The following is a 144,179-nucleotide window of genomic DNA, read 5'->3' as shown; positions in this document are numbered from 1 at the left end:
AGCATACCTTAAATTCGTGTGTGTCCATGTGAGTGAATAGTGCATCTAATCGTGACAGTCTATCCTATGCCACCATAGCATCGAAGAGAATGCAGGAATTTTTTTCACATTTAACTTCTATATTTTAATTTTTTAACTGATCATCGGTTTTATAGTAAAATACTTATTTTACAGTAACATAGTAAAACTAAAATATAATTTAAAAAATTATTAGAAGATATTAATCCCTTAACAATTAAATCTTGTGTCATCATATAGCATATAAGGCCAAAATTAAAGGATGGAACTCTGGAAATTAATTATAAGAACTTGTATGGTGGTTCAAAGATATGGATGCCTTGGTGAGAGTGAGTATATATTTGCAGTGAATGCATTTGAAGCTTCTTTGGTACAAATCTATGCAATCAATACGGTTTTAATGTAATTCCAGTAGTAGGAATGCATCTTAGTTCTTGACAGACTTACTGGCTGAATGGATAGATAACTGAGGGCACTGGCTTGTCTTTTCAGGTTCTTGGTCTGATTGGGGGAAATGGCTGGGCCTTTCTAGGTACTGTATGGCAAGGAAAATCGAGCTGTGGAAAAAAGGAATAATAAAATTTGCAGAGGCCAGGTGCAGTTACTCGTGCCTGTAATCCCAGCACTTTGGATGGCTGAGGCAGGCGGATCATCTGAGGTCAGGAGTTTGAGCCCAACCTGGCCAACATGGTGAAACTCCATCATTATTTAAAAAAAAAAAAGCTAGTCAGGTGAGGTGATGGGCGCCTGTAATTCGAGCTACTCGGGAGTCTGAGCAGAAGAATCATTTGAACCCAGGAGGTGGAGGTTGCAGTGAGCTGAGATCATGCCACTGCACTCTAGCCTGGACTCTGTCTCCAAGAAAAAAAAAAAAAAAAAAAAAACAAAAAAGAAGGTAAGGGCAAATTCTGAAGATATAGAGTGGAAATACATAATTTTTGAGGTAAAATTTAATAACGATTCCCAGAGGAAAAGATGTGTGTAGGGAGAGAGCAGCATGATGCCAGTGAAAACAAACTGTGGGAAGAGGCAGTTAAGCAGAATTGAATACCATTTCTTTCTTAGGCATTTCTGTGGCATTTAAAGCTTACTTGGTTAAAGGTTTTACTCAGCAAAGGATATATCTTTGTGAGGTTTCCACAATTTTCTCTATTTGGATTAAAATTCCTGTTGTTCCTGGACTGCACCTTCACATGCTAAGTATGTAAAGTCCATGATACCTGAAGTTGTGTTAGACATCAGAAATCCTGAGTCTTCAATGTTTAGTTTGCTCTTAGATCAGGATAGCCCACAAACTCTCAGTAGTTTAGTGAGTTAAGTCAGGAGTCAAAAAATTACCCCCTGTGGGCCAAATCCAGCCCACTTCCTTAAAGGTTTATTAGAATATAGCAATGCCTATGTTTTAATGTATTATCTGTGCTTTCTTGCTGCAGTGTCAGAATGTAGTAGTTGTGACAAAAACTATGGACCACAAAATCTAAAATATGTACTTTCTGGCCCTTTACAGAAAAAAATGTACCAAGCCTTATGTTAAACCAAATGATTTGTCTCCCATAACTTAAAAAAGACCCCAGGTAGAGCAGGATTTAGACCTACTTCGGTCAGGATTCCAAAATGGTTCTTTTTGATTCTCATATCTGCCCTTCTGGTTAACCCTGGTCTTTAGGTTCAAGATGGGGCTAGCAACCAGGGAGCACCTATCTTTTCAGTCAGTGGAAGGGAGGTGCTCTTTCATTTGTAGTGTTGGGTAGTTTACTACTCACAGTGTTTGTGGCTCCCCTGGCCTTGATTCTCATCTACACTCAAGATTAGACAGCTAGTTGTGTATCCAGTTCTTTTGGCCTTTGTGAACTATTAAGTTTCAACTCAGTCAGGTGCAGTGGCTCACACCTGTAATCCCAGACCTTTGGGTGGCTGAGGTGGGAGGATCTCTTGAGCTCAGGGGTTCAAGATTAGCCTGGGCAATATAGTGAGACCCTGTCTCTCTAAAAAAAGTTTTAAAAGTTAGCTAGCCATGGAGGCACACATGTGTGGTTCCACGTACTCAGGAAGCTGAGATGGAAGGATCACTTGAGCCCAGGAGGTCAAGGCTGCAGTGAGCCATGGTCCCACCACTGCACTGCAGCCTGGTGACAGAGTGAGACCCTGTCTCAAGAAAAAAATAAGTTTCATCTCTCCCTTGCCACCATGGACTCAACTTCCCTATTTTGAGCCTCCGGGAGAATTTCATATCTTAGCTTTTAGCTTGGCTGTATATTAACATCTGGGAGAATTTGTTATGTATTATCAGGATTCCTTTGTTTTTGAGAAAGGGATGCGAAGCCAAAATCAGTGGCTGAATGACAACACATTTAATTCACAACTTCTAGGGTGTCTTATGTCACAAGGCATCAATGGGAAGGAATGGAATCCTGAAAAATTTGGGAACAAATGAGCAGATTCCAACAAAGTTGAGGATTTTGCTCAATCTAGCTGAGCCTCTCTTGCCGTTAGAAGGAGTCCTTCTTCCTCTCTTTGAGGTCAGTCTCCCTTGCCTGAAAAGCCTGTGATGACCTTCCCTGAGATGGTTTCCTTGCAAAAGACTTTAGATCCTCAAGACTTGCTTCCACTACCTCTCATTTTTCTAGACCAATAATGAAACTCGGGTCCTCACAGACAATGGAAGGAGTCACCAAGTAGAAAATATGACCATGAGGAGATACATCGCCAAAATAAGAATTTTTGTAATTTATATCAATAGAAACATGAGAAATAGATATGGTTGTAGATCTTACCGGTATTGAATCAGGTGGAAATAATGATGGGTTAGGCTGGATTTGCTGATATGGGTGCAGTGAACAGTGATTCCAGGCCCACTGTTAGCTTGGGCACCTGGGAATAGTTTCAACAGTTTTCTCAGTTGTATGAAACCTGGATGCAAAAACGTTAGCCTACCCTAAAGTAAAAAAAAAGCCAGAACTTTGTAAGTATGTTATAGAATTTCTCAACGTTGGCACAACGGACATTTTGGACTGGATAGCTCTGGTCTTAGGGGATGCTCTATGCATTATAGGATGTTTAGCAGCATCCTTGGCCTCTAGCCACTAGATGCCAGTAGCGCGCGCGCACACACACACACACACACACACACACACACCCCTCCGTTATAACAAGCAAAAATGTCTCCAGACACTGCCAGACATCAGTGCAGGGGTTTGGAAATTGTCCCCAACTGAGAACCAGTGTTATAGAACATATACAGAGACATGGGAACGCCAGAATGCTGGAATGGATTTATGTAAAGCCTTCCTCAACCCTTGTACTCTGGGAAGATTCAGAAGACACTCTTTGCCAAGAACTTGAGAAATTCATTGGCGAGAGGAGCATTGGCAATTTGGGAGAGCTCTGTAGTAACTTTTCTCGGCAGACCAGGAATGAGAGAGGAAAATTATGACATTGAAATGGGGTTTAAAAAAGAATTCAGTGACGATGATGGGATCCTGGAGCATTAGGGGTCAAGTGGAGGCACTTTATTGGTAGAGACAAAATGAGCATGTTTATCACAATGATCAGCAAAGTCAAAGGGATTATCAGAGATCTTTGCATTTTCTCATTGATTGTGGTGTCCCTCTGGCTGAAATAGACCAGAAGCCTACTGAACCCCTGCTTGATTTGAATAAGTGGAAAGACTCTGGGTCTGGTAAATCAACATGAGAGAGAATTGTGGCCCCTCAGGCAATTACATAATGTGAATGAGTTCTCATTCCCAGAACACCTTGAATGAAGTGTAGGTCAAGTCTCCTTGAGAAAGTACACTGATATGCTGCCAAAACTGACTTATACTACCATATATAAGTCAGTTTCGGCACTTCTGCAGATTGACTTGCAACCATATATAATGGAGCTGTGATTAGGTAATTGGAAACAGCCTGAATATGGAGGGATTGATTACTGGTCACTAGAGCTGAATTGACATTAACTCTGAGAACCCTAAAATATCACTGTGGCCCACCAGGTAGCAGAAGGGCTTATAGAAGACTAACAATTAATGAATGTTTTTGCTCAGGCCCATTTGTGGTGGTCTGAATGGATCCCGGAACTCATCCTCTGATTATTTCCCAAGTTTCAGAATGCAGAATTGTAACAGCTGCATTCAATAGCTGGCAGAATCCTCATACTGAATGTTCCCTGATCCATGGAAAGAGGGCTATTTTGCCAAAGACAAACACTACAAATGCTTTGTATATGCCAAAAAATGATAACCTGAAAGCAAAAACACATTCATGGAGGAATTGCAGAGGTTAGTGCCACTAGCAGTATCTTGAAAGTTGCAAGGGTTATGGTTCTACCACATCCTGATTCAACCCTGGTGATCAATAGGGTGACAGATGTTGCAGCCAGATCACCTTCATGTTCATATGCTGATTCATTCACTCAATTGACCTGTGCAGAGATACTTATATCCTAGAGAGATACATGAAAATTATTTGAGACTTAATTAGAAGTTGACTTCATTTGCAGTTCCAGATGTGGTTTTATTTCTACAGCAAATCCACATGTCTGCTGGCACCTGATATAGAAAGCCACCAAGCCAATATATGCCTTTTTCTCTATACCTGCCTATAAATATCATCCACAGAAGTTTACTTTGGTAGGGCCATCAATACACTTTTAAGGTCCCAGCTCAGTTCTGTATCTACTTTCCAGTATTTTTCACAATTTACCCAGGGATTGGTAAACTATGTTTCATGGACTAAATCTCCTGCAACTTGTTTTTGTAAATTGTCTCATTGAAGCATAACCATAACCAGTCTTTACATATTACCCAGGAGTGCTTTTGTGCTAAAATGACAGTGTTGAGTAGTTTGGCCACAGAGATCATGTGATCTGCAATGCCTAAAATATTTACTGCCCGGCTCTTTACAGAAATAACTTTCTGACCCCTGCTCTAGTTTGTAGATAAAATGCTGATTGTACTTTCTAAGCAGAAAGAAGCAATTATAATAGACATTTTGGTTAGAAGATGGATAATGCAAAAATTCAGGAGCTGGCCACGTTCATTAGATTTCTAGAGGACTGGCCGGGCGCGGTGGCTCGTGCCTGTAATCCCAGCACTTTGGGAGGCCGAGGCAGGTGGATCATGAGGTCAGGAGTTCAAGACCAGCCTGGCCAGGATGGTGAAACCCTGTCTCTACTAAAAATACAAAAATTAGCCGGGCGTGGTTGTGGGCGCCTATAATCCCAGCTGCTTGGGAGGCTGAGGCAGAGAACTGCTTGAATCTGGAAGGCGGTGGAGGTTGCAGTGAGCCGAGATCGCGCCACTGCACTCCAGCTTGGGTGACAGAGTGAGACCCCATTTCAAAAAAAAAAAAAAAGATTTCTAAAGGACCAGTGGTATCAGATATACCAAGATACCTATTCCAAAGTGAAGAACAAATAGCTGCATATGACCCTTCTAAAACCACCAAGGAAGAGATACAATGACTAGTAGGATTCTTAGTGAGTTTTGTATGTGTATGCTTGACTTTAAAAATTTATTATGGTACAAAAACATATAACACTAAATTTACCATCTTAACCATTTTTTATCTTAACATTTTTAAGTGTACAATTCATTAGTGTAAATTGTATTCACATTATGCAACAGATCTATAGAACTTCTCATCTTACAACAGTGAAAATCTCTACAAATTCGATACTGTTTCCTCCCCCTTCCTCCCAGCCCCTGGTAACTACCTTTCTAAATTTTGTTCCTATGATTTTGACTACTTTTGATACTTCATGTGAATAGAATCTTACAGTATTTGCCCTTTTGTGATTTGCTTATTTCACTTAGCATAATGTTCTCGAGGTTGATTAATGTCGTGCCATGTGACAGGATTTCCTTCTTTTTAAAGGCTGCATAATATTGCATTGTATGTGTATAGCACATTTTCTTTATCCATTCTTCTGTCAATGGACAGTTGGATTGCTTCTGCATCTTGGCTATAATGCTGTGATGAATATCTATTCCTTTGAGATGCTACTTTGAGTTCTTTTGGATATATACGGAGGAGTGGGATTGCTGGATTATCCAGTAATTCTATTTTTAATGTTTTGAGGAGCCTCCATATTATTTTGCATAATGGCTGCACCATTTTACATTTCCACCAACAGTGCACAGGTCTTCCAACGTTACATCCTTGACAACACTTGTTATTTTTCTCTTCTTTTACCAGTGACCACAATAGTGGGTGTGAGGTGATATCTCATTACAGTTTTGATTTGCATTTTCTAAAAGATTAGTGATATTGAACATCTTTTCATGTACTTATTGACAATTTATATATCTTCTCTGGACATGTTTATTTAAGAAATTTGCCCATTTTGTTCATTGGATTATTTGGGGTTCTTTTGTTATAGAGTTGTAGAAGTTTCTTACATAATCTGGATATTAATCCTTTATCAGATATATAACTTGCAATTTTCCTCCATTCTGTAGGCTACCTTTTCACTCTGTTGGTTGTTTCTTTTGATGCACAGAAGTTTTTGAGTTTGATATAATCCCATTTGTCTTTTTCATTCCATTATCTGTGCTTTTGTTGTGATAGCCAAGAAATCATTGCCAAATCTAATGTTCTGAAGGTTTTCCTTTATATTTTCCTCTAGGATTTTAACAGTTTTAGGTCTTACATTTAGGCCTTTAATCCATTTTGATTTAATTTTTGTATACGATGTGAGGTAAGGGTCTAACTTTATTCTTTTGCATGTGGATATCCAGTTTTCCCAGTACCATTTTTTGAAGAGACTGTCCTTTCCTCATTGTGTAATCTTGGCACTCTTGTCAAAATCATTTGGTTATATATGCAGGAGTTTATTTCTGGGTTCTGTATTATATTGGTTATATGTCTATATGCCAGTACCACATCTTGTTAATTACTGCTGCTTTGAAATATGTTTTGAAATTAGGGAGTGTGAGGCCTCTGAGATTGCATACAAATTTTAGGATTTTTTTTCCTATTTCTGAATAAAGTCATTGGGATTTTGATAGTGATTGCATTGACCTGTAAATCACTTTGGATAGCATGGAAAATTTTAACATTATTAAGTCTTCAAACCCCTGAGTACAGGATGAGTTCCCATTTATTTGTATCTTCTTAGATTTCTTCTTTTATTAATAGCAATGTTTTGTAGTTTTCAGTGTAAAAATATTTCAGTTATTTGATTAAGTTCTTTCCTGAGTATTTTACCCTTTTTGATGCTATAGTAAATGAAATTTTCTTTTCACATTGGTGATTGCTAGTATATAGAGATGCAACTGGTTTTTTAGTGCTAACTTTGTATCTTGCAACTTTGCTGAGTTATTAGTTGTAGCTTTTGTGTGTATGTGGGATCTTTCTACATATAAGACCAAGTCATCTGCAAAAAGAGAAAATTTTAATTCTTCTTTTCCAATTTGGATGCCTTTTTTAAAACTTTCTGATAGACCTGGCTAGAATATCCAGTACTATGTTAAATAGTAGTGGTAAGTTGGGGATCCTTGCCTTGTTCCTGATCTTAGAGTAAAAGCTTTCAGTATTTCTCCATTGAGTATTATATTAACTGTGGGCTTTTCATATATGGCTTTCATTATATTTAGTAACTTTCCTTTTGATTTCTAGTTAAGTGGTGTTTTTTTAATCATGAAAGGCCCTTTATTTTGTAATGTGGTGTATTACATTGATTGATTTTTATATGTTGAATTATACCAGGTATAAACCTTGCCTGATCATGACATGTGATTCTTTTAGTGTGCTGTTAAATTAAGTTTGATATTGTTTTGTTTAGGATTTTTGCATCAATATTTATCAGAGATATTGGTCTACAGTTTATTTTCTTGTGTGTCTTTGCTTTTGGTATCAGGTTAATGCTGACCTCGTGAAGTGTTCCTTCCTCTTCACTTCTTTGGAAGAGTTTAAGAAGAATTTGTATGTTAATTCTTCTTTAAATATTTGGTAGAATTCTGCAGTGAATCCATCAGGTCCTAGAGTTTTCTTTCCTGGGAGGCTTTTGATGACTACGTCCAACGCCTCACTAGTTATACACCTGTTCAGTTGTTTTCTTAAAATTTCTTCATGATTAAGTCTTGATAGGTTGCATATTCCTAGTTTATCCATTTCTTCTAGGTTATCCAAACTGTTGGTGTATTCTTCATAGTAATCTCTCATAATTTTTTATTTCTGTGACATCAGTCATAATGTCTCCTCTTTCATTTCTAATTTTAAATATTTGAGTCTGCTCTTTTTCTTAATCTAGCTAAGAAATTAATTTTAATTATTTTTAGTAATTAATTTGTCAATTGTGTTAATCTTTTCAAAACAGACCCTTAGTTTCCTTTTTAAAGGTTATTTTCTTTTCTCTATTTTCTGCTCTAATCTTTGCTATTTTATTCCTTCTGCTGATTTTTTTCCTATTTCCTTAAAGTATTAGGTTAGGTTGTCAATTTGAGGTATTTCTTGTTTTTAAAGGTAAGTGTTTACCACTACAAACTTCCCTATTTGGATTGCTTTCACTGCATCTCATAAGTTTTGAAATGTTTTATCTCTGTTTTATTTGTCTCCTGATGTTTTCTAAATTCCTTTATGATTTATTCTTTGGCCCATTGGTTGTTTAAGCATGCATTGTTTAATTTCCACATATCTGTGGAATTTCTTGTTTTCCTTCTACTATTAATTTGTAGTTTTATTCCAGTATGGTCAGAGAAGATACTTTGTATAATTTCAGTCTTCCTAAATTTATTAAGACTTGTAGCCTAATGTGGTCTATCTTGGAGAATGTTTCATGTGCACTTGAGAAGAATGTGCATTTTGCTGTGTTAGGTGAAGTGTTCTGTATATATCTGTTAGATCCAATTGGTCTGTAGTGTTGTTCAAGTCCTCCGTTTCCTCATTGATCTTCTGTCTGTTTCTATCCATAATTGAAAGTGGGATATTAAAGTATCCTACTATTACTGTGTTGCTGTTTATGCCCCATTCAGTTCTGTCAATGTTTTATATATTTGGGCACTCTAATGTTAGGTGCATATATATTTACATAGCCCTCTGTATCCACAGGTTCTGCATCCACAGATTCAACTAATCTTGGATCAAAAATATTTGAAAAAAAATGGACCGTTGCATTTGTACTTAATATGTACCAACTTTTTTGGGTGATCATTCCCTAAACAATACAATATAATGACTATTTGCATGGTATTGACATTTTATTAGGAATTATAAATAGCCCAGAAATGATTTAAAGTATATGAGAGGATGTGCATAGGTTATACGCAAATATTGTGCCATTTTATGTAAAGGACTTGAGTATCCATGGATTTTGGTATCCACAGAGTGTCCTGGAACTAATCCCCTGTGAATACTGAGGAACAACTGTCATTGTTGTATCTTCCTAGTGAGTTGAACTTTTAATCATTATATGATATCCTTCTTTGTCTCTTGTGACAGTTTTTGTCTTAAGTCTATTTTGTCTGATATAAATGTCAATCTAAGCAAAGGAGAAAGAAGCTCTCTAAAATAAAATTACATTTATTCAGGAATGAGCATTTCAATGGGAATACAGTGGATATATTCAGGGAGGTACATGAAGACAGGAGTTTTATAAGTAAAAATGAAAAAGACCATGTAAGTTGTTTTGAAACAATTTTTCTTGACCACAGGGATCAATAAAAACAGTGGTATCAGTCCAAGGTTGGACAGCCAGTTGCTGGGCAGATGTCTTCATGGAAGTAGTTTTGTTTGTGTAAGGTCATGACATTTGAGCAACAGTGGAGGTTTGGAGGGAGTGGCTCGTAGGCTAGGTCTATCTGGAGTCCATTGTTAAGTTCAATTTTGTTTGTTCTGTAGGTATGGGCTATTATTTCAAAGCTGTAGGCCAGCATTATTGTGTTAGGAGTTGTACTTCCACAGAAATTTGACAGGCAACAGGTACAAAGTTTAAAAATAAAGACAAAAAGTAAAATTTATACTAATATGATCATCCCAGTTTCCATAATGGTTTCGAGCCATGAACCTGGGCTTAAAGGCAAGCAACTGAATCAATCAAATGATCATTGGAAATTAGGTGAGACCTAATGTAACTATGTGCCTGTTTTCTTATTTTGTGTATTTGGGTCTCAACTTCCCCAGAGGAATTTATCCAGGTACAGCATGTAGTCCTAGCAATAGCATAGACACTACCTTATTTATTTATTTATTTATTTTTTATTATTTTACTTTAGGTTTTAGGGTACATGTGCACAATGTGCAGGTTTGTTACATATGTATCCATGTGCCATGTTGTTTTGCTGCACCCATTAACTCATCATTTAGCATTAGGTATATCTCCTAATGCTGTCCCTCCCCCCTCCGCCCACCCCACAACAGTCCCCGGAGTGTGATGTTCCCCTTCCTGTGTCCATGAGTTCTCATTGTTCAATTCCCACCTATAAGTGAGAACATGCACTACCTTATTTAACCAATAGATAATATAGAAAAATTTTGTCTTCTGATATCTCATGACTGGGTTGAATTAAAAGCATAGAGTGAGTGACAGTTGTATTAGGAATATTTTAAAAGTTGGACTAAAGGATTCTTTGGTCATGTAAAGATCTAAGTTTGGCATAACAGATCTAACATTTTGTCAAGTTGTCCACATAAGCTACTAATTGTAAAATTTTAACTACACCATTATCCTGCTCAGTGAAAAAGTTAGGCGTAGGCAAGGACAAACTAAGAGGGGCGGCCGGGGTGGCTCACGCCTGTAATCCCAGCACTTTGGGAGGCCGAGGCAGGTGGATCATGCGGTCAGGAGATCGAGACCATCCTGGCTAACACGGTGAAACCCCATGTCTACTAAAAATACAAAACATTAGCTGGGCGTGGTGATGGGCGCCTGTAGTCCCAGCTACTCGGGAGACTGAGGCAGGAGACTGGCATGAACCTGGGAAGCGGAGCTTGCAGTGAGCCGAGATCACGCCACTGCACTCCAGCCTGGGCAACATAGAGAGACTTCGTCTCAAAAAAAGAAAAAAAAACACTAAGAGGGGCAACAGTCTCATTATGATAAAGATTGTTCTGACATCTTGAGAAAGCTGTCCACAGCATAAAGACATCAACTTCTCATCCTGGTTTGTAGTTTGAATGACTCTGGTTATAGCATTGAGTGGTTTGGTGAACTTTCTGCATGACCCACAAATCAGGCATGAGGCTTGTCTCTTAAAATTTACATCAAGTTTTCTAGCTTCAGCTTACAGGACTTTAGGAAAGAGTAGTTCCCATTCTTAGTAGTAACATTGGAGAAAATTGGATTAGGGAACCTAGAATAACTTAGGATCCAGTCTGGTCTACAGTAGATAATAAAAACTCAAAGACAATGCACAAAACTACAATCTAATAACAGATGTATTATAGTCCTTTTCTAGAAACAAAATTTTGTCTCTATATAGTTATCCTAATTTCTACCAAAGATAATTACAGTAAGACTGATTTGTTTGTAAATAAGTTTAGTTTTATTATTATTTTAGTTTCTAGTATAATTTTATTAGTTTTATTATTTCAGTTTAAGTTTATTACTTAACCTAATATTTTACATAAGAGCAGCAAGAGTGGTAAATTGACCACATAAGAATCTCAGATTTTATTATATTTTATTTATTTATTTTTTTGAGACGGACTCTCGCCCTGTCACCCAGGCTGGAGTGCAGTGGCGTGATCTCGGCTCACTGCAAGCTCTGCCTCCCCGGTTCCCGCCATTCTCCTGCCTCAGCCTCCCGAGTAGCTGGGACTACAGGCACCCGCCACCACGCCCGGCTAATTTTCTTTGTATTTTTAGTAGAGACGGGGTTTCACCGTGTTGGCCACGATGGTCTTGATTTCCTGACCTCTTGATCCGCCCGCCTCGGCCTCCCCAAGTGCTGGGATTACCGTGCCCGGCCAAGAATCTCTGATTTTAAAACCCCTTGAGTCTAGAAAGCCAAACAAAGGCAGACTTCAGACTTTGTTTGTAGTACCAATAAAAATTTAGATATGGCATTCCAGTTAAAACCTTGGTAATACAACCAATGTTTTTAATTGTATCATGTCACAAGGAGGTACAGATTCATACTAAATGTATGCAAATAATTATGTTGTCATTTAAGAAACACTCGCAAATCGTTTCCAAATTTTGAAGGGACCAATAGAGAGAAAAAAATAATATTTCCACCTTTGTTCACAAAAGTATATTTTACCAAATTGTTGTAAACTATAGATAGCTTAAGAGAAAATGTTTCCTTAAACTTGGAAGACAAAACATTTCAGTAAAAAACCAACAATGTTTAAATTAAAAGTTATAAAAACATTACCAGTTATTCAATTTCATGTAATTAGTTTTTGTTATGCTTGATCTTGATTCGCAGTTTCCCAAATTCATCAATTTCTTCATTGCAGTTGTGAAAAGTTTTTAGTTCATTAATCTTGAAGTTATTAGAAACTTGTATTTAAGAGTGCTTATTAGAGTCTTTTCCATGAATCTGATTGCAGATACCTTTAGAGAAAAATCATAACTGTGGATGTCAAAGACTTAGAATTACCATCATTAAAAATCTGATGGGAGTTCAGCAATTGAGAAGGAAATTCAATTATTTCTATTGTATTTAGCATTTTAAGGTAACAGCCAGAATCGTGGTTGACAGCATTACATCAGGACCATCAGAACTTTTTAAATTTCACATAATATTTAATATACATCAATAACATATCCATGTAACTTAAAGAAAATATAGCATCACTTTATTATTTGACATTGATTCCCATACAATTAATCAAATAAGCCAAATTAGTTTAACATCTCTACAAGATGATACCTCCTTTAAGGTTCTCCAGGGGCCCAACTGGAAAATCTCTCAGTTAATTATAGGTCAAAAAGACTTAATTTAGAACTTTGATCCTGGAGAGACCTGCCAAAAATGTCAAAATGGTTAAAACATTTAATTAAAACAGAATCACAGATTATTGTGGAATAATAGTCATTCACTTAATCAGAGTGAAAAGAGATTCCAAAAGCAAATACAAAACATTACATGGATTTTAAAAAAAACCTTAATTCTTTCAAAGCTCCTAAGTAATAAAAAACCTAATAAAGACAACATGAAGCATGAGAAATTATTTTGATAAAACAAAAAATCTTTGTTTCCTAGGCCAGTTATCAAAAGATAACAACCTTCTACATATTTAAAAACCCTTTGTGATTGCTTCTCCCTATGGGAAACCCATTTCAATAACCTGGAAGTTGAGCCTGATGAAAAGGTACATGAATTCAACTAAACACTGGAAGAGTGTGTATCCAAGGTTATGAGTGTACCATATTATAGAAAAGATAAACAAGAAAACAAGTACCTTGAGCAGTGGGATATGTGGCTCTTAGAAAAAGTAAAAGAATGTGGAATTTATTGGTAAGACAGAGCAATTCAGACACATCAAGAAAAGACAAAATTACAGAATCAAATTATACTGGAAGAAAATATTATTCCCCTAGATTCTCCTAGGCCTTAAAGACAAACATTTTTAGTGTTAGGCCACAATAGCAGAGTCAGAACTGGAGAGAGAGCCAGAGAGAGAGAGAGAGAGAGAGCGAGAGGAGAGAGAGGACAGAGAGGAGAGAGAGGAGAGAGAGAGAGAGTTACAGGAGCTGACACCAAAGTTGAGGGAGAGGGTTATCATCCCTAAGGAGACAAGGAAGAGCTGAAGGCAATGATGCATGATTTTAGTGGTTCACTTAATCAGAGTGAAAAAAGCTTCCAAAAACAAATGCAGAACTTTACATAGATGTAAAAAACACAAACCTTAATTCTTTCAAAGCACCTAAGTAATCAAAAACCTAATAAAGACAACATGAAGCATGTTTCTCATCAAATCATGTGCAATGAGATACAGCAAAGTCGAACTGAGATATGAATTTGAAAAACTTCAAAAGGAAAGTTCTTTTGAGAAACTGAATTACTATTTTTAAATGAAGGAGATAGTATTTTAAAGCTGGAATAAGGGAAATTAAGTGGAAAGTGTAAAACAGGAAAAAGCTGCAGTTCAGAAGATGGTTGAAAATTTAAACGGATTTCAGATTATCAAAACCTCTTGCAGATATTTTTTTTAACTAAAATCAGATAAATACTTCAAGAAAACCTTGTTGCTTTAAACATAGGTGAATGGATTCTGGTTTTGTATCACTGTATTAATACTCAATTTTTGATAAAACCTGTGAATAATTCCCTTTTAACTATAGGCAACTTGATTAAACACAAATTTTTTTCCATAAGATTCATCTTACATAGAAAGAAAATTGTCTGACAAATATATCCAGGCAAAATGTATGCTAGCAATTCTGAAGACCTCACTATTTTACCAACAATTTTAAAATCAGTTTATTTACCAAAGATTTACCTAAGTCACACAAATTTTAAAAAGTTGGGTTTATTACTATTTTTAGTAAATAGTTATTTACTATTTTTTCTGATAAATTGTTTAATTTTTTTCTTTACATCAATTTCATAGAGCTCTTTTATATATTTTTGTAGAAAAATATTATGTATGTGTAACAGACCCAGAAACATACAGAAACACAAAAAGATCTTATAGCTTATCACTCCAAAATTGTAGTCAAGAAACAGTAAAATATACTAATATAAACTTACTAGTGTATAAAAAAAAGACAGTTGGATCCAAATTATATTTCTGAAAAAATGGGACAAGTTAAGATCAGTTGTTCATATTGCTAATCTTTTTTTTTTTTTTTTTGCCTTTGATAGGAAATCTTATGAGGGAAGTGGACCAAATTTTGGGTAAAGCTGTTTTTATAGTGTTTTAGTTTTTGAAAAATCTTTTACCCTTTTTCCCTCTTCAATTTTAAATGAGTTGTTTTAGTTAACTTCTGGATATTTACATTTCAGTTAGGATTGGCTAGAAAAATAAACTTCCAAGAATCCTTGAATTTATTAACAAATTTAATACAAGCAAACAAGTCAGCAGATTCAGAGCAAGCAGAGAAAAAAGAGAGCTAGCTTAGAAGCCCCTACATGTTAATCCTACAGTCTCAGTATCCTAATTCAGCTCTAAGGAAACAAGCTTAGAGAGTTTAAATAATTCCCATAATGGCCGTACATTATCCTTAGTGTAATTTGCCAATTATTTTTTAAATGTGCATGAGAAAGGATCATAAATTTCAAAAGTATAGCTGCCTCAAGTGCCAGAGGGCTTGGCATTCTTTAGAAGTTGAAGATCCCATTGCATTTCTTATCAGTCTCTCAAGAGCAAAGAAAAGCCCATAAATTTTGTCAAAAGCATTGACCAAGCTGTTTTGTTTTAACAAGTGTACCTGACACAGAATTCATCTTTTTATACTTGGCAGATGGCCTTTGTCCTAGTGGTCTAACCTATGACCAAGTTTTCCCTGGTTGCATAGAAATTTTCTTGAGACTGGTAGGTGCCTCAGTGGTAATCTTCCTTGTCTGTGACCATTTTATCCCTACATGGGAGATGTTTTCTTTGGAGACTGGAGTCCCTCATAGATGGCAGTGACCTTCCTAGTGGCATTTATTATTATTCTTATTTTGTTGTTATTGTTGTTGTTTAGATACAAGGTCTCACTCTGTTGCCCAGGCTGGAGTGCAGTGGTACAATCATAGCTCACTACAGCCTTGAACTCCTGGGCAAAGTGATCCTGTTGTCGCAGCCTCCTGAGTAGCTGGGGAGACACGCGTGCATCACCACACCTGGCTAATTTCTAAAGAAATATTTTTAGAGACAGGGTCTTGTTATGTTGCCCAGGCTGGTATGGAAGTCCTGGTTTCATGTATTTCTCTCATCTCAGCCTCCCAGCTGGCTGGGATTACAGGCACAAGCCACCATGCCTGGTCCTAGTGGCTTTAATTGTCCACTAAAATCAGTTTATTTACCAAAGATTTACCCAAGTCATGTGAACTTAAAAAAATGTGAGTTAACTACTCTTTTTCTGATAAATTACTTAAGTGCTTAATTTTTTTCTTTAAGTCAATTAAATAGAGCTCTTTCATATATTTTGGTAGAAAATATTACATACATATAACACATAGACACGAGAACATACAGACAACACAAAAAGATATTTTCCCTTTTCTCTTTAAAATTTTCGTCATGATACATTAAAACAGTAATATACTGTGCCATTTAGAATGTTTATTTTTGCTCTTGGAAGATGTTCAGAAACAAGCAGGGAAAACAAATTAAAGAGCCAAATTATTTACAGTTGCATGTAACCAAACTGACATGAAACCAAATGAAGCGTGCTCACAAAAATTTTAAGTCAGGCTTGCAGAGCAAACAAAATATAAAACCATGTTTGCAGAAAAACCAAAGCAAATTCACTAGAAAATACATGCCTCACAGAACATAAGTTCTGTAGGAACCAGAATACTCTCCAAAAGAACACTAGGCCTTATACCAGAAGAGGCTTTCCAGAAAAGACAAAAAGTCTTTTGTAGTCCCACCAGGGTTGCCAGGTCCTTAATTTAAGGTGGCCTTATAGCCAAATCCAGATCCTGAATAAAGTCAAAAGAACTTAACAAACGAAGGACATCTGAGAATCTCAGCGAAGATTCACCAGAGCAGAAAAGGAAGGCCATAGAAGCAGAGGGCACAAAAGGGGTCAATGTTGGTACCTCACTAGATTCCAGGGGATGCTGGCCCATTTGAGGTCAGCTGACTTCAGTCTCACTTCTTGACACAAACTTTATGTCAACCTAAATAGCAGACACAGAGAGAAGATGTCTAAAAGAAATTGTATTTGTTCAGGAATGAGTATTGCAATGGGAATATAGTGGGTGTATTCAGGGAGGTAAAGAAAGACAAGGGCTTTTAAAGGAGAAATGAGGAGGGTTACATGAGTTGTTCGAAACAATTACCTTTGTCTACAAGGATCAATAACAAAGGTGGTAGTAGTTCAAGGTTGGATAGCCAGTTGCTGGGCAGCTGTCCTAACCAAAGTATTTTTGTGTGTGTAAGGTTGTGGTGGCCTTTGTGCAAGGTTGTGATTTTTGCAGTCTTTTGTGATAGTTCCTCTTATCAGGTATATGTGCATGAGGACCTTCTTTTCATGACCTTCTCTGGCTCCATTTGTCCTGCTACGGTGACACCAGTCTTTTAGTCCATACATTTGACTTCATGAGGAGTTTGCTATAATCAGTTCAATGAAGAATAAACATGTGGACCTGGTTTATAGGTAATTCTGCATAATGTTCTAGCATCACCTAAAACTGGACAGCTGGCACACTACAGCCTCATGCTGTGGTGGCCCCAAAGGAGAGTGGTAAAAGAAAATATTCCCATTTGTTAGAATTTTGAGTAGTGTACTTCATAGTTTTTTTTCCCCAGAAGGAATGATGCCAGGGGGATGAATAGTTTTGCTGGATGGTCATGGACTTCAAAGAAGCATGATTGGTAATTGGTTGACAAGGCAAATTGACAATGAGGTATGTGAGTGGACTACTTTTAATGAGCAGAATATAAAATTACTTGCGACCTATTTAATTGTCAATAATGAGCAACCTCACCAGAAGATGAGCTTAATAATCAGGTGATCAAGATGGTGCATTCTGTGAATGTTCTTCAAGATTTTTCTCTAGCCAACCATGTCCATTCCCAGTGGGTGCATGAACAGTGTAGTCATGGTGGAAGAAATGGAGCTTATTAGTTCAGTACTATGAAATTCCATTCACTAAATCCAATCTGGCTACAACCACATTTATATGGCCAAGCTATCAAAAATATGGACTAACATTGGACCTCAGATAGGCACTGTTCTTCAAAGGGGACTACCAATCTCCTGCTGGAATTTGATTACACTGGACCACTTTCATCATGGAGGAGACAGCACTTTGTTTTCAATGGAAAAGACAATTACTCTAGATATGAATTTGCCTTTCCTGTTCCAATGCTTCTGATAAAAGCATCACATGTAGACTTTACAAAATGTTTTATTCTCTGCCATGGAATTCCACCCAGCATTTCTTGTGACCAGGGCAGTCATTTTTCAAAAAATGAATTGTGTTCACTGGGCTAGTGTTCATAGAATTCACTAAACTTAACATGATTCCTGTTAACAGTTCCATTTCAGTAGTGGGACATGCCTCAATTCTCGGAAGTCCTACCATCTCTGATTTGTCTTCCTATGTTTGTTTACCTAATTCCTACTTTAAAATGTCTTTGTCCCTAAAATCCTAGTGATTCTGCTTTCCTGATTGAACCCTGACTGATATTGAACCATTTCTGCTCCTTTTCAGACACTACCCCTCTCTCTCAACTATAATCACTTTCCTAACTTCTATCACCATTGACCACTTCTTTTGTATATCTTTATATATATGAAATCATATTGTATATATCCTTTTGTGTCTCTGTTTTGCTCAACACTATGTTTGTGAGATTGAACTATGCTGCTGTTTTATAGCAATTGTTTACTTATTTTGTTACTGTAGAGCAAATGTATGCACTCTACATCCCATGGGTGAAATCTTATATATATTTCGGGGTGTGCATGTGTGTGTGTTTCTGCTTGCTAGAAGTGGAATTTCTGTGTCATGGAGAATACATAAATTTAACTTTAGCAGATACTGTGAATCATTTTCCAAAGTGATTGTACCAATTTACACTCTTACAAGGACCGTGGTAGAGTTCCATCTGCCCCATGTGCTTGCCAGTGCTTGGTGTTGTCAGACTTAAATTATTTTTAAATTATTTTTTAAATTCATCATTCTAATTTTTTAAAAGAAGTAGAGTATAATGCTGGTTACCAGGGGTTGGAGTGGAGGGATTGGGACATATTGGTCAAAAGATATAACACGTCAGTTAGACACGAGTAATTTTTTAAAAATCAGTCATTCTGGTATGGCGATAGAGTTGTCTCATTGAGGGTTTAATTTATACTGCTGTAATGACTAGTGAAGTTGAGCAAACAGAGCATGTATCTGAAGCCTTGTACATTTGTATATTCTTCTTCATATAGTGCTTACTCAAGTGATTTGTTGATTTGTCTATTTGGTTGTCAGTCTTATTCTGGTATTTATAGGATTTCTTTATATTCTGCCTATAAGCCTTTTGACATACGTGTGTATTGTGATTATCTTTTCAACTGTGGCCAGCATTTTCACTTTCCTTATGGTACATTCGATAAACAACCATTCTCATTTTGAGTTTTTTAATTTTACTTTTCAGTTGGTACTTAAAAAAATCGTTGCCAACATTAGAGAAGGTCATAAAGATATTTTAATAGCTATTTAAAAAAATCTTTTAATTTTAAGATCTATATTCCATATCATATTGATATTTACATATGGGATGTGATAAAGGTCAAGACTAATTATTATTCCAGGCCGGGCGCCGTGGCTCACGCCTGTAATCCCAGCACTTTGAGAGGCCGAGGCGGGCGGATCACGAGGTCAGGAGATCGAGACCACGGTGAAACCCTGTCTCTACTAAAAATACAAAAAAATTAGCAGGGCACGGTGGCGGGTGCCTGTAGTCCCAGCTACTTGTGAGGCTGAGGCAGGAGAATGGCGTGAACCCGGGAGGCGGAGCTTGCAGTGAGCTCAGATCGTGCCACTGCACTCCAGCCTGAGTGACAGAGTGAGACTCCGTCTCAAAAAAATAAAAAATAAAATTATTTTTCCCTGTGAAGAATATACAATATCCTCACTTTTTAAGAGATTTCTCCATTTTAGTTATTATCTTTGTCAAATATCAAATGACTAGAGATATGTAAATCTGTTTCTGAACTTTCTATTATCTTCCATTAGTCTATTCATATTTGCATATATAGCATACTGTTTTAATTACTGCAAATACATAAAAAGTCTTGATGTCTTATTGCATAAACCCACCTCTTTCTATTTTCTTTTGATGTTTTGGTTATTCTTGACTGTTGCTTTTCTTTACAAATTTTAGACTCAGCTTGTTAGTTTTCACCAAAAAAACTGCTGAGAATTTTATTAAACATATAGATTATTCAAAGGAGCACTGATAGCTTTACAACATTGAATTGTCCAGTATATGAATAGCACCACATATTTTAAATTTTCATCGAAGTATAAATATATGTAGAAAAATGAATATGTCATATGTGTCATGATTGTTTAATTTTCAACACACTCAAAATACCAGCATCTGTATCAAGAAACTGCACATAACCAGCATGTGGTAGCCATGAAAATGTACTTCACAAATATTTTAATGCAAGTAACCAAAGACCCCTATTGTTGTGTTTTAAGGTCAATCCTGTGTTTGTATCAAGGCCAGATTTTCTGAGGGCTGCTGCTCCCAGTCAATATTTGAGAGCAGTAAGGATTCTAAGGTAGACCTGTTCAGGGAGACATGGATCTTCTCTGTTGGGTAGATAAGATTGTGAATACCTGACTTTAATTGCTTTTTCTTTAATATAACTTTTCTTTCTTTCTTTTTTTTGAGATTTAGTCTCACTCTGTCACACAGGCTGGAGTGCAGTAGTGCGATCTCAGCTCACTGCAACCTCCACCTCCAGGGTTCAAAGGATTCTCCTGCCTCAGCCTCTCAAATAGCTGGGGTTACAGACATGCTACCACACCCAGCTAATCTTTGTATTTTTAGTAGAGACGGGGTTTCACCATGTTGGCCAGGTGGGTCTTGAACTCCTGAACTCAGGTGATCCGCCTTCCTTGGCCTCCCAAAGTGCTGGGGTTACAGGTGTAAGCCACTGCATCTGGCCTAGTGTAACTTTTCTTAAGCTGTGTGGAAGTCCAGAATGATTTTATCCAATCTTCCTTTGTTGTTGTTGTTGTTGAGACAGGGTCTTACTCTGTCACCCAGGCTGAAGTGCAGTGACACAATCTTGGCTCACTGCAACCTCTGCCTCCCCGGCTCAAGTGATCCTCCAGCCTCTGCCTCCCAAGTAGCAGGGACTACAGGCATGTGCCACCACACCCAGTTAGTTTTTGTATTTTTTTGTAGAGACAGAGTCTCACTTTGTTCCCTAGGCTGCCTTTTGTTCTTCACTCAGTGTTAGATTTACATCGTGGTGCAGCTTCTCTCCTGTTTTCTCTCACAATAATTTCCCCTAATAAAATTCTTACACAACTAATTCTGCCTTTGCATTTTTTTCTTCCTTTCTTTTCTTCTTATTTTTCTTATTTATTTATTTATTTATTTATTTTGAGACAGAGTTTCACTCTTGTTGCCCAGGCTAGAGGGCAATGGCGAGATCTCGGCTCACCGCAAACTCCGCCTCCCGTGTTCAAGCGATTCTCCTGCCTCTGCCTCCTGAGTATCTGGGATTACACGCATGCGCCACCACGCACAGCTAATTTTGTATTTTTTGTAGAGGTGGGTTTCTCCACGTTGGTCAGGCTGGTTTTGAACTCCCGACCTCAGGTGATCCTGCCCACCTTGGCCTCCCAAAGTGCTCGGATTACAGGCATGAGCCACTTCGCCTGGCTGCATTTTTATTTCTAAGAGGATCTGCATTAGCACATCGCCCTAAAAACGTTCATGCCCAATTCAAATCCCTACTTTTCTCTCAAGGTAGGCACTATTCTGATTTATAATAGCATAGATTTGCTTTGCTATTTTTTATACTTCATATAAATAGAATAATAAAATACATATAATTTTGTGTTTTCTTTATTTGTCCACATTATGTCCACGACATTTATCCATGCTGTTGGAAGTAAATATAACTGGTTTACTCTCATTAATATGTATTATTTTAATGTATAAATATCTCATAACTTATTCATTTAATCGTTGATAGATTTTGTGTAGTTTCTTTTCCTTGGTTATTAAAATCAGTGCTTGTAGGCTGGGCGTGGTGGCCCACGCCTGTAATTCCAGAGCTTTGGGAGACTGAGGTGGGCGGATCACAAGTTCAGGAGTTCTGGATCATCCTGGCCAACATGGTGAAACCCCGTCTCTACTAAAAATACAAAAATTAGCTTGACTTGGTGGCATGTGCCTATAATCCCAGCTACTCAGGAGGCTGAGGCAGGAGAATCGCTTGAACCTGGGAGACAGAAGTTGCAGTGAGCTGAGATCGCAGCACTGCCCTCTAGCCTGGGCGACAGGGCAAGATTTCATCTCAAAAAAAAAAAATACATAAATAAAAAATGAATAAAATAAAATAAAATTAGTGTTTGTATAAACATAAAAAGACATGTCTTTTGCTGAACATATGAATCTCCTTCTATTGATAATACATATATAAACATGGATATAAGGGTTATATGACAGTTTTAGTAATAGCTGAAAGTTTTAGTGGTAGCACTAAAACTACTCAGCTTCAGTAATTACTGCAAAACTTTATTGCAAAGTGGTTGTATAAAACTACACTCCTACACGATGCAAGTATTTGCATTTTTGTCAACGTTTCTTTGACTAATTCTTAATTTTAACCTTTCTGGTTGGAATGTAGTGGAGTTCTCATAATATTTTGAGTTTCTTTGGTGACTCAAGAACTTGAGTATCTTTTTATTTGATTATTGAGTATTTATGTCATCTTTTCTGAACTGTCTGTTCAGTTATTTTTACATTTTTCTTATTTGTTTGCCTGACTTTTTTCTTACAGATTTTAGGATTTACATATTCTTATATGCTCAGGATATGAATCTTTTGTCACATATATGGTTTACAAATTTTCTCAATTTGAGAATGACCTTTTCATTTTCTTATTGGTGCCTTAATTAAGAGAAGTTCTTCATTTGTAAAATAATCTAAGTCACTTAATTTTTTAAAAATTGTGAATTATTTTGGTCTCATATAATATTTTTTTCCACTTCAAGGCAACAGACAGGTTCTTTTATTTCCCTAAGTGTCATTGCTTTACTTTCCAAAATTAGATCTACAGTTTTTCTGAAAGTTATATTTGTGAATTCCGTGAAGTACAGACGAATATATATTTTTCCATGTGGATATCTAATTGATGAAGAAGCACATATTAAAAAGAACTTTTATAATCTGTACAGCAGCATATCCTTTTCACAAATGAAAGACAGTATTTACTTTGAGATGAAATCATAGATATAAATCTTCATGACCTTGAAATAGGCAATGGTTTCTTAGATATGACATCAAAAGCACAAGAAACAACAAAAAATAAATGAATGAATTGGAACTCATCAAAATGAAAAACTTTTATGCATCAATGGATACCATCGAGAAAGTGAAGACACCAACATAATGGGTGAACATATTTGTAAATCATATATCTGATAAGAGACTTGTAGCTAGAATACATAAAGAACTCTTACAATTCAACACTTTAGAAAGACAAATATCCCAATTAAAAAATGGGCCAAAGTATCTGAATAGACATTTTTCAAAAGAAGACATATAAATGCCCAATAGGCACATGAAAAGATGGTTAATTTCATAAGTCATTAGGGAAATGGAAATCAAAACCACAATGAGATATTGCTTAGCCATCAGATTGGCTACAGTAAAAAAGACAGATAATAAAAGGGTTGCCAAGAGAGTGGAGAAATTGGAACCCTCATACATTGTTGATGGGAATGTAAAATGGTGCAATTTATTTGGCAAACAGTCTGGCAGTTTCCCAAGGGTTTTTTTTGTTGTTCTTGTTATTTTTACAATACTTTATTTTTCCTGAAGACATAAATGTGCATGTTTAGATATTTACTTCTTTGCCTCAAGCAATACTGTCATCAACCTCCTGGTAGCAGCATTTTTTTAAAATTTTATTATTATTATTCTACTTTAAGTTTTAGGGTACATGTGCACAAAGTGCAGGTTTGTTACATATGTATCCATGTGCCATGTTGGTGTGCTGCACCCATTAACTCGTCATTTAGCATTAGGTATATCTCCTAATGCTATCCCTCCCCTCTCCCCCCACCCCACAACAGTCCCCGGAGTGTGATGTTCCCCTTCCTGTGTCCATGTGTTCTCATTGTTCAATTCCCACCTATGAGTGAGAACATGCGGTGTTTGGTTTTTTATCCTTGCGACAGTTTACTGAGAATGATGATTTCCAGTTTCATCCATGTCCCTACAAAGGACATGAACTCATCATTTTTATGGCTGCATAGCATTCCATGGTGTATATGTGCCTCATTTTCTTAATCCAGTCTATTGTTGTTGGACTTTTGGGTTGGTTCCAAGTCTTCGCTATTGTGAATAGTGCCGCAATAAACATACGTGTGCATGTGTCTTTATAGCAGCATGATTTATAGTCCTTTGGGTATATACCCAGTAATGGGATGGCTGGGTCAAATGGTATTTCTACTTCTAGATCCCTGAGGAATCGCCACACTGACTTCCACAATGGTTGAACTAGTTTACAGTCCCACCAACAGTGTAAAAGTGTTCCTATTTCTCCACATCCTCTCCAGCACCTGTTGTTTCCTGACTTTTTAATGATGGCCATTCTAACTGGTGTGAGATGGTATCTCATTGTGGTTTTGATTTGCATTTCTCTGATGGCCAGTGATGATGAGCATTTTTTCATGTGTTTTTTGGCTGCATAAATGTCTTCTTTTGAGAAGTGTCTGTTCATGTCCTTCACCCACTTTATGATGAGGTTGTTTTTTTCTTGTAAATTTGTTTGAGTTCATTGTAGATTCTGGATATTAGCCCTTTGTCAGATGAGTAGGTTGCGAAAATTTTCTCCCATTTTGTAGGTCGTGTGTTCACTCTGATGGTAGTTTCTTTTGCTGTGCAGAAGCTCTTTAGTTTAATTAGATCCCATTTGTCAATTTTGGCTTTTGTTGCCATTGCTTTTGGTGTTTTAGACATGAAGTCCTTGCCCATGCCTATGTCCTGAATGGTAATGCCTAGGTTTTCTTCTAGGGTTTTTATGGTTTTAGGTCTAACATCTAAGTCTTTAATCCATCTTGAATTAATTTTTGTATAAAGTGTAAGGAAGGGATTCAGTTTCAGCTTTCTACATATGACTAGCCAGTTTTCCCAGCACCATTTATTAAATAGGGAATCCTTTCCCCATTGCTTGTTTTTGTCACGGTTGTCAAAGATCAGATAGTTTTAGATATGTGGCGTTATTTCTGAGGGCTCTGTTCTGTTCCATTGATTGATATCTCTGTTTTGGTACCAAGGGTTTAAACACAGAGTTATTATATGACTCAGCATTCCACTTCTAGATATACAACCAAGAGAAATTAAAACTTATGCCTACACATAAGCTTGTATATAAATGTTCAAAGCAACATTACTCATAATAGCCAAAAGTGGAAACAATCCAAAATAGCCATTAGTGAATAAATAAGATGTGGTATATTCATCCAATGGCACATTATATTGCCATGAAAAGAAATGAATAACTGGTTCATGCATCAACATAGATGATCCTTCAACATGTTATGCTAAGTAAAGAAAGTTTGTTTCAAAAGACCACATATTGTGTGAGTACACTGACAGAAAATGTTCAAAATATGTACATCTACAGAAAGTAGATTAGTGATTGCCTAGGGCTGAGGAGTTTGGGGAAAAGTTGGAAGTGACTGTTAATGGGTATCAGGTATCTTTTTGAGATTATGTAAATGTCCTAAAAATAGATTGCAGTGATAGTTGCACAACTCTGTGGATATAATAAAATTCATTTAATTGTGCTCTTTAAATGGGTAAACTGTATAGTATTTCAATTATATCTCAATAAAGTTTCTATAAGAAATATCAAAAAATACCAAGTAGTAGGTATTGCTATGTCTCAAATGCATACGGTATTAATATTCATGGTATATAATCCAAGTAAACAGGGAAAATATAGCACCTGTAACAGAAGAAAAGGGCATAAATATACAGCTTACAGAATAGGCTGTAAAGTATTTTGAAGAAATGCTCAAACTTATTAAAAATGAGAGAAATTTAATTAAAACAGTGAAACACCAGTATGTGTTTAATGGAGTGGCAAGACATAGGATGACTGACCATGGCAAATGATGGTATGGAAATGGGTGGTTATACAACAAACTGTATTCAGTGCTCATGAGAATGTGGAATGGCTTAACGATTCAGAAGAGCAATATAGCTATTAATATCATTTGTAAATGTGTAAGTATATGACTCTGCTATGAACCAACAGCTACACTTATGGATATATGTCCTAAATAAATTGTCACACATTTCTGTGAAGATGTATAGTGATGTTCCTAGCATTGTTACTGCCAATGGCAATCCAGGTTTCTGTCATGGAATAGTAAATAGATAAAATATTTTGGGTGTAGACAATTAGTTCTATAAAATAGGTTAATGTACGCTAGAAACATGGATGAATCTTTAAAACATACTGCTGAGTTTCAAAAGTCTTAACATTTATTTTTATGACATAATACCACTTATATAAACTAAAAATGTGCACACACAACCACATCACATGCACTTTGCACAAAACACACACAAAGAGAAACACAACAAACAAAATATGGGGCTGGGGAAGGAAATGAGAGTGTTCCATAGGGAAAAGAAAGGAATAAATAAATAATAAAATTATTTTGACCAAGTTGCTAGATATAAGGTTCAGTACAATTTGATTAGAATTGGTGATATTCAGCATTCTCTTCCCATTCTCATTCTCAGAGATAAATTTTCAACATTTTGTTAATTGTTGTGTATATTTTAGTTTTAAGTGGGAATTTATATTTCTTAAATATATCATCATAATGTTCCTCATAATATTCTCTTAATATATTTAGTGATGTTCCCTTTTACTTCTGAAATTGGTAATATATCATTTCTGTCTTTTTTGTTTACTGTCACTGGACTTTGTCAATCTTATTGTTCTATTTATAGAGTGATCATTTTGCTTTTTAAGATCCACTCCATTTCGTTTTCTATTTCATGTATTTCCTATTATCTTGATCATTTCTTTCCATCTACCCTCTGTGGTTTTGCTATTTGTTTATTGAATTCCTGAGATAAGTGTTTTTATTTTTTGTTCAGCTTTTCTCCTGTTTTAGGACAGATGCTTCTCAACTTACAATGGGCTCACATTCTGAACTTACCTACTGTAAGTTGAAAGTATCCTAAGTCAAAAATGCATTTAATACACCCAATCTACCAAACATCATAGCTTAGGCTAGCCTACCTTAAAGGTGCTCATGACGTTTATATTAGCCCCCAGTTGGGCAAGGTGTTTTGTTTTGTTTTGTTTTGTTTTGTTTTGTTTTGAGAGGGAGTCTCACTCTCTCGCCCAGGCTGGAGTGCGATGGCTCGATCTTGGCTCACTGCAACCGCCGCCTTGCAGGTTCAGGCGATTCTCCTGCCTCAGCCTCCGGAGTAGCTGGGACTACAGGTGCACGCCACCACGCCCGACTAATTTTCACAGTTTTAGTAGAGACAGGGTTTTGCCATATTGTCCAGGGTGGTCTCAAACTCCTGACCTCAGGTGATCCAAGGGCAACGTTATCTAACAAATAGAAGCTTATTTCATAATAAAGTGTTGAATATCATATAATTTATTGAATAGGTATTGAAAGGGAAAAACAGAAGGGTTGTATAGGTACTGTACTGAATGTGTATTGCTTTCACACCATCATGAAGTCAAAAAATCTTAAGTGAACCATTGCTAACTCCAAGACCTGTATACGATTTCAATGCTTTCTGTGTTTCCTTCTAATTATGTATTAAAAGCTCTCCTGTTTATCAGTGTTTTTCTCTTTATAAAGAGTCTGTCAATCAATTTTTCTTTATAAAGTTTGCTTTATATTATGTAAGGCTGTTATAGTTGATAGAAAATTTTCATTACTATGAAATGTTTCTTTGTATATCTTAAAATGTTCTTTTCTTCAAGGACTATTGTACTTTGTCCAATATTAACATTATTTTAAAATTAGAGAAAGAATATGAGGCCTAGGACGACAGTCTCTTTCTCTATTAGAATATTTTTGTTTGTTTATGTCAGGTACCTGCAAACACTAACAGAAAAGGTTTACTTTAATCTATTTTCAGGTACTAATGTGATTTCAAGTTTTGCTTCAGTCCCCTAGTGAAGACGATCTATTTGCCCTTTATCTTTACTCCTGTAGTGCAGCTCTTTGGGTTTTACTAGGTACCCTTCTCCCGATCCCCAACTTCTTCCCCGAGGCCCTTGAACAACAGAATCGGTAGATAGCACCAAGACAGACACTTCCATTCTAAAATTGCAAATCTTGGCTAAGATTCGCCTTGGCTTTCTAGGATACCCGGAAGCTCAGGTTACTCAGAAATATTTCCGCTCCAAGGGGCGGAACTATGGCCGTTTTCCCCCTGGGGCATTCTGGGAAGTGTAGTCAGGGGTCCGCGTAGCCTGGGGAACTTCCGCTTTTGGATGGCCGAGCTAGGGAATTGTGGGAAGTGCTCCAGCGTTTCTCTTTAGTTGCTGGAAGGCTCTTTCGCTCTGGGAGGGCTCAAGGAGACAAGTGTTTGGATCCGCTGGGACCCTCCAAGTTTTCTCAGCCTCGTCAGGGAGCAAGCGGGGCCCTGGCCCTCGTCTGGAAGAGGGCTAGAGAAGCTGTGGCCAGCTGGGAGGCTGGAGTTGGGAGCAGTTTGTGTTTTTTCTCTCGGCTGAGCCTCACGTTTGGAGCAGTTCGTGAGTCCCCGGGTTGGGAGCGTCCTGGATCGGTTGTCCCTTGGTTAGAGGGTCTTCTGGCTTTCCCCAGCCAGCCTCTCCCACCTGCATGCCAGCTTTGCCACTTACTAGTGTTATAACGTTTTGTGAGTTAATCTTAATATTTCTCTATCCGATTCTCCTCATTTCTGAAGTAGAGTCATTAGTAGGAGGTCCTTATACTTTTATACGAATTATTCATTAAATGTCCAAAATAGCGTTGTGTGGTAGGTACCACTATGTTCTAACAGAGACACGAAGATAATAGACTTCTCTACACAATGTAGAAAAGAAAGCTGTCTTATTACTAAGGACAACCACTGTATAGTATGTAGGCAATCTAAAGAAAAATATTATTTAAAAATTCCGCCCTATGTGTACAGTCAAGCAGTTTTAAACTTTTTATACAATTCTACTTTAGACCACTATGTACATCAGTTCTCAAGATTAATGATTTTTCAATAAGAGGACTTGGTCTCATCATTTACTGCTAATTCTTTTATAAATTTATTCTAAATTTACTTGAGAATCCAGTCTTAGTTAACTAACTTTATCCAAAGTAATAAAACTTCTCTTACCTCATTTGCTAGCCGATTTACAGTTTAAAGAGAGGCACCTTGGTTAAACTCTTACAGTGATAGGGACAGTGAGTTGTTATTTTCTCAGATGTTTATATTCAAAAGGGACAAATCTCAGAACTTTCACAAATACTTCTAGGTTGTAAACCTGGCTAGAGGCTTACATAGCGTCTAACGAAATTTACATGCATATCAAAAGGTTAGAGAAAGGATTCAGAAGCACTAGGTTTCTTATGGAAATGCTCTAAGAAGAGGGAAGATGAACCCTAAAATGTACAGTTAGTAAGAGGCAGAACGTCCATATGAACCCAAGAAGTTGGAGCCTCAAGTCTGTGTTCATATTCTCCACGCTGTACATTTTTCTTAGAACCATATGAAATAATCGTGTATATGGTTTGTGGAAGTCTTTTTCTATCAGGTTTGGAAGGTGATCTGGGGCTTTAGAGTCTGTATTCTCCTTACAGAAATAATGCATGACCATTATAGAGAGATTAGAAAATACAGAAATGTATAAAAGGAAATGAAAGTTACCCGTATTCACTGCTGTATATTTAAATAATTAGCTGGGTGTGGTGGCGCATACCGATAGTCCCAGCTACTTGGGAGGCTGAGGTGGGAGGATCCCTTGAGCTCAGGAGTTTGAAGCTGCAGTGAGCTATGACCACGGCACTGCACTCCAGCTTGGATGACAGTGAGACCCCGTCCCTTTAACCCATAATCTCAGGATTTAGAGATAACCACTAACATTTTAAATACATTTATGCATTGGTGCCATACCACCCACATGGTATTTCTCTAATTTTTCTTATAGAAATTCCCAAACATGCACATACAGAAAATAGTGTTAATGACCCCCACCCCGCCATCATTTGTCTTTAATTCTTGTAAACATTTTGTCTATCTGATTGCATCTATTACTCTTCTCCCACATATGTTTTTGATGGGAAGAGGAGGAATTTGACTATTTAAAATCAAAACCAAATCCTAGTCAGTCGGTATAAATGAAAAGTAATTAACATAAAGTAATTATGAATGAAGAGCAAAGGAAAGCAAATAACTTCAGGGTTTTCTTTCCTGGCAACTAGGAGGAAGGTAGTTATGTGAAAAACCTAAGAGAGAGGGAATCATTGAGATTTGGAAAGGAATAGTTATGAATTTGGCTTCTTTATTTGGAATGTTTTACTCAGGGTCTTTATTTATTTATTTTTGAGGCGGAGTCTCGCTCTGTCGCCCAGGCTGGAGTGCAGTGGCGCGATCTCGGCTCACTGCAAGCTCCACCTCCCGGGTTCACGCCATTCTCCTGCCTCAGCCTCCTGAGTAGCTGGGACTACAGGCATCCGCCACCATGCCTGGCTAATTTTTTGTATTTTTAGTAGAGACGGGGTTTCACCGTGTTAGCCAGGATGGTCTCGATCTCCTGATCTCGTGATCCGTCCGCCTCAGCCTCCCAAAGTGCTGGGATTACAGCACTTTGTAATCCCAGCCACCGTGCCTGGCCTACTCAGGGTCTTTTAGATCTGATCTGTTTCTCCCTTAGGCTGCATGTTACTTTGTTGCAGGGACTATGTCCCATTCTTTACCATGTGCTTAGCACCCAGCACAAGACTGGCAAGGAGGGGTTTAGTGTTTGTGGTTTGTGGAGCTGCCCAGTGTCTTGAAACAGAAACCTGCAGATCATTTAGATTGTATTCAGAATTCCCAAAATGGATTTAGGAAAAAATAAAAGGAAATAATGTCAATATTAGTGACCCTTTATCTCACTTTTGGTGGGATGCATTTGCATATTCTTGTAGTTTTTTTCCCAGTAATCAAAAGTTGATGTGTGGTTATTGATAATATTTTAATGATCAAAGCAACTTTTTGTAGAAACCTTCCATCCATAATTTATGTGTCCTTTGTTTATCACCTGAGGTTAACATTTGCTAACTTTTTATAGGGTAGTCATGCATCAGGCAGAATTTCCAGTGTTTTATGTGTACTTATTCATTTGTACTTGATATCAATCCTATTATAGTCTCCATTTTACAAATGAAGAAAAAGGGGACAGAAGAAATGGAAGCACTAGTATTTTAATCTAGGCAGCTTTATACTAAGTCTGTAATATTGGCTACTTCCACTACTTTTATTAGTCTACAAGGCAAGAACCCATAGTAAGTCTTACTAGAGCAGGGAATATTTAAGCTATGGATGAAGACTGTCACCCAGGAGGGAAAAGAGTAGCAGGTTATGACAGAAGGGACAGCAAATACAAAGAATTAGAGGCTTTTTGTAGGAGTACAAGTAATCCACTATGGCTGGACATGTAGAGTGGAAAGCAGATTCGAAGAGAGAAACAGCATCTGGAAAATTCCTGTTTGTGTGACTTGTTAAAGCATTTGAACCTTAAGGGCACTGGATAGACACGCAGGTGAAAATAATCAAATTTCCATCTTAGGAGATACACTTAACCTCTCTCTGCCTCTGGATGCCAAAGAGTAAACTAGAGGACATTACATTATTTGTCTTAAAAAAGTTGTGAAAATGGGCTAAGTGCGGTGGCTCATGCCTGTAATGCTAGCATTTTGGGAGGCCAGGGCGGGTGGATCACCTGAGGTCAGGAATTCGAGACTAGCCTGGCCAAGATGGCAAAACCCCGTCTCTACTAAAAATACAAAAATTAGCTGGGCGTGGTGGGGAGGGGGGTGCCTATAACTCCAGCGACTTGGGAGGCTGAGGCAGGAGACTCGCTTGAACCCTGAGTGAGGGCGGAGGTTGCAGCGAACCAAGATGACGCCACTTCACTCCAGCCTGGGCAAAAGAGCCAAACTCCATCTAACAACAACAACAACAACAAAACAAAACAAAAAGAAAAAAGAAAAAAGTTGTGAAAGTGTAGTGAGGGTCCCAGAGTCGGAATAGTTTGGACTAGTTCCTGGCATATACTTGGTTCTTTGTAAGAGATAGTTGTATATAACAGAATAAAGAATATATATTTAGTAAATGAGAACTACAAACATGTACTGTAGTGGATATGTGGATATTTTTAGGTATTGCTGTCTTCTTTCAACCCTCAATTCTTGGAAACATCAATTCTGTTATACATTTAAGCAAATAAAGATCATGGTTTAAACACTGAAGTAATAAACTTGTCCCTCTTTCAAATTCAGAAACTCCTTGAGGAACGATTACAGTGGCCCCAGTTGCTTTGAGTTGATCTACCATATGCCAAAGCTTGTGTTTTCTATGTCTAGCCATCCTCAGCAAGCAAATTGTTCTGAATTATATGACTGTGCTATTAACAAAAGTGGAAATCCACAATATATTCTGCCTTCATTGCATTTTTTGATTGCTCTTTCATTCTTTTTGTATCTAAAGAGTAGTTTTCCTATTAGTTGATCCTGTTAAATGTAAAAACTTAAAGGGTTTCCTCTGGCTTTTTTTTTTTTTTTGGAAGTGGTGGGTATAATTCTGTTAGTACAGGATCACATGATGTTTCTTATAATCTTTTTTTTTTTTTTTTTTTTTGAGACAGTCTCACTCTGTCGCCCAGGCTGGAGTGCAGTGGCACGATCTTGGCTCACTGAAACCTCCGCCTCCCGGGTTCAAGCGATTCTTCTGCCTCAGCCTCCCAAGTAGCTGGGACTCCAGGCGCGCGCCACCACGCCCGGCTAATTTTTATATTTTTAGTAGAGACGGGGTTTCATCATATTGGCCAGGCTGGTCTCGAACTCCTGACCTTGTGATCCGCCCGCCTCGGCCTCCCAAAGTGCCTGGATTACAGGCGTGAGTCACCGCGCCCGACCTATAATCTTTTTTTATTTTAGGGCTCCAATTCTTCACATATTTGCTGTTACTTTTTGTTAATAAGAAAAACCTAAATTCCACTGACATCAGAGAACTGCTTCAGCCTGGCTAAACAGCAAGAAGCCAAGAAGAGGATTCCCGAGTCCGGGAGCTCCGAGAATTTGGAGATTCTTTTGTCACACTCTCGGTAACCCTCTCTCACTCGCTCGCTCTTTTCTTTTCTTTTTTTTTTTCTTTTTTCTTTTTTTTTTTTTAGCGCGAAGAGGGCGGCAGCTGGGAGTTCTGGGAAACGTATTCCAGAACTCTGTCCGGAAACAATTGGGCCGCAGGAGCGCGGGCCTTCTGGGAAGGGTAGTTCAGGAGCTCTGGGCAGGCAGAGCCACTTCCGCCCCGGAGAGCGAGGCCGCCACCATCTTTTGGGTCCGGGAGGTGAGTGAACCCTGCACCCCTACGACCCCTCTTGCACCTTTTCAGCCTGTGCTTGGGAATTGGCGCTCCCCAGCCATCAGTCTTAGGATGGAGAAGTCGCGGCCGCGGCGGAGGCCGAGAGGCCGAGGGTGGAAGTTTGCTTTCCTCCCGCACTTGGCAAGCAGCGCCGCCACTTCTGTGGGTATAATAAACAGCGAGTTACCTATGATCCGCGCTCCTGTTTCCTCATCTTTAAAATAGCAAGAAAGGTAGTAGTTACTGGGTACGGTTGTAATTAGAATTAAACAAGATAATACGGGTCAAACCTTAGAACAGTGGTGTCACCTGATACCGGGTTGGCTTCTGCTATTGATACAGTGATTGCCTCACAAGCGCCGTTTTTACTGGAAGCTCCAGTGAAGAGAGAAGAAAGGTCAGGGCTTTATGCCGTGGCCTTTCTGTAGTATCCTTCAGGAGACTGAGTTCTTCCCGAACTTTTACTGATCTATTTTTTTTAGGAAGGATTGAGTCATGGGGCTCCAGTGCGTGGGGATGTTTACTGCCGTTTATCCGGGATAGAGACTCCATCGTGCTGACAGCATCCTTTTATTCATCGCCTCCGAATTCGCAAAGAGGAGGAAGGAGGGACTTCTTGGCTTCTACCAGCATAGCCCCAGGTACCTGCTCTTGAGCGCACTTTGTTGTTCCATTTTCTGTCCTTTCAGTTAGTCAAGTTTCCTTCACTCAGTAAGTTACTACTGAAAAATGATGAAATATTTGTTGAATAAATGTGAGAGTGAGTAGGAAAGCTACTTGGAAGTGAGTATATTACCAATAACATCTTACCACTTTGATTTTAAGGCATTCGTCTGTGGACCATAGCTATTGATGAAGTAGGTCTTGTTATTATGTTATGACGAAATTAGGCAGAGCTTATGTTATTAAATACTTTCCCGAAGTTATTCAACTGATAGTAAGAGGTGGATTTGGGATTGAACCCAAGCATTCCTTTTCAGACTGTGTGATCTTTTTTGTTTGTTTTTGTTTCTTTGGTTTTTGTTGTTGTTTATTTTCTATTCCTTTTTCAGAGTTTGTAATCTTAATCTAAATGATATAGTCATCTTCAGTTATCTTAAATAGTAATCCATATGGCTACAGGTGACCCATTGGATATCAGCCTTGGGAATGTAGGTATGGATTTTACTGTGGAAGACCTCAAAAACTGCACTGATGAATTTTGAATTTTTAAGAAAAATCTTACAACATCTCACTTACTTAATTTGATTCCATGTCAAAATATGTCATATTCTGGTTATAGAAGTAATGAATGCTCATTATAGAGATGCACTATCCAATCCAGTAGCTATAAGCCATATGTGCCCTAGGAACACTTGAAATGTGTCTAGTCCAAATTGAGATGTGCTGTAAGTGTTAAATACACACTGGATTTCAAAAACTTTGTACAAAAAATGTAAGATGGCTCATTGATAATTTTTTGTATTATATGTGAAAATGGTAATATTTTGGATACACTGGCTTAAATAATGTTGTTAAAATTGACTTCACTTATTTTTGTTTTTTTTGCCTTTTTTATATGTCACTGCCTAGCAAATTTAAAATTACGTATGTGTCTCAGTATATTTCTATTGGACAGTGATGTTATATTCCAAAAACTTAAAAATAAAAAATTACTTATAATAAAACTGCTAACACTTTAATGTGTTTCCCTTTAGTATTTGCTATGGATGTTTCTCAAAATAGGTTTGGTATTCTGTGTAGTAGTTTTTTTCTTTATATATTATGAAAATTTTCTTTTCCTTTTTTTTTGTTTTTTTTTTTTTTTTTTGTGAGACAGAGATTCACTCTTGTTGCCCAGGCTGGAATACAATGGCGTGATCTCAGCTCACTGCAACCTCCACCTCCCAGGTTCAAGTGATTCTCCTGCATCAACCTCCCGAGTAACTGGGATTACAGGTGTGCGCCATCACTCCCAGCTAATTTTTCTTTTTTTTTTTTTTTTTTTTTTTGAGACGGAGTCTTGCTCTGTCACCCAGGCTGGAGTGCAGTGGCGCAATCTCGGCTCACTGCAAGCTCCGCCTCCCGGGTTCACGCCATTCTCCTGCCTCAGCCTCTCTGAGTAGCTGGGACTACAGGCGCCCGCCACCACGCCCGGCTAATTTTTTTGTATTTTTAGTAGAGACGGGGTTTCACTGTGGTCTCGATCTCCTGACCTCGTGATCCACCCGCCTCAGCCTCCCAAAGTGCTGGGATTACAGGCGTGAGCCACCGCGCCCGGCTCTAATTTTTCTATTTTTAGTAGAGACGGGGTTTCACCGTGTTACCCAGGCTAATCTTGAACTCTTGACCTCAGGTGATCCGCCCACCTCGGCCTCCCAAGGTGCTGGAATTACCGGCGTGAGGCACTGCACCTGGCCGAAAAATTTCAAGCACATTCAACTGTCAAAAGAGTGGTGCAGTGAATTCCACGTAACCAACACTTAAATTCAACATTTGCTGCAGACCATCTCCTCCTCCTTCCACCCCACTTTTTTTTTTTTTAAATTAGAGTGTCTTAAAGCAGGAGTCCCCAACTCCTGGGCAGCGGACCTGGTACTAGTCTGTGGCCTGTTAGGAACCTGACGGCACAGAAGGAGGTGATTGGAGTGGTACTTCCTGAGCTCTGCCTCCTGCCAGATCAGCAGGGGCATTAGATTCTCATAGGAGGGACTACACATGCGACGGATCTAGGTTGTGCATTCCTTATGAGAATGTAACTAATGCCTCATGATTTGAGGTGGAACCTATCATCCCCAAACCATCTCCCCCGCCCCCATCTGTGGAAAAATTATCTTCCACGACACTGGTCCCTGGTGCCAAAAAGGCTGCAGATGGTTATCTTAAAGCATATGCCAGACATCAGGTCAGCTTTTTTTGTTGTTTTTGTTTTGTTTTTTTTCTTTTTTTTTTTTTTTAAAACGGAGTCTTGCCCTGTCGCCCAGACTGGAGTGCAGTGGCGCTATCTCGGTTCACTGCAGCCTCTGCCTCCTGGGTTCAAGCGAGTCTCTTGCCTCAGCCTCCTGAGTAGCTAAGGTCAGTTTTTTTTTTTAATTTTATTATTATTATACTTTAAGTTTTAGGGTACATGTGCACAATGCGCAGGTTTGTTACATATGTATACATGTGCCATGTTGGTGTGCTGCACCCATTAACTCGTCACTTAGCATTAGGTATATCTCCTGATGCTATCCCTCCCCCCCTCCCCCCACCCCACAACAGTCCCCAGAGTGTGATGTTCCCCTTCCTGTGTCCATGTGTTCTCCTTGTTCAATTCCCACCTATGAGTGAGAACATGCGGTGTTTGGTTTTTTGTCCTTCCGATAGTTTGCTGAGAATGATGGTTTAGAGTTTTATCCATGTCCCTACAAAGGACATGAGCTCATCATTTTTTATGGCTGCATAGTATTCCATGGTGTATATGTGCCTCATTTTCTTAATCTAGTCTATCGTTGTTGGGCATTTGGGTTGGTTCCAAGTCTTTGCTATTGTGAATAGTGCCACAATAAACATACGTGTGCATGTGTCTTTATAGCAGCATGATTTATAATCCTTTGGGTGTATACCCAGTAATGGGATGGCTGGGTCAAATGGTATTTCTAGTTCTAGATCCCTGAGGAATCGCCACACTGACTTCCACAATGGTTGAACTAGTTTACAGTCCCACCAACAGTGTAAAAGTGTTCCTATTTCTCCACATCCTCTCCAGCACCTGTTGTTTCCTGACTTTTTAATGATGGCCATTCTGACTGGTGTGAGATGGTATCTCATTGTGGTTTTGATTTGCATTTCTCTGATGGCCAGTGATGATGAGCATTTTTTCATGTGTTTTTTGGCTGCATAAATGTCTTCTTTTGAGAAGTGTTTGTTCATGTCCTTTGCCCGCTTTTTGATGGGGTTGTTTTTTTCTTGTAAATTTGTTTGAGTTCATTGTAGATTCTGGATATTAGCCATTTGTCAGATGAGTAGATTGTGAAAATTTTCTCCCATTTTGTAGGTTGCCTGTTCACTCTGATGGTAGTTTCTTTTGCTGTGCAGAAGCTCTTTAATTAGATCCCATTTGTGAATTTTGGCTTTTGTTGCCATTGCTTTTGGTGTTTTAGACATGAAGTCCTTGCCCATGCCTATGTCCTGAATGGTATTGTCTAGCTTTTCTTCTAGGGTTTTTATGGTTTCAGGTCTAACATGTAAGTCTTTAATCCATCTTGAATTAATTTTTGTATAAGGTGTAAGGAAGGGATCTAGTTTCAGCTTTCTACATATGGCTAGCCAGTTTTCCCAGCACCATTTATTAAATAGGGAATCCTTTCCCCATTGCTTGTTTTTGTCAGGTTTGTCAAAGATCAGATGGTTGTAGATACGCGGCATTATTTCTGAGGGCTCTGTTCTGTTCCATTGATCTATATCTCTGTTTTGGAACCAGTACCATGCTGTTTTGGTTACTATAGCCTTGTAGTATAGTTTGAAGTCAGGTAGCGTGATGCCTCCAGCTTTGTTCTTTTGACTTAGGATTGACTTGGCAATGTGGGCTCTTTTTTTGGTTCCATATGAACTTTAAAGTAGTTTTTTGCAATTCTGTGAAGAAAGTCATTGGTAGCTTGATGGGGATGGCATTGAATCTATAAATTACCTTGGGCAGTATGGCCATTTTCATGATATTGATTCTTCCTACCCATGAGCATGGAATGTTCTTCCATTTGTTTGTATCCTCTTTTATTTCATTGAGCAGTGGTTTGTAGTTCTCCTTGAAGAGGTCCTTCACATCCCTTGTAAGTTGGATTCCTATGTATTTTATTCTCTTTGAAGCAATTGTGAATGGGATTTCACTCATGATTTGGCTGTTTGTCTGTTATTGGTGTATAAGAATGCTTGTGATTTTTGTACATTGATTTTGTATCCTGAGACTTTGCTGAAGTTGCTTATCAGCTTAAGGAGATTTTGGGCTGAGACAATGGGGTTTTCTAGATATACAATCATGTCATCTGCAAACAGGGACAATTTGACTTCCTCTCTTCCTAATTGAATACCCTTTATTTCCTTCTCCTGCCTGATTGCCCTGGCCAGAACTTCCAACACTATGTTGAATAGGAGTGGTGGGAGAGGGCATCCCTGTCTGTGCCAGTTTTCAAAGGGAATGCTTCCAGTTTTTGCCCATTCAGTGTGATATTGGCTGTGGGTTTGTCATAGATAGCTCTTATTATTTTGAGATATGTCCCATCAATACCTAATTTACTGAGAGTTTTTAGCATGAAGGGTTGTTGAATTTTGTCAAAGGCCTTTTCTGCATCTATTGAGATAATCATGTGGTTTTTGTCTTTGGTTCTGTTTATATGCTGGATTACATTTATTGATTTGTGTATGTTGAACCAGCCTTGCATCCCAGGGATGAAGCCCACTTGATCATGGTGGATAAGCTTTTTGATGTGCTGCTGGATTTGGTTTGCCAGTATTTTATTGAGGATTTTTGCATCAATGTTCATCAAGGATATTGGTTTGAAATTCTCTTTTTTGGTTGTGTCTCTGCCAGGCTTTGGTATCAGGATGATGCTGGCCTCATAAAATGAGTTAGGGAGGATTCCCTTTTTTTCTATTGATTGGAATAGTTTCAGAAGGAATGGTACCAGCTCTTCCTTGTACCTCTGGTAGAATTCGGCTGCGAATCCATCTGGTCCTGGACTTTTTTTGGTTGGTAAGCTATTGAATATTGCCACAATTTCAGAGCCTGTTATTGGTCTATTCAGAGATTCAGCTTCTTCCTGGTTTAGTCTTGAGAGGGTGTATGTGTTGAGGAATTTATCCATTTCTTCTAGATTTTCTAGTTTATTTGCGTAGAGGTGTTTGTAGTATTCTCTGATGGTGGTTTGTATTTCTGTGGGATTGGTGGTGATATCCCCTTTATCATTTTTTATTGCATCTATTTGATTCTTCTCTCTTTTCTTCTTTATTAGTCTTGCTAGTGGTCTATGGATTTTGTTGATCTTTTCAAAAAACCAGCTCCTGGATTCATTATTTTTTGAAGGGTTTTTTGTGTCTCTATTTCCTTCAGTTCTGCTCTGATCTTAGTTATTTCTTGCCTTCTGCTAGCTTTTGAATGTGTTTGCTCTTGCTTTTCTAGTTCTTTTAATTGTGATGTTAGGGTGTCAATTTTGGATCTTTCCTGCTTTCTCTTGTGGGCATTTAGTGCTATGAATTTCCCTCTACACACTGCTTTGAATGTGTCCCAGAGATTCTGGTATGTTGTATCTTTGTTCTCGTTGGTTTCAAAGAACATCTTTTATTTCTGCCTTCATTTCGTTATGTACCCAGTAGTCATTCAGGAGCAGGTTGTTCAGTTTCCATGTAGTTGAGCGGTTTTGGGTTTTGAGTGAGTTTCTTAATCCTGAGTTCTAGTTTGATTGCATTGTGGTCTGAGATAGTTTGTTATAATTTCTGTTCTTTTACATTTGCTGAGGTGTGCTTTACTTCCAACTATGTGGTCAATTTTGGAATAGGTGTGGTGTGGTGCTGAAAAAAATGTATATTCTGTTGATTTGGGGTGGAGAGTTCTGTAGATATCTATTAGGTCCGCTTGGTGCAGAACTGAGTTCAATTCCTGGGTATCCTTGTTAACTTTCTGTCTCGTTGATCTGTCTAATGTTGACAGTGGGGTGTTAAAGTCTCCCATTATTATTGTGTGGGAGTCTAATTCTCTTTGTAGGTCACTAAGGACTTGCTTTATGAATCTGGGTGCTCCTGTGTTGGGTGCATATATATTTAGGATAGTTAGCTCTTCTTGTTGAATTGATCCCTTTACCATTATGTAATGGCCTTCTTTGTCTCTTTTGATCTTTGTTGGTTTAAAGTCTGTTTTATCAGAGACTAGGATTGCATGCAACCCCTGTCTTTTTTTGTTTTCCATTTGGTTGGTAGATCTTCCTCCATCCCTTTATTTTGAGCCTGTGTGTGTCTCTGCACATGAGGTGGGTTTCCTGAATACAGCACACTGATGGGTCTTGACTCTTTATCCAACTTGCCAGTCTGTGTCTTTTAATTGGAGCACTTAGCCCATTTACATTTAAAGTTAATATTGTTATGTGTGAATTTGGTCCTGTCATTATGATGTTAGCTGGTTATTTTGCTCATTAGTTGATGCAGTTTCTTCCTAGCCTTGATGGTCTTTACATTTTGGCATGTTTTTGCAGTGGCTGGTACCGGTTGTTCCTTTTCATGTTTAGTGCTTCCTTCAGGAGCTCTTTTAGGGCAGGCCTGGTGGTGACAAAATCTCTCAGCATTTGCTTGTCTGTATTTTATTTCTCCTTCGCTTATGAAGCTTAGTTTGGCTGGATATGAAATTCTGGGTTGAAAATTCTTTAAGAATGTTGAATATTGGCCCCCACTCCCTTCTGGCTTGTAGAGTTTCTGCCGAGAGATCCCCTGTTAGTCTGATGGGCTTCCCTTTGTGGGTAACCCGACCTTTCTCTCTGGCTGCCCTTAACATTTTTTCCTTCATTTCAACTTTGGTGAATCTGACAATTATGTGTCTTGGCATTGCTCTTCTCAAGGAGTATCTTTGTGGCGTTCTCTGTATTTCCTGAATCTGAATGTTGGCCTGCCTTGCTAGATTGGGGAAGTTCTCCTGGATAATATCCTGCAGAATGTCTTCCAACTTGGTTCCATTCTCCCTGTCACTTTCAGGTACACCAATCAGACATAGATTTGGTGTTTTCACATAGTCCCATATTTCTTGGAGGCTTTGTTCTTTTTATTCTTTTTTCTCTAAACTTCCCTTGTTGCTTCATTTCATTCATTTCATCTTCCGTCACTGATACCCTTTCTTCCAGTTGATCGCATCAGCTCCTGAGGCTTCTGCATTCTTCATGTAGTTCTCGAGCCTTGACTTTCAGCTCCATCAGCTCCTTTAAGGACTTCTCTGCATTGGTTATTCTAGTTATCCATTCGTCTAATTTTTTTTCACAGTTTTTAACTTCTTTGCCATTGGTTTGAATTTCTTCCTGTAGCTTGGAGTAGTTTGATCGTCTGAAGCCTTCTTCCCTCAACTTGTCAAAGTCATTCTCCATCTAGCTTTGTTCCGTTGCTGGTGAGGAACTGCGTTCCTTTGGAGGAGGAGAGGCGCTCTGCTTTTAGAGTTTCCAGTTTTTCTGCTCTGTTTTTTCCCCATCTTTGTGGTTTTATCTACTTTTGGTCTTTGATGATGGTGACGTACAGAAGGGTTTTTGGTGTGGATGTCCTTTCTGTTTGTTAGTTTTCCGTCTAACAGACAGGACTGTCAGCTGCAGGTCTGTTGGAGTTTGCTAGGGGTCCACTCCAGACGCTGTTTGCCTGGGTATCAGCAGTGGTGGCTGCAGAACAGTGGTGGCTGTAGAACAGCGGATCTTGGTGACCCGCAAATGCTGCTGCCTGATCATTGCTCTGGAAGTTTTGTCCCAGAGGAGTACCTGGCCGTGTGAGGTGCCAGTCTGCCCCTACTGGGGGGTGCCTCCCAGTTAGGCTGCCCGGGGGTCAGGGACCCACTTGAGGAGGCAGTCTGCCCGTTCCCAGATCTCCAGCTGCATGCTGGGAGAACCACTACTCTCTTCAAAGCTGTCAGACAGGGACATTTAAGTCTGCAGAGGTTCCTGCTGTCTTTTTGTTTGTCTGTGCCCTGCCCCCAGAGGTGGAGCCTACAGAGGCAGGCAGGCCTCCTTGAGCTGTGGTGGGCTCCACCCAGTTCAAGCTTCCTGTCTGCTTTGTTTACCTAGTCAAGCCTGGGCAATGGTAGGCACCCCTCCCCCAGCCTCACTGCCGCCTTGCAGTTTGATCTCAGACTGCTGTGCCAGCAATCAGCGAGACTCTGTGGGCGTAGGACCCTCTGAGCCAGGTGTGGGATATAATCTTCTGGTGTGCCATTTTTTAAGTCCATTGGAAAAGCGCAGTATTAGGGTGGTAGTGACCTGATTTTCCCAGTGCCGTCTGTCACCCTATCTTTGACTAGGAAAGGGAACTCCCTGACCCCTTGCACTTCCCGAGTGTGGCAATGCCTCACCCTGCTTCGGCTCGCGCACCGTGCGCTGCACCCACTGTCCTGCACCCACTGTCTGGCACTTCCTAGTGAGATGAACCCGGTACCTCAAATGGAAATGCAGAAATCACCTGTCTTCTGCATAGCTCACGCTGGGAGCTGTAGACTGGAGCTGTTCCTATTCGGCCGTCTTGGCTCCACCCTCCAGTTTTTTTTTTTATATTCTACCATGACCCCTGAAACTGAAGCTATAATTTGCCATTTGCTCAGTACAGTATATTGTTTTTTGTTCTTTTTCTTTCACACTGTTTTGTCATTATGTTTTCGTAGTGTCTTTTAGAATATATATATATATAATTTTTTTTTTTTTTTTAGTGCAGTCTGGGATAATTTGCTTTTACTATCTGTGTGCATATTTTGTTGTCCTTTCTTTTTTTGTTCAGTTTATTCCCTTTTATTTGTGCTCAACTGGTCTGGACTTTATATGGTTTTGTGTCTTCTAACTTTAAAAATGTTCTCCTTGTTAGCAAATACTAAACTTAATCAGCATGTGTTCTTATTCTGAAGAATATTGAGACTAAAAAAATTCTAAAAGAAGATGGGGCCAGGTGCGGTGGCTCATGCCTGTAATCCCAGCACTTTGGGAGGCCGAGGCGTGTGGATCACCTGAAGTCAGGAGTTTGAGACCAGCCTGGCCAGCATGATGAAACTCCGTCTCTACTAAAAACACAAAAATTGGCCGGGTGTGGTGGTGCATACCTGTAATCCCAGCTACCTTTTTTTTTTTTTCCTAGCTAACAAGGTGAAACCCCATCTCTTAAAAATACAAAAAATTAGCCGGGCGTGGTGCTGGGCGCCTGTAGTCCCAGCTACTCGGGAGGCTGAGGCAGGAGAATGGCGTGAACCTGGGAGGCGGAGCTTGCAGTGAGCCGAGACCACGCCACTGCACTCCAGCCTGGGCGACAGAGTGAGACTCCGTCTCAAAAGAAAAAAAAGGCTATGTTTTTATAGATCTACTTTTTATTGCAACCACCCTCAAAATTGGTCATTATAGTTCTTTGGCTTTTTTTAAACAAATATTATTATATTACCAATATAGTCACAAATGTTTTCTTATCATTGCTTTTTGCAGTCCATCTTTTAGGGTTCACATGGTTATAAATTCTCTTCATTTTTTTTTTCAGCTAAAATATTGTTTCTTTCTCATGTAAATAATCATTTAGTTGAACATAGAATTCAGGTTGACAGTTTCTTTATTTTGGAGGTAATATTCATTTGTTTTAAATCTCCATTCTGTTACCCTATTTCTGTCAATCTAATTGTTATTCCTTTTAGGTCAACTATATTTTCTTTCTAGGAGCTTTAAGGTTATTGTTGTTTCCAGTTCTTTATGTTTGTTTAGTCTTTTGCATTTCTGAGTTTTACTGTGATTTGTTTAGGAGTGTGTTTATTTTTATTTATACTGTTCAGAATTTTTATATGCGAACTTGTATCTTTTATCAGTTGTGTGAAATTCTCAGCAATTGTATCTTGAAATTAAAACCTCTCAGTCATTCCCTCCATCCTGCATTCTCTTCTCCCATTCATGTTAGACAAATACGGAAGCCTCTCAATTTATCTTTCATGTTTCTTGATTTTTCGTTTGTGTCTTTATCTTTCTCTTTGCTGTGTGTTTTTCTCTGTGCACATAAAATAAAAGAGATGTACCAATGATCGTTTCCAGGCTTCATGAAGTATATTGACCCAGAATGATACGTTTTAGAAAACTGATAACAGTGTCAGTAAAATATTACTAGCTGGGCAACAAATTACTAAGAAGAAACCTTAAGTCAGATTTCGGCTTTTCAGAAATTAAAGGTGACTTTCATAGGAGAGCAATATTTGCAAGGCAAGTGTATGAGGCACAGTATCATCTGCTTTTTTTTTTTTTTTTTTTTTTTTTTGAGACAGAGTCTTACTGTGTCATCCAGGTTAGAGTTCATTGGCATGATCTTGGCTCACTATAACCTCCACCTTCCAGGTTCTAGCAATTCTCATGCCTCAGCCTCCCAAGTAGCTGGGATTACAGACCCACACCACCACGCCTGGCTAATTTTTTTATTTTTGGTAGAGATGAGGTTTTGCCGTGTTGACCAGGCTGGTCCCAAACTTCTGACCTCATGTGATCCTCCCTCCATGGCCTCCTAAAGTGCTGGGATTACAAGCATGAGCCACTGTGCCAGGCCTAGCTAAACAGCAAGAAGCCATGAAGAAGCTTTTTTGTAACTATAATAGAAAGGGACTCCTGGTTCTTAGAACTTTCCATCTACTTATTTAATCCTTGGAAAAACCCTATGAGGGAGGTATGATTTATGATTCTTACCATGTCCTCATTGTACACATAACAGAAGTGAGGCACAGAGAGGGTTTTTAATATCCCCAAGGTTACACAGCTGGTAAATATCATTTCTAGGAATTAAACCCAGATACTTGACTTGAGAGCCCTCATATGTTGTTACATTGCCTCGTTTCCTACTGTCTCTGCCATCAGAAATCGTTGTAGCAGGAATGCTGCACTTGTGCAGACTGTTCACTGCCCAGTGGCACTGAACTATCATGCCATTTAGTAGCTGGAATACAGTCCATGTTCTGCTTACCAAGCTGTAAGTGGCTATACCTGTCTGAATGTAGGGCTATTTCTGTAATTTCCTCATATGTCCACGTGGGCTAACAGCAGGCTTGTGTCTCATGGCGTCTTTGGTCTTCCCCAGTTATGCCATCTCGGGACTGTGACCTTCCCCAGAAAGAGCAGGAGAAAATGACCAAGTTTCAGGTAGGTAAAGGATTCCTTGCTGTCTTTTAAAATGTGATTTATTTCTCAAAAATTAGAGATTTATTTTTTCTCTTTCTTGGAAAGGTTAGTGGAAAACAGATCTTCAGGGCATGTTGTATGCTAACGTGTTTTTTTGTTTTAGTTTATCACCTTTACTAGTTTACAAAACAGTGTTTGAAAAAATAATAGAAGCTTTAATCAAAAATAATCTACGCTACTATCCTTACGAACTAGCTTTTTTCATTTTCCCATGTTCCTTTTTCATACACATTTTGCAATACTTGAGTAGATAAGATTTTCAATTGTGAATTCTCCACTTAATTGCATCACCTGCATTGTAAGTGATTACATCATACATCACTGCCATTGAATTGCAGTGCCCTTAAAAAACGACAAAAACTATTCCTTATTTAGCCTTTCAGAAAATCAGAAATTTTAAGAATTTTACTACTTCAAAATAAATCCAGTGACTTTTTTTCCTACATATAAAAACAATTCCTTCAAAAGAAATTCTGGGGGAATTCAATATTATTTGTCCTTAAAGTTTTAGGAACTCTGCATTGAAGAGGTTCATGTCTCAGTTTCATGTTAGTTGCCTCAGGTGTTTTGTAAACAGAACATCTAAAGAATGACATGGTGTAATTTTATTAGATGCTTTCAGAGAAGAAGAGCTATATATTTTTTCCTGTTTATGTTTTTATCACTTATTTCTTGTATGAATTTATTTCATCAAAGTAACTGCATGTACATAAGTTTAAGGTCTAGTAGTACTTAGATGTCTTGCCAGCCCTTTCCATCTGTCATTGCATTTTTCAGATATGAGGATGGAGATGATTTATCTGCATTTTAAATATGAAGAAACAGGTTATGGGAACATTTCATAGCTGCCCCAAATTTCCCAGGTAGCTGACTCATTGGACACGGAAGCTTCCAACTATTAGGAATATCTGGCATTCTATTTTCATGTATAGGCAGGCAGAACAAAAGAGTTTTCCGTTCACAGAGATGAGCACATATGATAGAAGTACCTGATGTTACCTTTTTATTCTTTTGAGACAGAGTTTCATTCTTGTCACCCAGGCTGGAGTGCAACAGCATGTTCTTAGCTCACTGCAACCTCTGCCTCCCAGGTTCAAGCAATTCTTCTGCCTCAGCCTCCCAAGTAGCTGGGATTACAGGCATATACCACCACGCCTGGCTAATTTTGTATTTTTATTAGGGACGGGGTTTCACCACGTTGGCCAGGCTGGTCTTGAACTCCTGACCTCAGATGATCCACCCACTTCAGCCTCCCAAAGTGCTGGGATTATAGGCGTGACCAGTGCACCTGGCCCTGATGTTACCTTTTGTAGGATAGACCCCAACAATGCCCCTCATCCAGTTTCCATCTCAATTCCTATCTCTTCTCTAGTTTTGTCTCTTAGTCATTCTATGAACGTAGATGCTCAAGCAGTTTTTATGTAAATGTTTTACATTTCCCTACAGCAAAAACTATCAGGCATGATGGTAAGAGACAGCAGCAAACCGGTGGCATATACTTAAACATTAGGTAAAGGTCTAATAGCTTAAATTCCTATTAAGATTAGTAATATAGAGAAAATTCCAACTGGAATATGAGCAAAAGAAATGAATAGGAGTGTCATAAAGAAAAGAAACAAATTTATGAAAAAAATCTTCACTAATAATTTAAATGTGTGAAAATGTTACTAAAATAGCTTTCTATTTATATATTGGTTTTACTTACATTGTCAATGACTTTTTTAGAAAAAGGACTGAGTCCTGTTTAGCCAGGGTCTAGAGATTCAGGAATGCTTGTACTGTTGCAGGAAAAGTGAACTGGGAAAACCTTTGGAGAGGAAACTCTGCCATTACGCTTTCAGAATTTTTAAAGTAAATATTCTATGACTTTGCAGTTGCTACTTCTTGGCCATGAGCTCTGTAAAAGGATCTTTGCAGTATTGGTTATAAGTAAAAATCTGTAATTAATTGTACATTATTTGGATTGGTTAAAGATAAATCATCAGTTCCAAGGACTACTGTTGTATGTAGTCACAAAATGGGACAAAAGAGACCATAAAGATATTCATTGTTCGAGTTTATTGAGCACATATGGTGTGCCAGGCACTTCTAAGTGCTTGACATGTATTCATTCATCTGATCCTTTCAAACACTTTATGATCTATTTATTTTAATTTTAAAAATTTATTTATTTTAAGACAGTGTCTCACCCGTCACCCAGGCTAGAGTGCAGTGGTGCCATCTTGGCTCACTGCAATCTCCGCCTCCCAGGTTCAAGTGATTCTCCTGCCTCAGCCTCCTGAGTAGCTGGGATTACAGACGCACATCACCACGCCTGGCTAATTTTTTTGTATTTTTAGTAGAGACGGGGTTTCAGCATCTTGGCCAGGCTGGTCTCAAACTCCTGGCCTGAAGTGATTTGCCCGCCTCGGCCTCCCAAAGTGCTGGCATTACAGGTGTGAGCCACTGTGCCTAGCCTGAAAATTTATTTATTTTTAAAAATTTGTAGAGACTCCATCTCTACAAAAAAAAAAAAAAAAAATTTTTATATATATATATATATTAGCCAGGCATGTTAGCATACACCTGTAGTCCCAGCTACTTGGGAGGCTGAGGCAGGAGCATCAAGTGAGCCCAGGAATTTGAGACCAACCTGGACAACATAGTAAGACCTTGTCTCACACACACACAACCTTCTTCTAGTGGAGGTTGGTTGTAAGATTGAGGTTACATGTGTTTGATGTTGTAGGAGGCTGTGACATTCAAGGATGTGGCTGTGGTCTTCTCCAGGGAGGAACTGCGACTGCTGGATCTTACCCAGAGGAAGCTGTACCGAGATGTCATGGTGGAGAACTTCAAGAACCTGGTTGCAGTGGGTGAGGACAGGCACTCTCTGACCCTGAACTTCAATTCCCTTGAGAATCTCTTTGCTCTCAGGTGTTTAAGGGTTTGGACCTTTTAAAATGGTTCCTTGCTCTTGAAGACGAAGGGTTTTCTAATTCCTGGGAAAACAGGATAGGTTTTTCTGGTCTTTCTGCTCAGGCAAAATTCTGTCCTTTTAAATTGCTGGTTCTCAACCATGGGTGATTTCGCCCCCAGAAGATATTTGGCAATGTCTGGAAATGGTTGTCACACCTGACAGAGGGGTGCTATTGGCATTTTGTGGGTAGTATCCAGGAATTCTGCTAAATCTCCTACAGTGCACATGACAGTGCCCCCAACAGAGAATTGGCCAGTCCAAAATAGTGCTGCAGTTGCAAAACCCTGTTTTAAATGAATCGTAAATGGACACATTAGCTTCTATGCTTTATTTTTCAAATACCTTGTCTTTCAAATGAAACCCATCAATGCATTAACTTAGTGCACTATATTGGCTTTTTTTTCAATGAAATAAAACAGATAAAGATAGAAAATATCAGAGCTTCTTATCAGGAACTGCTCACATTGCAACAAAAACTGACAATTTTCAGTGAATGGTGTGAGATACAGCATTGCAAATATGATGAAAACAGACATTAGCTAAGTATAACTTGAGAGAGAGAGATATATATATATATATGAACTAGGCCACAACCTAAATTTCTTATTACAGTTCATGATCTAAAAACATCTTAAAATAAATCACTCTAGAGGCCGGGCATGGTGGCTTACGCCTTTTATCGCAGCAATATGGGAGGCCAGGGTGGGTGGATCACTTGAGGTCAGGAGTTCAAGACCATCCTGGCCAACATGGTGAAACCCCATCACTACTAAAAATGCAAAAATTAGCTGGGTGTGGTGGCAGGCACCTGTAATCCCAACTACTTGGGAGGCTGAGGCAGGAGAATTGCTTGAACCCTGGAGGCAGAGGTTACAGTGAGCCGAGATTGTGCCATTGCACTTCAGCCTGGGTGACAGAGCGAGACTCTGTCTCAAAATAAATAAAATAATAAAGTATCACTCTAGAGGTTGTGAGGCTTATAGGTTCAGACAAAAATGTGTTTTAGTTGTGTGTTCATCTTAAATACATATAAATCTACATTTTCATAGGGCATCTTCCCTTCCAACCAGATATGGTATCCCAGTTGGAAGCAGAAGAAAAGCTTTGGATGATGGAAACAGAAACCCAAAGAAGTAGGTATTCTGGTGAGAACCCTGTGTCTATTCTTTCAGGTACTGGTTAGTCTGCATCTTACCATGTCCATGACCTCCCTGGTCCGAGTGCGGTCATCTTTCACCTGGATTATAACAACAGCTTCCATGCTGGTCTCCCCACCTCCTCCCTTGTGCTCCTATAATCTGCTTTCTAAATGGTAGCCAGAGTGGTTCTTTTTTTAATCTTTATTTTTTTGAGACAGGGTCTCACCCTGTCACCCAAGCTGGAGTGCAGCAGCGTGATTGTAGCTCACTGCAGCCTCAACCTCCTGATTTCAAGTGGTCCTCCCACCTCAGCCTCCTAAGTAGCTAGGACTACAGGTGTATATCATGATACCTGGCTAATTTTTTTATTTTTTATAGGGATGAGGTCTTGCTGTGTTGCCCAGGCTGGTCTCAAACTCCTGGACTCAAGCAGTCTTCCCACCTCGGCCTCCTAAAGTGCCGGGATTACAAATGTGAGCTGCTGCACCCGGCCCAGAATGGTTTCTTAAAGAACACATTAGATTATGTCATTCCTCTGCTCAGAAGCCTTCACAACCTTCCCATTTCACTCAAAGTCCTTGTACTGAACTGTAAGACCCTACCTGGTCTCATCTAACCAAGTTTCTCTTTGATCTCCCATTCCTTTCCCTCTGCCTAGATCATCTCAGCCATGCTGGCTGCCCTTGGAGTATTTGTTAAACATACCAAGTTCCCTTCTGTTTCATGGCTTCTAATTAGCTCTCCTCATTGCCTTGGTGGAGAGTCTCCCCAGCACCTTACTTACTGCACTCAAATCATTGCTCAAATGTTATATCATTAGAGAGCCCTTCTGTGTTTAAATTTACCATTTTAATTTAAAATACCATCTTCCTTCCATTTTCCATCCCCTTACCTTTCCTTTCTCTCCTTCTTTGCTTTCTCTTTAATTTGCATATTCCTCAGGTCTGCTGACTTAAAAATTAAAAGTAAGCTGGGTATGGTGGTACACACCTGTAATCCTGGCTACATGGGAGGCTGAAGTGGGAGGATCACTTGAGCTGAAGAGTTCCAGACCAACCTGGGCAACATAGTGAGACTCCATCTCTACAAAAAAAAAAAAAAAAAAATTATATATATATATATATATATTAGCCAGGCATGTTAGCATACACCTGTAGTCCCAGCTACTTGGGAGGTTGAGGCAGGAGCATCAAGTGAGCCCAGGAATTTGAGACCAACCTGGACAACATAGTAAGACCTTGTCTCACACACACACAAAATTAAAAGTAAAAATTAGATATTCCTAGATGATGTGAATTTTTTTTTTTTTTTTGAGACCGAGTCTTGCTCTGTTACCCAGGCTGGAGTGCAGTGGTGCTATCTTGGCTCACTGCAACCTCCACCTCCCGGGTTCAAGCAATTCTCCTGCCTCAGCCTCCCAATTGCTGGGATTACAGGTAACACACACCATGCCCAACTAATTTTTGTATTTTTAGTAGAGACAGGGCTTCACCATGTTGGCCAGGCTGGTCTCAAACTTCTGATCTTACCCACTTTGGTCTCCCAAAGTGCTGGGATTACTGGCGTGAGACACCACGAATGATGTAAATTTATATGCTCTCCCCACCCCAAAAACAAAACAAGGAAGCTTATCTATTAATGTGATAGACTAGGCTCTGAATTCTGTGAATAGTTGATGGATATAATTCATCTTCTTTGGTTCATCTCCCTTTTTCGGTCTACATGCTGCTTCATGTTTGATGTGTTTAGGAATGTTTGATATTTGCTTCACTTTACTGGGTCTCATTTTCATATGCAAACTTAACCTCGGGAATTATCCTAGTTATTGTTACTTTTCATTTTTGCATAGTAAACAAAGTCTTTCTTTTAACAAATCTTGTAGCATTTTCTGCCACCCTATCTCAAAGATTTTTCTTTGATGCCTTCAGCATGTTTCAGGATTTTGCACCATGCTCTATGTACAAGTAATACTCTAAAACATTCTTCATAAGTCAGAGGAACACATATTAAGGGGCTTCCCCTGCCCCCTCCCCCATCTCCCCGAGATGTAGTCTTGATATGTTACCCAGGCTGGAGTGCAGTGGCATGATCTTGGCTCACTGCAACCTTCACCTCCTGGGTTCAAGCAATCTGCTTCAGCCTCCCGAGTAGCTGGGATTACAGGCATCCGCCACCATGCCTGGCTAATTTTTGTATTTTTAGTAGAGATGGTGTTTCACCATGTTGGCCAGGCTGGTCTAGAACTCCTGAGCTCGTGGTCTGCCCGTCTCAGCCTCCCAAAGTGCTGGGATTACAGGCATGAACCACCACGCCCAGCCAAAGAGTTTGTTTTTATAAGAATTCTTAACAAAAAACTTACAGAGAATGGAGACAAGTAGACATCACATCCCTTTTACTCTGAGAGTTAGCTCATAGATTGAGAGTACACCAGTGTGATTAATTATTTGGGAACACTGTCTTCTGGTGAATGTCTAACATAACTCGTAATTTCTAAGACATTTTTGGATATGTAAATATTCAAACCTACTAATCTTAGAAGATAAAAGCTATTCACAGTTGTTGGAATGTAGAACTACACTATCAAAAATTATCAATGGCAATATGGCAGGTATTACAGTTCATTAGTTTCCTTGTATCAATTTGAAGTTGGCTTTACTCATTGGTGAAAACTGCCTTATCCATACAGCTGACTTCCCACTTGCCCATTTTCCCTTCCCTCTAATACCAAAACAGTTATATAACCTACATACAGTAGTTCTTTAGCAGTTTTGAATTGGACATTTCCTGAAGTCCAAAGGCGCTGACATACCTGTGGAGTTGAGGTGAGTCCTGACTAGGCAAAGAAAATTCCAGAATTTCTAAATTGGGTTTCCAGTGTAATTTGCATCCACATATATTAATCTTAGCTTCTAGCATAAGCAATGTGAGAAGCACTTTACATGTTGCAGTGACTTCTGACACCAAACACTTGAAGTTAGGCCGGACTTTCAGAGTAAGGGCATAGTTTTCCACAAGACTGCTCTCTATATCAGCTCTAAGTTTAGGGATTCCCAGATAGTTTTGCTCACCTCTGACCAAGCAGCTACAGATTTGGGTGTTCCCGTGATAATTTGTTAGAATGACTGACAGAACTCGGGAAGGTGCTGGACTTACAGTTTTATTATAGCAAAAAAGATACACGTTGGAACCAGCAAAAATAGGGTGAAATCTGGGAGGCTTCCCTCTTTCTTCCCTTTTGTAAGGATTTGTGATTACTTTGGGCTCATTGGATAATCTAGGATAATCTCCTTATCTTAAAAGCTTTCATTTAATCATATCTATAAATTGCTTTTTTTTTTTTTTGTAGACGGAGTCTTGTTCTGTCATCCAGGCTGGAGTGCAGTGGTGCAATCTTGGCTCACTGCAACTTCCACCTCCTGGGATCAAGCGATTCCCATATCTCAGCTTCCCTAGTAGCTTGCAGGTGCCCGCCACCACACCAGGCTAATTGTTTTTGTATTTTTTTTTTTGTTAGCAGAGACGGCGTTTCACCATGTTGTTGGCCAGGCTGGTCTCGAACTCCTGACCTCAAGTGATCCACCTGCCTCGGCCTCCCAGAGTGCTGGGATTACAGGTGTGAGCCACTGTGCCCAGCCTGTAAATTCCTTTTTGCCATGTACATTAACTGTTCACAGGTTTGAGGGTTCAGGTTGTGGACATCTCTTGGGGGTGGGGTGTCATTACTCAGCCTGCCATATCCAGAAATGTGTAGATACCTATTGATATTTTTTTTTCAGTTTGTATTATTAGAATGTAACATTTCATTTAAGCAAATTATTTGATTAGGACTTGGTAAACTACCCCCTAAACATTTTAAGCCAAGGTCTTTCATACGTTTCTAACCATGACCCTCAACATAAGTATAATTTTACATCTTGACTAAGCATAAATATGTTTATGTGTATGTTTACAAACTAAAACAAGTATTTCCTATAGTGGTACTCTTTTGCTTTTAATACACTAAGCATGTCTTATTCTGGTTTTTTTTTTTTTTTTTTTTGGTCACAAGTTACATACTCAGTTTCATGGTGCACTAATGCATTGCAACAATTTGAAAACCGTTGTTACAGTGGGGATAAAGCAATGAAGAAAACAAAATGCGTGTTTTTTTTTCATGACCGTTACATTCTAGTGAGTCTAAAGAGACAAAGGAAAAAAAAAAGTATATAGTAAATCAACTAATAAATACTGTGGGGAAAAGTCAAGCAGGGTAATCGAACTGGGAAGAGTCGAAGGTGTATGGCAGGCCAGGCGTGGTGGTTCAGCCTGTAATCCCAGCACTTGGGGAGGCCGAGGTGGGCAGATCACTTGAGGTCAGGAGTTGAAGACCAGCCTGGCCAACATGGCAAAACCCCATCTCTACTAAAAATACAAAAAATGGCTGAGTGTAGTGGCATGCGCCAGTAATCCCCGCTACCCGGGAGGCTGAGGAGGAAAATCTCTTGAACCCAGGAGGTGGAGGTTGCAGTGAGCTGAGATCATGCCACTGCACTCCAGCCTGGGCAACAGAGCGAGACGCTGTTTAAAAAAAAAAAAAGTGTATGGTGGTACCATTGATTTATTTTTACATCGTGTGTTATGGAAGGCATCACGGATAGAGTAACATGTAACGTGAGCAGAGACCTGAAGGGAGTGAGAGAACAAGCAAGGCTCCCTGCTTTCTGGGAGGAAGTTTCCAAGCTGAACATACCTCTCCCTCTCTGTCTTGTGTGTTGGCTTTGAGAGTTTGCATTATGCTCTATTTCTTTCCTCTCCGAAGTTCTCTCCTAGTTATACAAGATTAGCTTTCCCTTTTCTACCTCTTGTCCTGAGACCTGGATTTCTACCAGGTTTTAGAACAATCATCTTATTATTCCAACTGCTTTCCCAAATCTCCTGTTGGAGAATAATTTCTATCAGGATCTAAAATACTATTTTATGCCTACAGTCTAAACTTTTCTAACCTAACTAGTTATTAGAATCCCGCTTGTCATAAGCCTACTGAGGAAGAGGTGAGTAGGCTGTTAATTGATGTTATTGTAGGTTGGAATATGGATTGTCTTTTTGTTGCCCTGCAGCTATCTGATTTTAGCTTTTAGCTCTCATATTAAACTGTTAGACTTACGGTTCTACATGGATCATGTTTATACTTAGTGAATGGGAGCCTGTTGATCCCACTCTTTGTTTACACCTGTATGAAAAACATGTCAAAAGAATACACGATGCTGTAAGGACAAGGTCACCTTTCCCCTGGTTTATCAAGGCTTTCTCCCATGGCCTAAGTGTGAAATTCTGATATTTCTGAAGAAAGCATTTACTGCCCTCATCTCTAAATATTGCCTTTTTTTTTTTTTAATAGGCAGCAAGCATCAAAATAAGATGGAGACACTCCAAAAATTTGCATTAAAATACCTTTCAAATCAAGAGCTGTCCTGCTGGCAAATCTGGAAACAGGTTGCAAGTGAATTAACCAGGTGTCTTCAGGGGAAGAATTCCCAGTTACTACAAGGTGACTCTCTTCAGGTTTCTGAAAATGAGAACAGTATAATGAACTCTAAAGGAGATAGCTCTATTTATATTGAAAATCAAGAGTTTCTATTTTGGAGAACCCAACATTCTTGCAGGAATACATATCTGAGTGAGTCACAGATTCAGAGTAGAGGTAAGCAAATTGATGTGAAAAATAACCTGCATATACATGAAGACTTCATGAAGAAATCACCATTTCATGAGCATATTAAAACTGACACAGAACCAAAACCCTGCAAAGGTAATGAATATGGCAAAATCATTAGTGATGGCTCCAATCAGAAATTACCCTTAGGAGAGAAACCCCATCCATGTGGTGAGTGTGGAAGGGGCTTCAGTTATAGCCCAAGGCTTCACCTTCATCAGAATGTTCACACAGGAGAAAAATCCCTCGGTCAAAGCTCACATCTGCAAACTCATCAGAGAATTCACCCAGGAGAGAAACTCAATAGATGTCATGAATCTGGTGATTACTTCAATAAGAGCTCTTTTCATTCTTATCAACCTAATCATACAGGAGAGAAGTCCTATAGATGCGACAGTTGCGGCAAGGGATTCAGTAGCAGCACGGGTCTTATCATTCATTACAGAACTCATACTGGAGAGAAACCGTATAAATGCGAGGAATGTGGTAAATGCTTTAGTCAAAGTTCAAATTTTCAGTGCCATCAGAGAGTCCACACTGAAGAAAAACCATACAAATGCGAAGAGTGTGGTAAGGGCTTTGGTTGGAGTGTTAATCTCCGTGTTCACCAGAGGGTCCACAGGGGTGAGAAACCCTATAAATGTGAGGAATGTGGTAAGGGCTTCACTCAGGCTGCACATTTTCATATCCATCAGAGAGTCCACACTGGAGAGAAACCCTACAAATGTGATGTGTGTGGTAAGGGCTTCAGCCACAATTCACCATTAATATGCCATCGGAGAGTCCACACTGGAGAGAAGCCATACAAGTGTGAGGCATGTGGGAAAGGCTTTACCCGTAATACAGATCTGCATATTCATTTCAGAGTTCACACGGGAGAGAAACCCTATAAATGTAAGGAGTGTGGTAAGGGCTTCAGTCAGGCCTCAAATCTTCAAGTACATCAAAATGTCCACACTGGGGAGAAAAGATTCAAATGTGAAACGTGTGGGAAGGGCTTCAGTCAGTCCTCAAAGCTTCAAACCCATCAGCGAGTCCACACTGGAGAGAAACCATATAGATGTGATGTGTGTGGTAAGGACTTCAGTTATAGTTCAAATCTTAAACTACACCAAGTAATTCACACTGGAGAAAAACCATATAAATGTGAGGAATGCGGGAAGGGCTTCAGTTGGAGATCAAATCTTCATGCACATCAACGAGTTCACTCAGGAGAAAAACCCTATAAATGTGAGCAGTGTGATAAGAGCTTCAGTCAGGCCATAGATTTTCGGGTACATCAGAGAGTCCATACTGGAGAGAAGCCATACAAATGTGGTGTCTGTGGCAAGGGCTTCAGTCAGTCCTCTGGTCTTCAATCCCATCAGAGAGTCCACACGGGTGAAAAGCCATACAAATGTGATGTGTGTGGAAAGGGCTTTAGATACAGTTCACAGTTTATATACCATCAGAGAGGCCACACTGGAGAAAAACCTTACAAATGTGAAGAGTGTGGGAAAGGCTTTGGTAGGAGCTTGAATCTTCGTCACCATCAGAGGGTCCACACAGGAGAGAAACCCCATATATGTGAGGAGTGTGGTAAGGCCTTCAGTCTCCCCTCAAACCTTCGAGTCCACCTGGGTGTTCACACCAGGGAAAAACTCTTTAAATGTGAAGAGTGTGGTAAAGGTTTCAGTCAGAGTGCACGTCTTGAAGCCCATCAGAGAGTCCATACTGGAGAAAAACCATACAAATGTGACATATGTGATAAGGACTTCCGTCACCGTTCACGTCTTACGTATCATCAGAAAGTCCATACTGGTAAAAAGCTTTAGAAATGAGAAATGTTTTACCAACTGTTGTCTGCACATCTTCAAGTTTTTGGAGAGTCTATGCTGATGGTAAACCCTATAGAATTACTGAGAGTGGAAGGGGGTTTGTTCACACTTGGAATCTTTCTAACAAATCCATCAAGATGATAACAGAACCATGAACAGGAATAGAACTCGTATTTAGGGGAGAAACAGGGCTTGTGGCTCTCTTGGTAAGATCTAGTTAATATAAATGATCACCTTTCAATGTGAATATATGTCTGAAGATAATATGTGGAAGGATATTTGCCATATGCTAACTGGTTTTTTGGCCAGGGAGAGTTTCGGGTTATTATCCCTTTTCTTTAATTTTCATTTTATACTTACAGTGATCATTATTTTCATAAAAGCTGTAAAGCTATGAAAAATGAATAAAATTACTGACTAAAAATGTTCTGTAGCTAAGGACTCATGATTCTTTTATGTGGTATATAGGTTTAAAATTAAGGAATATATCCCCAGGGATGAATCTTTGATCTTCAGAAGTAAATGTATGTCTGCCATAGAGGTGTATTAAAGGATGGTAGTATGGCAGGGCACGGTGGCTCATGCCTGTAATCCCAGCACTTTGGGAGGCCAAGGCAGGCAGATCACAAGGTCAGAAGATTGAGACCATCCTGGCTAATATGGTGAAACCCCATCTCTACTAAAAATACAAAAGATTAGCCGGGCGTGGTGGCGTGTGCCTATAGTCCTAGCTACTCGGGAGCCTAAGGTAGGAGAATCGCTTGAACCCAGGAGGTGGAGGTTGCAGTGAACCGAGATCGCACCACTGCGCTCCAGCCTAGTGACAGAGCGAGACTCCATCTCAATAATGAAAGAGAAAGAGAAAAGAGGATAGTCAGTGCAGCATTGTTTTACTAGCAAACAGAAATAGTTGGATTGCCAAAGTATTTTGTGCTTTACCAATCCAGTGGCACACTGTGTGAACATCAGATGGGAAAAAGTAAACTTTTAGCTGTGGATGTTGGAAGATGTTCAGAATATATTAATTTGAAAAACAGAATGTGAGATTTTTATGTGATCCTATTTTGTAAAAACGCATAGATGAATGGGTATTTACTTATAGTTCTCTCTAAATAATGGGATTTTACTTTATGTATATTTTTATATTTCTTTAAACTTATTTTGAAATAATTTAAAACTTTCAGAAAAATTATAGAAATTATATAAAAGCTCTCATATACTCTTCACCCAGATTCACCGGTTGTTAACATGTTTGAATTATTCTCTCAATAAGTATGAGCGTGTATATACCCATACTTACACATATTAAATACGTTTAGGGAGTGGAGCCAAGATGGCCAAATAGGAACAGCTCCGGTCTACAGCTCCCAGCCTGAGCAATGCAGAAGACAGGTGATTTCTGCATTTCCATCTGAGGTACTGGGTTCATCTCACTAGGGAGTGCCAAACAGTGGGTGCAGGACAGTCGGTGCAGTGCACCGTGCGCGAGCTGAAGCAGGCGAGGCATTGCCTCACTCGGGAAGCGCGAGGGGTCAGGGAGTTCCCTTTCTTAGTCAAAGAAAGGGGTAACTGACGGCACCTGGAAAATCGGGTCACTCCCACCCTAATACTGTGCTTTTCTAACGGGCTTGGAAAATGGCACACCAGGAGATTGTGTCCCGCACCTGGCTCGGAGGGTCCTGTGCCCACGGAGTCTCGCTGATTGCTAGCACAGCAGTCTGAGATCAAACTGCAAGGCGGCAGCGAGGCTGGGGCAGGGGTGCCCACCATTGCCCAGGCTTGCTTAGGTAAACAAAGCAGCCAGGAAGCTTGAACTGGGTGGAGCCTACCACAGCTCAAGGAGGCCTGCCTGCCTCTGTAGGCTCCACCTCTGGGGGCAGAGCACTGACAAAAAGCAGGAACCTCTGCAGTCTTAAATGTCCTTGTCTGACAGGTTTGAAGAGAGTAGTGGTTCTCCCAGCATGCAGCTGGAGATCTGAGAACAGGCAGACTGCCTCCTCAAGTGGGTCCCTGACCCCCGAGCAGCCTAACTGGGAGGCACCCCCCAGTAGGGACAGACTGACACCTCACACGGCCAGGTGCTCCTCTGAGACAAAACTTCCAGAGGAACAATCAGACAGCTGAATTTGCAGTCCACGAAAATCCGCTGTTCTGCAGCCACCACTGCTGACACCCAGCAAAACAGGGTCTGGAGTGGACCTCTAGCAAACTCCAACAGACCTGCAGCTGAGGGTCCTGTCTGGTAGAAGGAAAACTAACAGAAAGGACACCCACACCAAAAACCCATCTGTACATCACCATCATCAAAGACAAAAAGTAGATAAAACTACAAAGATGGGGAAAAAACAGAGCAGAAAAACTGGAAATTCTAAAAAGCAGAGCACCTCTCCTCCTCCAAAGGAACGCAGTTCCTCACTAGCAACGGAACAAAGCTGGACGGAGAATGACTTTGATGAGTTGAGAGAAGAAGGCTTCAGACGATCAAGCTACTCCGACCTATGGGGGGAAATTCAAACCAATGGCAAAGAAGTTAAAAACTTTGAAAAAAAAAATAGATGAATGTATAACTAAGATAACCAATTCAGAGAAGGGCTTAAAGGAGCTGATGGAGCTGAAAGCCAAGTTTCGAGAACTACGTGAAGATGGCAGAAGCCTCGGTAGCTGATGCTATCAACTGGAAGAAAGGGTATCAGCGATGGAAGATGAAATGAATGAAGTGAAGCGAGAAGAGAAGTTTAGAGAAAATAAAAAGAAATGAACAAAGCCTCCAAGAAATATGGGACTATGTGAAAAGACGAAACCTACGTCTGATTGGTGTACCTGAAAGTGACAGGGAGAATGGAACCAAGTTGGAAAACACTGTAAGATATTATCCAGGAGAACTTCCCCAATCTAGCAAGGCAGGCCAACATTCAGATTCAGGAAATACAGAGAACGCCACAAAGATACTCCTCGAGAAGAGCAACTCCAAGACACATAATTGTCAGATCACCAAAGTTGAAATGAAGGAAAAAATATTAAGGGCAGCCAGAGAGAAAGGTCGGGTTACCCACAAAGGGAAGCCCATCAAACTAACAGCTGATCTCTCGGCAGAAACTCTACAAGCCAGAAGAGAGTGGGGGCTGATATTCAACATTCTTAAAGGAAAGAATTTTCAACCCAGAATCTCATATCCAGCCAAACTAAGCTTCATAAGTGAAGAAGAAATAAAATACTTTACAGACAAGCAAATGCTGAGAGATTTTGTCACCACCAGGCCTGCCCTAAAAGAGCTCCTGAAGGAAGCACTAAACATGAAAAGGAACAACCGGTACCAGCCACTGCAAAAACATGCCAAATTGTAAAGACCATCGAGGCTAGGAAGAAACTGCATCAACTAACGAGCAAAATAACCAACTAACATCATAATGACAGGATCAAATTCACACATAACAATATTAACTTTAAATGTAAATGGGCTAAATGCTCCAATTAAAAGACATAGACTGGCAAATTGGATAAGGAGTCAAGACCCATCAGTGTGCTGTATTCAGGAAACCCATCTCATGTGCAGAGACACACATAGACTCAAAATAAAGGGATGGAGGAAGATCTGCCAAGCAAATGGAAAACAAAGGCAGGGGTTGCAATCTAGTCTCTGATAAAATAGACTTTAAACCAACAAAGATCAAAAGAGACAGAAGGTCATTACATAATGGTAAAGGGATCAATTCAACAAGAAGAGCTAACTTTCCTAAATATATATGCATCCAACACAGGAGCACCCAGATTCATAAAGCAAGTCCTTAGTGACCTACAAAGAGACTTAAACTCCCACACAATAATAATGGGAGATTTTAACAGCCCACTGCCAAACATCAGACAGATCAACGAGACAGAAAGTTAACAAGGATACCCAGGAATTGAACTCAGCTCTGCACCAAGCAGACCTAATAGACATCTACAGAACTCTCCACCCCAAATCAACAGAATATACATTTTTTTTCAGCACCACACCACACCTATTCCAAAATTGACCACATAGTTGGAAGTAAAGCTCTCCTCAGCAAATGTAAAAGAACAGAAATTATAACAAATTGTCTCTCAGACCACAGTGCAATCAAACTAGAACTCAGGATCAAGAAACTCACTCAAAACCGCTCAACTACATGGAAACTGAACAACCTGCTCCTGAATGACTACTGGGTACATAATGAAATGAAGGCAGAAATAAAGATGTTCTTTGAAACCAAAGAGAACAAAGATACAACATACCATAATCTCTGGGACACATTCAAAGCAGTGTGTAGAGGGAATTTTATAGCATTAAATGCCCACAAGAGAAAGCAGGAAAGATCCAAAATTGACACCCTAACATCACAATTAAAAGAACTAGAGAAGCAAGAGCAAACACATTCAAAAGTTAGCAGAAGGCAAGAAATAACTAAAATCAGAGCAGAACTGAAGGAAATAGAGACACAAAATTCCATTCAAAAGATTAATGAATCCAGGAGCTGGTTTTTTAAAAAGATCAACAAAGTTGGCCGGGCACGGTGGCTCAAGCCTGTAATCCCAGCACTTTGGGAGGCCAAGGCGGGCGGATCACGAGGTCAGGAGATCGAGACCATCCTGGGTAACACGGTGAAACCCCGTCTCTACTAAAAATAAAAATAAAAAAATATTAGCCGGGCGTGTTGGCGGGCGCTTGTAGTCCCAGCTACTCGGGAGGCTGAGGCAGGAGAATGGCGTGAACCCGGGAGGCGGAGCTTGCAGTGAGCCGAGATCGCGCCACTGCACTCCAGCCTGGGGGACAAAGACTCCGTCTCACAAAAAAAGAAAAAAAAGAAAAAAAAAATTGATAGACCACTAGCAAGATTAATAAAGAAGAGAGAAGAATCAAATAGATGCAATAAAAAATGAAAAAGGGGATATCACCACTGATCCCATAGAAATACAATCTACCATCAGAGAATACTACAAACACCTCTATGCAAATAAACTAGAAAATCTAGAAGAAATGGATACATTCCTCGACATATACACCCTCCCAAGACTAAACCAGGAGGAAGTTGAATCTCTGAATAGACCAATAACAGGCTCTGAAATTGTGGCAATAATAGCTTACCAACCAAAAAGAGTCCAGGACCTGATGGATTCACAGCTGAATTCTACCAGAGGTACAAGGAGGAACTGGTACCATTCCTTCTGAAACTATTCCAATCAATAGAAAAAGAGGGAATCCTCCCTAACTCATTTTATGAGGCCAGCATCATCCTGATACCAAAGCCTGGCAGAGACACAACCAAAAAAGAGAATTTCAGACCAATATCCTTGATGAACATTGCAAAAATCCTCAATAAAATACTGGCAAACCGAATCCAGCAGCACATCAAAAAGCTTATACACCATGATCAAGTGGGCTTCATCCCTGGGATGCAAAGCTAGTTCAACATACACAAATCAATAAATGCAATCCAGCATATAAACAGAACCAAAGACAAAAACCACGTGATTATCTCAATAGATGCAGAAAAGGCCTTTGACAAAATTCAACAACCCTTCATGCTAAAAACTCTCAATAAATTAGGTATTGATGGGACATATCTCAAAATAATAAGAGCTATCTATGACAAACCCACAGCCAATATACTGAATGGGCAAAAACTGGAAGTATTCCCTTTGAAAACTGGCACAAGACAGGGATGCCCTCTCTCACCACTCCTATTCAACATAGTGCTGGAAGTTCTGGCCAGGGCAATCAGGCAGGAGAAGGAAATAAAGGGTATTCAATTAGGAAAAGAGGAAGTCAAATTGTCCCTGTTTGCAGATGATATGACTGCATATCTAGAAAACCCCATTGTCTCAGCCCAAAATCTCCTTAAGCTGATAAGCAACTTCAGCAAAGTCTCAGGATACAAAATCAATGTACAAAAATCACAAGCATTCTTGTACACCAATCACAGACAGCCAAATTATGAGCGAAGTCCCATTCACAATTGCTTCAAAGAGAATAAAATACCTAGGAATCCAACTTACAAGGGATGTGAAGGACTTCTTCAAGTTGAGCTACAAACCACTGCTCAATGAAATAAGAGAATACAAACAAATGGAACATTCCATGCTCATGGGATGGAAGAACATTCCATGCTCATGGGATGGAAGAACATTCCATGCTCATGGGATGGAAGAACATTCCATGCTCATGGGTTGGAAGAATCAATATCGTGAAAATGGTCATACTGCCCAAGGTAATTTATAGATTCAATGCCATCCCCATCAAGCTACCAATGACTTGCTTCACAGAATTGGAAAAAACTACTTTAAAGTTCATATGGAACCAAAAAAGAGCCTGCATCACCAAGTCAATCCTAAGCCAAAAGAACAAAGCTGGAGGCATCACGCTACATGACTTCAAACTATACTACAAGGCTACGGTTACCAAAACAGCATGGTACTGGTACCACAACAGAGACATAGATCAATGGAACAGAACAGAGCCCTCAGAAATAATGCCACATATCTACAACTATCTGATCTTTGACAACCCTGACAAAAACAAGAAATGGGGAAAGGATTCCCTATTTAATAAATGGTGCTGGGAAAACTGGCTAGTCATATGTAGAAAGCTGAAACTGGATGCCTTCCTTACACCTTATACAAAAATTAATTCAAGATGGATTAAAGACTTACATGTTAGGCCTAAAACCATAAAAACCCTAGAAGAAAAGCTAGGCAATACCATTCAGGACATAGGCATGGGCAAGGACTTCATGTCTAAAACACCAAAAGCAATGGCAACAAAAGCCAAAATTGACAAATGGGATCTAATTCAACTAAAGAGCTTCTGCACAGCAAAAGAAACTACCATCAGAGTGAACAGGCAACCTACAAAATGGGAGAAAATTTTCGCAACCTACTCATCTGACAAAGGGCTAATATCCAGAATCTACAATGAACTCAAATTTACAAGAAAAAAACAACCCCATCCAAAAATGGGCGAAGGACATGAACAGACACTTCTCAAAAGAAGACATTTATGCAGCCAAAAAACACATGAAAAAATGCTCATTGTCACTGGCCGTCAGAGAAATGCAAATCAAAACCACAGTTAGATACCATCTCACAGCAGTTAGAATGGCAATCATTAAAAAGTCAGGAAACAGGCTGGGCGCGGTGGCTCACACTTGTAATCCCAGCACTTTGGGAGGCCGAGGCGGGCGGATCACGAGGTCAGGAGATCAAGACCACGGTAAAACCCTGTCTCTACTAAAAAATACAAAAAAAAATTAGCCGGGCGTGGTGGCGGGCACCTGTAGTCCCAGCTACTCAGAGAGGCTGAGGCAGAATGGCGTAAACCCGGGAGGCGGAGCTTGCAGTGAGCCAAGATCACGCCACTGCACTCCAGCCTGGGCGACAGAGCAAGACTCCATCTCAAAAAAAAAAAAAAAAAAAAAGTCAGGAAACAGGTGCTGGAGAGGATGTGGAGAAATAGGAACACTTTTACACTGTTGGTGGGACTGTAAACTAGTTCAACCATTGTGGAAGTCAGTGTGGCGATTCCTCAGGGATCTAGAACTAGAAATACCATTTGACCCAGCCATCCCATTACTGGGTATATACCCAAAGGACTATAAATCATGCTGCTATAAAGACACATGCACACGTATGTTTATTGCGGCACTATTCACAATAGCAAAGACTTGGAACCAACCCAAATGTCCAGCAACGATAGACTGGATTAAGAAAATGTGGCACATATACACCATAGAATACTATGCAGCCATTAAAAATGATGACTTCATGTCCTTTGTAGGGACATGGATGAAACTGGAAACCATCATTCTCAGTAAACTATCGCAAGGAGAAAAAACCAAACACCTCATGTTCTCACTTATAGGTGGGAATTGAACAATGAGAACACATGGACACAGGAAGGGGAACATCACACTGTGGGGACTGTTGTGGGGTGGGGGGAGTGGGGAGGGACAGCATTAGGAGATATACCTAATGCTAAATGACGAGTTAATGGGTGCAGCACACCAACATGGCACATGTATACATATGTAACAAACCTGCACATTGTGCCCATGTACCCTAAAACTTAAAGTATAATAATAAAATAAAATAAAAAATCATAAAACACATGTAGAATATGCCTATGGAGAAGATACTATCGGCAACAAGGGTAATTTTTTGAAAGCGAATGTTTTATGGTCTCCATAAAGTTTCAAAAATGTAATTGTGATGTAATATAAAGCTGAAATGATAAAAAAAAGTTTAGAAATTTAAAAAACATTACAAAAATGTTAAAAATTACTACACCAGCCCCCTTAAAGTAACAAGATCATATGTGTACATACATATATGCACACATCACATACACATATATACACACTCATACAAAATCCTGTCTCTGCCCACTTTCCTAAACATATTCTCAGAAACTACCAACATCAATAATTATAAATTTACCTCCTCTCATTTCACTCTGTATTCCACTGAATGGATAAGTCATCAAATATTTTGTCAATCCAACTGATAAATGCGAAGTTTGCTGTTATCAACAATGCAACTGTGAACATCCATTTACATACATCTGTAACTGAGTGTCTCAGTCTTCAAGTGCATCTTAAAAGTTTTTTCCCTTTCCTTCCTGATACAGTTTGGCTGTGTCCCCACCCAGATCTCATCTTGAATTCCCACATGTTGTGGGAGGGACCTGGTGGGAGGTAATTGAATCAAGGGGGCAGGTCTTTCCTGTGCTGTTCTCATGATAGTGAATACATCTCAGGAGATCTGATGGTTTTAAAAAGGGGAGTTTGGCCAGGTGTGGTGGCTCACACCTGTAATCCCAGCACTTTGGGAGGCTGTGGCAGGCAGATCACGAGGTCAGGAGTTCAAGACAAGCCTAACATGGTGAAACCCGGTCTCTATTAAAAATACAAAAATTAGCCAGGAGTGGTGGCGCATGCCTGTAGTCCCGGCTATTCAGGAGGCTGAGGCAGGAGAATTGCTTGAACTTGGGAGGGGGAGGTTGCAGTGAGCCGAGATCGCACCACTGCATTCCAGCCTGGGTGAGAGAACGAGACTCTGTCTCCAAAAAAAAAAAAAAAAAAAGAAAAAGAAAAGAAAAGGAGGGGGGAGTTTTTCTGCACAAGCTCTCTCTTTGCCTGCTGCAATCTAGGGACTCCGTCTCAAAAAAAAAAAAAAAAAGGGGGGGGGTGGGACTTTTCCTGCACAAGCTGTCTCTTTGCCTGTCATCCATGTAAGACGTGACTTGCTCCTCCTTGCCTTCCACCATGATTGTGAGACCTCCCAGCCATGTCAAACTGTAAGCCCATTAAACCCTTTATCCTGTATAAATTACCCAATATGGGGTATGTCTTTATCAGCAGCATGAAAAGAAAGAGACACAAAGTACAGAGAAAGAAAAGTGGGCCCAGGGGACCGGCACTCAGCATATGGAGGACCCGCGCCAGCCCTGGTCTCTTGAGTTCCCTCAGTATTTATTGTTCATTATCTCTACTATCTCAGAGAGGGGGATATGGCAGGACAATAGGGTAATTGTAGGGAGAGGGTCAGCAGGAAAACATGTAAACAAAGGTCTCTGTGTCATAAACAAGGTTAAGACAAGGTGCTGTGCTTTGATGTGCAGGTAAACAAACATCTTGGTGCATTAAAGAGCAGTATTGCCGCTAGCATGTCTCACCTCCAGCCTTAAGGCGGTTTTCTCCTATCTCAGTAAATAGAACATACAATCCGGTTTTACACCAAGACATTCTATTGCCCAGGGATGAGCAGGAGACAGATGCCTTCCTCTTATCACAACTGCAAAGAGGCCTTCCTTTTTTACTAATCCTCCTCAGCACAGACCCTTTATGGGTGTCGGGTGTCAGGCTGGGGGACGGTCAGGTCTTTCCCTTCCTACAAGGCCATATTCTCGGGCTATCACATGGGGAGAAACCTTGGACAATACCTGGTTTTCCTAGGCAGAGGTCCCTGTGGCCTTCTGTAGTGTACTGTGTCCCTGGGTACTTGAGATTAGAGAATGGTGATGACTTTTAACAAGCATACTGCCTTCAAGCACTTTTTTAACAAAGCACATTCTGCATAGCCCTAAATCCATTAAACCTTGAGTCAACGCAGCACATGTCTCTGCGAGCACAGGGTTGGGGCAAGGCTTACAGATTAACAGCATCTCAAGGCAGAAGAATTTTCCTTAGTACAGAACAAAATGGAGTCTCTTATGTCTACTTCTTTCTACACAGACACAGTAACAGTCTGATCTTTCCTTTCCCCACAATAAAAGCTATTGTATCTTTGTTTGTATATGTGTGTACATATTTAGATATGTTTATGTGATTATATTGTTACAGGTATGTTACAGTTATGTGTTGGTCTAGCATGATACCAAATGGCCTTGTAAGTAGATAATTATAAATTAAGTACAAATGCTTTTCAAGTTCACACAGATCTTCAGTAAATAAAACTGGTTTTAAAATCATTAGTAAGAAAAATGTCTTCAGAATTGTCAGCATACATTTTTCTCTGGGCAAATGAGTTTTATAGTTTTATAGTTGCCTTGGCTAAATGTTTTAAGGTGTCAGTTTGGCACAAAGGTTCTGACACTATAAACCCAACCGAAAACAGAGTAATCTTTGTGTATTTTTTTGAAAAATAAAACTAATCAAAAATTTTTAGTTAAATGAAAACAGCTAAATCTTCTGAGTTATTGGCAAAATGCCCAGTGTTTAAGGTTCTTACTTAGATATATACCTGATATTCAGACTTTAAAAATGGTTAACAGGGAAATAACTTTAAATAATCACCAGCTTTATGTAGTATCTCAGTTTTCAGTAGTAATCTAAATAAGCTGTTAAAAATGAGAAAATATTGAGTACATATAAATGAGCTAAATGCCAGCAAATGTAAAAGAACAGAAATTATAACAAACTGTCTCTCAGACCACAGTGCAATCAAACTAGAACTTAGGATTAAGAAACTCACTCAAAACTGCTCAGCTACATGGAAACTGAACAACCTGCTCCTGAATGACTACTGGGTACATAATGAAATGAAGGCAGAAATAAAGATGTTCTTTGAAACCAACGAGAACAAAGACACGACATACCAGAATCTCTGGGACACATTCAAAGCAGTGTGTTGAGGGAAATTTATAGCACTAAATGCCCACAAGAGAAAGCAGGAAAGATCCAAAATTGACACCCTAACATCACAATTAAAAGAACTAGAAAAGCAAGAGCAAACACATTCAAAAGCTAGCAGAAGGCAAGAAATAACTAAAATCAGAGCAGAACTGAAGGAAATAGAGACATAAAAAACCCTTCAAAAAATTAATGAATCCAGGAGCTGAAAAGATCAACAAAATTGATAGACCGCTAGCAAGACTAATAAAGAAGAGAGAAGAATCAAATAGATGCAATAAAAAATGAAAAAGGGGATATCACCACTGATCCCACAGAAATACAATCTACCATCAGAGAATACTACAAACACCTCTACGCAAATAAACTAGAAAATCTAGAAGAAACGGATAAATTCCTCGACAAATACACACTCCCAAGACTAAACCAGGAAGAAGTTGAATCTCTGAATAGACCAATAACAGGTTCTGAAATTGTGGCAATAATCAATAGCTTACCAACCAAAAAGAGTCCAGGACCAGATGGATTCACAGATGAATTCTACCAGAGGTACAAGGAGGAACTGGTACCATTCCTTCTGAAACTATTCCAATCGACAGAAAACGAGGGAATCCTCCCTAACACATTTTATGAGGCCAGCATCATCCTGATACCAAAGCCTGGCAGAGACACAACCAAAAAAGAGAATTTCAGACCAATATCCTTGATGAACATTGATGCAAAAATCCTCAATAAAATACTGGCAAAACTGAATCCAGCAGCACATCAAAAAGCTTATCCACCATGATCAAGTGGGCTTCATCCCTGGGATGCAAGGCTGGTTCAACATATGCAAATCAATAAATGTAATCCAGCAAAGAAACAAAACCAAAGACAAAAACCACGATTATCTCAATAGATGCAGAAAAGGCCTTTGACAAAATTCAACAACCCTTCATGCTAAAAACTCAATAAATTAGGTATTGATGGGACGTATCTCAAAATAGTAAGAGCTATCTATGACAAACCCACAGCCAGTATCATACTGAATAGGCAAAAACTGGAAGCATTCCCTTTGAAATCTGGCACAAGACAGGGATGCCCTCTCTCACCACTCCTATTCAACATAGTGCTGGAAGTTCTGGCCAGGGCAATCAGGCAGGAGAAGGAAATAAAGGGTATTCAATTAGGAAACGACGAAGTCAAATTGTCCGTTTGCAGATGACATGATTGTATATCTAGAAAACCCCATTGTCTCAGCCCAAAATCTCCTTAAACTGATAAGCAACTTCAGCAAATTCTCAGGATACAAAATCAATGTACAAAAATCACAAGCATTCTTGTACACCAATCACAGACAGAGAGCCAAATCATGAGTGAACTCCCATTCACAACTGCTTCAAAGAGAATAAAATACCTAGGAATCCAACTTACAAGGGATGTGAAGGACCTCTTCAAGAAGAACTACAAACCACTGCTCAATGAAATAAAAGAGGATACAAACAAATGGAAGAACATTCCATGCTCATGGGTTGGAAGAATCAATATCATGAAAATGACCATACTGCCCAAGGTAATTTATAGATTCAATGCCATCCCCATCAAGCTACCAATGACTTGCTTCACAGAATTGGAAAAAACTACTTTAAAGTTCATATGGAATCAAAAAAGAGCCCGCATCGCCAAGTCAATCCTAAGCCAAAAGAACAAAGCTGGAGGCATCACGCTACCTGACTTCAAACTATACTACAAGGCTACAGTAACCAAAACAGCATGGTACTGGTACGACAACAGAGACATAGACCAATGGAACAGAACAGAGCCCTCAGAAATAATGCTGCATATCTACAACTATCTGATCTTTGACAAACCTAACAAAAACAAGAAATGGGGAAAGGATTCCCTATTTAATAAATGGTGCTGGGAAAACTGGATCCCTTCCTTACACCTTATACAAAAATTAATTCAAGATGGATTAAAGACTTATATATTAGACCTAAAACCATAAGAACCCTAGAAGAAAACCTAGGCAATACCATTCAGGACATAGGCATGGGCAAGGACTTCATGTCTAAAACACCAAAAGCAATGGCAACAAAAGCCAAAATTGACAAATGGGATCTAATTCAACTAAAGAGCTTCTGCACAGCAAAAGAAACTACCATCAGAGTGAACAGGCAACCTACAAAATGGGAGAAAATTTTCGCAACCTACTCATCTGACAAAGGGCTAATATCCAGAATCTACAATGAACTCAAACAAATTTACAAGAAAAAACAAACAACCCCATCAAAAAGTGGGTGAAGGACATGAACAGACACTTCTCAAAAGAAGACATTTATGCAGCCAAAAAACACATGAAAAAATGCTTATCATCACTGGTCATCAGAGAAATGCAAATCAAAACCACAATGAGATACCACCTCCCACCAGTTAGAATGGTCATTAAAAAGTCAGGAAACAACAGGTGCTGTAGAGGATGTGGAGAAACAGGAACACTTTTACACTGCTGGTGGGACTGTAAACTAGTTCAACCATTGTGGAAGTCAGTGTGGCGATTCCTCAGGGATCTAGAACTAGAAATACCATTTGACCCAGCCATCCCATTACTGGGTATATACCCAAAGGACTATAAATCATGCTGCTGTAAAGACACATGCACACATATGTTTATTGCGGCACTATTCACAATAGCAAAGACTTGGAACCAACCCAAATGTCCAACAACGATAGACTGGATTAAGAAAATGTGGCACATATACACCATGGAATACTATGCAGCCATAAAAAATGATGAGTTCATGTCCTTTGTAGGGACATGGATGAAACTGGAAACCATCATTCTCAGTAAACTATCGCAAGGACAAAAAACCAAACACCGCATGTTCTCACTCATAGGTGGGAATTGAACAATGAGAACTCATGGACACAGGAAGGGGAACATCACACTCCAGGGACTGTTGTGGGGTGGGGGGAGGGGGGAGGGACAGCATTAGGAGATATACCTAATGCTAAATGATGAGTTAATGGGTGCAGCAAACCAACATGGCACATGGATACATATGTAACAAACCTGCACATTGTGCACATGTACCCTAAAACCTAAAGTATAATAATAAAAAAAAAAGAAAAAAAGAGATAAATGCTTATAGACTTTTTGTGTAATTTAAAACCCTAAAAACTTTAAATAATACTCATTCACCCTTTCTACTTTCCCATATATTGTGGCATAGAATGGTTGATGACAGTGTAAATCCACGTAATAGGTCAAGACCTCTATGGATTGAAAATAAAGTGCTACTAAAATTCTAGAGAAACCAAGGGCCAGACCAACAGCTGGCCAAAAAGTAGACAGTAACTCAGGACATGCTGCTAACCATCCATTCATCTGTCAGACTGGCTGGAATCAGACCATAGATACATCACACTGGGGTGAAGGCAGCTCCTCCTCAACCTGATACCTCAGACAATCAGACTGCTTGGTCATGTAAACCAAGAGAGGACCTAAAGCTATTTATTAAAAATCATACAAATAAGTAACACCCTTCTGTTAACATGAATTGTTAATGAATTGTACAGTCATAACTACATTCTTTATCTTTGCTAAAACTAACCTTTTTGCTGAATGGGCATAGATGGTGACTTACCTCCAGAATAAAAGGCTGTTGGGTCTGTGGGGAGCTACCCCTTTCTTTAATCACAGGCTTGTCATGGTACATACAAACTGCTAACCTGAACACTTGAGTATTTTTATACTTGAAGTAAAAATACTTACCTGTTTCCCTTCTATTATTAGAGTACCACTTACCATGAGTTCCCTGTCTCTGAGAAAACACAGAAACATGTTTTCCTTCTGGTTCATAAACAGGTTAATGCCACCCCCACTATAGGATATGCCATACGTGATGGCATATGATGGCTGATGGCAGTGTAAATCCAGGTAATGGGTCAAGACTTCTATGCATTGAAAAGCACAGTAACAGTACACCCCACACTATCTCCCATGATATGGGATGATTACCTCTTCAACAATGTGGCCAAACCCTTGGACTAATACCATGTGACTAGGATGGCACAATCAAAATAGCACCCACCTCCATAACAGAGCCTTATCCTTCCCCCTGGGGTTTGCTATGGGTCTGTGGCACTCATGGTTGCCCTTACTGTTGGGGATCAGCCTTAACACCACCTGTAGGGTACCTGAAGTCCAGTGGCGACAAAGGAATGAGAAGAGACAGGTTAAGACTTCATAAAGGTGGGAGCCAGGGGGCCAGAGCAAATCAGAGGCCGCAAAGGCCCAGAGTTTTGGTCTCTACACTATTTATTGAATATAATTACTTAGATCTAAGAAGCAGATGTTCCGGGCAAAACAGTGAAAGGGAGGCAGTGCATTATATGCATGATCTATAGCAGTGGCGGTTTAAGTGAATCTCCTTTGTGCTCAGTGTATCTTTAACTTGTCGGAGAGTAGCTGGTGGAAGCGGGCTTAACTAGGAGCTTGCGTATCTGTCTACATTTCAATGCTTTAAAGGAGTGTCTTTTTTCTTGAACAGTGTTTACAGATAAGAGAGCAGGTCTTGCTCTGAGCATGGGAACATGATGGCAATTAGGAGGCTTTCCCCCTCAGAGGCCTCTTGTGGCTTTCCACAACTTATTGTCCGACATTTTTATGGCCAATTTATGCAGGCACCCCACAAGCCCTTTTCCCAACACTTAAAACTGGAATGGTAGAGGCACCTGGGGGCGCCCTTCCCTACCAGGATGTGTCCTTTCCCATTTAGACTCTCTCCATGCCAACTAGGAAAGTGTAAAGGCGAGACAACCCCATCAAAAATAGGCATCAAGGTGGTTGTACCCACTAGTCCTTTTTTTTTTCCCCAGGCAGTGGCCATAGATGTAAAATTACAAATAAAATACCTGGTTAAACATACAGCTGCTACTTTTAATAATATCCATCATGTCATTCCCTTTCTCACTGAAAAACCCTCACAAGATTAGACAAGTGGCCCTGCAGAACCATATGGCCTTAGATAGCCTGACTGCAGCACAAGGCAGCCCTTGTGCACTGATTAAGACTGAATGTTCTGTCCGGGAGCAGTGGACTACAGTCCCTGTAATCCCAGCACTTTGGAAGGCCGAAAAGGGTGGATCACTTGAGGTCAGGAGTTCAAAACTGGCCTGGCCAACATAGTGAAACCCTCTCTACTAAAAATACAAAACTTAGCTGGGCATGGTGGTGTACACCTGTAATCCCAGCTACTGGGGAGGCTAAGGCATGAGAATTGAACTTGAGAGGCAGAGGTTGCAGTGAGCCAAGATTGTGCCACTGCACTCCAGCCTGAGTGACACAGCAAGGCTGTCTCAGGAAAGAAAAAAAAAAAAAAAAGACTAAGTATTGTGAATATATACCACATTATTCTCACAATATGACCTAAGCTATGCATACACTGGACATCCATATTTCTGATACAGATACAGGATCCTCTCCCAGGACCCTTTAACAGTGTGGTCCAGCTGACTTCCTTATAAAAGACTTTCATATACAGTATGGTTGGTATTCTTCTCATTGTCCTCATCAGCTGCTATGGATTTTACTACTGTTATACACTGAGGACAGACTTTCTCAAAAGTTCCTAGGTCCTTGGTCCTCACACTGTAAATCTCCAGCAAGTTCCTGCTATAGATCTGGGAATGTGGATATATTTCCAACTCCAAGTGAATAGATTCCATTCTGATACTTCCCAACTATGCCCCCTTTCAGCAGGAAGCAGCCAGATTAACTGCGTTGCCCACTTTCCATAAAAATAGGATGAAGTTTGACAGTGGGGAATTCTTAAAAAGTATTCCAGCTTTGAAATGCATTTTAAAACTTTTCTCCCTTTCCTCCCCAATCTCAGAATGTGGCCTTATATGTTAAAACTCATCTCTCCCTTTCCCATGAGGTACTTCATGTACAGTGATCACTTGTATAATTGTGCTTGCTTAGAAATCCCAGGGACTAATTTTAAAGCAAAACAGACACAGAGACTAAACAAATCAGCTGCACAATCCTCCCACTTAGAGGAAGTTATGAACAGTTCATCCACCACTCCTGGGCCAAAGTCAAGACGATGCAAACTAGACCTCCAAATGGGCGATTACTCAAGATAAACCATCAGAAGAAGACATGCAAGACCTGCACCCGACTGCACCGCTCCACCTATTTCCCACACCAAGTTTTCCCTCTTAAACTCCCTCACTCAGCCCAAAAAGTTGGAATGGTCTTTTAAGGTATAAGCCTGGCCATTTTCCAATTGCTAACATTTGATTAGTAAAACTGCTTTCCTTCCACTGTATTTTGCTTTTCATGTTTTCAGCCTTTGAGTAGCAAGCAGCTGGACTTAAGCCGGTTACACATCCATAACACAGGATTACACGCCATATAATGAGATAAAGCAAACAAGATTTAGCTATAAGGGATTTTCATTTATGCATAACTTTGTTTCACTTTTACTTTGGTAAAATTGATGTCACTGTAATTTTTTGAAAAGTTAAAATATCATCCCAACCTTCCATGCCACAGTAAACAATTGTTAGCATATTAATATCCTTGTATTATTTCTATGCATATAATCACATCATTAGGTGGACAGACTTCTATTAATTGGATAATCCCGGGAAGGATCTAACCTAGTTTTCTCATGAATAATGTTTTCTCTAGTCATTATAGACCTCTGATCATCTTAATGGCTGTATCTTATAAGGATATATCAAGACTAACTCAGATATTTTACTTTTTCCTTTTGGAATTCAGGATAAATATCCTTGTGCACAATCTTTCTCGCTTTTGTCACAATCTCCTAAGTGAAATTTCTAGTGCTAGGACTGCCAGGTCAAAGAGTATTTATTGTCCACTAATACCAAGAGGTGTTAAGCATAGAATGCTGTGTAAGTGGTAATCCATCTAAATCACTACACTGAATACAATTTCAAGGTTGGGCACAGAGGTTCACATCTGTAATCTCAACACTTTGGGAAGCCAAGTGGGAGGAATGCTTGAGTCCAGGAGTTTGAGACCAACCTGGGCAACACTGCAAGGCACTATTAAACAAAATAAATAAACAGTAAGATAAAATTTCAATAAAGACTCAACAGGTTTCTTGCCCTGCCACTTCCTTTTAAGGGGATTAATGTGACAAATTAACATGCCTGAAAACTGCCAAAGCTCCTTCTAAAGCGGTCTAGATGGAGGAAAGACTACACATGGAAAAGCAACTTGACCTGAACCTGAATGAAAATAATGAGAGGAAACCAATTATTAACAATTCGAGTTTACTAAGAAACTTTTTGTCATCAGTAACTACTTTGAACACTTTCAGAGTTACAGTAAAGCTTAGTGTCCAAAAATTCTAATCATGTAAATTGCAGGGTCACATTAAACAGTATTGTTCAGTCTATAAACTAATGACACTAAAAATCATACTGTACACAACTGATGATACACTGTACAAAGAACTAAGGCTGAAGGATGGGAGCCATTTCATGTCTTTTTTCCAAATTTGTATTCGTATGGATGGCAGTATTATGTACCTTTCAGTACTCACTAAAACTAACGTTATTAAGGCTATTTGCAGGATTCCTTTTGAATATAAATTAATATAAATTTAGAGTAGAAAACACTAGAATTTTCAAGTATTTGTCCTAATTATAGGTATTTTCTTCACTTTCTTCAGTAATTGCTGGGCCCTATTATGAGCCAAGCACAATTCTACATGGTAGAGATACAGTGGTGAAAAACACCTCCTTACATAGAGGTTACATTTTGTTGACATCAATTTTTTCTGTCAATAATACTTGTGTTAAAGGAAGGCCTCTCTCCTGGGCAGACTCCAACAAGACTTTTCTGCTGTGTTACATCTTGAGAACTGGGACACTTGGTACTCTGATATAAACACTGATCATATTTACAGAACAAAGTTTTCTTGCATCTGTGAAATATGACGTTTGTCCTAACCAAGTCTAAACCACAGTATTTGAGAGACTTCTTTCCTGTCAAGATTCTTTGAAGCTTCTAGTTTTAAAGGAACTTTTCACAACCATCAGCCTGGACTTCCCAGTGAAGACAAAGATGTGAGCTCTAACTGAAGGCTGAACCACACCTCTCATTTCTACAGATTCCCTCCAGTGTGGACTCTCTGATGGTAGACGAGATGTGACCTCTGACTGAAGCCCTTACAACAGACATCACATATGTAAGGCCTCTCTCCAGTGTGGACTCTCTGGTGTGTGTGAAAATGTGAGGCCTGACTGAAGCCCTTCCCACACTGCTGACACGTATAGGGTTTCTCTCCCGTGTGGACCCTCTGATGGGCACTGAGACCAGCACTCCAACTGAATTCTTTCCCACATTCCTCACATTTAAATGGTTTCTCTCCAGTGTGAATTATCTGATGGACTTGAAGATTTGACCTCTGGCTGAAGGCCTTACCACAAGTGTCACATTTATATGGTTTCTCTCCAGTGTGGACTCTCTGATGGGCTTGAAGGTGTGAGGCCTGACTGAATCGCTTCTGACATGCATCACACTTGAATGGTTTTTCCCCAGTGTGGACGCTCTGGTGGGCTTGAAGATTTGAGGCCTGACTGAAACCCTTACCACACTCTTCACATTTGTAGGGTTTCTCTCCGGTGTGGACTCTCTGATGATTGTGAAGATTCAAGCTCCAATTGAAGCGCTTCCCACACACTTCACATTTGTATGGTTTTTCTCCAGTGTGGACTCTCTGATGTGCTTGAAAATATGAACTCTGACTGAAGCCTTTACCACACACGTTGCATCGAAATGGTTTCTCTCCTGTATGGACCCTCTGATGGCTCTGGAAACTTGAGGCTGAACTAAAACCCTTACCACACTCTTCACATTTATATGGTTTTTCTCCTGTGTGGACTCGTTGATGACTATGAAGATTAAAGCTCAAACTAAAGCACTTACCACACTCATCACATTTGTATGGTTTTTCTTCAGTGTGGACTCTCTGATGGGTATGAAGATTTGAGCTACAACTAAAGCGTTTACCACAATCCCCACATTTGTATGGTTTCTCTCCAGTGTGAATTCTTTCATGGGCCTGAAGATGTGATCTCTGAGTGAAGCCCTTCCCACACACCTCACATTTATAAGGTTTCTCTCCAGTGTGAACTCTGCAATGAATGTTAAGATCTGTGCTACGACTGAAGCCCTTCCCACAACTGTCACATCTATAGGGCTTCTCTCCTGTGTGAATAGGCAAATGAGCATAAAGATGTGAGCTCTGATTAAAGCTCTTACCACACTCGTGGCATGTATAGGGTTTCTCCCCTGTGTGGACTCTCTGATGAGTTTGCAGATTTGAGCTCTGACTGAAACCTTTACCACATTCATGACACCAGTAGCGTTTTTTTCCAGTACGAACACTTTGTTGAACAGGAATACCTGAGCTGCAATTGGTGTCCTTCTCATGTGTACTACACGCTGGAGACTTCTTTCCCAAGTGCACCTGCTTATGAAGTTCAAGACTGGAGCTATCATTGAAGGCTTCTTCACATTCATTACCCTGGTAGGTTTTCTGTCCTGTGTGAATACTACGCTGGGTAAGAGGTGATACCTTTAGGGTATCTTTACCACAATCACTATTGCTATGAACTTTATCTCTTTTGTGCACTATATTATCATCACGGTGGTGTGAAATACAACTGAAAATGTCAACATATGGAGCGAATATACATAATTTGTTTTTCATCTGAGTCTGCTTACAACTTCTCTGATAATTCTGTGTCTCATTCAGACATATTTTACTCCAAGAATTCGGAACTTTCCCAGTTGGAAATTCTTGATTTTCAGTGATACTGGAATGATCCCCTATGTGATTCACTAGACAGTTGTCATCCGCAGAAGCTTGAATAGATTCTCCTGCTCCCACTTGACAGGGGGAATCATGGTGCTTGGGGAACTGAGAGCTCTTTCCTTCAATATTTATCATAGAGTCTTGACTTCTGGCTAATTTGCTCGCAATGTGTCTCTTGATTTGCCAGCATGAAAGCTCTCCCAGTGAAAAGCACCTTAATCCTGCTTTGTGAAGAGTTGGCATCTCATTTTGATTCCTGTCTCCTGAAAGGATAGAGAGAATAAGGAATAAAGGACCAAGAGACTGACATTAGCAAAGTAGAGAATTAAGATCTAAGCTCTCATTTTCCCCATGGAAACGTTAAAAAAAACTAGACTGGCTGAAATAAATTTATAGGAGCTCTGAAAAGCAGCTGCAACCAAGAGAACACCAAATTTTTTAAAAAGCCATATTTAAGATAGAAAATTTGAGATCAGCCCAGGGTATGGTTAAGGTATATCTTGGGTCTTTTCTGAGTATGTGTCTTGCTGCCTGTGTGTCTTCTCTAGTATACGCAACTCCAAAGTGAATGCTTTGTCCAGATGTTTCCAAATTTTACACATAGTTCCTTCGGTATCAGGCTTTAGTTCATGATGGAAATTTTCAGCTTATCTTTACCATCATGGATTTTCTTGGATTTTATTTGCCTGTCAAAACACAGAACTACAGATCTAAGAATAGGACAGGAGGTAGAAACCAGCCAACTGCAGAACAACAAAATGATATCTCAGTAAGTACTTAGAAAGGAAAATTTGACTTCTTTGCCTATAAGAATGGTAAATTAAAAGTCACCTCTTCTTTGGCTACAGCAACTGAATCATAAGTAGCAACTACATGAATCAGGCAAAATATATGCCTCAATTATAGGCTCTCATTATACAACCTGCACATCTGGAAGTGTGCTCAAAATAACTGATAGATAAATCCATATTTATAGCTGGAGATTTCAATATCCCTTTCCAACAGCTAGTAAAGCAAGTAGGAAGATGTGTGGTGGCACTCATGTAACTGAGTCCGTGCTGTGAAAAGGACAGCTGCCCTGGCCCCTTGGGGGTCAGAAGTCACCATGCCAAGGGCTGTGTGAAAGGAGCTAAGTTCCACTAAGACCCAAGCTCCAGTTTTTGAGAAGCCAAAAGGAGGGAGCACCAGACTTCCTTCCAACCAGTGGTGCTGGTATCCTCCAAGTTTCTTCCTCCAGGCCACCTGTGGATATGCCATCCAGAAACCAGTCCAGCCCAGCCAAGATGATGACCTGTCCCCTTGTACGCTGCTCAAAGAGTAACAGAACTTTCCCAGAATTGAGAAGGTTGATGACGTTGTGAAAAGACACTTGTCTTTGGAAATGGCCAACCAGGAGAAGCCAAAAATTAAGCCAGAATAGTTGATAAAAAAGGACATGGCAAGCCCTGAGGACACCAGCTCCCCAGAGGCTGGAATTATCAACTTGAACATCAAGGCCCACAGTTTTGTTTCGTTTTATTTTTTTGAAATGGAGTTTTGCTCTGCCACTCAGGCTGGAGTACACTGGCATGCTCTCGGCTCACTGCAACCCCCGCCTCCTGGGTTCAAGCGATCCTCCCACCTCAGCCTCCCAAAGTGCTGGGATTACAGGCATGAGCCACTGTGCCCAGCCAAGATCCGCAGTTACGAAAAGCACATGCTGACATATTGAAAGGACAAAGCCTACAAATGCTATCTGCTGATAAGCATCAACCAGAGGAAAAAGATGCTCAAAAACCTCCACAAGATCTATTATGACAACTCTGGGAAGACATGCAGGGAACTGGGGACCGAAGACACCTTTCCTCTCTGAATTACCAAACAGCCCACTGACTGTGGCTTCTGACTAAGAAGGCTCTGTGAATTCAGGTTTTCCAGAATGCGCAAAAGCTGAAGAAACAAAAAAGGTCTTAGCTGCAGCAGCAGCATCGGCAGTCAGAAAACAAAACAAGGCCAGGCGCAGTGGCTCACGCTTGTAATCCCAGCACTTTGGGAGGCCGAGGCGGGCGGATCATGAGGTCAGGAGATCGAGACCACGGTGAAACCCCATCTCTACTAAAAATACAAAAAAATTAGCCGGGCGTGGTGGCAGGCGCCTGTAGTCCCAGCTACTCAGAGAGGCTGAGGCAGGAGAATGGCGTGAACCCGGGAGGCGGAGCTTGCAGTGAACCGAGATCGTGCCACTGCACTCCAACCTGGGTGACAGAGCGAGACTCCGTCTCAATAAAAAAAAAAAAAAAAAAACAAAACAAAACAAAAACAATAAATTATGTTAAAAATAAAACAAAACACAACAAAAAACAAATAGGTAATAAGTGAAGACACAGGCTTGAGGCAATACTATCAACCAAGTTGACTACTTGGTCTTTATAGGACACTCTATCCAATAAGAGCAGAAAATGTTATTTTCAGGTGCACATGGAACATACTCCAAGATAGACCATATTCTAGGCCATAAAACAAGTTCTAACAGATGCAAAAGGAGTCAAGTCACACAAAGGGTATTCTAACCACAACTGATTTAAATTAGAAATTATGAACAGAAACATCTCTGCAAAATCTTCAAATATTCAGAGAATAAATAACATACTTCTAAATAAACTGTGGATCAAAAATAACTCGAGACTTTATAAATTGAGTGAAAATAAAAAACCAACATATCAAAATTTCTACTTAGAGAAAAATTTATAAAGCAGAAATGTGTCAAAGAAACTAAAAACACAACAACAAATTAAACACAAAGTAAGCATAAATAGAAAATAAGAAAACAGAAATAGCTAGTTCTTTGGAAAGAACAATAAAATTAATAAACTCTAGCATGCATGATAGAAAGAAGATACAAATTACAAACATCAGGATGAGAGGTGACATCACTATAGATCCTATATATATTATTAAAAGGATAAGGGACTTATGAACTTTATGGCAATAAATGCAACAATGCAGATGAACTGGACAAATTTCTTGAAAGACACAAAATAAGTTTACTTGAGAACATACACATAATCTGAATAGCCCTTATCTACCAAAGAAACAGAATTCATACTTACAAACATTTCCACAAACAAAAGTTCAGGCTTATAGGGCTTCATCCATGAATTTTACCAAACATATAAGGAAGAAACAATACCAATACTAGACAAACTCTTCTAGAAAAATGAAAAGGTGTAAATACTTCTCAACACATTTTAGGAAGCCAGCATTATTCTAACACCAAAATAAGACAATGACATTCCAAGAAAAGGCAACTACAGACTAATATTCCTAATGAACATATTTATAAAATTCTTAACAAAATGTGATCAATCAAATCTAACAATGTATAAAAAGGATAAATCACGACAAAGTAGTGATTATCTCAAGAATGCAAGGCTGATTTAGTATTCTAAAATTAGACCTAAATGCTTCCCTCAGAAAATCAGGAACAAGGCAAGCATATCCACTCTCGCCACCTTTATTCAACATTACTGAAGTTCTAGTCAGTGCAGTAAGACAGGAAAAAAACAACATGAAATAAAGATCATAAAGGAAAAAATGAGCCAGATAAATAATTTGAAATACTGATTTTAAGGAAGTTCAATGAGATACAAAAGAAATTTGAAAAGCAATACAAAAAAATCAATTCAGGATATGAATGAGAAATTTACCTGAGAAAGAGAGAGATATCTTTTTTTAAAAAGCCAAACAAATAAAAACTTCTGGAAATGAAAAAATCATTGAAGAAATTACAAAATACAGTTGAAAGCTTTTACAATAGACTAGACAAGCAGAAGAAAGAATCTCAGTACTTCAAGACAGGTCTTTTGAATTAATCTAGTCAGACAAAAGTAAAGAAAAAATAATAAAGAAGAAAAAAAAAAGCTTCTAAGAAGTATGAAACTATATAAAGCAACCAAACCTATGAATCATAGGTATTCTTGAGGGAGAAGAAAAAGTAAAAAGTTTGGAAACCTAGTTAAGGAAATAATTGAGGAAAACTTCCTCAATCTAGCAAGAGCTTTAGATACCCAGATGAAAGAGACCTAATGAACTCCAGGAAAATACATTGCAAGATGGAACTCACCACAGCATACAGTCTTCAGACTAAGGTTTATATGAAGGATAAAATCCTAAAATCAGCAAAAGAAAAGTGTTTAGCCACCTATAAAGGAAGCTCCATCACACAATTCAACTTGTAGAAATCTTATAAGCCAGAAGAGATTGGGATTCTATTTTCAAGTTGCTTCAAAAAACAAAAAAATTTGTATCCTACTAGAATAAGCTCTATAAACAAAGGAAAAATAAGCCTTCCCCAAATAAACAAACACTTAGGGAGTTTGTCACCACTAGACCAGGTCTACAGGGAATGCTCAAGTGAGTTCTAACCGTGAAAACAAAAGGTTGATACTTGCCATGATAAAAGACACAAAAGTATAAAACTCGCAGGCCTTATAAAATAATTAACACAAAGAAGGATGATAAAGAAATCAAATGGCAACATAACTCATCTTACTGATAAAGACACAGACTGAAGGTAAAGAGGTAGAAAAAGATATTCCATGCAAATGGAAACCAGAAACGAGCAGGAGTAGCTATTTTCATATCAGATAAAAAAAGACTTTAAATCAACAGCAGTAAAAAAAAAAAAAAGACAAAGTCATTACATAATGATAAAATGATCAATAAACAAATAAGATGTAACAATCCTAACTATATAGACACCAAACATTAGGGCACCCAAATTCATAAAACAAATATTATTAGACCTAAAAAAATACACAGCAATACAGTAACAGTGGGGGACCTCAACACCCTACAGACACCACTAGATAGACTGAGACAGAAAATCAACAAAGAAACACTGGACTTAAATTAAATTTTAGGTCAAATGGAGCTAACAGACATTTACAGAACATTCTATCCAACAGCAGAATATACACTCTTCTGATTAGCGCATGGAGCATTCTCCAAGATAGAACATATGTTAGGTCACAAAAAAGTCTCAATACATTTTTAAAAACCAAAATCACACCAAGCATCTTCTCATACCTCAGCAGAATAAAACTAGAAATCAATTCCAAGAAGAACTCTAGAAACTATACAAATACATGAAAATTAAACATGATCCTAAACAATCTTTGGGTTAATGACAAAATTAAGACAAATTTTAAAATTTCTTGAAATGAATGAAAAGGAAAATACAATATACCAAAACCTCTGGGATAAAGCAAAAGCAGTGCTAAGAGGGAAGTTTATGGTGTTAAATGTCTACATTAAAAAAAAAGATAAAAAATTAACAACCTATGTCTCACCTCCAGGAACTAGAAAAACAAGAACAATCCAAACCCAAAGTCAGCAGAAGAAAGATATAACAAAGACCACCGCAGAACTAAATAAAATAGAGAACCAAGGAACCATACAAAGGATCAATGCAATGAAAAGCTCGTTTTTATCTTTGAAAAGATAAAATTGATAGACTGCCATTAAGACTAGCCAAAAAAAAGGGAAGATCCAAATAAACATAATCAGAAATGAATAAGGAGACATTACAACTAATACCATAGAAATAAAAAACATGACCAGACACTATTATGAACAATACACTTGAAAACTAGAAATTCTAGATAAAATGAACTAATTCCTGGAAACATACAACCTCCCAAGATTGAGCCAGGAAGAAACAGAAATCCTGAACAGACCAGTAATGAACAGTGAGATTGAATCAGCAATGCAAGATCTCCCAAGAACAAAAAAGCCCAGGACCAGAAAAATGTACACTGGAATTCCACAAAAGGTACAAAGAACTGGTACCAATTCTACTAAAACTCTTCCAAAAAATCTAAGAGGAGAGAATCCTCCCCAACTCATTCTACAAAGCCAGTATTGCTCTGATACCAAAGTCAGACAAAGACACAACAAAAAAAGACAACTACAGAGCAATATCCCTGATGAATGTAGATGCAAAAATCCTCCAAAAACAAACACAAATCCCCCCACAAAACCCCCCAAACCAAATCTAATAGCACATCAAAAAGATAAGCCACCATGATCGAGTGGGTTTTATTCCAAGGATGCGAGAATGGTTCAACATACACAAACCAATAAATGTGATTCAGCCTATCAACAGAATTAAAAACAAAAACCACATGACCATCTCAACAGATATATAAAAACCATTTGACAAAATTCAGCATCCTCTCATGATAAAAACCTTCAACTAGGCACAGAAGAAACATATTTCAAAATAATAAAAGCCATATATGACAACCCATAGGTAACATACTGAATGGGGAAAAGCTGAAAGCATTCCCTCTAAGAACTGGAATAAAACAAGGATTGCCCACTTTCACCACTCCTATTCCACACAGCACTGGAAGTCCTAGCCAAAGTAATCAGGCAAGAGAAAGAGAGAAAACCAATCTAAATTGGAAAAAAGAGTAAGTCACTTAATATCTCTGTTTTCTGACAATCTGATCTTATATCTACAAATCCCTAAAGACTCCTCCAAAAGAATCCTAGATTTGATAAACGACTTCAGTAAAGTTTCAGGATTAAAAAAAGTCAATATACAAAAGTCAGTAGCATTTCTATACAACAATAATGATCAGGCTAAAAACCAAATCAAGAACACAATCCAATTTATAGTATCTACAAAAAAATTAAAATACCTAGGAATGTATTCAACCAAGGAGGGGAAAGATCTAACCCAGGAAAATTATGAAACAATAATGAAAGAAGTTGCAGATGACATAAAAAAAACGGAAAAACACCCCATGCTCATGGGTCAGCAGAATCGATATTGTTACAAAGACCATACTGCCCAAAGCAATCTACAAATTCAGTGCAATGGCTATCTAAATACTAATGTCATTTTTTACAGAGGAAAAACAATTCTATAATTCACATGGAACCAAAAAAGAGCCTGAATAGACAAAGCAATCCTAAACAAATAACAAAGCTGGAGGCATTACATTACTTGACTTCAAATTACACTACATGGCTATAGTAACCAAAACAGCATGATACTGATATAAAAATAGATACATAGATCAATGGAATAGAAAAGAGAACCCAGAAATAAGTCACATACCTACAGCCAACTGATCTTTGACAAAGTCGAAAAAAACATACACCGGGGAAAGGACATCCTATTGAATAAATGGTGTTATTTAATCCATCCTGAGTCCATTACCTGAGATGTCCTGAGATCCGTAACAGATTCTAATAATAGCCATTCTGACTGGTATAAGATGATATCTCACCAGTGTTTTAATCTGCATTTCTAGAAATCACTGGTGATTTCAACCACAGGAGGCAACCTGAGAAAGCTCCAAGTGGTCAAAGTAGAAACAACTTGGTAACAAAATAAACAATGCAATACTGGATTATAACACAAAGTATAAATAAATACATATGAGCCCATACTGATTATAGAATGGATATTAAGTGACAATAAGGAGTTACTGTTGTAGATAGATACTGATAAATGGGTGATATGACATTCTCCAGCAAAAAATAAAAGGGAATAGATAAAACAGGAACAGCAGAAAGTTGATAACTGCTAAGACAGTATGGATATACAAAGTCTATGGCATTATTTACTTTTCTCTGTTTTTTAAGCTTTCAAAATAAAAAGTTTAAAGTCATAGAAAGGAAAACAAATAGGTCATCCAAATTATGTGTATGTTGGCGGAAGGGTGGAGAAGCAGAAATTACCCATTTAAACTATCAGTCAATTTTCATTAACAGAAAAAGATGTAAAATGAATGTTAAAACTGAACTGAATGGTGGGATTACAAATGGCATCCTACTAAGTCATTTTTATCACATATCTCCCTCAGTTTGGTGGATTATATGATATCTTAACAAAGGACATAAGCAATTTTAGAATTAATCAATTTTCTATGTTTTATACATTTTTGAAGTATAGGGACCTAACGAATATATACACGTAGACTATGATTATACAGAACACTCCACCCAATAACAGCAGAATACACATTTTTCTGAAGTACATACAGAACATTCTCTAGGATACACCATACATTAAACTACAAAAAAGCCTTAATAAATATAAAAAGATTAAAATCACACAAAGTATCTCTGCTGATCAAAATGAAATGAAACTAGCAATGAATAGCAGAATAAAACCTGAAAATTCCATAAATATGTGAAAATTAAACAATACACATAGAACCAATAGATCAAAGAAGAAATCACAGGGGAAACTAGAAAATATCTTGGGATAAATGAAAACAAATCCACTGCAAAAACAGTGCTAAGGGGGAAATCTATAGCTATAAATGCTTACAATGAAAAGGAAAAAGGTCTCAAATCAACATCATAACCTTACACCTTAAGGAAATGAAAAAAATAACAAGCCATCGCCATTACCAAGACGAAGATGGCTGCAAGACTTGCTGCCTTCTTCAAGAATGCCTGGGCCAAGCAGCCAGTGCTGGCTGTGTCCTTCACCATTGCAGGCCATGCTATAATTCTGCCCCCACTCAGTGCCTACACCAAGTATGCCATCATGATCAACCAGGCCACACCCTACAATTACCAATGCCTGTCTGAGATGATGGGAGCATGCCTTACATGTCCAGCCACCCCCAGGACTCCTAGGGCCCAACCCTGGAGTGGCTGAAGAAACTGAGCATCTCCACTGACAGGGAGGAGGACCCTCCCCAGTGGCTCCCAATAAAAATGTGAAAACCAAAAAACAAAACCAAATTAAACCCAATACTGACAGAAGAAAGGAATCTAACCTTTTTTTTTTTGAGACAGAGTTTCACTTTTGTTGCCCAGGCTGAAGTGCAATGGTGCGATCTCGGCTCACTGCAACTTCTGCCTCCTGGGTTCAAGCGATTCTCCTGCCTCAGCCTCCCGAGTAGCTGGGACTACAGGCATGTGCCACCACGCCTGGCTAATTTTGTATTTTTAGTAGAGACAGGGTTTCTCCATGTTGGTCAGGCCGGTCTAGAACTCCCGACCTCAGGTGATCCGCCCACCTTGGCCTCCCAAAGTGCTGGGATTACAGGCATGAGCCACCGCGCCTGGCTGGAAGACGGTATTTTAAGAAAGCCTCTCATAAAATGATTTCTGAGCAGAGGCATGAATGAAATAAGGAAGAGGGGCTGGGCGCAGTGGCTCACATCTATAATCCCAGCATTTTGGGGAGGCTGAGGTGGGCAGATTGCTTGAGTCCAGGAGTTCAAGAGCAGCCTGGGCAACATGGGGAAACCTCGTCTGTACAAAAAATATAAAAATTAGCCGGCTGTGGTGGTGCACACCTGTAGTTCCAGCTACTCAGAAGGCTGAGGTGGAGGATTGCTTGAGCACAGGAGGTGGAGATTGCAGTGAGGCGAGACTGTGTCGTTGCATTCCAGCCTGGGCAACAGATTCAAACCCTATCTCAATCAATCAATCAGAAAGAGGACAAAGGTTTATGAAAAAACAGCATTGCAGCCAGAGAATAGAAAGTAAAAGGCTGTGATGCAGATGTCATATTTGAGGAACAAGTGAGGGTGGCAGAGACAAAGAGAGGGGGAAAAACAGAATGGTAAAGCTAGGTGAATAGGCAAACATTATACAGCCTTACAAGCTCCTTAAATACACTGGATTTTACTCGTGAAATGGGAAGCCAGTGGAGGGTCTGAAGCAGACGAGTGACATGATGTGACAGATGTTTTCCTTCTTTTTTTTTTCTGAGACAGAGTCTCGCTCTATCACCCAGGTTGCAGTGCAGTGGCAGATCTCAGCTCACTGCAACCCACACCTCTAAGGTTCAAGCAATCCCCCCATCTCAGCCTCCTGAGTAGCTGGAACTACAGGCACACCCACATCTAGCTAATTTTTTTTGTATTTTGCAGAGAAAGGGTTTTGCTATGTTACCCAGGCTGGTCTTGAACTCCTGACCTCAAGTGATCCACCTGCCAGGCCTCCCAAAGTGCTGGGATTAGAGGCTTGGGCCGTCGCGCCCAGCCATGACAGATGATTTTTAAAAAAAGTCTCTCAGATAGCTGGGTAGAGAAGAAATTATCCTGAATAAAGGAAAAATAACAGCTGTTAACTACGATTCCGGCTGCACAGTACTCACCTGAATGCTTACCTCTTTGGGTTTGAAGCTCCTTCATCCAAAGCTTTTCTTCCCTCTCCAACTGGGATATCATATCTGGTTTGAAGGACTGATGTCCTATAAAAAGACAGTATTTAAGTGAAAACGTTAAAGGCAAAGAGTACTGAAAAAATCTGGTTCCAATCACATGATGTAAGTCTCCTCCCTACCCCAGCATGCAATGTTTAGGGAACATTTTTTTTTTTTTATCATGACACATTATAAGAAATACATTTACTATCACTGGAAATACATTACCCTATGTAAACTATTGAAATAAAAGATTAAAGGACCAATTTCTAATCAATATCTGTTTTCATCACATCCCCTACTGCAAGCAGCGGCAGTTAGTGCCACAATGTGCACCATTCTGGCTAAGGGGCTCTGATATTGTTACTCTATTTTATTACAAAAATGCTGATGCAACTTACTAATTTCCTGACCCACCAATGGATCATGACCCACAAGTTTAAAAAAGATATATGAAATAAGGAATCAGGAGGAGCCAAGCTCAACTGTCCTTTTATAGTTCATTTCTAAAAGAAAATCAGTTGTCTTGGAACAAAGGTCAGAAACATCTTGTCTCTATGCCCTAGAGAGACAGAAAAACTCTAGTCTCTGAGCAGTCCCAAAGCCTTGAACAAGGGGACAGAGGCCAGGGATGCCACTAAACATCCCAAAATACATAGGATAGCCTGATACAACACAGAATTATTTGGCCCAAAACATCAATGGCATGGAGGTTGAGAAACCCTGCTGAATTACAGAGCATGCCTGTCCTTACCCACTGAAACCAGGTTCCTAAAGTTCTCCAGCATCACATCTCGGTACAGCTTCTTCTGGGCAGAGTCCAGCAGCCCCAGCTCCTCCTCAGTGAAGGCCACGGCCACATCCTTGAATGTCACTGCCTCCTAGAACATCAAGCACACGTAACCTCAGTCTCATACCCAATGGCCACTGGCACCTAAGCAACTCTTTCTGTAGAGTTACTATTCTTCCCCTTCCACAATCACACCAAAAATGCTAGGGGGAAAAAGGAAAATACCTTGTACATGTAACATGGTGCCCTTTATATAGTTAAATCCCTAGAACTGTCATTGTTAAATCATGGCAGACACACATTTTACCATTTGACTGATAGCGCCAAATTTTGTAAGAAATTTTGCATTAATTTCTTCCCAACACTGTTTGATAGTACCTATCTTCTCTCACTGGATAGTATCACTATTTTGTCAATCCAACAGGCCTTCATAAAGCTCTGGGACAAGTATGCAGTTCACTCTCTGGGTTCTCAGGAACATGCTGTATTGGTCAACTGCAGCAGCATTTAGGGTCAAGGTTAAGAGTACAGGCTCTGGAGTTTGACTGCCTTAGTTCACATTCCAAGGATCTATCCATTGCTAGTTCTGTGATGTTGGTCAAGTCACCTACCTTCTCAATACCTCAATTTCCACATCTGTATAAGAGGACCTATACCATAGGGTCCTTGAAGGGATTAAATGAGTGAATACATATAAGGAACTTAGGACAGTGTGTGACATACAGTAAGTACTCAATAAATGTTGATCATTACTCTTATTATCATCACCATCATCTATTTCATCCCATTCAGGCCTTCATAAAGGCTGCATGATAGTCCATAAACATGATCTACAATATATTTAACCATTCTAAATAATGCACGTTCGATCATTTTAAATTTAAAAGTGACAAACAATGCCATAAAAAACCATATTTTTACATAGATCTCAGCCGCTCGTATGGTTATTTCCTTAAGATAAGTTCTGGCTGGGCGCAATGGCTCACTTCTGTAATCCCAGCACTTTGAGAGGTCGAGGCGGGCGGATCACTTGAGGTCAGGAGTGGAAGACCAGCCCGACCAACATGGTGAAACCCTGTCTCTACTAAAAATTAGTTTGGCATAGGGGCACACACCTGTAATCCCAGCTACTCGGGGGGCTGAGGCAGGAGAATTGCTTGAACCCGGCAGGCGGAGGTTGCAGTGAGCCGAGATCATGTCACTGCGCTCCAGCCTGAATGACAGAGCGAGACTCCGTCTCAAAAAAAAAGGTAAGTTCCAAGAAGTGGTAATTACATTGTAAAAAAATATATATACCTTTGTTTTGCTGGTATAATGTTAATTGTTAATTTTCTCGATTAACTCTTCCTATAAGAGATTATAAGTATTCCCGATTCTCCACACTCTGGCCAAAACTGGACATTGTATTATTTTTTTTAAATCTTGAGTAATTTGGTGAGTGATATAAACAACTATTTATTTAATTTTTTTAAAGATTATCTGATATTATTTTTCTTCACATATTGCCTTTGCTTAATCCTATTGGGATTTTTTATGTATCAGTAACATTACTATTAAGAATATTAAGTCATTTTCTAGAATAAATAAATTCCTACCCCCGCACCTGTTTCCTATTTGTCTCATAAAGTTTGTATATGGTGTTTTTCTGTATGGAAATTAACATTTTTTATCTGAAGACACTGCACATCCCTGCATTTGTTTTGGCTGCAGTTCTGAACATCTATGCACTAAACAACTCGATGACACATGTGGCAAAGAGCCATGCACTGACAAAGGGAATCTGGTGAAGAGCAATGCGATTTCCGGAGCCCTTCATCTACCAGGACACGCCAGGGACACATACATGTGTAGCATGGCCTCAGGTCCCTGAATAGTCTCTTTTTTTTTTCTTTTTTGAGACAGTCTCACTCTGTCGCCCAGGTTGGAGTGTAGTCATGTGATCTCGGCTCATTGCAACCTCTGCCTCCCAGGTTCAAGCAATTTTTCTGCCTCATCTACATGAGTAGCTGGGCTTACAGGCGTGTGCCACCACGCCCAGCTAATTTTTGTATTTTTAGTAGAGACAGGGTTTCACCATGTTGACCAGGCTGGTCTCGAACTCCTGATCTCAAGTGATCCACCCACCTCAGCCCCAAAGTGCTGGGATTACAGGTGAACCACTGTGCCTGGCCTTCACCGAAACGAACACCTGAAACTTCTGGCTTAGGCACGGGAAGCTTTAACGTCAGCTGGGCATTGAGTGGACTTCAGTAAGTGACTAAAGGTTCACACCTGTCTCTTTATGTTTAAAATACAGATAACGCCATCTACATCCTCACAAAGCTGTTCCATGGTGCAAATTCCTGGCGAATCTCCTAGTGCTATATGACTTTTAAACTAAGTATGTACATCTTTAAAATATAATAACATGTTAATGAATAAAACAGATACTTAACTATAATGCAAGGTTTTACTTAGAATTGAAGAAAGAAATCTAGCTCTTGTTTGAAACTAAAATTACTTTCTCTGATTTTGGCATCAGTCAGATGCTATTGCAGCAAGCTATACTTTATTCTCTCCATAAAATGAAGTACCGCGTATGAGAAAATGAGTCTAAACTTTAAAGATTAAAAAAATGGTAGAATTCTCAGAATTCCTATTTGGGAAGAGAAGTTATATGGGGAAAAACTGCTATTGTCAATGTCCTTAAAATGGCAAAATTCATAGATTACATAAACATGGAGAATGTGGAAAAATAAAATCAAGTAAATGATGGAAAATGATGTGATCATTTAAAAAGTAGGTAGTATAAAATTAAATTTAAAATATTTGAAATTGTACCTAAAGTATGATTATATATGTGAGTGCAAATGAAAAGGAATGTGGGAAATGATTTGTAAACATATTCGTAATGTGAGAGTTGTTTTCCATTTAAAAAATGTATCTGTTAGGCCAAGGCAGGAGGATCGCTTGAGCCCAGCAGTTCAAGACCAGCCTGGGCAACACAGGAACACCCCGTCTCTACTAAAAATAATTAGCCGGTTGTGCTGGTGAGTGCCTGTGGTCCCAGCTACTCAAAAGGCTAAGGTGGGAGGATCTCTTGAGCCCAGGAGGCCCAGGCTGCAGTGAGCCACTGCACTCCAGCCTGGGAAACAGGGTGAGACTCTGTCTCTAAATATATATATTTAGAGATTTATATTTACATATATATATAAATATATACTTATATATATTTGTGTATATATAGATACATATTTGTATATATTTATATAAAAATACATATTTGTATATATTTATAAATATATAAGTATATATTTGTATATATTTATAAATATACAAGTATATATTTGTATATATTTATAAATATACAAGTATATATTTGTATATATTTATAAATATACAAGTATATATTTGTATATATTTATAAATATATAAGTATATATTTGTATATATTTATAAATATATAAGTATCTATGTATATATTTATAAATATATAAGTATATATTTGTATATATTTATAAATATATAAGTATATATTTGTCTATAAATATATAAGTATATATACTTATATATTATATATAAGTATATATACTTATATATTATATATAAGTATATATACTTATATATAATATATAAGTATATATACTTATATATAATATATAAGTATATATACTTATATATTATATATAAGTATATATACTTATATATTATATATAAGTATATATACTTATATATTATATATGTATATATACTTATATATAATATATAAGTATATATACTTATATATAATATATAAGTATATATACTTATATATATTATATATAAATTATATTAATTATATATATTTATATAATATTATATATAATATATATTTATATATGTATATATACTTATATAGAAATATATAAGTATATATACATATATAAATATACGTATATATAAGTATATAGAAATATATAAGTATATATTTCATATATAAGTATATATACTTATATAGAAATATGTAAGTATATATACTTATATAGAAATATGTAAGTATATATACTTACATAGAAATATGTAAGTATATATACTTATATAGAAATATGTAAGTATATATACTTATATAGAAATATGTAAGTATATATACTTATATAGAAATATGTAAGTATATATACTTATATAGAAATATGTAAGTATATATACTTATATAGAAATATGTAAGTATATATTTTATATATAATATATAAGTATATATACTTATATAGAAATATATTTTAGAAATTAACAGATATATGTATCTGTTAATTTTTATACTATTATTTTGAAATAAAAGGCAACAGCCTGGCATGTAACAATCTTCCAAGTGCCTTTCGTTCCCCTTTACTCTTCCCAAACAGGAAAAATGTGTCCAATCTTTGTGAAATGGGATGTCATTTTAAGAAACACAAAGGCAAACCAAACTTACCTGGAACTTGGTCATTTTTCCCCTCCTCCTTCTGGGAAAAGGCAGAGTTCTGGGGGAGCGAACCTGGGGGAGGGAAAGGCATCACGAGATAGGTTAGGGATGCCATTAGTCAACATGGCACTTTTATGTGACACTTCAGAGAAAGGTCCCCCTGTCTCTAGGCAGACACAGTTGCACATGGCTTAGTGAGGAGAACGGGAGCTAGCTCCCAGCTACCCCTCGGCCCCCTCAACCAGCTGCTTTTGTTCACGAACATTTCATATTAACAGACCTAAATCAAATGCAGCTCTCTGTGTACTCCTTCTGAACCTTAGTCTCCAAGGAAATGAGACAGAGACAGGCAGGGGAATGTAACAGAGCCAACATGCCTGGCTTCAAATTTTGGCATTTCTACTTATTTTCTACTGATCAGCAGTATAAACCTTAAGCGAATTATTAATCTCTCTGTGCCTTAATTCAGTCACCTGTAAATGGGGACAATAATGCCTGTATTCTGTATTTCCCGCAGCTTCTGACAAGCAAGTGCTATTATGCTTCATAAAACTGCCCTTTTGAGTATGCTTTCTAGAAAATGAATCTTTTAAGAAACCCAGAACTCAAAAATAATTGCTCTGTCCTGTGAGTTACCATTACCCTCAGAAAAGTCTGTAACTGTGATTGGTTGTCTAACGTAATTAGTTCCGTTGGTAATGATAGTTAAACTGCCACAGATGTTTTCTTCCTCCAATAGATGAAATTACTTGCAAATGTTACTAAGCTGGAGGAGCCTCAATTAAGTCTCTTTTCCCACATGCATGAAAGCAATGACTAATAAAAACCTAAAACTCTTTAAGAAATGGTGTTACACTTAAGTTAACCACACGGGATTATTGGTTATAACCACATTATACTGAACATTTATTAGGGCCTCAGGACACCTCTGGCACTCTGCAAATCCGTAATGACGACCGCTTCTCTGAGCTAAAACACAGAGGACATTCCCCAAGCTCCGCTGGAACTAATCTCCTGTCTCCTAAACAAGAGGCTAAAAAAGTCCAAGAATCCAGGAACGGCCCCACATTAGGCAAGGATTAGAGAAGGCACAGCGGCTCCGTAGCTGGATCTCCTAGCCTCAGAGGAGTTTCCAAACAACAGGCGTCTTTTTTAGTATTATAACAGAATTAACGGTGGCATCCAACATTTTCCTATGCACTGGTTTTAAGCTTATTTCTATAAAATCTCATTTAATTCTCACAAGAACATCACTGGGAACGCACTAGCCCTTTACAGGCACGAAGAAACTGAGACAAGGGGAGATTAAGTAACTTGCCCAATATTTTACTGCGAGGAGCAGGCAGGACTGGCTGGTACGTGCGTGAGGACGGCTAGGGCAGCAGACCCTCAACCTCGAAGGACGACGCGAGCCCGCCTCCAACGCAAAAGATTCTGCCGAGGGGACGCAAACTCCCGCAGCCTCCCAATCCCGCCCTCCAGCGCTGGCCGCGGGTTCTCTTCCCCAAGCTAAGGACCGGTTCATCGCTGGCCCCACGCGTTGGCAAACAGGACTCGGAGAAGTCTTGGAGACCCGGAGCTGACTCACCTCTCTGGGAGCTCAGACCCGACCTCGCCTTCCTGGAGCGGAAGTGCCTCCGAGTGCCCACGGTTCGTGGACTCCACTTCCCAGAATTCCTAAGCGGAAGCGTCTCAGAGTTCTCTCACTCCTGGACTACAGTTCCCAGAATGCTCCAAAGGGCAGCGCTTGCCACCAGCTGGGTTTTGTTTTGACTCAAGCCGGTTGGGTTTGAGCCACTTCTCTGGTGCTACTACTGTCAGATTCGTTTTTGTTTTATTCATTTTTAAAAGCTCGTGAGAAAATAATTGTAAAATTTTTAAAATGATGCCATATAAAAGTGAAAAGTGCAGCTTGTATTATGAAAATAAGTTAGAAACCAAAATTTTTAGCAGAAGCAAAGGGTAAGCTAAAAATGGGAAGCGTAAAAGTGACTTAGGCTGAGCTCTGATGAATGTTGAACGTTAAGGAACACCAGATCTCAAACTTGTGTCAAATGCCGGCTCTCCAAATATCGTCAACTCAACCTGTTGATAAGACAAAAAACAGAATTTATTGTTGATTGAAGTAATGGAGAACAAAACTTCGACGGAGCGTTGGCACTTCACAGAGCAAAGTGTCAAGGCAAGGTTGAAAGTGACTGAGAATTGGATGTTTAAGGCGGGTCTTTCAATGCAGGGGATTTTATTAGTATTGCATAATGATCATGATACTACAGTCCAGGATTGGTGGATATAGCAAGGATTTTTGAAGCAAAGAATCTTAAGGTGCAATCTATTGATACTTTCGTTGGAAGAGATTGAAAATTTGATGGGTCTCTGTGGAAGTTCCCATAATGAATAATTAAAAAGTTTGCTTGGGCAGGAATCTCTTGGAATATAGGCCTGCTGATGAAGACAGCTGAACAATCATGTTAGTGCCGAAAGTAAATTGTGATGAAACGGGAAAAGTTCACTTGTCCCCCTCCCAGGGCATGTGATGAGGGTGTGGCTCGCTTCTTCCTGCCCAGCTGCTCAAACCTCTAGGGGGAGCATGCACGCGGGCAGGTTGTAGGGGTCCAACCCCACGGCAGTGTCTAGGGGGTGAATGTTTATAGCTCCTGAAGGCCCAGTGGGCGTATGTTATAGGGTGCTTTTTTAGTTGAGCCATCTGTAGGAGGCTTGTGTTAGTCAGCTCAATTAGACCCCTGCCTTATCGCAAGCACAAGAGGGCTTTCTGTATCCCAGTGGTTCTTGCCTTGGTGTACCAGAAGAATCGTATCACACCACACATAGGCTTGGAGAAAGAGTTCGAGGTTTGGAGAAACCTTGGAGAAAAATTTGGAAGTAGCTCTCAGCAGATGGAGGAGCCAGAAGGGAGATGGTTTTCCTCTGGAGTCAGCCTCTCGGCGGCCTGGGCGCTCCTGCGACTACCCAGGCCAAACTGCACGATTCCACCGGTTAATGGCCTGCTGGCCCGCGGGTCTCTTCAGTGTGCTCTTTTGCCGACCTGCTCCCCTCGACGGCCTCTCGACATCCAGCCGTTTGTGTGTCCGCCAATGCTCTCCTCTCAACGTCCAACAGCTTGTGTCTCTGCCTGCTAGGGTCTCAGGGTTTTTCTAGGCACAGGATGGGGGCGTGGTGGGCCAGAGTGGTCTTGGGAAGTGCAATATTTGGGCGCAAAGGCAGGAATGCCTGTCCTCGCCTAGGTCCGTGGCCACAGGCCTGGGGGTAGAGCCTTAGTCAGGGACCACACCCTTCTCCTCTCTAGCACTTCCATGCCCCTCTTCCGTATCAGTGAGGGGGAGGGAAAGAGGAATGGAGTTTTAGTCCTTAGTGTCCAAGTTGTTTATATTTAGGGGTTGGTGGCAAGAAAAGGGAGTAAAGTGTTTGACTCCTTTCCCTCCATTATTCCTCAAGGTGCCTAAGGGCTCATGACAGTGTTTTGTTTAATGTGCTATTCGTTCTAATATACTAAGAACCCACAAAAAGGCAATATAAATATTAAGCCAGAGAAACATCTTGAACTTCATTTATTTTAAATGTGTACTGTTATGGCAAACAAAAGCAGCTTCATTGGCAGGGAATCTAAGACAACGTTGTAATATGGGCATGTGTAAAATCTTGAATTGTTTTCTAATTTGTGTTCGGCTTCGAATATTTCATTACATACTTTGATCCTGATCCTGACATAAATGAAATTAAGTGTCTTATGGTTGAATAAACTAGATGAAACAAAGAAGTCATGATTTTTCTCCTAGGCAGGTATAAATATACAGGTGACCCTTGAACAACACGAGGGTTAGGGGAGCTGACCCCTGGGCAGTTGAAAAATCTACCTGTAAGTTTTGACTCCCCCAAAACTTAACTTACTTAACTACCAATAGCCTGTTGACCAGAAGCCTTACCAATAACATAAACAATTAACATATATTTTGTATGTTTTATATATATGTTTTTTGTTTTGTTTTTTGTTTTTTGAGACAGTCTTGCTCTTGTTGCACAGGCTGGAGTGTAATGGCGCCTCCCAGGTTCAAGCAATTCTCCTGCCTCAGCCTCCCAAGTAGCTGGGATTACAGGCATGCACTATCATGCCCAGCTAATTTTGTATTTTTTTTTTTTTTTAGAGACGGGGGTTTCTCCATGTTGGTCAGGCTGGTCTCGAACTCCCGACCTCAGGTGATCTGCCCGCCTTGGTTGGACTGTATTCTTACAATAAAGGTAGAGAAAATAAAATGTTATTAAGAAAATCATAAGGAAAGTATTTTTTTGCTATTTATTAAGCAGATCATCACAAAGACCTTCATCCTCATCATCTTCACTGAGTTGAACAGGCTGAGGAGAACGAGGAAGAGAAGGGGTTGGTCTTGCTGTGTCAGGGATGGCAAAAGCAGAATACAATGTATGTATAAGTGGACCTGCAGAGTTCAAACCTGTTTTGTTCAAAGATCAGCTGTAGTTTGTTACATTTTATTATAAAAGTTTTCAAACATATATAGAAGTAGAGAGAATAGTAAAATGAACTATATATACTCAAATCCCAAATTCAATAATTAACACTGTTTAGCCTATTTAATTCATCTATCACTGTTTTTTTCTTTTAGTTACAATTCTAAAGCAAACTCCTGTAATTATCTCTTTTCACCTCAAAATGCTTTGCTAAATATATTTTAAAATAAAAATATTTTCTTTCAAAACCACAATACTATTGTCACACTGAACAAAATACCAGTTATTTCTTAGTATTTCCTAATACTTGACAACCAAAATGAGTGACTCAGGCATAAGTCTCAATCACTGAGGTTTACTAAGCCAGCTTTAGGACCTGCCGGGGAAAAACAAAGCCACAGACACATCTGTGACTATCTTTCCAAAGAGGTTTTCAGGAGGTTTAGTATTTATCAATTTCCTTAAAGGGGTGGGGAAGGGATATAGGAAGAGGGGTAGGTATGCAGTTAGGCGAATAGTTACATTCTTGTGAGACTTTAGTTAGTCCCCAATAAATCTACATTTTTACATAAATAAGGTGAACGTCTTAAGAGGAAAAGGGAGTAAAAGAAGAGTCAATTATGTAGATGTATGTGGAGGTAGAGGAGAGTAGGTGGAGGAATGAGTCTTGACTTTGTTCTGCACCTGGGAAGATAAACTTGTAATCAACATTATTGAAATCACCGAGGGTTCTTCTTACTGCCTAGAAAAGCCAATGCACTGAGAACAGCAGGTTTTGAAGCAAATAAATAGTTTAATAATTGCAGGGCCAGCCAAATAGAAGAATGGGAGATATCTCAAATCTGTGTCCTTGAGAATTCAAAGGCTGGGATTTTTCAAAGATAGTTTGGTGGGCATGGGCTAGGGAATGAGGAATACTGATTGATTTAGTTGGGAATGAAATCATAAGGGGTCAAAGCTGTCTTCGTGCACTGAGTTAGTTCCAGGGTGGAGGTCGGTTTCTTGGTATGGGGTACTGGTCTGGGTGACATCATCTGGTCCATCAGAATGCAGGGTCTGAAAAATACCTCAAGCACCAGTTCTAGGTTTTACAGTAGTGATGTTATCTATAGGAGCAATTAAGGAGGTTACAAATCTTGTGACTTACAGCTTTGTGACTCCTTGTGGACAATTTATTAGCTTTACGAAGGCAGTTTCAGTCCCCAAGCAAGGAAGGGGTTGGTTCTAGGAGGGGACTTTTACCATCTTTGTTTTAAAGTTAAACTCTAAACTGAATTCTTTCCATAGTTAGCTTGGCCTATGCACAGAAATGAGCAAGTACAGTTTGTGGGGTTAGAACCAAGATGGAGTCACTTATGTCAGATTTCTCCACTGTCATGATTTTTGCAAAGGCTCTTTCATGATCAGTGTGGAGTTTTAGGAGCTAGACTTAGATTATAGAACTAAAGCAACAATTGGCAAGTGCTTGTTTATGAGAGCTCAGCAAAAAATTTACTTATGAGTGATCTGTGGGGAAAGCTCTTCCCAAATACCCGAGGCTTTTCACCTTTCATGGGGATCTGGCTAACGCACAGCTGTTCGTTTGGAAGAGGGTACTGCAATGACTGGACTCCAGGGCTTAATCTCCACGCTTGCCTAAGTTTGGAGGATCCTGAGATTTTTAGTTTCCTTTACATACCCAATCTCTATTAAAATTTTCCTGATTACCTAAAAATATCTCATGACTGGTTTGTCAAATCAATATCCAGCCCATTCATTTTATTTATCTACTTAGGTGTATTTATTATTGAACACTACTACATCACTCCTTTTTTTCAGACCCTGACCTGTTGAAGGAATTAGGTCAGTTGTTATGATATTACACATTTTGCATTTCTCCAACTTTTCTGGCCTCTGTCCCTAGTTCCTGGGAGGTGGCATCTAAACTCTTAAAATATCCTGAATTACAGAAGCTCTTTGTTATTCACGGTGGGCCACTCACACGATACCTGACAGATTGTGCTAAAGAGGTGACACGTGATGGGCCTCTGGATAAGTTATGCTAGTGAGATTACTTCAGATAGGTGCTGGTTACACCAGACAGATCGATCATGTGATTTGAAGTTTAGGACTATGAGCCAAATAACACCAGCCTGTGTCAAGGATGGGGGCTAGACATTGAGTTACATGTCAGTTCTTCAATCAATCATACCTATGTAATAAAGCCCCAATAAAATCTATGAACACAAGCTTGGATAGACTTCTATGGTTGGCAAGTATTCTCATACAGCTACGTGCTGGGAGGGTAATGTGTCCTTACCCCAAGAGAAAGAACCATGGCATTTTTCATCTGGAACCCTCCCAGACCTTGTCCTATGCATTTCTACCTTTGGTTGGTTTTGATTTGTATCCTTTTTTTATAATAAAGCTGTAATTAATAAACATAATTTTCCTGGGTTCTGTGAGTTGTTTCAGTAAATTATGAAACCTGAGAGGTTTAACAACATATTTAGTTGTTTATCTTGGAAAGACTTTATCTCTCCTTCATATTTGAAGGATAACTTTACTAGATACAGTATTGTTGGATGATAGTTTTTTTTTTTTATTTCAGCACTTTGAAAACGTCTCTCCACTTCCTCCTGGCCTATACGGCTTCTGTTAAGAGGTCTTTTGCCAGATGAATTGGAGCTCCTTTATAAGTTATTTGCTTTTATTTTTTTCTGCTTATAGAATTCTTTCTCCTTGACCTATGAGAGTTTATTATATGCTTTGGGGTAGTCTTAGTTGGGTCAAATCTGTTTGCTGTTCTATGATTTCCCTGTACCTGGATATTCATCTCTTTCTTAAATTTTGGAAAGTTTTCTGTTATTTTGTTGAATATACTTTTTACTCCTTGCTCTTGCTCAACTCCCTCCTGAACATCAATAATTCTTAGTTTTGGTCATTTGAGGTATTTTCTATCTCTTTCAGGCAATAATTGCTCTTTTTCTTTCTCTGTTCTCTTCTGACTGTGTATTCACAAATAGCCTGTCTTGGAGCTCACTGATTCTTTCTTCTGCTTGATACATTCTGCTGTTGAGAGCCTCTAATGGATATTTCAGTTCAGCAAACATATTTCTCAGTTCCAAGATTTCTGTTTGATTTTAAAAAATTATTTTATTCTCTGTTCAGGTTCTCGGATACATTTCTGAATTGCTTTTCTGTGTTATCTTGGAGATCACTGAGTTTCCTTAAAACAGCTGTTTTGGGCCGGGCGCGGTGGCTCACGCCTGTAATCCCAGCACTTTGGGAGGCCGAGGCGGGCGGATCACAAGGTCAGGAGATCGAGACCATCCTGGCTAACACGGTGAAACCCCGTCTCTACTAAAAATACAAAAAAGTAGCCGGGCGAGGTGGCAGGCGCCTGTAGTCCCAGCTACGCGGGAGGCTGAGGCAGGAGAATGGCGTGAACCCCGGGGGGCGGAGCCTGCAGTGAGCCGAGATCGCGCCACTGCACTCCAGCCTGGGTGAAAGAGCAAGACTCCGTCTCAAAAAAAAAAAAAAAAAAAAAAAAAACAGCTGTTTTGAAGTCTTGGTCATAGAGTTCACATATCGTCTTCCTGTTAGGATCAGTCACTGGTTCCTTGCTTTGTCCATTTGTGGGACGCCATGGCTCCCTGTTGGCTGCTGTTGCTTATGGATGTGTGTCTGTCTTTGCATCAAACGATTATACATTCCACTCTTCTCTGTCTGGCTGGTTTTTTCATTGGATATGGCTCCCTAGAGATTCTTTATATTTTACCTGTTGATTTTCTTCTTTCCCGCTAGGTTACTGACTCCTTTTTGGTACTATATGGCGTATTAACTCCAGGTTTGCCTCAGTTCTAGTAAATAATCATAGTGCCACCCATCCCAAAAGGGGTAGGTCCCATAGGGGATATCCTAGTTGTAAGAAAGCTGACTAGTGGTTCATGATTGGGGACCTACAGTATAGTGATGCTGAGCAGCCACTCTGATTGTTGTCTCCTTTGGGTGAGTTGCAGAGTAGAGTTTCCATGATGGGGACAGTATTCCCACCTCCCTCCTTTGTCTCTGGCTGTCCTCAGGGATATTTCTCTCTTCATTTACTCCTGATGCTTTCTGTGGGTTGAGTCAGGGACAAGTCTCCTGCCAGGGAACCCAAGATGGTGAGGAGGCTGGTTGTCCACCTTGATTAACTTTTTCCAGTATAGAAACTGTGAGACGGGAAAATTTTCCACAGTCTTGGCGCCAGGCAGATTAGGGGAAAGGGCACTGTGGATAGGAAAGTCCACTTCTCTTACCATCTGCTCAGTTTTTTTCACTTATTTGTGTCCTCAGGAACTGTCTCCTTCTATTTGAGTTCTGGGATATTGCTGGTGATAATCTTGGTGCTGTATATTTGTCTTTAGTTTTCTATTGAAAGGAGTGAAGCCAGCTTGCTTCTACGTTGCTATTTTTGGAACCAGAATTTAATCTCTACTGCTGACTTATGAGTTGTACTTTAAAAAATTCTTAAATGGTTACTCTAGGGCTTAAAATATATTCCTATATTTTTTCACAGTCTATCTTCAAATCATATTATGCCAATTCATGTATAGAGTACAACCATATACCTCTAATTTCTGCTAGTATATTTCTCATTTCTGTCTTCCCTGTTTTGCAGTGTTCTTACAAAACATCTTACTTTTATATGTCCTCTAAATTCATAAAACTTCATTCCTAATTTTGCTTTACTGAATTGTATTTTGGAGAAATAAAAATAAAAATTATTTTACACTTAAAATGATTGGAATAACTATTTTCATAGTTATGTCTTTTGGTAGATCCAAGTCTATTTCTGGTATGCTAAATATCTCTTACAGTGCAGGTCTGCTAAAAGTGAATTCTATCAGCTTCTGTTCATCTGAAAATGTCTATTTTGCATAACTTCTGAAAGATTTTTTCCACCAGGCTTAGATTTTTGATTGATCATTTTTTTTAAACTGTTGTTTCTAAATGTTAAAGATGTAACTCCATTGTCTTTTGCTTGCATGGTTTGTGATGATAAGTCTGATGTTTTTCTCACTCTGCGTCTTATATGTAATGTGTCCCTTTCCTTTGTCTGCCATTAATATTTTCTTTGCCCTGTCCATCCATTTTTAGCTGTTGGGCAATAATACATCTAGTTTTGTTCTTTTTTAAAAAAATACTGCTTTGGTATTCTGAGGTTCTTGAATCTGGGTGAAGTCTTATTATTTTTGGAAAATTCTCAGCCATTATCTCTTTAAATATCTTTTCTTCCCATTCTCTCCCCCGACCCTGGGTTTCCAAGTATGCAAATATTAGATCCTACAATGTTGTCCTATTTGTATTGTTTTCTTCACACTTTTTCTTCTTGTGTTTTAGTTTGCATGATTTCTATTGACCTATATTCAAGTTCTGACACTTTTCTCAACTATGTTGAGTCTACTCATAAGTCCTTCAAAAGTGTTTTGATAAAAGTAAAAGCAGTAGCATAAATTTTCTTTTCCTAGCATTTCCCATTTGACTATTAAATTTTACTGAAATCCCTATCTGCTGATGCATATTATCTGCCCTTTTCACTGGAGTCTTTAGCACAACAATCGGTTATGTAAAATTCCCTAATAGTTCCAAAATATGGTTATCTATAAATGTGGTTTTATTGATTGGTCTGCTATCTATTGGCAGAAGATTGTTCTCAACTTTTGATCTTGTATTTTTAAAATAAAATGCCAGATAACATATACAAAACAGTAGAGACTGAAGAAAACATTATTTTTTGCCTAAAACTGGGCACACATGTTCTGCTAGGATGTCAGGGTGGGGTGCTGAATTAATCTGGTCAGGAATTAAGCTGGAATTGGGTTTTGTTGTTGCAATATTTATCTTAGTTGTACCACTGGCTACAGATTTCTCTAGTGTTACCTTGTGCTTAGGGTGGGAACTGGAGTGCTAAAGTTTTCTCAATGTTCCTGTTGCCCCGTCCTCAGCTTTTGGCCATCCCTTTGCACTGGGGCCACAGAAGGATTCTCCATGTTCTTCCCTTTTCTCACAGTAGCCTGCTGTTGCTTCTCACTAGGAATAGGCTACTGGACCAGTGGTGTCCTTTGTTGTCTTGGTTAGTCTCAGTTGTTAGTGGGAATCGGAGTGTCAGAGATTCTATGCATTTTGGGGAGCCAGAACCACACAGGACTAAAATGGTACAGAGTATCTCCTCCTTCAGCTGTGAATAAGAAAGCAGGTGATGCTGCTATATTGTGAACAACGTGAAGACAAGAATTCACAAGAAAAGAGAGGTGAGAGAATTAAAGGAAAGAAATATAAAATCCCCCTACCTTACCCAGACCCTAGTCTTACACTATCTGTGTCTTTTCATTTATATGAACTAAGAAACAGTTTTGGTTTAGGCAACTCTAAATTTTCTGTTACTTAGAACTAAAAGCATTCCAATTGATAAAACCACCATGAGCTCTCCCCTGTAAGTGATGATATCAAAGACATGCTTTAGAAGCCCTGGATTTCTGATGATACTGTGCAACTTGAACCAGCACCTTGAAAGCCAAGTTATGCCAGTGCTTTGGTCACCATATTCATGCAGCAAGGGGCAATCTGAAGGAAAAGCAGTGAGCATCAATTTATAAAACTGGATTGCACTAGGACATCCTAGGCAACATGGATTTTGAGACCTAAGGAAATTTCACAGAAATATAAAGTTACTGGACACCTAATTTATCTGTATTCTCAAAAATCCAGGAAATTTTAAAAATTAACTTCAGGGGGTTTATTCTTTACTGTTGATCATAATGTCATACAGTGAAATCAAGCAATCATATCATGAGTTCTTAAGTATAAGAGATAATATATCAATAGCTGTTCACTGCTTTGGTATACTTGGTAAATGTCCATTATAAATATTTTTAAATAAAGCACAAAAAAACTAAGCCAAAAAGTTTGCTTTCCAGAGAAAACTACTATAGATATAATAATGAGTAATCTTTCACACACTATCTATAAGCATATATTTGAACATACATGTACACAGGCTTAAATTAGCTGGCAATTATGAATGTACGTCTTGTAAAAACCTATGGTTTAGGTTGTTACTAAACAATATGCATGATCCATTCTTGTCATTTTAGAGCTAAATCATACTTTCTGTAGATCCATAGTATAGAACATATAGAAACTTACCCGATTCATACTGATGGACATTTACTTCCAGCTCAAAACATTACTATCATTGTAAAATCCTTCCTTACTGCTAAAAGTGCTTAATTATAAATTACTGTTCTATGATTTCCAGATCGGTAAGCACATTTTACATTCCGATATATATGGGGGGCTTGATAAGTATTTTGATATATATAGAACGACAAGCTTGTATTTTTCACTTTCACCAACAAAATGCATCATTCTTGAAGACAGATACTAGCAAGTAAATGGCAACCCTATCCTACTAGTCAATACATTGATAAATATGCTTAGAAAAATTCAAGATTTTCCCCCTTTTTTGTGTGTGTGACTGGGAGAAGTATGGGAACGGAAAACTTGACAAAATTAAAATCCTTCAAACTTGACCCTGCTTAAGGAGGTGTGGATTGGACAAAGGCTACAACATTTAGAAATCAGTCAGATCAAATGGACTTTTAGAGAAATACGGAGAATAAAAAAAAACCAAGTATTGTGATTTTGACATTTATTAAAAAGTATTTGTCATCAGTAACCATTTTGGATACTTGCAAATATTACAGTAAAACTGCCTTAACTCACAGGGCAGGAGTAGGAAATCAATTATGTAAAATACAGTGTTCCATTTTTGCAACATTAACCAGAAACATTGTTTATCAGTTTGTACTGATATTTAAAGTGCACACATGTGTACATATACACACACACAAAGCTAAACTTCAACAGATGGTATAATGTATAGAGACCAAACGTTAAGAAATGCAACACGTCTCTGCTCAAGATGGAACAAAGGATGGGAACTAACCCCAATAGGGTTACAACCAAATTAATGTTATTTCAGATCATCATAATGCTTATTGTCCTATATTTCAAATATTTACTTGAAATGATTTTATTAAGATTACTTGCAGAATTTCTCCTCCAAATACATTTTAAGTTTTAAAAAATGCACTTAAAAATTTCAAACCTTTTACCTTCACATACTTTTAGTTATTTAGCAAAAAGTACTGAGCACCTACATTGAGTTATGAAATGTCCTAGTTTTGTAGACTAGCAATGAACAAAGTCCCTTCTCTCACCAAGCTTACATTCTAGAGAACATGGATTTAGGCATGCTCATCACTGTACTTTTATTAAATTCCTGACCATACTCATATTTTATAAGCCTTAGCTCCTGTGCAATGACTGATGTTAAAGTTCTAACAAAATCCCTCGTGAAACCCCTCTCATTAAATGTCTCTGTTGTGTGGTCTCCTGGCCATTATGAATGTTGAAGTTGGGCAGAAACATTATATTTTAATTTTTAAAAATTCTTATTCTACTGAAAGAACTCTAGTGACTGGAAAATTTCAGCTCCCATTTGAGGACTTCAAAACAAAACAGAATCTTCATTTCTGTGTAGATTCTCTGATGAAGGGTAGTCCTTACCATAGTCTTCGCTTTTATAGAATTTATCACTACTATGGACTCTTTGATGAATGAGAAGACCTGAGCTCCAACGGAAACCCTTACCACATGCATCACATTTGTATGGTTTCTCTCCTGTGTGGACTCTCTGGTGAGCCTGAAGATTTGATCTCTGACTGAAGCCCTTTCCACATACCTCACATTTGTATGGTTTCTCCCCGGTGTGGACTCTGTGATGGGCTTGAAGACTTGAATACCCACTGAAACCCTTACCACACTGTTCACATTTATAGGGTCTCCCTTCCGCATGAACCCTTTGGTGTGCTTGAAGGCGTGAACTCTCACTGAAACCCTTTGTACACACCTCACATTTGTATGGTTTCCCTCCTGTGTGAACCCTCCGATGTGCTTCAAGGCGCGAACTCTGACTAAAGCCCTTCCCACACATCTCACACTTATACGGTTTCACTCTAGTGTGGACTCTCTGATGACCTTGAAGATATGCTCTCTGACTGAAGCCCTTTCCACATACCTCACATATATATGGTCTTTCTCCAGAATGGACACTCTGATGACTTTGAAGGTATGATCTCTGACTGAAACTCTTACCACACTCATCACATTGGTATGGCTTCTCTCCCGTGTGGACCCTCTGATGGGCCAAAAGTGTTGAGGCCTTACTGAAGCCTTTACCACATTCTTCACATTTATAGGGTTTTTCTCCTGTGTGAACCCTCTGATGAATTTGAAGATTAAAGCTCCAACTGAAACCCTTCCCACACTCCTCACATTTGAATGGTTTTTCTCCAGTGTGGACTCTCTGATGGCCTTGAAGGTGTGAACTCCGACTGAAGCCCTTCCCACACTCCTCACACTTGTATGGTTTTTCTCCAGTGTGAACTCTCTGATGGCCTTGAAGGTATGAATTTCGACTGAAGCCCTTCCCACATTCCTCACATTTATAAGGTTTTTCTCCAGTGTGGACTCTCTGATGGGCTTGAAGATATGAACTCCGACTGAATCCCTTATCACATTCCTCACATTTATAAGGTTTCTCTCCTGTGTGGACTCTCTGATGAACATTCAGAACTGATCTATGATTGAAACCTTTGTCGCATATATTGCATTTGTATGGTTTCTGTCCAGTGTGGACTCTCTGATGATCTTTAAGTTTTGAGCTCCAGTTGAAGCCATTCCCACACTCCTTATGTGGTTTCTCTCCAATGTGAATTTTTGGATGACCTTGAAGATATAAATTATGGCTGAAGCTGTTACTATACACATAGCGTTTATATGGTTGTTCCTTAGTGTGGACTATCTGAAGGTCCTGAAAATGTGAGGCCAGACTGAAGCCATTACCACACTCCTCAGAACTACAGGAATTCTCCTCCATATGAACCCTATGCTGAATGTCAAGATTTGGACTACAAATGAAACTCTTTCCATACTCTATATCTGTGTATAGTTTCTCTTCAGTGTGGATTTTTTGATGGACTTGAAGACATGAACTCTGATTAAAGACATTCTCATTTTCCTCATATTCATGGGGTTCATCCCTAGTATGGACCCTAAAAATACTATTAAGGTCTAAGCTATGACTGAAGGCTTTCTCATAAATGTTGCGCCTATAGGACATCTCACCTGTGTGGATAAGTTCATAAGTGTTAAGAGGGGAACAGTGATTGAAGTTCTCGCCATATTCACCACATTTGCATGGTTTCTCCTCTGTATGCACTCTCTGATAGGATTTCAGATGTGAATTCTCAGTATCATCTTCTCTCTCAATATTTTGATGAATATGGAGAAGTGAACTATAACTACAGCCCTTTCCATATGAACTGTATGTATAGGGCTTCCCTTCCAAGTGGAACTGCTGATGAACTTCAGAGCTGGAGTCATTACTGAAGGCTTTTCTATACCCAGTACATGGATAGGGCTTCTCCTCTGTTTGAATTGAATCCTGATTAAGTAATGATACCTTCATGATATCTTCTCCACAGTCATGACAGCTGTAGTTTTCTTTTCTGTGTACTTCCAGTTTATCATTGTGATGTGAGAGCCAACTGACACTGTCACACTTACAGAAATTATTTTTCATGGAAATTTGCTGACATCTACACTGATAATTATGTGACTCTTTCAGATACATTTTCCTCCAAGAATGATGTGCCCTCCAAGATGGATACTCTTGACTTTTTATATAATTGGAGCCATTCCCTATATGAGTCAATATATAGTTCTTATCTTCAGAAATCTGAACTGGTATTCCTGCCCAAACCTGGCAGAGGGAATTACCTTGTTCTTGCAACTGAGAATTCTTCCCTTGAAAAACTTTCAGGAAATTCTGACACCCGATTAACCCACCTGCACTTTGTTGCCAGGTCTGACAGGAGGAAAGCTCTTTGGGGGAAAGGTAGCTTACTGTTACTTCCTGAATACTCTCCATCTTTTGTTGATTCTTCCTTCCTATAAGGATGAGAATTCAGACGTGCATGAGTGAATGCTTTATTCAAGAGATTTGAAGATTTTACACTTAGGTCATAACATGAAACTTGAATGAATCAGAGGAAAATTCATGCCACTATTTCTAAGAATACTTAGAAAATACCTCTTCTTTGGCTATACCAGTTGCAGGTTGAGTATTCTCAATCCAAAAATCTGAAATCTGAAATGCTCCAAAATCCAAAACTTTTTAGTGTTCTACATGATGTTCAAAGGAAATACTCATTGGAGCATTTCGGATTTCTGATTAGGGATGCTCAACTGGTAAGTATAATGCAAATACTCTAAAATCTGAAAATACTTGAAATACAAAACACTTCTGGTCCCAAGCATTTTGGAGAAGGGATATTCAACCTACATACAAATAGCATCTACATAATTCAGGATATCTGATGCCTCAAAATCAGGACTTTGCAGCACAACCTGGACATCGAACATGATGGCTGTATTCAAAAGGCTTAGCAAAACCATAAACATGGCTGGGCACGGTGGCTCATGCTTGTAACCCTAGCACTTTGGGAGGCCAAGTCGGGTGGATCACCTGAAGTCAGGAGTTTCAGACCAGCCTGGCCAACATGGTGAAACCCCATCTCTACTAAAAGTACAAAAATTAGCCAGGCGTGGTGGTGCACACCTGTAGTCCCAGTTACTGAGGAGGCTGAGGCAGGAGAATAACTTGAACCCATGAGGCGGAGGTTGCAGTGAGCTAAGATCATGCCACTGCACTCCAGCCTGGGCAACAGAATGAAATCCTGTCTCAAACGAAACAAGATAAAACAAAACAACACAACCATAAACATGTTATCATGGATTAATCATGAGTTTCCAGGAGATCTGAAGGGGAAAAGAGGATGTTCTTAAATCTGAAAAAATATAGTTGCAAATGGACAAATGCCTTTTGTCCTAACTTTTTTGTCTGGCACATAAACATGATAATGTTGTTCATTTGTAAGAGTATTGTGTGCATTAAATGATATGCTGAAGAAGGTAAACACAGACCTTTACTTTATGTTCGAGGCATCACATATCCTGTCACTAATAAGCTATTTATCCTCATGAGAATAATAAGCTCTTCTAAGTCCCTGTAGGCCATTATAGATTTTAACTCTTTTCAAAAGATATTTCACAATTATCAATGGCCATGGTGTAGGTCAAAATGTGAAAGACTGTGACAGAATTCAACCAAAAAAATCAGAAAAATATTATGGCACCTGTAGGTGTCCTCTTAGGTGCTCATTAGCCATGAACAAAACTCAATGAATACTGACTTTTGCTTGTGCCATTTTACTGGAAAATTATGTTAATGTTTAGGAAATTTGAGGCACCAGAAAGGGTTGAAGACAGGATATTTGGGTAGAAATAGTTACCTAGTTATTAAAGCTCAGATTATAAGCAGACAGCAGATCTTCATATACTAGTGACAAATATCCTCCCTAAGGACAACTGGTTAAACAGGGTTGAATTAATAACATGCATTCTTCTAACACTTAGAAGTAGATTAAGTCTCTATAATATCCAGAAGAAAAGCAGTAAAAGGGATGTTTTTTCATGAATATTACCCTCAGACATAATTCTGCCTTATTTCTTTGTGTTTGTCTGCCTCTCCGCACTGGAATGTATTATCCATGAAGACAAACACTGCTTTGTGCACTGCATTCCTTTCACTGCCAAGTGAACAGTAGTTGCTCAATAAACATTGATGAATAAATCATAGTTTGAGTTGCTCTCACTCATAGAACTACAAGAGCATGTAATGTAGCTTTTTAAATGGGAAAGGAACTGGTGATGGTGGCAACTTTGCTGGAAAGCTGAAAGGCTATAGGAGAGGTAGGGAAACAATTCAGAGTGATACTGCTGATGAGAAAAGCAAAGGTCACAAGAAACTACTGTGGATGAAATAAAAATGTAAGATCAAAAAGACCTATAGGCAGGGCCTGTGGATTGAGTCTTTCTCATTTCCAAAGTAACTTTTTAAATGGCATAACTTTGAGTCAGGCATGGGGGCGCAATCCTGTAGACCCAGCTACTCAGAAAGCTGAGGCAGGAGAAATGCTTGAGCCCAGGTATCTGAGGATGCAGTGACCTATTAATATAATCACACCTGTGAACAGCCACTGCAACTCCAGCCTGGGCAGCATAGCAAGACTGTCTCAAAAAACCCAAAATGCTGTAATTTTTCTTGAACAAAATCTTACCTGTAAGCCCTACCCTATCCCAAATTTTAAAAAAGGAAAAAAGAAAAGGCCACACTGATGAACTTGTGTCACTAGGCTCTGGGGCAGCACACTGATTGTGGGATAACACTTCAAGGTATATCAGTAGGTATGCATCTTGGTACTTTAAAAGCACATTTACTGATGTCTTTGCCTTCTCAAAAGTGAAGCTTTCAGTTATTATAATGATATTTTATCATATAATGATGAAATGAAGGGATATATTATAGGAGGCATATCAGATAAAGCATATAGCTTACATGTGAGAAGTTTGAGCTTCCAGCTAGGGTTAATCATAATCCTTGTAGTTTTGTTTTACTATTATAAAAAACACTCAATATACATCCATCAAGATACAGTTTTTTTTTTGTTGTTTTTTTTTTTTTGAAACAGAGTCTCGCTCTGTCGCCCAGGCTGGAGTGCAGTGGCGCAATCTCGGCTCACTGCAAGCTCTGCCTCCCGGGTTCACGCCATTCTCCTGCCTCAGCCTCTCCGAGTAGCTGGGACTACAGGCGCCCGCCACCACGCCCGGCTAATTTTTTGTATTTTTAGTAAAGACGAGGTTTCACCGTGGTCTCGATCTCCTGACCTCGTGATCCGCCCGCCTCGGCCTCCCAAAGTGCTGGGATTACAAGCGTGAGCCACCACGCCCGGCCAAGATACAGTTTAATATGTCCTGTCTTTTGGGACTGAGGTAGTGGCTTCAGAACATGAAAGCAGCTTGTTAGTCAAAACCCAATTTCTTACAAAGCAACTGTTTCAATGCAAATTAGTACATAATTCATGATATAAAAATCTCTCAAATATATGAGATTAAAGTTTCTCTCTGAGCAGTGGGTTTTGCAATGTTAAGGACATTCAGGAAGAAAAAAAATAAAAGGTCATTTCACTTGATTTCACACTCTTCTAAAAAAGACCACACATGGGCCGGGCACGGTGGCTCACGCTTGTAATCCCAGCACTTTGGGAGGCCGAGGCGGGCGGATCACGAGGTCAGGAGATCGAGACCACGGTGAAACCCCGTCTCTACTAAAAATACAAAAAAATTAGCCGGGCGTGGTGGCGGGCGCCTGTAGTCCCAGCTACTCGGAGAGGCTGAGGCAGGAGAATGGCGTGAACCCGGGAGGCGGAGCTTGCAGTGAGCCGAGATTGCGCCACTGCACTCCAGCCTGGGCGACAGAGCGAGACTCCGTCTCAAAAAAAAAAAAAAAAAAAAAAAAAAAAAGACCACACATGTAACAACATTAATTTCCTTTAGTCAATGGTACAGACTGAAACACCTTGTTACTTTATTTAAATATCTCAAGATTTAAGTTCTATTTCAATATCAATGGTAGAGTGGTAATAAGAAATTGTGTTAAGTTTATAAATGAACTTTATTTGATGGAGAAAATAAGCATGACAAAAGATGCCGAAGACATCATTTGAGGTAAGAAGGTTGAGAATTTATTACATCTTCATAGCAATCCTGCTTTAGCACTTAGAGGTTGAGAAAGTCAATCATTCAAGCAACCCAAATTGATCAATTCAATAACAAAGGTGCTATATTTGTCATAAAAACAAGTAATTCCTTTGAATTTAATAGTTAGCTATAATGAACTCAGAGAAAAAAAAATCTTTGTTTATGTCTTCTTCTTCTTCTTCTTTAATAAAAGCTAAGCGAGAACATCAGCTCAGGTAACGCAGGCTGAGATCACCTTCCATTCTTACTCTGCTTTTAGATAGAGAAACTAGGGCATTTTTGTGGGCACTACAAGGTATAGTGGTGACAATGTTTTGATTGCAAATATTTAAGCTGCTGTGCTGACTCCTTTCTTAACCGCTGATATGGTTTCGCTCTGCATCCCCACCCAAATCTCATGTTGAATTATAATTCCCAATGTTGGAGTTGAGGCCTGGTGGGAGGTAATTGGATCACGGGGGTGCTTTCTAATGGTTTAGCACCATCCCCCAAGTGCTGTCTCGTGATAGAGTTCTCAAGAGATCTGGTTGTTTGAAAGCATGTAGCACTCCCTGCCCTCTTTCTCTTCCTCTTCCTCTGCCATGTAAAACATGCCTCCTTCCCCTTCACCGTCTACCATAATTATAAGTTTCCTGAGGCCTCCCCAGCCATGCTTCCTGTATAGCCTACGGAACCGTGAGTCAATTAAACCTCTTTTCTTTATAAATTACCCAGTCTCAGGTAGTTCTTTACAGCAATGGGAGAACGGATGAATAAAGAAAATTGGTACCAGAAAAGTGGGGCATTGCTATAAAGATACCTGGAAATGTGGAAGTCACTTTGGAAATAGGTAATGGGCAGAGGTTGTAATAATTTGGAGGGTTCAGAAAAAGATAGGAAGATGAGGAAAAGTTTGGAACCTCCTAGAGAATTGTTACATGGTTTTGAACAAAATATGGATAGTGATATGGACAGTGAAGTCCAGGCTGAGTGGTCTCAGATGGAGATGAGGAAGTTATTGGGGACTGGAACTGGTGATATATTTAGATATATTTAGGTTTGTAAATGCATTTATACATTTTCCCAACATTGGTGCTATGCTTTAGAGAAGAGACCTGCAGCATTATGCCCCTGCTCCAAAGATCTGTGGAACTTTGAACTTGATAGGGATGATTTAGGTTACCTGGTGGAAGAAATTTCTAAGCAGCAAAGCATTCAAGATGTGGTCTGGCTGCTTCTAACAGCATATGCCCATATTCATGGGCAAAGAGATTATCTGAAACTGGAACTTATATTTAAAAAAGAAGCAGAGCATAAAAATTTGAAAAATTTGCAGCCTGATCATGTGGTAGAAAAGAAAAACCAATTTTCTGGGGAGAAATTCAAGGCTGCAGAAATTTGCCTAAGTAAAGAGGAGCTGAATGTTAATAGCCAAGACAACGGGGAAAATGCCTCCAGGACATTTCGGAGCCAGTCATGGCAGTCCCTCCTACCACAGGCCTGAAGGCCTAGGAGGGAAAGATAGTTCTGTGGCCCAGGCCCAGGGCCCTGCTGTTTTCTACAGCTGAAGGACATGGCACCCTGCATTGTAGCTGCTCCAGTTCCAGCCATGGCTAAAAGGGGCCAAGGTATAGCTCAGGCCATTGCTTCAGAGGGTGCAAACCCCAAGCCTTGGCAGCTTCCATGTGCTGTTGGGCCTGTGGGAGTGCAGAGGGCAAGAGCTGAGGCTTGGGAACCTCTGCCCAGATTTCAGAGGATTTATAGAAACACCTGGATGTCCAGGCAGAAGTCTGCTGCAGGGGTGGAGCCCTCATGGAGAACCTCTACTAGGTCAATGGAGAGGGTAAATGTGGGGTTGGAGCCCCCAGAGTCCCCACTGAGGCATTGCCTAGTGGAGCTGTGAGAAGAGGGCCACTGTCCTCCAGACCCCAGACCCACCAACAGCTTGCACCATGTGCCTGGAAAAGATGCAGGCACTCAACGCCAGCTCATGAAAATAGCCAAGTGGGCTATACCCTGCAGAGCCACAGGGGCAGAGATGCCCAAGGCCTTGGGAGCTCATCCCTCACATCAGCATGGCCTGGATGTGAGACATGGAGTCCAAGGAGATTATTTTGGAACTTTGAGATTTAATGACTGCCCTGCTGGGTTTCAGACTGGCATGGGGCCTGTAGCCCCTTTGTTTTGCCTGATTTCTCCCTTTCGGAATGGGGGCATTTACCCAAAGGCTGTACCCCATTGTATCTTGGAAGTAACTAGCTTGTTTATTAGAATATTATGCATCCATTACAAAAACAAGAGTTATAATCTTAGACTGGGAGGGATTTCCCCAAGGTAAACGGCAAAGAAGAAAAATTAGTATATTAAAAATAAGAATGTACATAACAAATTTTTATATTAATATGAGGTATATGATCATGTTAGTACAGGTAAAAAAATTAAGGTATTTTAAAAGGTGACATTATGTTCCAGCTGACAGTATCAGGAAGGTAGACTGGCATAGCGTGGCCTCGGCCTGTTTTTGTACAACCCAGGAGCCAAGAATGCTTTCTAAATTTTTAAAGTGGTGTAAGAAAAACAAAGACTGTGACAAAGAGCACATGTGGCCAGGAAAATCTAAAGTATTTACTACTGGGACCTTTAGAGAAAAAGTTTAACTCCTACTCTCAAGGGTACCATGTAGGACCCTGAATCTTAACCAAGATGGAAACAAACCATTATAGAAGTGAGTTAATTTGTTTTGAATTTTCTGTTGACTCTTTCTTCTTATCCAGCAGCATCCTTAGCTACACAGTTGCGACGGTGGCTTTTGATGTCAGTCTTGAGGACTCAAGAAACTATCAAAATGTTTGGATTCACATAAATGTCCAACTTGAAAATTCTCCTTTAAGACTGTGGCTATGTCAAGAGATTGTTTGGGTGCGAGAGTATGGGACAGAATGGGAGGATAAGAAGCTGGACATATGAATACAAGGGTGTCTCACTTGAAAATGCTGCATGAGGAAGACCAGTTATAATATTGGCATTGGTCATTTTTGATACTTACTTTAGCTGATTGGCTATTCTTATCTTTTAGGATTAATGGCTACCCATCTATGAATACCCAAGGACAGCTAAGCAGTTAAAACAGGCATCCATCAGATGAGAAACAGTATTCTAGAATATCTTTCAATTACACAGATTTATTCTACACCTATTAGCTGCCTCAGGGTGAATTGAAGAGAGCAAAGATCATGCATCTATTACCCAATTCATTCAGAGAGAAAAGCAAGTCAAGGAAATTGATACAGAAGCTTAATAATTGAGAGGTCTGAGGGGGCAATCATGGGGCAGTGCCTCTGAAACAGACTGAGTGAGCAAAAACAAACAATAGTAGGTGAATATGGAAAGTGAGAAGAGGTTGAGGGGACAGATACCTTAGGACCTAATAGACCATTTTAAATACTTTAAAGTTACTATGTGTGAAATGGGGAGCCACAGGAAAGCTTAAACAGAGAAGTGATGTGTTCTGACTCATGTTCTAGAAGGGGCTCCCTGGCTGCTGTGTTCCTGCAGCACAGTTCTCACCTGAACATCCATCTCTTGGGGCTTCTGTCTCCACCATCAAAAGCTTTTCTTCTCTCTCCAGCTGGGATATTAGGTCTGGCTTGAAGGGCTGATGTGCTGTAAAGAAGGAAAGGAGAGCAAAAGTTTTTAAGTTTGATGACATTCAACTGGTCAAAACTAGACAAAAAGGTATACACAGACAAGTGTAACTCTCTCCCACATCCCTTCCACCCTGTTACCTTCCACTTACTATAGGAAACTAATTTCATGATTTTCGTTTTTTCTGAAATAGGCTCTCACTCTTCTGTCTGTGCCAGCATGCAGTGGCATGATCATGGCTCACTACAACTGCAGCCTCAACCTCCTGGGCTCAAGCAATCCTCCCACCTGGGCCTCCAGAGTAGCTGGGACCATGGGTGTGCATCATCATGCCCAGCTAAATCTTTTGTAGAGACAGGGTCTCCCTATGTTGCCCAGGCTGGTCTTGAACTCCTGGGTTCAAGCAATCCTCTTGCCTTGGCCTCCCAAAGTGCTGAGATTACAGGTGTGAGCCACCACGCCTGGCCATTATTTTGATTAAACCTTCCTTCTTGTGTTTCTTCTTATAAAAATAAGTATATATATATATGTGTGTGTGTGTGTGTGTGTGTGTGTGTGTCTGTACCCACACACTGTCTATTTACTTATTTTACCTTATTTCTTACATGAATTTTAGTATACTATTAATATTCTTTTGGACATGGCTATTCTTAGGGAAAATCCCTAGAAATGGGTTGCTGGGGAAGGGTAAATACCTAGCTTTGTTAGATATTGTCAACTTCCCCTCCCTAAGGGTTGTATCATTTTGCATTCTTCCTTTCAATGCATGAATGTTCTTCATTCCCCACAGCTTTGCCAAAAAATGTATAGTGTTACGTTCTTGAATTTTTGCCAATTTCATGGGTGAGAAATGGCATTTCAGTATAATTGTAATGAACATTTCTTTTGAAATAAACTGAACATCCATTCATATATATACATATTTATGTGTGTATATGTATATGTATGTACATACACATACACACGCAGACACACACACACACACACCCTAGCTCTATGTCCTGAGACAAAGAAACATAGATACTACAGTGACCATACCTAGCATCCAGACTTTGGCATTAAATACCATTCCACAGTAACAAAAAAAAAAAAAAGGGTAATTCCAGAGCCAAGGCAAAGTAAAGATGGGCACAAAATATTGTGCTCTGCCAATAAAGAAAGAAAGTGCTCAAAAAAAACCACTGGGGACATGTTACAAGGTCACAGAAGCCAGCTTAAAGAGGCCAAACTTGGGACAATTTTAACATCTAAAAAATTACAGTAATAAACTATAAACCTTTAAAAAATTTCACAAATCCCTACAAATAACATTGAATTGATGCTTGAGAAGTGGGGGGCTCTTGTTGACTGCAAGTTTATGCCAGGTGCTGACTGCTAAATGTGAAGGAGGTAAAGTTAGAAAAATCATCATTTTGTAACTGTCATGGTAAGGACCAGATAAGGCAAGGTCATCACCAGGTGCTTAATCTACAAGAAAACACTTGTGTTACCCTATGATTACAAATGGGGAAAAAAGCAGTAATTATATAGTGGGGAAACTGCATAACATCGTGACTGGGTGATCAAAGTTACCACATCCTTTGAGGGACAGATGACTTCACGTGCCTCCAGATGTGATTCCCTCAAAAGCGCACACTCTACCTACGTAGTGTTCCTGCTGCATGGATCATCTGAATCTAATTTTGTGGAATCATTAGGAATGTTCTACTAAAAATAAGGGAAGAGGTGATAGTGTTCTTCAAAAATGTTACTGTCATAAAAGAAAAAGAAATGCTGTGGAAATGTTCTAAATTAAAGAAGGCTAAAGAGACAGAACAACTATACTAGACTCTAGATCCTGTTCTGGAGGGAGGAAAATACGCTTTAAAGAATAAAATTAGGCTGGTTGCGGTGACTCATGCCTGTAATCCCAGCACTTTGGGAGGCTGAGGCAGGTGGATCACCTGAGGCCAGGAGTTTGAGACCAGCGTGGCCAACATGGTGAAACCTCATCTCTAATAAAAATATAAAAATTAGCTGGGCGTGGTGGTAGACGCCTGTAATCTCAGGTACAGGTGGCTGAGGCACGAGAATGACTTGAACCTGGGAGGCAGAGGATTCAGTGAGCTGAGATTGTACCACTGCACTCCAGCCTGGGCAACAGAGTGAGACTCTGTCTCAAAAGAAAAAAAAAACATATATAAAATTGGCTTTATGGATAAAATTACAGCATAAATGATAGATAAGATAAAAACATTATATCTGTCCTGAGAATAGGTAAGAGAATATTCCTCTTTTTATAAAACAGACTGTGCAGTAAAGGAAAGAATTAGTCTTGTTTAAAGAGAGATCTGCCTTTGGCTTCTGGAGAAGGCAATCGCTAAGTCCCTGGAATATCCTGTCCGATTAGAGTGTCTTTTGTTTACCCAGAAGCCTTGGGCCACACACCAGATAGTTAAACAATGTGATTTATAGTGGGGGCTTTGAGCCACGTGGTATTAGCTTAACCTCTGCAGAAACTGGAATCTAAGAGCAGCCACCCAGGTGGTCAATCATATCTAGGTAACTAAGCTCCAGTAAAAACTCTGGACACCAGGGCTCAAATGAGCCTCTCTGGCTGGCAATGTTCCTTATGTATTGTCACATTTCACTGCTGGGAAGAGTCAGTGCTGTCCACAACTCCACTTGAAGATGACAAGTGGAAGGTGACACTGGGAACACTCCTGGACTCTGCCTCCTGGGCCTCTTCCCTAGGCTGACTTTAATCTGACTCCTTTCCCTGTAATGAATCACTAACTGTGAAGACAACTGCTTTCGGTGAGTTCTGCGAGTCCTTCTAGTGAATTATTGAGCCTGAGTGTGGGGCTCAGTACTCTTGGGTCTTGAGGACTCCTAATCTTGCAATTGGTATCAGAGGTGAGAGTGAACTTGGGGACTCCTGAACTCTGCATATACACTAAAGTATTTAGAGAAAAACGGCCATGGTGTATTAACTGACCCTCAAGTGGTTCAGAAAAAGATATTATGACTATATATATTTTTTCATATACATACATAAGTATGTATGGAGAGGGAAAGAACATGAACATAAATGATAGAGCAAATAGGGTAAAATGTTATTAGAGGTGAATCTAGGTAGAATCTCGGTGAATCTATATGGGTGTTCTTGTCCTTTTGTAAGTTTTCTGAGTTTAAAGTTATTTACAAATATATTGTTTTTTAAAAAAACCCCTCTAGGCCGGGCGCGGTGGCTCAAGCCTGTAATCCCAGCACTTTGGGAGGCCGAGGCGGGCGGATCACGAGGTCAGGAGATCGAGACCATTCTGGCTAACACAGTGAAACCCCATCTCTACTAAAAATACAAAAAATTAGCTGGACGTGGTGGCGGGCGCCTGTAGTCCCAGCTACTCGGGAGGCTGAGGCAGGAGAATGACATGAACCCGGGAGGCAGAGCTTGCAGTGAGCCAAGATCGCGCCATTGCACTCCTGCCTGGGAGACAGAGCAAGATTCCGTCTCAAAAAAAAAAAAAAAAAAACCCCTCTAAAAAGTCAAGTTCATCAACAGTTACTGGTGCCCTGAAAAATAAACTTACTAACCTGGAACAACTTACTAAACTGTTTGATGGCAAATCAATGAAGCAGGACCATACTTACTATTCCAAGGATAGACTGGACAAAACCATCAGAAACATCTTGTCTGTGTTGCACAGGGATTATTAGGACTCTCGGGCATCCAATCTCAGAGAGTAATTTCAGGGGCTTCAGAGTTTCTAACAATTGAGCACACAAAGACACCCCAGGAGCCTGCCATTGAGTAACTAAGGGCACCTATCCTCACCTACTAAGAGCAGGTTCCTGAAGTTCTCCAGCATCACATCTCGGTACAGCTTCCTCTGGACAGAGTCTAGCAGCTCCAGCTCCTCTTCGGTAAAGACCACAGCAACGTCCTTAAATGTCACCATCTCCTACAATGCCAAACACATGCACACTAAGTTTACAGAAGAAGGGCAGTGCTGAGAAGGTGTAAAGGATTGTAAGCTGTTCTGGAGTATGGGCAACTTGAGTCAAATTTACATAGTTCTCTTCTGTTTGCCTTCTGTAATGCTAATACCATTCACCAAAAGGGCTGCAAGAAAAGAAATCCTTGCACTTTGAAATTACTTCCTTTTGTTAGCACTTATAAGTAAGCCTCTGGAACTCTGTTGCACCCTAAGTTACCAATATTTTAAATTGTATTAATAACGTCATTTGCTCCACAAAAGCTTTAGTTTTAACAGTGACTGATGCTACCTGTTTCTCCTCATTTACACACACACACATCACTTATTTAATTTGTCAAATTTGCAGGGTATCAGTCATCCTTACTGCTCAAATATGTAGCTCATCCTCTGTGCTCATCTGGAGACTGTTGCAGTAATAGGCACAGCTCTGGGGTCTGACTGCCTGTGTCTGGATTTGGGAGCTCTGTCCAATGCTAGCTCTATGATCTTGGACAAGTTTCCTATCTTCTCATTTGTATGGTGAAACTTATACCATAGAGTCCTAGTAATAAAATGAATGACCACATGTAAAGCATTGAAAAACAGTGCCTGGCACACAGTAAGTACTCAACAAATGTTAGCTACATTATTAATATTTTCATCATATCTTCTATCCCATTTCTGGGCTGCAAAGTAATTGAGAGAACTAATGGTCTAGAATATAATGATTTAATCCAACTAATGCACACTTAGTTTGAGGTTACCTATACGAACAATGTTGCAAAAACAATCTTTTGCATTGACGTTAGCCTCTGGAATTCTGTTGATTATCTCCTCAAAATAAATACCAAAAAGTAAAAATGGCAATGCTGAAGAATAATGACCTCTAAAGTTCTGAAATCATAATGGCAGGTGTTTTCCCAAAACAGACTTTTGCCTTCCATCTTAGCCTTCTTCCAAGAAAGTATAAATCCTAGTCAACACTGGATATGAAAGCTTTTTAAAAAAATCTTTCATAATCTCACAAGTAAATTTGGAAAGTAAAAACCAGTTATTAAAAAAATTCTCACAAACTTATTAGTAATAAAGTTCATTCTCTTTGCACACATTTGCTGTTCATCTCTATTTCTTGTTTTGTAATAATAATTCATTTGGGGGACACTGAGGTCTTTTCTTCCATGGACATTGTAAATATTTTTCATTCCACTTTGCTGTCTTGTAACTTTTTGCTGTAGGATAATTTTAAATTTTTAAATGAACAACTGTTCAGTCCCGTATTTCTTCTGGCTGCAGTTCTGAGCATAACAACTTCAGCTCTGAATGCAGAACTCCGCTTTGATTTGCTTTGCTTTTTTGTCAGTCTTTCCACCCCAGTGATATGCCTGAAACTCTTGACCCAGAAGGCAAAAGCTTTAGAGTTGGCCAGATGCTTATCTTCCTGTATGAACATGAACCTCTTATCTTCAAGGTAACAGTGCAAATGACTCTACAGTCCCCCTCCAACAGTCAGCTGGGGCCATGAATAGTGTGACAGATGCAAAGTTCCTATATATCCTATGGTATGACTAAAAACTTTAAACTAAGTACCTGTATTACTCTAATAAAATTAATACATGAATAATGAAACACACACAGACATACAAACACATATAAACACATAGCTATAGGTACTAAGAAGAATCTAGCTCTTCTTATACAAGAATCTACCTCTTCTTGTACAAAAACATCTATTTTTCCCCCAACCTTAGCTTCAATATAATCTTGTTAGACAAAACCATATTTTATATATTCCACCTGAGACATCACTTAGAAGAAAATAGTTTTGAGTCTCTAGAACATTATGGACAAATAATATTAAAATTCCCTCAGACTGGTTTTTGAGTCAAGATTATTTGTAGGAAAACATATTACAATGTAAAACTGCAAGAATCCTCAGGAACTTAAAAGCTTGTGAGTTGGAAATAATTTAAGGAAAAGGGCCGGGCACGGTGGCTTACGTGAGCCTGTAATCCCAGCACTCTGGGAGGCTGAGACGCATGGATCACGAGGTCAGGAGTTCAAGACCAGCCTGGCCAAGATGGTGAAACACCGTCTCTACTAAAAATACAAAAAATTAGCTCGGTGTGGTGGCAGGCACCTGTAACCCCAGCTACTTTGGAGGCTGAGGCAGAGAATTGCTGGAATCCAGAAGGTGGAGGTTGCAGTGAGCCAAGATCATGCCACTGCATTCCAGCCTGGGTAACAGAGTGAGACTCCATCTCAAAAAAAAATAATAATAATAATAAATAAATAAATAAATAAATAAATAAAAGGGGGAGAGGGATAACAACAGTTTATGTCAATAATATTGGATGATAAAAATTAACCGCTAAAAATTAAGTGGATAAAAATTCAAAATTGTTATGTATTAATGCAAGAAAAGTTGTATTAAAAAAAATGACCATGGACAAAGACAGATTTGTAAGCAGGGTAGTAAGGTGTAGGATTTTAAAATTTCTATTCTTTTTTGTACCATTATTTATGAAATAAATAATAAAACACATTCACAACTAAAAGGAAATTTTAGAAAAGGACAAAAACAAAAAGCAAGAGCCTGATACATAAATGATACTAAATGCCTGTTGTTATTTTTTACCCTTGGCAAAGAAGGGGGAAAAAGATGTGTCCACTCACTGCAAAATGAGGTCACATGTAAAATGGCAGAAATGAAAACCTGCTCACCTGGAATTTGGTCATTTTTCTCTTTCTTTTTCTAGAGAAAGGCAGAGACCTGAGAAGGCAGAACAGGGTAATATGAAAGAAGCCATGATTAAAAGGGAAATGTATCTTTGTGCAAATTAGAAAAAGGTGTCCCTTCCCCCAGCAGATGTGGCCACACACCTGCGTTAAGGAGCAGGTAGCATGGGTTGGATTCCAGCTACCACTTGGCTCTCCTGGCAGGGTGCCCTCATGCATGCAGCAATCTGCACAGCTGTACCCAGTAACCTCACATGCCTTACAGCTCCCAGCATGCTCATTCTGATCCTGGGAGAGGTGGGAAACGAGAGGCAGTGGCATGTCACGTACTGGTTAAAAGTGTACTCTGGGGACAAAATGTCTATGTTCAAAACCTGGTGCTATTATATACTTGCTGAGTAACCATGGTTAAATTCATGAACCTTTCTAATGTTTCAGTTCTGTCATCTTGCAAAATCCAGACCATAGAGTGCCAACAACATATGATGTTATTAGGATTATGTGTGCATAGAAGAAACCTATTATAACTGCACCAGGGATCTCTATTTCCTTGCAACTATAGAGATGCAGATAGCATTCTGTATCACAAAATTGCCCTGGCAAATGTATTTTGTAAGACATATGGACAGCAGAGATTACTGCTCTGTCCCTGGAAAGTCACCCTTAACTTCAGAATGTCTGTGGCTCTGGCTTCTTACTTTTGTTTGTTGCCACAATATATACTATATACATTGAGACCACCCTTATGAAAAATACAGTAGCTGGTAAATATTCTTCCTGAGCTCAGGGGAGGTTCAGTGGTACATCCCTCTTCCCACAGGGTACAGCAAAAGACTAATGAAACCTGTGAGACTACTACATTTCTCATGTTAAACAAAACTGTGATCCTCTGTCTAGACATGACAAAATCTCATTGGTGATGAGAACACCTAGCCTGCAGGGTTGTTTGTGGGGCTGAGTGTGCTCCTCTGTGAAAAGCAGCTCAGTGCTTGACCCTGGGGAGGACTGGACACCAGGAGTTTAATTTCATGGTTCTTCCTCAAGGTTTGTTACTTTACTTACTGTTCTCAGGCAACTTTAAGGCTATCTGTGGAAGAGAAAGAACTGAAAAACATAAACTGAACATTAACTGTGGGTAAGGCAGAGCCCTCTAGCACCACCTCAAAGAGAGGTGCACTACTCCAGTAGGCACCTGCTCCCTCCTCCTCCACCTGGCCTCCGCTGTAGAATCCACAGGATGTAAGCACAACTACCAAAGACAAGTATGAACTTGGCTGCGTAATCAGCAGTAAAACAGCTGAGTTTTCTTTCACTTATCCAATATTTATGGATTGCTTTCTAAAAGGGATACAGTGCCCAGAGAGATGCCAGGATAGAGGGTGCACGGAGTCCTTTGAGAGAGCGTGGAAGGGCCCTCAAACCCATACATGATGACGGAGGATGGATGAGGATGGAGGAAATGAGGGCTGATCTTAGTGTTGGAAGATGACTGACCTATATTTGCCACTCAAAGAGAAAGGAGTCATCAGACTATTGAAACAGAATGAGAGTTAGAGGGTATCTAGGGCAAGAGAGGAGGCAGAAAATGTGGTGAGAAGACCAACTCATATGCTTTAAAGGAACTCCCTCACTTAATCCCACAACCACCCAAGAAGTTGGGACAATTTGTAACTCCTTTTACCGCTGAGAATACTGAGGCATCAATATTTTAAGCTGCTTTGTCATTTTATCTAACAGAACAGCCAGGACTATTAGCCCAGTGTCTGTGTTCTCAATTACTAGGACAGTGGCTCTTAAGCTGCCAGCTCACCGGTATCAGTGGGGAGCTTTAAAAAAGAATACCAATGCCCAGACCCAAGTCCAGGATCTATAAATGAGGATCTGTGGAAGAAGAGTTTTTATGAAATCCCCCAGATGACTACAGTGTGCAGAGAGGATTGCAAACCACAGACCAGGACATACATGGAGGCAGTTTGCAGGATAAGCCCATGCAATTAACCACTAGGCCATTTGGCCTCTCAAGAAAATTGTCAGAGAACACTCAAGCCAGGAACAGAGAAGGTCCTGGGAGCCAGGCCTCTTGATTCCCAGATCCCCATTTCTCTCTTTTAAAAGATGCTCTTGGAGCCGTCACTAAGAGGAAGGAGCAGTAACATGCGCTGTGGATGTCTGCAGTTACGCACTCCGTGTGAAGACAGCCTTCCAGTTTAGACCTCTCTGATCACCTTTACCAAGCAGGGGGTCACTAATCAGCCAAGGGACTTTGAGAATTAAAAAGAAAAGGGAATCCTTGTTAAATATGAAATCACACAGTGGTCATCCTATAGACTATTGTTGCTTCTTCATGTTTGATAGAATTAAAGCCTGATTATGTTCCTTTCTTGGTTAAAACGTGTGCATAGCTGCCTTTGGGATAAAGTCTAGATTCTTAGCAAGCCACACAGGAATCTTTCATGTCTGTCTGCTCATTTTCTCTGCAAATCTTCTCTCCCCTTTGATCTCCAGCCATGTAAATTACTTGATCTCATAAAAAAGTCTCCAGGCCCTTGCATGTGCCATCCCTCCTGCACTCCTTTCTCTTTTCACTTAGAGCAGGGGTTAGAAAGCTTTCATAAAAAGGACAGATAGTAAATATTTCAGGCTTTGTGGGTCACATGCTGTCTCTGTCCAATATTGTTCTTTCTTTTCACAACCCTTCAAATGTAAAAATAATTCTTAGCTGAAGAGGAGACATACAAAAACAAGCCACAGGCAATTTGTCCACTCCCATCACAGATCCTCTTAGCTTTTAACACTGAGCTTATAGGTGCCCCGCACTATGATACCTTTAAGAAGGTTTTGCTGAAGCCTTATTAGCTCCTAAAACTCATTTGGCCAGCCTAATGAAAGCAGAATGCTTTGGCCAAGAATCAAGCTACAAGAATCAAGCTGCCAAGCTTCAATCCTGACTCTACCACACTGGCAGCATAAACTGACACATATTAATTAACCTCTCAATGCCTCTGTTCTTCATCTGTAAAATGGAGATAAAAGTTGGGTTGTTATATGAGTTCAATGCATCACAGTATTAGGAAGTCAGTGTGAGTGATAATGAAATCTGATCAATGTTAGCCATGGTTACTACCATCCTCATTATTATCACTATGAAATAAATCTAGAAGCTGCTCCTTAGCTCTGGTTTGTTTCGAAGTATGTTTATTTTAGGTCAGTAATTAACAATAGGTGTACATCACCCTTTCAACATTCTGAAAAATCTATTGGCTTCAGCATCCCCCCAAAACTGGTCAGAGATAAGGGACAGGGAATATTCACATCTTTTATTCTCCCACATCTATTTTCAGAAAATTTGAATACACTGTCACTGAATTGAAGGTCCCTATTTCCTGCTGCCTGCTGGAAAGCTGCACCAACCACAGATAGGTACCAAATAATTCCTCTCTGCCAATCCCTATGTTTGGTAATAAGCAAATGGAGAATTTGACATAGTTCCCACTGCACAGAAATCTGTAGCCAAGTGGGAAAGGCAGATCAGAAATAAGCAGCAGAAGCATCGGCGAGCTCAAAGACAGGTCAACAGAAACAACCAAACCTGAAGCACATGAGAACAGTGTGCACTCTGTTGTTGATAGAGTGCTCTACAAATGTCAATGAGGTCAAGATGTTAATAGTATTATTCAGGTCTTTTGAATCCTTACTGGTTTTCAGTCTTCTTGTTCTACCGATTACTGGTAAAAGAGTGTTGAGATTTCTACACAGAACTGTGGGTTTCTCTATTTTTTCTTTTAATTCTGTCAGTTTTTTTTCATGTAACTGTTGTTTTGTGGGTACACATTTAGGATTGTTATGTCTACTTGGGGAACTGACCCTTGGCGTGGTGTCCCTCGGCATCCCTGGCCTTGGTCTGAAGTCTACTTTGATATTAATATAGCCACTCCGTAGTATAGCTCCTTTTCTTTTTTTAACTTTCAAACTATTTATGTCCTTGTATTTAAATGGAGTTCTTTTAGACCGCATATACTTGGTTCTTGCTTTTTATCCAATCTTACAATATATTTTAATTGATGTATTCAGGCCATTGGCATTTCCTACAATTATTGATATAGCTGGATTTCTGTCTACCATTTTATTATCTTTTTTCCTGTTTGTCCTCCCTGATTTTGTCCCTCTATTACCCCTTTTTCTGCCTTCTTTTGTGTTGATTTTTTTTTTTTTTTTTTTTTTTTTTTTTTTTTTTTTACTATTCCATTCATTTTATCTATTAGCTTTTGGCTGTATGTCATTTTTTTTCCCAGTGGTTGCTCTAGGGTTGTAATATACGTATCTAAGCTTTCACAGTGTATTTAGCATTACTGTTTTACTACTTTCTGTAAAATGCAGATGCCTTACCAACAAATAGTTCCCTTTATCTCCCCACTTTGTTTCATTTGTATATACTACTCTATATACACAAAAACCTCCAGCCAAGAAAGTTATAATTTTTATTTAAAAATTCATGCATATTTTAAAGAGTAGAAAAGCAGTATTTTATATTTGCCAAAAAACTTACTATTTCTGGTGCTCTTTCATCATTTCTGAAGTTCCTAGTTTCCATTTAATATCATTTCTATTCAGCCTAAAGAACTTCCTTTAGTGCTCCTTTTAGCACAGGTGCGGCATTTTTTCCCTTCATTCCTGAAGGACATTTTCACTGGATATAGAATTTTGTACCGACAACTCCTTTAAGAATCTTAAAGATGTTTTTCCAATGTTTTCTGGCCTCCATGGCTTCCTATGAGAAATCCACATATATCTGAATCATTGTTCTACCAGATATATAATGTGTCATTTTCTCTAGCTGTATTCAAGAATTTTTGTTTATTTTTAATTTTCAGAAGTTTGATTATGATGTATCCAGAAGTGATTTTCTCTGAGTTTATCATATTTGGTAATCAATGAGTTTCTGGAATCTGTAAATTTATGTCTCTCACCAAATTTGGGCAATTTTCAGCTAGTACTTCCAAACAAACATTTCTCTCCTCTTCTCCTGAGACTCCAAAGACAGGAATACTAGACTTCTGATATTGTCCCACAGGTTCTGAAGGCTCTGCTCATTTTTTTTTCAATTTTTTTCTCTCTGTTGCTCAAATCGCATTTTTATACTAACCTATCTTCAAGTTCACTGATTCTTTCTTCTGTCATCTCCAGTCTGCTAGTGAGCTCACTGAATAATTTTTTTTACTTCAGATGTTATCTTTTTCATAAAACAAATCTTAATTTCCTAAGAATTCAAATCAGACAAAGTATTTTCTCTATAATAGATTTAAAGTAGAAATGAACAAGAAAAAGATATCTAGACAATCTCCAAATGTTTGGAAATTAAGCAGCATACTTCTAAGCAACCAATGAAATTAGTCACAAAAGAAATTAGATGCAGTGAAGTGGAAATACTTTTTAGAAAATAAATTAGAGCATATTTTAAGTGGAATCAAGCCTTAAATGAAACATATCAAAATGTAAGAGATGCAGCTAAAGCAGATATTATAGAGAAATGTATAGCAATGATGCAAATATTAGAAAAGAGGTCTTAAAGGCAAACAGAAAAAAAGGACATAATAAACCTAAGACAGAAATCAATGAAATTTAAAACACAAAAACACTAGACAAAATCAAGCCTATCAAAATATGGCTGGGCCAAATCCAGCCCACTGCTTGTTTCTGTACAGGATGTAAGCTAAGAATGGTTTTTACTTTTTAATGGTTGAAAAAAATCCTGAAAAGATTATTTTGTGATGTGACAATTAGGTGAAACTCAAATTTCAGTGTCCATAAAGTTTTACTGTAACATGGCAATGATCATTTGTTTACGTACAGCCTATGGCTGCTTTTGCATTACAGCAGCAGTGCTATGTAGTTATAACAGAGATCATAGGTGGCACTCTCATTTCTTCGTATTGTTGCTAAGCATAATTTAAACCACAGTGACTCAGCATTAGGTTAACTCAATTGGGTTAAATGCTGTTAATTGAACAGCATTTCAAGTACCATATGTATTGCTGTAACACAACATTTTAATTTTTGTATTACTAATACACACTCATCAAGCCAAACACAGGAAAAAAACTCCAGAAAAACAGACTTTGTTACACTTTAAAGGCACAATGGAGGTGAAATATTTTGTGAATGAATTAGATGACAAAGCTTATCATGCTTATTGTGCTTCCTATGCAGTGACAACATATCTATGCTAAAATAATCAAACATATGTCAACACCGTCACACTAAGCACTCATCACAATATTCTCAATTCACAATAAATGGTCAGAAAAATTAGAAAATTTTAAATAAAATGTCTCATCAGAGCAGAATTTCTTCACAAAAAAAAAAAAATGAAAATGAGGTAGCAACTACAGTACATTTTGATATTCGGATATTCAGCTTCTATTTCTGCCCCAAGCAAGGAAAGTAATTTGCCAGTGATGAGTTAATTAAATCATGTTTGATTGTAGAAGGCAAAGAAATGTGTCCAGATAAAATAAATTTATTTACGATTATTAGACTTTGGGCAAGACCAACTGCTCTGAGTTGAGGACAATGGGAACAACATTATGGTCCATTAAAATACAAGGGAAATGATTCTGATAAATTTTATTTGGCTCTTGATTTCACAGATGTTACTAATGTTGCTCAGATGTTGTGTATTCAAGGAATCAATGCCAAGTTTGAGTGGTTGAATAATTAGCCTCTAGGAACAGTCTATATGGAACAACCACAGGTGAAAATATTACCAGAGAAGGTACAAATATTAATTCAGTAAACCTGAGGCAGTACAATTTGCTAAGAAGTGTTAAAATTGATAGTGGTAAAAGACATGTTGGAGCAGAAAAAGGCAGAGGTTGGATTTATAAAAACATGTATTTAAAGCCTATGGTTACTCATTGTATTATTCATCAGCAGGTACTTTGCAGAGAATATTTTAATCTATCATGTGCTATTGAACCAGTAGTGGCAACAGTGAACTTCATGCAAACTCAAAGATTAACCATCATCAGTTTCATGAATTTCATGAGAAATAGAAAAATCCTGACTTGCCCTACCATATGAGAGTTCAATGTCTGAGCAGCATTGAAGTTTTATTGTGATTTTTTTAAATCTCAGGGCTGAGACTGAAATATTTCTGAATAAGAACTTCCCTCAAGCATTACTATTGATATAATACTGAATGACATTGGAAATTAGCTTTAGCTGTAGACTTGATAATGTTTCTTAATGAATTCAACCTAAAAACGCAAAACAGTACTTATTTGTGAAACTTAGAGTGTAGGAAAGTTATTGCAAAGACAATTAATGTCTGAATCACAGGTAATGCTAAACCACTTTACAAATTTCCAGTGCTGTCAAAAGTTAAAACAAGTAATATCTCAATTCCCACATAAATTTGTAGCATATGTTATCTGAGCCCAAACTTCAGAATTGTAACAGTGTTTTCAGACCTTGCAAGTGCAAAGGACCTTTCTGCATTTCAAATTCCATTTCATTGTACACTGCATAATTCTCCTAACCTTCCATTGAAAGTGATTATTCTGAAATGTAGTGACACACTAAAAGGTAAATATCAAGAGTCTACAAGAATTCTTTAAATGTCTTCTGTATTAGTTTCTATTGCTGCTATAATAAATTACCACAAACTTGGTGGCTTAAAATAATGCAATTTATTCTTTATTAGTTATGGAGATCAGAAGTCTAAAATCAGTTTCTGTGGGTTAAAGTCAAGGTGTCAGCAGGGCTGGTTGCTTCTCATAGGAATCCATTTCCTTGCCTTTTCTAATTTCCAGAGGCTGCTGGAATTCCTTGGCTTATGGCTGCAGCACTCCAATTTCTGCTTCTGTTATCATGTCACTTTCTTCTAACTTTGATCCTTCTGCTTTTCTCTTATAAGAATCCTTGTAATTAGAACACTGGGCCCAACCAGATAATCCAGGATAACCTATGCATCTTAAAATCCATAAGTTTAATCACACCAGTAAATCTCTAATACCATGTGAAGTAACATTCACAAGCTCTGGGAATTAGGATATGGATATCTTTAGGGAGCCACTATTCAGTTTACCACAACTTTCAACTCATTAATATTCACAACTAAAATCACTTGCTTATGGATTAGTATCAGTTTTTGGTAGGACCTATTTAAGAAATTTCTTTTCAAAGATAAAATACATAAAATCTCATTACAAATCAGCGTTAACAGATGAACATTTACAGTCAATTTTGATGACAGGGAATAGCAACCTTGAACTTCAATTAAGTTGTACTCAATCATTATATCTTAAATTTTGTCAATTAAAGTTTCCTCTCATTATATAAATACCTAAATAATAGTACTGATATTTCTAGTTAACTGGAAAAACTGAAATATTTACAATCTGGGCCTAAAAAAATAGGTTTGCTGGCTCCTGGACAAAATTAATTCAACCCACAGGGGGTTCTTTGCAAAGATTAGTAAAAATTAAACTCCTGATGAAGAACAAAAGAGAAATGACACAAATTACCAAAACCAAGAATGAAAGAAGGGATATCACTACAGACTTAACAGGCATTAGAAATATAGATGACACATGCACACGTATGTTTATTGCGGCACTATTCACAATAGCAAAGAGTTGGAACCAACCCAAATGTCCAACAATGATAGACTGGATTAAGAAAATATGGCACATATACACCATGGAATACTATGCAGCCATAAAAAATGATGAGTTCATGTCCTTTGTAGGGACATGGATGAAGCTGGAAACCATCATTCTCAGTAAACTATCGCAAGGACAAAAAACCAAACACCGCATGTTCTCACTCATAGGTAGGAACTGAACGATGAGAACTCATGGACACAGGAAGGGGAACATCACACTCCGGGGACTGTTGTGGGGTGGGGGGAGGGGGGAGGGACAGCATTAGGAGATATACCTAATGCCAAATGACGAGTTAATGGGTGCAGCAAAACAACATGGCACATGGATACATATGTAACAAACCTGCACATCGTGCACATGTACCCTAAAAACCTAAAGTATAATAATAAAAAAAAGAAAAAAAAGAAATATAAATGAATTAACATTAATGAATTCAAATGATAGATGAAATGGTTTAATTCCTTGAAAGACACAAAACACAAAATACTGATGCGAGAAATCAAAGAGAAAAATGAAAAAAATCACTCAAAATTCTACATGCTGCATTGATTCGTTCATGTGAAGTTATGGAAAAGACAACGGGGTTGGGGAGTAAACCAGGGGTTTCCTGGAGTTAAGAGTTGGGGAAGAGTTTGACTACAAAAAGTTACCACAAGGGTATGTTTCTGGGCGATGGAACGGTTGTGAATCTTGATCGTGGTGGTGAAGTCTACGTGACAATGCAATTGTCAAAACTCAGAAATATACACCAAAAAGAATAAATTTCTACTATAAGTAGATAAGTTAAACAATAAATGTTAAAAAATTAAATAAGGCTGTTCTACAGGTACTTGTCAAACTTTTAAGTGCACAGCAATCACCAGCTCCAGTAAAAGTGAAGCAGAAAAAGCATTTGACAAAATACAATATCCACTCATGACAGAACTTTCACAGACTAAAAATATAATGGAACTTATAAAAATGCTTTCCCCTATGATTAGGAACAAGGCAGAGATGTGTACTCTTGACATAACTATTCAACACTGTACTGAAAATCAGCCAGTGTAGTGAGGCAAGGAAAAGAAATAAAAAGCATACAGATTAGAAAGGAAGAAATAAAACTGACCCGATTAATATACAACATGTGTCTCTATGGAAAATCCCAAGGAATCTACCAAAAACCAAAAATTTCTAGTGAGTATAGCAAAGTCAGAGAATACAAGGTCGATGCACAAAAATCAGGTGTATTTCTATACACTAACAATGTACAACTGGAAACCAAAATTTTAAAACAATATGATTTAAAATAGCTCTAGAAGAATAAATTATATATTATACTTGGGCATATGTCTTAACAAAACATGTATAGATCTGTATGCAGACAATCATGAAACACTAATGGAAGAAATTAAAGAACACTTACATGAAGGGACATGTTATATTAATGAACTGGAAAACTCAATGTGATAAAGACAGATCTACTGATTTAACATAATGTCAATGAAAATACCAGCTGAATTTTTGGTAGATATAAATAAGCTGATTCTAAAATGCATATTGAAAGGCAAAGGAACCAGAATAGCTAAAAACAATTTTGGAAAAAAAGAATAAATTTGGAGGAATCAAACTATCCAGACTTAAGATTTACTATCAAGCTACAGTAAATATGATATCTTGGTACTGGTGAAGAGATACACACATACATCAATTTAGCAGAACATGGTACAGAAATAACCCAAACAGGTGGTGTTGGGATGGTTGGTCATTCATATGTAAAGAAATAAATCTCAACTTAACCATCACATACTATAAAAAAGTTAGCTCAAAATAGATCACAGATTTAAGTGTAAAACCATAAAACTTCTAGCACAAGAGAAAATCTTCATGACCTGGGGCTAGGCAGACTTCTTAGATATGACATCAAAAGCACAATCCAAAAAAGATAACATTGATAAATCAGATGTCATTAAAATTAGAAACTTTTGTTCTGCAAAAGACACTATTAAGAGAATGAAAAGACAAGCTACAGGTTGAGAAGAAATATTTGCAAATCACGCATCCAACAAAGGACTTATATCCAGAATATATAAATAGCTCTCAAAAAAAAATCAACAATAGGAAAAATATAACCCAATGTAAAACTGCGCAAAGCATGCATACAGACACTTCAGCAAAGAAGATATAAGGATGGCAAAGAAACAACAACAAAAAAAGAAATATCTGCTGAACACCACTAGCCATTAGGGAAATGTAAATTAAAGTCACAATGCTTAGAATGGCTAAAATAAAAAAAAATAAGGAAAATACTAAGTGCTGACGAAGATGTAAATAAACTGGAACTTTCTACATCATTAGTGAGAATGCAAAATGGTACAGATACTACAGTTTGGCAGTTTCTTATAAAGTTAAACATACATTTCCCATATGACCCAGTAACCCCACTCATGGCTTCATACCCTACAGAAATCAGCATAAAAAAACTGTACATGAATGTTTATATCAGCTCTATTCATAAATGCCAAAAAGTGGGGGGAAAAGTCTGTCAACCAGTGAATAGATAAACTGTGATATATCCATAAAATGGATACTTCTGTTAACCAGAAGTAAACAGAAATGAAGTATTGATACGTATAACAACTTGGATGAATGTCAAGAGCAATTTGCTGAGTAAAAGAATCCAGTCTCAAATGTTACATATAGCATCAGTTCATTTATATGACATTCTCAAAAAGACAAAACTATAGAGTTTTAGTGGTTATGGTAGTTGCCAGTGGTTACAGGTATGGTGAGGGGTAACTATGAGGGAAGACATGAGGGCAGTTTTTGGGGTGATGGAACTGTTCTTTTTCTGACTACGGTAGTCATTATACAAACTATGCCTGTGTTGTAATAGAATTGTACACCAAAAATAACAAAATAGTCAATTTTACTGTAGAAACATTTTTTAAAAACATGTTTTAAAAACCTGGAAACACAACCTCAGTTATAAGGCATAGTCTATAAATGTTGTTACCATTTCTAACAATTTGTTTCTTAGGAATTTTTTTTAGATTATCAAAACATAACCAATCATTGCTCTTCAACTCTTCAATACTCTGAAATAGTTGGTGGATTATATAACCTACCAATATTAAGTGAGATTAAGGAATATATCCAGGGGTTATTTCTATTCTATTTTGATACCTAATTCCAATTCTACACTGCAAATCCTTGATGCCAGCTGTCTGTTGAGTAGCTACTCTAACCATAAACCCTTAACAACCTTGTATGATGTGCTGGGCACATGGAGAAAAATATGACATGGTCCCAGAAATAGAAGAACTTTCAGTGTATGGATTTAGATAAAGAGAAATAAGAAACAGAGCTATAAAACTTAGGAAAGGCAAACTCTCTACTGGAACACAAAGTTCATCACCATCCTTCTCCAAGGTACAACTCTCTTGCGTCCCCTAGCTTCCTCAAGTGACCATTCTGTAAGCTGCAACGAATGAAAACCTTAGAGTAGCTGCTGGCATTTCCCTTTCACAGTCTTGGATATAAGCAATTTATGATCATCAATATTTGACAATTATGACAATCAATCGAACAATATTATACTAAGTCGATGTTAGAGATTTGCTTTAAAATACTGAAACAAAAAAAAGGGGCAGGGAGTTGCTACAAGACTGGCAAATGTTAACAAAGGTTGAAGCTGGGTGATGCTTCCACAGAATTATTTTAGTCATATTACATTTGGCTATGCTTATAAATTTCCATAGTAAAAACTTAAGGGAAAAACAAAAGCTATGAAGCCTATTTGGTTAAACATGGGTAAAAATCCAAAAAGAAGTCTACTGGAAGAGGAAAACATTGAAATATTAATATTGTTACTGTTATATCTTGTGGTTAGCATAATTAAATTTTTTCTTTTACACTTTCTATACTTTCTTAATCTTTTACAATATGCAATAATTTATATAATCAGAATATGAACTATAAATATTTCAAATAAAATTAAATTACAGATAACTAAAAAAATCAAAAATTCAAAGCTCATTAACCTCGCTTTCATGGTCCTCTAGAAAAATCCAAATATGTCTTCTGAAGCTGATACTAAACACATCAAGAACTAAGGCAATGGATGGAAACTATTTGAATTCAAATCCCAGCTCAGGCTCTTACCACCTGAGTGACCTAAAGATAAACCACCTATGCTCTGTGTCTGTTTGCTTATCTTTAAGATGGGAATGGTGGTACCCAACTCAGCCTCAAAGGGCTCTTGTGAGGATTAAATATGTTAATTCATATCAAACTCTTAGAATGATCAGCACTAAATGTTTAAATACTGTCTTTATTACTCATGCCCAAGTACTCCCTCATCCGTTTCTGCATTTATTGAACAAATATCAGGGCATCTTCGAGCAGAATTTGCCAGTGAATGAAGGAAATATTGTCTTCCCTGGAAAGAAAAGATGATAAGTACTACTCAGGTGAGACTCCGCTGCCAAGTGCCAAAGGGTCATTCCCTCTTTCTCCCTGCAGCCTTTTTCAAGAAGTCAAGGCTAAAGAAGGAAAGGAGGATGGGAGAAATCAGAACTCCTGCATGAATTACAGTGGACTACCCAGGCAGCCCGGAGTGATCCTCTCCTAAAGAAAAATCTCTCCGTGATCAGAAAAGGGCCAGGGATACTCTGCAGCGGGAGCTCTGACCCCATCCTGGGTTCACAGAAGCTTTCAGTGAACTGAGTCCTTCTCAGAAAATTAAAAAGTGCTAATAACAAGAGACCCATCTTCTACCACCTGTCAGGCTCTGTTCCAAGTCTTTTTATTTAACTCTCAAAAGAACTCCATTAGATTGATACTAGTACCATTTTAAAGAAAAAGAAACACAGGCAGAGAGATTAAGATACTCGCCTGTTATTATCCTGCTAGGAAGTGGCAGATCTGGCTGATGGTCAGGGGAAAGGGCTGGGGGAGTACAGAACCCAGGAGATCCCCAGTCCCTGCGATGTAGGATCCTGAACCCCCGGCGCTAAGTGGGGATGCGCCAGCTGCCCCACACTGGAGAAGGCTCATTCAAAGATAACACAAATCCCGCCCTTCGCCGCAAGTGGATTATCCTCCCCTAGAGCTACTGCCCGGTTGCTACTGGCCCCCAGCAAAACGAACATCAGTATGGACGGAAGGAGCAGGACGCAGGGAGGGGAGGGCTCACCTTTCTGGGAGGAACGAAGGCCGCGGCCTAGCGTACCTGGGGCGGAAGTGGCTCTGCCTACAGAGACCTCCTGGACTACGCTTCCCAGAATTCCCGACGGGATCAGGGAGACAGCCTCAGCCTCCTAGAGCGGAAGTTACCCGACTACACGGGGCTCCCAAACTACACTTCCCAGAATTCCTATAAAAACTCTCCACTTCTCTGCCTGCCTAGGACGCAAGTGCCGGGTGCCAAGCTGAGAGCCTGGATCATAGTTCACATGTGCCGGTCCCAAAGGAATTCCTTAACTCCCCCTTCCTGGAACCGAAATGCTTCCAAAGACAGAGAGCTTGTATATATATTTCTCTATTTTCCCCAGCGGACCGTGCATGAAAGGCACCTTTCCTGGCGCGTGTGTCTCTGACCCTGTGGATCTTCTGGACGATTCCCAGAATTTCTTGCAGGGCAGCACTTCCCCTTAAGTCGTCTCTTTCTCGTTTGGATAGTCAGTATTTGTATAGTCACTATTCTCTTTTGGTTAGCCGTCTAATTTTATACTGCTAGTCCAGCTCTACTGCCTTCCCCCTAGAGTTTGAATTTATTTTTCTTCAAACGCGACACAAACCCAAATAAACTCAACCAAAGCGGGCTTTACCTACCTACCTACCTACCTACCAAGAAAATATCCCATAAAGGAGAGAACAGAGAAGCTTGCAATACAGGAAGAAAAAAAAAAAAAGAATTACAGAATGGAAGCGATGTGTGCGCTAAAAATGCAGGTACTTAAAGGAAATTGGGCTGATTTGTACTGGACACCGAATTTAAGGAATACAGGATCTCAACCTTTCTTTGACTGGATTACTTTTTTATTCCATTTTGGTGTGGACGCGTCTGAAACTGATAGTGCTGCTGCTACCTACCATAATGTGTTGCAAGATCCACAAGAACGTGGATGTCAAGAATCCACAAAAAACAGATGCAACCGTTGATGAGGCCATAAGCAGAAACAGCAAATGGTTCCCACGTTTCCTCTGCTTTAACTACTGATGATGAAATGCAAGCCATAAGGCAAATAGAAGGGCTGTACTGATACAGACAAAATGTTATTATTATGGGAAGGGATAAGTCCCTTGTAAAACCTCAAATTTTTTTCTTCTTTGAGAAAAATCTGTCACCTATTTTCACCCTGCTCTTGATATAGCAAATATTATAAGTTGTCTTCTGGAGGACAGGATGATTCAGGGAGGACGGTGAATGGGTTGACTCAATCCAGAAAAGGAAGAGGAAAATAAAAAGACATAACGACCAATCTGTGAAAATGCTCAGTGGCTTAAAAGACACTATTAAGAGATGGGACTATTTGATTCTTTATTTAACAACTCCTTTCCAAGAAAATGTTTTTGAAAATACATATGGTTTACATATTAAAGAAGATCAATCTGATAATGGGTGATTTTTTTTATAAAATGAAAGGAAAATTTAAAAATAAAAGGGACAGAATAATACTTTGTGTACTTCCACTTCCGGTAATAACAAAATGAGTGATTTGGAACAAACATCTGGCAGAGGAAAGGTGAGCAAACTTTTTAAATGTCAAAAAGCATCGAAAGACAAGATAATGGAGAAATGGTAGGCCAAAATTCAGACACAGTTGGTAGAGTCATGCATTTGGGGCTACTTTTCTCCTGGGGATGATGGTCTAGTCTAGGATCTGAAAAGCCTAGAAGCTCTGCAGCACTTTTGACACCTATATAAAGCTGGGGGAACAAAAGATTCTAGCAAAAACTAAAATGCACATCTTTTCAAGTGCACATAAGATTTGTACAAATGAGTAAAATGATATGGGATTTCAAAATACTGAAATACTAAATATGCTTTTGAATACGATGAAATTTGCCTAGAAATCAATAAAAATACAACTAAATGATTCATGTGTGCATTTAATAAATATTGTCTCATCTCCAAACCCACCATTCTTCACTCTGCTTTATGGGGCTGGAATGGGGGAATCTGTAGCCAATCTTTCCCGACCTCCACATCCCGAATCTGGTTCTGTGTTTGGCAACTATTAGCAGAAGAGTATAGGGGTGGTGGGGGCAAGGAGATATACTATATCCTGTGCCTGCCAGCCAGCAGTACTTTTTCTTGTAGCAACTGCCTAATTTTCAGTTTTTCTAACACTTGAAGAACCTATTTCATCATGGCTGTTTATAAACATTATTAAACAACTTCCCAAAGACTGATCCTTAGATGTCTAAGTCCTAAAACTGCAGGGCCCCGCTTCTGAGCTCAGAGACAGCAGAACCAGCCGAACACTGGCCTCTCCTCAGAGGTCTGAGTTTCAGGTGAGCATGACCTTCCTCTAAGCTTCGAAGTTTTAGTAATTCCTGTCTCTTCACTTTGTTTCCTCAGACCTCAGGTGGTTGCTGCTTGCTGCAGTTGCTACTTCCATCATATATTAGAGGTTTTTTTTTTTTTTTTTTTTTTTTTTTTTTGACAGAGTCTTGCTCTGTTCCCCGGGCTGAAGTGCAGTGGTGCCATCTTGGCTCACTGCAACCTCTGCCTCTTCACTTCAAGCAATTCTCCTGCCTCAGCCTCCCGAGTAGCTGGGATTACAGGCATGTGCCACCACGCCCAGCTAATTTTTGTATTATCAGTAGAGACGAGGTTTCACCACGTTGGCCAGGCTGGTGTTGAACTCCTGACCTCGTGATCCACCCGCCTCAACCTCCCAAAGTGCTGGGATTACAGGCGTGAGCCACTGCATCTGGCCTAGAGTTCTTTTTCTGCTCTTTCAGAAATCTAGCTACCAACTCTACAATATGCTAATTTTTCTTTTCAAATAATTGGTAAGGTTTCTATCTTCTCAGTGGACCGTAAATTATAAACTTGTTTAGAAATTAATCAAACCACTTTTAAGTAACCCATAGATAAAAGAGTATGGCATTGAAATCTGGTGTCATCAGTGAATTCTACCAAATATTTAAAGAAGAAACCATGTTCATCTCAAAATTATTCCTGAGAATAACAAAATAGGAAACACTTTCCAACTAACTTTGTGAGGCCACTATAATAACACTGACAAAATTTGTGAGAGGCTTCATTAGAGTAGAAAATGACAGGTCTGGCCGGGCACGGTGGCTCATGCCTGTAATCCCAGCACTTTGTGGGGCTAAGGGGGGCAGATCACCAGATTAGGAGATCCAGACCATTCTGGCTAACACAGTGAAACCCCATTTCTACTAAAAATACAAAAAAAAAAAAAAAAAAAAAGTCGGGCATGGTGGCACGTGCCTGTATTCCCAATTGTTTGGGAGGCTGAGGCAGGAGAATCGCTTGAACCTGGGAGGTGGAGATTGCAGTGAGCTGAGATCATGCCACTGCACTCCAGCCTGGGTGACAGAGGAGACTCCATCTCAAGAAAAAAAAAAAAAAAGAAAAAAGAAAGACAAAGAAAATGACAGGTCTATTTCCTCATAAATATACTTTCAAAAATGCTAAACAGAATGTTGCCAACGATATATAAAAGGGTAACCTAGGTATCAGAAAGAGAAAAAAAAGTTTGATTAAATTAATCACCCATTTATCATAAGAAAATTTAGGCAACTAAGCAATAGTAAAGAGCTACAAAAATGGCAACACATATCAAAAGGAATAGTGAAATATTGAAAACATTTCCTCTATGATGGGGAACAAAATAATGATGTCCACCCCAACCATTTCTACTAAATACCACATTTGCTCCTTTATCCTGCAATCTTGCCAACTAATCTAATTAATTTTAATATTTTATGTGTGGATATTTTGAATTTTATATGCATGCTCACGTTGACTTCAGATCTGCAACAAATGTGGCACGGCAGCACCATGGGAACAGGGCAAATATTCAATACATGTTGCTGTTAAATTGAGTATTGTGAAATAAAACTGAAATTGACCTATACCTCCCACTATATTCAACAATCTAAGGCTGGTGGATTGTACAGCCTGATTTGAAAAGCATTTCTTATGACACTTAAATCTACTCAGTGTATAAACCTACAAGAAATGTGTACCAAAATACACATATAAGAATGTTCATAGCAGGATCATTCATCACAATGACATGCTGAGAATACTCCAGATGTCTATCGATGATAGTATGGATAAATATATTTGTTATTTACACAAGGTAAAAGCAAGGACATTGAACAAACCTTAGCTGTACGTGCAATACCATGATGACTCCCATAAATATGCTGAGCAAAATAACTAGACAAACCCAGTAAATGCAGTGTGACTCCACTTGTACGAAGTTCATCAGACATGCAAAATTCATCAGTAGGATGATTTTGGACACTTAAATAGTAAAAATATAAAGAAAAGCAAGGGAATCTTAAAACTTAGGGTAGTGGTTTCTTTTCATGGGGAAGAAAGCATCATGGTGCTGTGAGAGTGGGGTGTTTGCAATTCTACCATGCTTCAATTTTTGTTGTGGGTGGTGATTATACAGCTGTTCATTTTATGTTCATACTTTCACATGTGTATTTATGATTTGGACACTTTTCTGAATGTGAGTGATATTTCAATCCATAAAAATCAATGATATATGACCAACAAACTGTGGTACATCAATACAATAGAGTATTATTCAGCCATAAAAAGAAATGAGATATGAAGTTATGAAAACACATGGAATAACCTTAAATTCATATTGTTAATGGAAAGAAGCCAGTCTGTCAAAGCTACATACTGTAATTCAACTATATGATAATCTGGAAAAGGCAAAACTAAATGTCAGTAAAATGATCAGTGGTTGTTAGAGGTTCAGGGAGATTAATTGGTAGAGCATGGGATATTTTTAAGCAGTGACACTATTCTGTATGATACGGTATGGTGGATATAGGACGTTATGCTTTGTCAAAACCCATGGAATGTACAACACAAAGAGTAAGCCCTAAGGTAAACCACAGACTTTAGTTAATAATAATGTATCGATATTGGTTCATTAGTTGTAACAAATATGCCACACACATGCAAGATGCAAACAATAGGAGAAACTGGGCGGGGGAAAGGAGAGTATATGGGAAATATTAATACTTTCTCTGTCATTTTTCTGTGACCCTAAAACTGCTCTTAAAATAAAGTCTATTTTAAAAAATCAATGATATGTTTCAAAGGAAACTGAATATATGGCATAGAACTTTTTTCAGAATTTAGAGGGAAGGGCTAAAAATAATGAGAAACTCTATAATGAATATGAACATATTGATCAGGTGTATCTTATAAGCTAATGAGAAAAAAATGAGGATTAGAGAAGGAAGCAGATTATAATAAATAAATCATTAAGAAAGAATAAACAATTTATCCACATGGGCAAAATCACATATTGGAAGGAGGAGAAGAAGGAGGAGAAGGGGGAGGAAGGCGAGGGTGTGTAGGAGGAGGAGAAGTAGGAGGAGGAAGAGTAAGAGAAAAAGGAGGAAGAGACTCGTAGAGATGCATTTGTAGACACTGAGAAATTTTTTAATGGCAAGGCTGAAGACTAAAGAATTGAGTCAATTTCAAAGGAATGGAAAAATAAGCTTTGCATTTTAATTATTGTCTGCAACATTAAAAGTAGTAATAAAATATAAAAATAATCTATGGGATTTTGAGATGAAAAGATTGATCCTTCTATGGTCAGAGAATGTTTTGTTCATGTGCACTATTCTTGGCATACAAGATTCAGTTGTGAATCACTTCTAAATTCTTTCTGGAAAATATTCTTCAAGACACATTACAAGCCTTTGGCAACAACACAGATAAAGCTTCCACAGACCGTCTTCCTAGTTTATTTACATAGAAATGCTGAACAAAATGTGAACATAAAAATATCATTTATTTGAATAGGAGAATGAGGGCATACATATTAAAAATAAAAAGAAAAAAACAAACAGATATTATTTATTTGTTCCATTATATCCCCCACTACCCACTCTCATTTTCTCCCCTGCTGCATCAGTAGCCAGGTCGATCTGTTTAATGTGTGCTTGTTGTTGGTATGTCTTTTTGGCAAAATGTGTGGAATTTCGGATGCATAAATATATCTTGTGCTATAAAACTCTGTTAAAAATTTTCACTCAAAACTGTGTTTTTCTCAATATTTTACTAAAAAAAAATTTTTTTGAGACAGGGTCTTACCTTGTCACCTAGGCTAGAGTGCAGTGGCATGATCACAGTTCATTGCAGCCTTGACCACCTGGGCTCAAGCCATCTTCCCACCTCAGCCTCCAAAGTAGCTGGGACTATAGGTGTGCCCAACCACACCTGGCTATTTTTTCTTTTTTGCAAAGATGGGGTCCCACTATGTTGCCCAGGCTGGTCTCAAACTCCTGGCCTCAAGTGATCCTCCCACCTTGGCCTCCTAAAGTGCTGGCATTATAGGCATGAGCCATTGTGCCTAGCCCTGAAATTTTATAACATAAAGAAGAGTTGGAAGAATTACACAGTAGTCACCCATATATTCTCAGCTTAGATTCTAAAATGAGCAACATTTATGTCTTAGCCATCCATCTAGCTATCTTACTTATTACTTACCCATCAGAACATTAACATTACCCCACAAATTCCCTCATGACACTTCCCAGTCAGTCTCTAACCCCTTCCCCCAGTGGCAACCACTGTTCTACTTTTTCACCATAAATTTTACTAATTTTAGAATATGAAATATATGGAACCATATGGTGAGAACTCTTCTGCATTACAATTCTTTGAGTATAGTGTTTTTCAGATCCATCCATGTTGATGCACATATCACTCATTTGATCCTTTTCATTACTGAGTGATGTTCTATTGCATGAATATATGTCTTTGGAAACTTGCTTACATTTTAATTGTTTAAATATTTTTATGAAAAAAGATCCTGCAGCATACTTATAAAAGTCTTTTTGCGGGCATATGCTTTCTTTTCTCTGGAATAAATATCTATGATTACAATTGCTTGATGTGTTTAACTGCTTAAGAAACCACCAGATCATCTCCCAAAAGATTAATTTTACACTGTCTCCCAAAATATATGCAATTTCTGATTGCTTTGAATCCTAATAAGCATTTGCTGTTATTAGTTTTTTTTTTTTTTTTTTTTTTGAGACGGAGTTTCACTCTTGTCATGCAGGCTGGAGTGCAGTGGCATGATCTTGGCTCACTGCAACCTCTGTCTCCTGGGTTCAAGCGATCCTCCTGCCTCAGCCTCCCGAGTAGCTGGGATTACAGGCACCTGCCACCGTGCCTGGCTAATTTTTGTATTTTTAGTAGAGATGAGGTTTCTCCATGTTGGGTAGGCTGGTCTGGAACTCCTGACCTTGGATGATCCGCCCACCTCGGCCTCCCAAAGTACTGAGATTACAGATGTGAGCCACAGCGCCTGGCCTGTTATCAGTATTTTTAATATCTGCCATTCTGGTGGTTGTGTAGTTGTATCTCTCTGCAGTTTTAATTGGCTTTTTCCTGATGACCAATAATGTCATCACGGGCTATATTAACAATTTGTATGTCTTCCATTGTAAAGTAACTGTTCAAATTTTGCCCATTATAATTGCGATGTTGGGCTGTTTAATACTGTATTGTACAA

At 39.0% G+C, this 144,179-nt stretch overlaps 3 protein-coding genes, 1 long non-coding RNA gene and 1 pseudogene across 24 annotated transcripts; 2 read left to right on the top strand and 3 right to left on the bottom strand.

Moving 5' to 3' along the window:
• The first annotated feature begins 28,275 nt into the window (after window positions 1–28,275).
• Window positions 28,276–57,281, top strand: ZNF227 (zinc finger protein 227). 13 transcript variants are annotated; one of them, XM_063620910.1, is made up of 7 exons: window positions 28,276–28,560; window positions 32,960–33,368; window positions 33,866–34,024; window positions 45,150–45,211; window positions 47,979–48,105; window positions 49,259–49,342; window positions 54,726–57,281. In XM_063620910.1, the coding sequence occupies exons 4-7, from the start codon at window positions 45,152–45,154 to the stop codon at window positions 56,852–56,854; spliced, it is 2,400 nt and encodes a 799-aa protein (XP_063476980.1). In that variant the 5' UTR covers window positions 28,276–28,560; window positions 32,960–33,368; window positions 33,866–34,024; window positions 45,150–45,151; the 3' UTR covers window positions 56,855–57,281. The 13 variants fall into 13 exon arrangements, with proteins under 13 accessions (XP_063476980.1, XP_063476984.1, XP_055104905.1 ...); XM_055248930.2 differs by having other exon boundaries at window positions 28,283–28,560; window positions 33,196–33,368; XM_055248929.2 differs by having other exon boundaries at window positions 28,303–28,685; window positions 33,196–33,368.
• Window positions 47,288–54,875, bottom strand: LOC129466056 (uncharacterized). The gene is made up of 3 exons (XR_008652070.2): window positions 54,779–54,875; window positions 50,339–50,431; window positions 47,288–48,493 (listed from the first exon to the last, which is right to left on the bottom strand). It is a non-coding gene; the product is annotated as an uncharacterized lncRNA (long non-coding RNA).
• A 17,993-nt stretch (window positions 57,282–75,274) lies between the features above and the next one.
• On the bottom strand, window positions 75,275–100,992 carry ZNF235 (zinc finger protein 235). 3 transcript variants are annotated; one of them, XM_055248943.2, is made up of 5 exons: window positions 94,804–100,992; window positions 93,225–93,287; window positions 88,763–88,889; window positions 87,961–88,056; window positions 75,275–78,106 (listed from the first exon to the last, which is right to left on the bottom strand). In XM_055248943.2, the coding sequence occupies exons 2-5, from the start codon at window positions 93,237–93,239 to the stop codon at window positions 76,128–76,130; spliced, it is 2,217 nt and encodes a 738-aa protein (XP_055104918.1). In that variant the 5' UTR covers window positions 93,240–93,287; window positions 94,804–100,992; the 3' UTR covers window positions 75,275–76,127. The 3 variants fall into 3 exon arrangements, with proteins under 3 accessions (XP_055104918.1, XP_055104920.1, XP_063477001.1); XM_055248945.2 differs by having other exon boundaries at window positions 87,973–88,056; window positions 94,804–100,991; XM_063620931.1 differs by lacking the exon at window positions 94,804–100,992 and having other exon boundaries at window positions 93,225–94,794.
• Window positions 86,266–86,573, top strand: LOC129465958 (NADH dehydrogenase [ubiquinone] 1 alpha subcomplex subunit 3-like; annotated as a pseudogene).
• A 453-nt stretch (window positions 100,993–101,445) lies between the features above and the next one.
• Window positions 101,446–136,667, bottom strand: LOC129466014 (zinc finger protein 112). Of its 7 annotated transcripts, XM_055248803.2 has the most exons (6): window positions 136,610–136,648; window positions 122,756–122,804; window positions 120,420–120,596; window positions 119,893–120,019; window positions 115,998–116,093; window positions 101,446–108,740 (listed from the first exon to the last, which is right to left on the bottom strand). In XM_055248803.2, the coding sequence occupies exons 4-6, from the start codon at window positions 120,014–120,016 to the stop codon at window positions 106,237–106,239; spliced, it is 2,724 nt and encodes a 907-aa protein (XP_055104778.2). In that variant the 5' UTR covers window positions 120,017–120,019; window positions 120,420–120,596; window positions 122,756–122,804; window positions 136,610–136,648; the 3' UTR covers window positions 101,446–106,236. The 7 variants fall into 7 exon arrangements, with proteins under 7 accessions (XP_055104778.2, XP_055104776.2, XP_063476966.1 ...); XM_055248801.2 differs by lacking the exon at window positions 120,420–120,596 and having other exon boundaries at window positions 136,610–136,664; XM_063620896.1 differs by lacking the exon at window positions 136,610–136,648 and having other exon boundaries at window positions 122,756–128,297.
• Window positions 136,668–144,179: the final 7,512 nt, after the last annotated feature.

The sequence above is a fragment of the Symphalangus syndactylus genome, chromosome 17 (assembly GCF_028878055.3).
Source record: "Symphalangus syndactylus isolate Jambi chromosome 17, NHGRI_mSymSyn1-v2.1_pri, whole genome shotgun sequence".
In the NCBI taxonomy this organism is placed as follows: domain Eukaryota; kingdom Metazoa; phylum Chordata; class Mammalia; order Primates; family Hylobatidae; genus Symphalangus; species Symphalangus syndactylus.
The sequence above is the reverse complement of the archived record's forward strand: the minus strand, read 5'-3'. Positions and strand labels throughout refer to the sequence as shown.

Bases quoted from the DNA above. Each gene is read 5' to 3' on its own strand.
- LOC129466014 (XM_063620894.1), bottom strand. From the start codon at position 123,091: ATGCCACTGCCTCTCGTTTCCCACCTCTCCCAGGATCAGAATGAGCAT. The intron at 120,020-122,755 runs GTGAGCAGGTTT...TTGGCATTGTAG, and splicing joins GAAAAATGACCAAATTCCAG to GAGATGGTGACATTTAAGGA. The intron at 108,741-115,997 runs GTGAGAACTGTG...TCATCCTTATAG, and splicing joins CCCAAGAGATGGATGTTCAG to GAAGGAAGAATCAACAAAAG.
- ZNF227 (XM_063620910.1), top strand. From the start codon at position 45,152: ATGCCATCTCGGGACTGTGACCTTCCCCAGAAAGAGCAGGAGAAAATG. The intron at 48,106-49,258 runs GTGAGGACAGGC...ACATTTTCATAG, and splicing joins CAAGAACCTGGTTGCAGTGG to GGCATCTTCCCTTCCAACCA. The intron at 49,343-54,725 runs GTAGGTATTCTG...TTTTTTTAATAG, and splicing joins GGAAACAGAAACCCAAAGAA to GCAGCAAGCATCAAAATAAG.
- ZNF235 (XM_055248943.2), bottom strand. The intron at 88,057-88,762 runs GTAAGGACAGGC...GTCTTTTTATAG, and splicing joins TAGGAACCTGGTTTCAGTGG to GACATCAGTCCTTCAAACCA. The intron at 78,107-87,960 runs GTGAGTACTGTG...CTATCCTTTCAG, and splicing joins CCAAAGAGGTAAGCATTCAG to GAGACAGGAATCAAAATGAG.